At 32.6% G+C, this 130,725-nt stretch overlaps 19 protein-coding genes and 1 non-coding gene across 28 annotated transcripts; 12 read left to right on the top strand and 8 right to left on the bottom strand.

Moving 5' to 3' along the window:
• The first annotated feature begins 13,518 nt into the window (after positions 1-13,518).
• Positions 13,519-19,310, top strand: LOC108334372 (homeobox-leucine zipper protein GLABRA 2). The gene is made up of 11 exons (XM_017570172.2): positions 13,519-13,758; positions 13,882-14,159; positions 15,064-15,181; positions 15,312-15,506; positions 15,614-15,988; positions 16,140-16,241; positions 17,211-17,420; positions 17,804-17,978; positions 18,078-18,349; positions 18,453-18,539; positions 18,646-19,310. The coding sequence occupies exons 1-11, from the start codon at positions 13,675-13,677 to the stop codon at positions 19,024-19,026; spliced, it is 2,277 nt and encodes a 758-aa protein (XP_017425661.1). The 5' UTR covers positions 13,519-13,674; the 3' UTR covers positions 19,027-19,310.
• A 1,493-nt stretch (positions 19,311-20,803) lies between these two features.
• Positions 20,804-21,476, bottom strand: LOC108333415 (30S ribosomal protein S17, chloroplastic). The gene has a single exon (XM_017568847.2). The coding sequence runs from the start codon at positions 21,432-21,434 to the stop codon at positions 20,976-20,978; it is 459 nt and encodes a 152-aa protein (XP_017424336.1). The 5' UTR covers positions 21,435-21,476; the 3' UTR covers positions 20,804-20,975.
• A 534-nt stretch (positions 21,477-22,010) lies between these two features.
• LOC108333976 (photosystem I reaction center subunit VI, chloroplastic) lies at positions 22,011-23,203 on the top strand. Its single transcript, XM_017569513.2, has 3 exons — positions 22,011-22,171; positions 22,339-22,465; positions 22,758-23,203. The coding sequence occupies exons 1-3, from the start codon at positions 22,044-22,046 to the stop codon at positions 22,935-22,937; spliced, it is 435 nt and encodes a 144-aa protein (XP_017425002.1). The 5' UTR covers positions 22,011-22,043; the 3' UTR covers positions 22,938-23,203.
• Positions 23,204-23,223: 20 nt separating this feature from the next.
• On the bottom strand, positions 23,224-26,053 carry LOC108333978 (rop guanine nucleotide exchange factor 12). The gene is made up of 7 exons (XM_017569517.2): positions 25,789-26,053; positions 25,502-25,618; positions 25,206-25,360; positions 25,028-25,102; positions 24,652-24,924; positions 24,235-24,555; positions 23,224-23,990 (listed from the first exon to the last, which is right to left on the bottom strand). The coding sequence occupies exons 1-7, from the start codon at positions 26,051-26,053 to the stop codon at positions 23,601-23,603; spliced, it is 1,596 nt and encodes a 531-aa protein (XP_017425006.2). The 3' UTR covers positions 23,224-23,600.
• Positions 26,054-26,939: 886 nt separating this feature from the next.
• On the top strand, positions 26,940-28,092 carry LOC108333975 (glyoxylate/hydroxypyruvate reductase A HPR2). Its single transcript, XM_017569512.2, has 2 exons — positions 26,940-27,431; positions 27,559-28,092. The coding sequence occupies exons 1-2, from the start codon at positions 27,030-27,032 to the stop codon at positions 28,075-28,077; spliced, it is 921 nt and encodes a 306-aa protein (XP_017425001.1). The 5' UTR covers positions 26,940-27,029; the 3' UTR covers positions 28,078-28,092.
• Positions 28,093-32,322: 4,230 nt separating this feature from the next.
• Positions 32,323-33,334, bottom strand: LOC108333977 (uncharacterized). Its single transcript, XM_017569514.2, has 2 exons — positions 32,975-33,334; positions 32,323-32,801 (listed from the first exon to the last, which is right to left on the bottom strand). The coding sequence occupies exons 1-2, from the start codon at positions 33,158-33,160 to the stop codon at positions 32,643-32,645; spliced, it is 345 nt and encodes a 114-aa protein (XP_017425003.1). The 5' UTR covers positions 33,161-33,334; the 3' UTR covers positions 32,323-32,642.
• Positions 33,335-39,036: 5,702 nt separating this feature from the next.
• Positions 39,037-39,108, top strand: TRNAM-CAU (transfer RNA methionine (anticodon CAU)). Its single transcript has one exon. It is a non-coding gene; the product is annotated as a tRNA-Met (tRNA).
• Positions 39,109-40,069: 961 nt separating this feature from the next.
• On the top strand, positions 40,070-42,122 carry LOC108333149 (uncharacterized). Of its 2 annotated transcripts, none has more exons than XM_017568499.2 (4): positions 40,070-40,164; positions 40,455-40,952; positions 41,334-41,519; positions 41,636-42,122. In XM_017568499.2, exons 2-4 carry the CDS (start codon positions 40,488-40,490, stop codon positions 41,900-41,902), a joined length of 918 nt encoding a protein of 305 aa, XP_017423988.1. In that variant the 5' UTR covers positions 40,070-40,164; positions 40,455-40,487; the 3' UTR covers positions 41,903-42,122. The 2 variants fall into 2 exon arrangements, with proteins under 2 accessions (XP_017423988.1, XP_017423986.1); XM_017568497.1 differs by lacking the exon at positions 40,070-40,164 and adding an exon at positions 40,171-40,322.
• Positions 42,123-43,085: 963 nt separating this feature from the next.
• On the top strand, positions 43,086-50,192 carry LOC108334461 (protein disulfide isomerase-like 1-6). The gene is made up of 12 exons (XM_017570323.2): positions 43,086-43,823; positions 44,328-44,457; positions 44,685-44,850; positions 45,473-45,591; positions 48,248-48,328; positions 48,421-48,510; positions 48,610-48,681; positions 48,771-48,839; positions 49,128-49,208; positions 49,355-49,489; positions 49,673-49,726; positions 49,815-50,192. The coding sequence occupies exons 1-12, from the start codon at positions 43,345-43,347 to the stop codon at positions 49,902-49,904; spliced, it is 1,566 nt and encodes a 521-aa protein (XP_017425812.1). The 5' UTR covers positions 43,086-43,344; the 3' UTR covers positions 49,905-50,192.
• Positions 50,193-52,335: 2,143 nt separating this feature from the next.
• On the bottom strand, positions 52,336-57,086 carry LOC108332413 (sulfite exporter TauE/SafE family protein 3). Its single transcript, XM_052871104.1, has 12 exons — positions 56,539-57,086; positions 56,299-56,458; positions 54,366-54,566; positions 54,207-54,271; positions 54,080-54,107; positions 53,879-53,979; positions 53,655-53,741; positions 53,495-53,545; positions 53,161-53,382; positions 52,980-53,073; positions 52,720-52,864; positions 52,336-52,620 (listed from the first exon to the last, which is right to left on the bottom strand). Exons 1-12 carry the CDS (start codon positions 56,749-56,751, stop codon positions 52,539-52,541), a joined length of 1,449 nt encoding a protein of 482 aa, XP_052727064.1. The 5' UTR covers positions 56,752-57,086; the 3' UTR covers positions 52,336-52,538.
• A 12,535-nt stretch (positions 57,087-69,621) lies between these two features.
• On the top strand, positions 69,622-70,634 carry LOC108333565 (uncharacterized). The gene has a single exon (XM_017569030.2). It carries the CDS (start codon positions 69,872-69,874, stop codon positions 70,487-70,489), a length of 618 nt encoding a protein of 205 aa, XP_017424519.1. The 5' UTR covers positions 69,622-69,871; the 3' UTR covers positions 70,490-70,634.
• A 3,332-nt stretch (positions 70,635-73,966) lies between these two features.
• On the bottom strand, positions 73,967-78,856 carry LOC108318689 (kinesin-like protein KIN-13B). The gene is made up of 12 exons (XM_052870921.1): positions 78,550-78,856; positions 78,203-78,424; positions 77,570-77,755; positions 77,201-77,302; positions 76,784-76,861; positions 76,615-76,696; positions 76,200-76,359; positions 75,827-76,129; positions 75,394-75,612; positions 74,914-75,259; positions 74,768-74,833; positions 73,967-74,454 (listed from the first exon to the last, which is right to left on the bottom strand). Exons 1-12 carry the CDS (start codon positions 78,715-78,717, stop codon positions 74,272-74,274), a joined length of 2,115 nt encoding a protein of 704 aa, XP_052726881.1. The 5' UTR covers positions 78,718-78,856; the 3' UTR covers positions 73,967-74,271.
• A 6,803-nt stretch (positions 78,857-85,659) lies between these two features.
• Positions 85,660-88,567, bottom strand: LOC108333248 (mitochondrial arginine transporter BAC2). The gene is made up of 3 exons (XM_017568638.2): positions 87,975-88,567; positions 87,628-87,898; positions 85,660-86,471 (listed from the first exon to the last, which is right to left on the bottom strand). The coding sequence occupies exons 2-3, from the start codon at positions 87,862-87,864 to the stop codon at positions 85,821-85,823; spliced, it is 888 nt and encodes a 295-aa protein (XP_017424127.1). The 5' UTR covers positions 87,865-87,898; positions 87,975-88,567; the 3' UTR covers positions 85,660-85,820.
• A 152-nt stretch (positions 88,568-88,719) lies between these two features.
• LOC108332537 (G-type lectin S-receptor-like serine/threonine-protein kinase CES101) lies at positions 88,720-92,193 on the bottom strand. Of its 2 annotated transcripts, XM_017567845.2 has the most exons (8): positions 90,729-92,193; positions 90,288-90,392; positions 90,158-90,202; positions 90,018-90,073; positions 89,714-89,924; positions 89,374-89,611; positions 89,146-89,296; positions 88,720-89,052 (listed from the first exon to the last, which is right to left on the bottom strand). In XM_017567845.2, the coding sequence occupies exons 1-8, from the start codon at positions 91,915-91,917 to the stop codon at positions 88,744-88,746; spliced, it is 2,304 nt and encodes a 767-aa protein (XP_017423334.1). In that variant the 5' UTR covers positions 91,918-92,193; the 3' UTR covers positions 88,720-88,743. The 2 variants fall into 2 exon arrangements, with proteins under 2 accessions (XP_017423334.1, XP_017423333.1); XM_017567844.2 differs by having other exon boundaries at positions 90,018-90,202; positions 90,729-92,191.
• An 895-nt stretch (positions 92,194-93,088) lies between these two features.
• LOC108334120 (probable helicase MAGATAMA 3) lies at positions 93,089-107,197 on the top strand. Of its 3 annotated transcripts, XM_052870330.1 has the most exons (20): positions 93,089-93,373; positions 93,469-93,613; positions 94,186-94,319; positions 94,412-94,624; positions 94,818-95,009; positions 95,945-95,980; positions 96,775-96,860; positions 97,084-97,131; positions 98,272-98,383; positions 98,455-98,560; positions 98,827-98,924; positions 101,672-101,779; positions 101,859-101,951; positions 103,915-103,968; positions 104,350-104,408; positions 104,506-104,590; positions 105,840-106,208; positions 106,496-106,618; positions 106,712-106,798; positions 106,984-107,197. In XM_052870330.1, exons 1-20 carry the CDS (start codon positions 93,272-93,274, stop codon positions 107,194-107,196), a joined length of 2,463 nt encoding a protein of 820 aa, XP_052726290.1. In that variant the 5' UTR covers positions 93,089-93,271; the 3' UTR covers position 107,197. The 3 variants fall into 3 exon arrangements, with proteins under 3 accessions (XP_052726290.1, XP_052726292.1, XP_052726291.1); XM_052870332.1 differs by lacking the exon at positions 94,186-94,319 and having other exon boundaries at positions 93,090-93,373; positions 94,415-94,624; XM_052870331.1 differs by lacking the exon at positions 94,186-94,319 and having other exon boundaries at positions 93,090-93,373.
• A 3,425-nt stretch (positions 107,198-110,622) lies between these two features.
• LOC108333439 (uncharacterized) lies at positions 110,623-113,798 on the top strand. 2 transcript variants are annotated; one of them, XM_052870328.1, is made up of 7 exons: positions 110,623-110,922; positions 111,068-111,138; positions 111,239-111,371; positions 111,968-112,071; positions 112,248-112,392; positions 112,485-112,625; positions 112,787-113,798. In XM_052870328.1, the coding sequence occupies exons 2-7, from the start codon at positions 111,098-111,100 to the stop codon at positions 113,615-113,617; spliced, it is 1,395 nt and encodes a 464-aa protein (XP_052726288.1). In that variant the 5' UTR covers positions 110,623-110,922; positions 111,068-111,097; the 3' UTR covers positions 113,618-113,798. The 2 variants fall into 2 exon arrangements, with proteins under 2 accessions (XP_052726288.1, XP_017424370.1); XM_017568881.2 differs by having other exon boundaries at positions 111,016-111,138.
• A 919-nt stretch (positions 113,799-114,717) lies between these two features.
• On the top strand, positions 114,718-118,211 carry LOC108334485 (uncharacterized). Of its 2 annotated transcripts, none has more exons than XM_017570354.2 (9): positions 114,718-114,935; positions 115,015-115,122; positions 115,221-115,303; positions 115,393-115,495; positions 116,331-116,381; positions 116,622-116,775; positions 117,390-117,528; positions 117,698-117,803; positions 117,915-118,211. In XM_017570354.2, the coding sequence occupies exons 1-9, from the start codon at positions 114,821-114,823 to the stop codon at positions 118,079-118,081; spliced, it is 1,026 nt and encodes a 341-aa protein (XP_017425843.1). In that variant the 5' UTR covers positions 114,718-114,820; the 3' UTR covers positions 118,082-118,211. The 2 variants fall into 2 exon arrangements, with proteins under 2 accessions (XP_017425843.1, XP_052726835.1); XM_052870875.1 differs by having other exon boundaries at positions 114,719-114,935; positions 117,492-117,528.
• A 1,808-nt stretch (positions 118,212-120,019) lies between these two features.
• Positions 120,020-123,489, top strand: LOC108334210 (protein ROLLING AND ERECT LEAF 2). The gene is made up of 4 exons (XM_017569921.2): positions 120,020-121,255; positions 121,537-121,712; positions 121,966-122,189; positions 122,496-123,489. Exons 1-4 carry the CDS (start codon positions 120,220-120,222, stop codon positions 123,292-123,294), a joined length of 2,235 nt encoding a protein of 744 aa, XP_017425410.1. The 5' UTR covers positions 120,020-120,219; the 3' UTR covers positions 123,295-123,489.
• Positions 123,490-124,937: 1,448 nt separating this feature from the next.
• Positions 124,938-128,291, bottom strand: LOC108332346 (ras-related protein RABF2b). 3 transcript variants are annotated; one of them, XM_052871131.1, is made up of 9 exons: positions 128,157-128,291; positions 127,590-127,706; positions 127,435-127,512; positions 127,045-127,122; positions 126,748-126,915; positions 126,104-126,152; positions 125,790-125,863; positions 125,424-125,517; positions 124,938-125,186 (listed from the first exon to the last, which is right to left on the bottom strand). In XM_052871131.1, the coding sequence occupies exons 4-9, from the start codon at positions 127,105-127,107 to the stop codon at positions 125,086-125,088; spliced, it is 549 nt and encodes a 182-aa protein (XP_052727091.1). In that variant the 5' UTR covers positions 127,108-127,122; positions 127,435-127,512; positions 127,590-127,706; positions 128,157-128,291; the 3' UTR covers positions 124,938-125,085. The 3 variants fall into 3 exon arrangements, with proteins under 3 accessions (XP_052727091.1, XP_017423055.1, XP_052727090.1); XM_017567566.2 differs by having other exon boundaries at positions 124,939-125,186; positions 127,439-127,512; XM_052871130.1 differs by lacking the exons at positions 127,590-127,706; positions 128,157-128,291 and having other exon boundaries at positions 124,940-125,186; positions 127,439-127,583.
• On the top strand, positions 128,249-129,404 carry LOC108332347 (uncharacterized). Its single transcript, XM_017567567.2, has 3 exons — positions 128,249-128,773; positions 128,974-129,045; positions 129,163-129,404. The coding sequence occupies exons 1-3, from the start codon at positions 128,249-128,251 to the stop codon at positions 129,163-129,165; spliced, it is 600 nt and encodes a 199-aa protein (XP_017423056.1). The 3' UTR covers positions 129,166-129,404.
• The last annotated feature ends 1,321 nt before the right edge of the window (positions 129,405-130,725 follow it).

The raw sequence follows: 130,725 nt of genomic DNA, 5'->3' as shown, positions 1-130,725 counted from the left end.
TAATTATAAATTGTTGTATCAAATGTTTTGTCACAACCTTAAAACTTATATTTGATAGTTATGGTGTAATTTTTTTATATTTAAGAGTATAGACTTAAACATTATGATTCGATGTCGTAAATCTCTGTTATGAAATAATTCATATTATTTATAATAATCTTTTTATTTGATATACACCATAAAATAATTGTCCAATGTACAACAATTTTATATGAATAATTGATACCACCTTCAACAATTGATAAAAGATCTTTTATATATTTTTCAAATTAATTACTCAATCATGATTAGATGATTATAGTTTATTTTATTTTTTTATGTATATTTTAAAATTAATTGATTGAAACAACATTATGCTTGTATAAATTAATTTATTTTACAATATAAGAGAATATTGAGCTTGTAATGTATGTGCTAGTAATCCCAAAGGAGGACTGGTATTGCATTCAATATTTATGGTGTAAATATTAATGCATCTTAAAGGAATATTTATTATTTGATATGTAATTATCATTAGCATCTTAATTGTTAATTAAAATTTTACATCCCTATGTATAAATATATTATCAATATTACATCAATATATATATATATATATATTGAAAAATATTATAATACTTATAGCCTTTATGTATGTAGGTTTATCATTAATTTTCCAAATTATGAGTTAGTTTAAATTAATTATCAATTTTTATTAACTTAGAGTGTTACATATTTATTTCTCTAGCTGAGATCGTTCGAGACCGTAATTACTAAAGAAGTGTATAATAATTGTGTGATTATGATTAAACAATGACAGAAGTAAAAGTAACATTCTGGGCAGCACCTCAAAATAAATAAAAATCATGTATATCATTTATTGTTCTACTTGTTCTACAATACCGTTGGAATAAAGCCTTTCAATATGTATAAAATAGAGACAGATATGCAATACTATAAATATGTATAAAATAGAGACATATATACAGTACTATACAACATGCATACAACTTTATATACAATATATAAGTTTTAAAAATCATAACTGTTTCGGTGGTTGTCCTTCCCCTCCTCCAAGCTGGGCGGGTGGGCACCTGTCAAAGGCACTCCGATGCTCAAGTTTGTCAAAGGCACTCTGATGCTCAAGTTAGTAATGTAACCGAACGGTAATTAATACATGTATATATTGCATCGTGGTCTGAAGTCATACCTGAGACCTTTATTTATATTGGTTGTAATGGGCTTTTACCTTTCGTGGGCCTAATGACGACCCAATCATACCTTAATTCTCCATTAGGGGCTTTAATGAGTCGTTTATCATTTACAGTCTGATCAGGGGCGGTCAGCCAAAATGATTGGCCTGATGGTTGGCTCGGCTGGTCGGCTAGACTAATTGGGCTGACGGCACACTCGGACGGTCGGCTCGAAAGGAGACTGTACTGTACCCAAGGTACCGTATAGTACATCAGCCCCCTAAGCCCGAGCATGAGGTGAATGATGCGAAGGGTTTTAATAGATGGCCCTCCTAGAAAGGACGGGTTCCCTGGTTGGCTTTCATTTCTAAGTCAGCTCTGCTGGTTGCTGAGTGGATGTAAGACAAAGAGTAGTGCTTGTTGAGGCCATTCGAGGCCGAGAATTTGAGGTCATCAGGGGCCAAGTTGACATCGAACATTTGAGGCCATGAAGTTGAGACCAAGCTATGGTCGAGAAGCTGATACCAATGGATGGCCGAAATTTTGAGGCCACTCGAGGTCGAGAGGTTGAGGCCAGGCTATGACCGAGAGGTCGAGGCCGTGTTGGCCGAAAGCTTTAGGCCTTAGGAGGCCGAGAAGGTGACGGCCTTAGGAGGCCAATGAATTTAGGCCATTCGAGGCCAACAGGTTGAGGACGAGGAATGGCCGAACGGTGGATGCCATTATAAGGCGGAAAGGTTGAGGCCGATGGATGGCCGAAAGCTTGAGGCCTTAGGAGGCCTGGACGTTGAAGGCCTTAGGAGGCCGAAGTATGCAGGCCACTCGAGGTTGAGTGGTTGCGGCCGAGGAAAGGCCGAACAGTTGAGGCTGCGTCAGGCCAAGAATTTGAGACCATTTTATGGCCGAATGGTTGAGGCCGCGTCAGACCGAGAATTTGAGGCCATTTTATGGCCGAACGGTTGAGGCCATCGGAGGCCGAGTGATTGACCTTTGAAACGCCCGGCCAAGTTGACAGGGTGTCCCGTTCATCAACTTGGTCTTTGTCTGGAGTTGGGCAGTAGGGGTTTTGCCAAGAACTCGTCGTTCACTGCCCGACCAAGCTGACAGTGGTTCATTAAAGAACTCGTCGTTCATCAACTTGGACTTTGACACGCCTCGAGCGGCAGGGTGTCCCATTCATCGCCTGACCAAGTTGACAGGGTGTCTCGTTCATCAACTTAGGTTGTCTGGAATCGGGCGGCAGTGGTTCTATAAGGAACTCGCCGTTCACCGCCCGATTTGTTGAGGCCCGATGGCCGAGACCGGATGACCGAGGCTGGATAACGGAGGCCAGATGGCAGATGTGCTTGAGGCCGCACGGCCGAATCATTTGACGTTGATGCCAATTTTGGCTATGTGCCTGGAGGCCTGGTTTAAGAAAGTACCTGATTACTACGGTCGAAGGGCTGAGGCCAGATTTTGCGGAACAGTAGGGGCCACGGGAGGCCGAGAAGTTGAGGCCTTTGGAGGCCGAATGGTTGGCTTAGTATCTGCGAGTTCTGAGAACTTGATGCCAGATTTGGCTAAGTACCTGCAAGGCTAGATTCGAGGAATTACCTAAGACCAAGGTATGGTCGAGCAGATGAATCCGAATGACCAATCATAAAAGCTGAGGCCTAATGACCAAACGAACTAGGTCGAGTAGCCGAATGGTAGAGACTAAATGGCCACGCGAACGAGGCTAAGTGGCAGAGCGGTCGAGACCGAGTTGTTGTGTTGACGAGGCCAAGCGTTAGAGGCCGAACGATTGACTGAATACTTGTGGTGCTAGTTTTGAGAGAGTACCTGAGGCCATCGTAAGGCCGAACTGAGGAGGCCACGGGAGGCCAAGAGGTTGAAGCCAGCGTGTGACCGACCGGTTGAGGCCAGCAGTGGTCGATTTGCGGCCAAAATGACTGAATGGTAGATGATGATAATGCTGGAGGCTAAGTTTGGCTGAAAAGGCTTGATGGCCGAGACCGAGCGATTGAGATGTTCACCTAAGATTCCCGAGAGCACTGCTCGCCCTTTCCTTATGGCTACAAACAGGGATGCACGCTCGGCCCCACAGTAGGCGCCAAAATGTTTCGGTGGTTGTCATCCCCCTCCTCCAAGCCGGGCGGGCGGGCACCTGTCAAAGGCACTCCGACGCTCAAGTTAGTAATGTAACCGAACGGTAAGTAATGCATGTATATATTGTATCGCGGTCTGAAGTCATGCCTGAAACCTTTATTTATACTGGTTGTAATGGACTTTTACCTTTCGTGGGCCTGATGACAGCCCGATCATACCTTAATTCTCCATTAGAGGCTTTAATGAGTCGTTTATCATTTATAGTCTGATCAGGGGCGGTCGCCCAGAATGATTGACCTGATGGTTGGCTCGGCCGGTCGGCTAGACTAATTGAACTGACGGCACACTCGGACGGTCGGCTCGGAAGGAAACCGTACGACCGGTACAATAACAATAAACAGTTTCAACATTAAAATTGTAAAATAATGTTACGCTATCATTTAATTAAAAATCATACCATATGATAACTTTATTAATTTTATAAAACAATTTTTCTTTTAAATAAATAGTAATCATAAAATTCACATATACAATGAACTTTGTTTTATTGACACGTATATACGGTACACCATTATCTTTGCCATCGCTATAAAATTAATTTTAGTTTTACTTATGAAATTGAGTAAATCGAGTTGTAATTTTTCAAATTTAAAAATTTTATAACCCATAAAATATATGTTTAATAGCTAAACATGTTTTTTTTTCAAATTTCAAATATTTTCTTTATATATTTAGAGTCCAGAATTCATTTCAAATTTTAAGAATTAAAAATATGATTAAACCATCTTTATATAACCCTTAACTAAGTCTAATGAATCTAGTCTCAAAAAGTTAAACATGTATAAGATAAATATATTTGGTTATAATTTTTTAGAGCTAGTGGTGATTTAATAATATATAATATTTTCTTTACGGTATGTGTGATGCATTATTATTAACAATACATAATCACACTTTAACACCAATATATAAAATTGGAATACAGAATAATCTTATAATATATATATATATATATATATATATATATATATATATATATATATATATATATATATATATATATATATATATATATCACCGTAAAAAAATATTTTAAAGATATCATATCAGTTAGAGATAAAATCGACTTAAAACCTAAGTAAGCAAAACCTTTGCTTTAAACATCCAAGAAAAAGATTTTTTATTTTCTTAATACTAATTGTTTTAAGTCTAAAAAAACTTTAAATTGTTAAATACTCATTACTTTTAAGTTAAAAAAAATAAAAGTTTAAAAAATATTTCATAAGTTAACTTTAGACTTTCCAAACTTTTAAAGTGTTTCTAATTAAGAATAAAAATATTTCGTATAAGTGAGGCCGAATTCATCTTATGTACCTCTACTAGTTAATTAGTGTTAACGTAACCTTTCATGAAAAAGCGTAGAAACAAAAAGACTCTCTTGAACATGTGTGCCATGATTTCCTTTTAGAATGCATGCATATGTGTGACACTGTTGTTCCATGTTAGCTTTTTCATTTATGTTCCATCACCTTCTATTTCATCTACTCTTCATAGCTAACTGTCTCTAAGGTTGGAGGATATGAAAAGGTAATCTGAATGAGGTCCTTTTTTCTGTCTAAAGGAGTTCATTGTAAAATATATGTTATTTTTTAACTGTCATGACATCTTTTTTGTTTGACTCAATGTAAACGTTAAATCGAATTTATATCAGTATGTATTAGTTTTAGTTAGTGTTATAAGTGACTGGTCAATTCCATGAATTACGTGCCGTGATGAATTTAAAAGCTGATTAGCTTGGTTGTTAGAAACTTCTAATATGTTGCTATGCTATTCTTATAGGTCATGTCAGTTGGTTATAGGAAGATACTAAAGTGTTTAATTCAGTGACATAGACTCTTGCAAAGTGGAAGGAGTTATAGGATGATTACAAATTCATACTATTAATTCATCTTTCAAATACTTAAGATTTCAAGGTTATTGCATAGTGGAAGGATAGGACGATTAGAAATTGATACTGTTCATTGATTTTTTTTTTTAAGTTTTTAACATTTTATTTAACTTTATAGATTATTTATATTATCAAATACTTAGATTTCAAGGTTAAATAGTTAATAATTTAAGTTATCATTAATTAAACTCAAATTTTACAATATCATATTATAAAATAAGATTTGTATTTATTTATATACTATAAATTAATCTAATTTATTGTAGATATAGAACTTTTAACACATTTTATCCTATTAATATATATATATATATATATATATATAATTTATTTAGAGTGTGATTAAATATGAATAATGTTAGATTTACAAAAAGAGAAGAAAATTAATAGGTGAAATACAACACTAATAAAATTTGAGTCTAAAGTTTGACACAATTCTTTATCTAAAACCTTCAAATAATGGATATTCATTTTTATATAGTATTTTATTTTCTCATTTCTATTCAATATAAAGTTAGACTCACACTTAAAATTCTAACAAATAAATAATCCTATAACGAGTAAAATATTCGTTAAGATAAAATCTAACAAATCCAATATCATGATAAAAAAAATAAATTTTAAATTTAATTTAATTTTACAAAATTAATATAAAATAAAACTTACAATTATGCATTGTAAATTAATCTTATTCATAAACCATATAAATCTTCCAACGTATACAAATTAAAATCAATTATAATCCTAGAAAGAATCTGTTATCAGTTTGATTTGTTAAAAAAGTATGGCGCTTGAAAACGAAAAGATATGAAAGAAGATCCAAATAATATGAAGGAGTTGGAATTTATCAGCAAATTACTATATGTATGTTTTTGTGCTGAAAATTATGAACAGCTAAAACCTTGCCTTTGAATTTATTAATACATTTAACTTGTATAAGTAAAAACTATGAATAGGGTAGCGAACAACTTATTATTTTCTGTCTGTGTTAATTGTTTTCTTCCATATTTAATGCTTGTTGCTTCTGTCTTTGTGACCCAAACCATGTTTTCCCAAAGAAAATGACAAAAACTTGAAAACAATGAAAGCAAAATATTTATTTCCCGAGGGAGTTTTGGGGTTGCTGCTTTTGCTTTCTTTGGTGATGGAAAAAAATAAAAGAAGAAAAAGTAAAGAGAGGTGAGAAAGTAACCTCAAATCAGATAATGTTTTTCTGTATTAGGTTTGAGCTGGAATCATGTGATTGCTTCGAAGTTATCTACCGTTCCAACCACCAAAAATAAAAGGAGAAAATAAAACATAATGTTTGAATAGTAGATAAACTTAATCATAACCCACATGACACCAAAACTTTAATTATGGAATGTGATATTGCAGATGTATCTGACAATAATCTTTGTCCTTCGTTGTCACAACATTCTGCAAACAAGGTTCACATCTTGCACATCAACAATCAAACAAAATTCAGATCAACAAATGGAATACAAATCTAGAATTCATCATGAAACAAATCTTATTAATAAAATTTTAATGCTATCCGTTTTGGATTATGGAATTAAGGATAATTTTTTTTTTACAAATTGTGAATTTTAAGTTTAGATTAAAGTTTTATTTTTAATCTTATTTTTTCATTGTTTGATGGGATAAGGTGTTATATACAGAAAACACTAAATGTTAAAATAAGTATTTATTATTTAAATGTGTAATAAATGTAATTAATTATTTTGATATCAAATATATATTTATAGATTTTAAAATAAACTTTTTATTGGGATAAGATTAATTAAAACTAAAGTATAATAATCTGAATTGAAATTGATATAATTATTTTAATTATTAATTTTGTTTGTAGTCTGATGAATCGAGTAATCATATACATTGTCTCTCGATATTATTGATAATCGATAAATAGACGACCATATTATACACTCCTTTTATTAGATAAAAATATGTCTAATTAAAATTTAATAAGATGCCTATTTAATTTACCCAATAGTAAAAAATATATTATAAACATTTCTATTGCTTATTCTTAAAAAGAAAGACATTCTATTAATTGTTATTTGACATCGCGAGCCCTTGTTTTACTTTTTCTGCCTGTCCTATCACGCTACAACTTTTTCGAAATTAATTATCTAACTTTTCATTCAAATAAATCATTTTTATTATAAATATATTATTAAAATTAGTTTTTGACATGTCTTAATTATACCGTGTTTAATAATGTAGAATTAATTGTATTAAATTCATTTTACTTAACTTTAAAATAATTGAACACTGAATTATTGGAACTGTGTAAAATGATAACATGTTTAACTAATATTTCTTTGTCCATAATGAAATAAACCTAGCATAAGGTTTTTCTTTCACCTCAATTCTTATAAGTTTATAATTATTATACGTTTTATAGCAATAGATGGTGTATTTAAGTAGTATGTGTTTAGAAATAAGGTACAGGCTTAAATTATATACGTGTAGAAAAAGTTATTACGGTAACAATCTGGCAATAAATAGTTTTTTATACTTAATAATTAAAGAAAGTTAAGAAAATTACAGTAAAATTAACTTGCATGTAGAAAGAAGAACTTGTATAGAAAAAACCGATTACGGGTAAATTAGCATTTTGATTTTTTTATTTATTAATAAATTCGGGAAAAAATAATTCTCGCAGCACTTTATTTAAGGAGTTAAAAAAAGTCAAGAAAAATATAAAAACTTAAAATATAAAGTAAAGAAGACTGGTAGAATCACTTTTATAATTCTATTTAAATTTATATTCATTTTGACAATCTTATTACTGATATTACAACTATATTTTAAAATAATAAATTGTCTGTTTGACCGAAATATATCTAAAAATACATTAATACTGTGTTTAGATTGAAATGTATAAGGTGACGTTTGAATATACGGAAGATTCTAATGTTATTTTTGTGAAGTATACCGTATACTCCGTAGTATTTGGGATTAATGGGTTGGACGCAATTACATTATAAATTTAATGGCATTCAGACACAAATAAATTAAATAAATGAATAAAAGGTAAATATATAAAAATAATAATGATATACTAATGAAAACATAAGTTTTATTCATTTATTTAAATAATTTAATTTTATAAAAAAATATTAAAATGATTAAATTTATAATATATATGTATATTTTTTAAGAATAAATTTTTTTAGTAGCTAAATTACTTAAATAATTAAATAAAAATCCTTTTAGTTATTTATTTTATTAATTAAATAAATAAATAATATTTTATTTATTAGAGAATAAAATTGTGTAAATAAAAATATATACAAAAGAAAGTTACGTAATTATGAATAAATACAAATGTACGTGACTTCGCTCGCGCGTCTCGCTTCGCATGCCACAACCTTTTCCTTTCCATTATTGTCACTGTACCTTTTACATCTTCAATTTTCTTTTTTCTTACTTTTTCTTTTCTTTTCGTATTTTTTTATTTATTTTCTTTTTCATATTTCTTGTTTTTTTCACTGTCAACTCAGCTGAGAATGGTCGTTGTGGCATGTGATTGGCCGTATGGCTTTTAAACAATTCTGTTAAAATTTTTGAAAAAATAATTTCAATTCAAAGTTACTATCTGAAATGTCTTATAATAATTACAGTGAAAATGTTTTAAAACTAATTTTTAAATAAATTATTAAATAATATGCTGTTTACACTTTTTGTTTACTTTTTTATTTTATATAAAAATATAATTATAAAATCATAAGTCACAAATTCAAACTCCTCGGAGAAAAGTTTGGAAAACGTTATTAACTTTATTTTGAGGTAAATTATTGTAAATTACTTTGTTGTATTTGAAAAATGTGACTAAGTTCATTTAACGAAATTATCTTTGTCTTATGAATGATAAATTTAGTCAGTTACTTCCATCAAATAAAGTTATAATTTACTATATTAATAATAAATTAACTGAATTATTTTTAAATATTTTACAAATATTTTTTACAAAAAATATTTCATGCAACTCGAATACGATTGAGAATTCAATTATGATTTTTAATACACATTAAATAAAAAAAAATTGAATAACATATAAATAATAAAATATGTAGATTTATTACGAGAGTTTTAAATTGGAGTAGTATCCATTAAATTTGTTTCTCTCTTAAAATATTCATCATATAAATCCACTTTAAAGAATACAAAAATTCCCTCTAAAATACTATCATACCATATGTTTGTTAGGCAGCTTAGTTCAATTAAAATGATTTATCAATTCTTACAAGGTAACTTTAATCATTCAAAGTAATCATTACAACGAAAAAGAAATAAATGCTTTAGCAGTATATAGTCATTAAATCATGGAACAGAAACAATGTAATTAAATATTTTAGTTAAAAAAAATTAAGACCAAACGTTATTTTATTCATCAACATTAATTAATTTTGTATCCTTATTTTAATATTGGATTTTTAATGTTTTTAAAATAAGTTATCAAATACATATCAGATAATTTTTTTTCTCGTGACCTGAATATAACTTGTATCTTAAAAATATTTATTACAAAATAGTCGTATAAATTTGTTGCTACTATATTATTATTTTAGTAAAGTATATTAATAAAAAATAAAACAGCATTTTAGACTACAGGCATACACATATAATTTCTTTAAAATAAGAGTAATAATTAGGAGAAAGAGTTGTCATTTTAGGAATTAAGAGGGACGAAATTTAAAAAAAAATATTGACAAGTTATAAGTCTGATTTATGAACTCACCAAATCACAAAAGTTTGCTTATTAAAAAGAAAAAAAAAAACGAAATTAACGGTTAAAAAGAAGAAGAAAATTTCACCATCAACCATTTTCTTACTGCTTATAAATTATTTAATTATTTCAATTCAAACGTAGAAGATGCAAGCAAAGTACGATATTAATATGATGCCCAATACTGTGCCTAATTTATTCTTACATTACACACAAATATACATATGAATAAATTTATAAAAGAGTAAAAATGAATTTTCAAAAAAATAAATCGTAAAATAACATTATTAAACAGTGACTTGATAATAGAATTTGTGTAAAAGTGATAGTAGTTATTACATAATGTTGCAATTTTTGGAAGAACAGATAAAGGTCAAATCATAAATAGAGAAAACAGTTAATTATAATATATAAAAGAACAGTACAAATGCATGTTAGAAAAATAAATTCCATATGAGGATGAGCATGTTTTTGCAAGAAAATTATGATAGTACTTTTTAGGTGAGAACATTTGTTGTAATGACTCTTTATACACAGTAACTTGTACCAATTCATGAGAAAAATAAAACGAAAAATTCCAATTCGACAATTTTTTTTGCAAGAAAATCGTGATGGTATTTGTCATCAAATTCCAACTAACACACACCAGCAAAAGTAAGTTTATAGAATTTATATTTTATAAAAAAAAAATTATGTGGATAATCTTAACTTAAATTAAAATTTCTTTATATATATTTCATGTTGATATTTAAGTAATTTACACAATTAAACACGTTTTTATTTCAATATGAACTAATAACACTATTTAACAAATTTTAAAAAATAATATTATTTAGTTAAGATAATTATATTAATTTGTTTTTAAAATTTAAAAATAAAAATATATCAAATTTAAAATAAGTATAAATTTTAATTTCAAATAAGGTTTAGACAGTAAAAGTATATTTAATCTTGAAAAGAAAAAAAAAATCTACCATTCAGGTAATGATATTAAACAATTTGTAAATAATGTAACTGTTATTTAGAGTTGTGAATTTTATTTACTTTTTGGAGTTCATAGAATTCAACTTAACAAATAGAAATACGACACTTAGTAATGATTAGTAGCGTATGCAGTTGACTCGTTGTTATAAAAGCATAAGCCTCTTTGTTAGGTATACTCTTTTATGAGATTATATGTCTGATTTTTTATAAATATTCATAGAAAAATAAACTTAAAATTGAAATATATTAATTTTTTTATAAGTTAGAATGAAAATATAGATTTTATAAAATGAAATGAAAATCATTCTTATCAACATACAAACTTGTTACTTTTAAATTTTAAATCTTTTTTATTAAAAAAAGGTGGTGTGAAAGGTATATTAGGATTAACAATAGACATCCACTTTTTGTTATCCAATTTTAAGGTCTTAATGTAAAGACTTTTTGTCTTCTAGTAAATGTACTAATCCATAATGTGTGGTAAAGAGATTTCTTTTATGAGCTTTTTTATCGAGTAAGATTTTAGTGATATTAAAAAGTTTTGAATTTGCATGTGAGCAAGATAAAAGGTAATTACAAATTAAGATAATTACAAATTAAGGTGATTACAAATTAAGGTAATTACAAATTAAGAGTTCGTTTGAAATTCTTAATCATTTATGTAAAAATATAATTGGAGTGAGGAAACATTATAATAATTTAAATGCACATTAATTAATAAATATAAACAAAAAATTGATTGAACTTTTTTTTCTCACTCATACATCGTATTGATAGTTGGAGTAACATTAAATTGGAAAGACTAAAAATCAATATTAATTATCCTCACTCAAATTGTGGTTTAGTCAATCAAAATTTTCAATTTAATTCTTCAAGTTATCACTTGAGTATTAACCATATTCCCTTATTGATATATGTAAATGATAACAATTTAATAACTAAGTTAATTAAGTCAAAAATTTAAAAATATCTATCCAAACAAAAATCCTAATAAACAAATCATTAATTCTTTAATTCACTCAAACACTATATTCAACATCAAAATTCAATATATTTATTTTCTTATATGAATAATATTATTTTATCTTTTATATAAATATATACAACATTAATTAAAATAATTAAATTATCTTAAACCTTTTTATTTATACTTGAAACACTAAGGTAATAAAAGAAATGACAGTGATTATTTTAACTGTTCGCAACGCTTAAAGAACCAATATATATATCGTCAAAATAAAAAATGTAACATTTTTGTCTTAGTTAAAGAATTAAGAAAAGAAGAGGTCTATTGACTCAGTTCAAAGCAATCGAGGCGTATAATTTTGTTTAGACAATAAAAAAAAGTGATAAAATTTTTAAAAAGTTATGACACGAGTTCTACATGTAATCGAAGCTATAAAGGGGATATTACATCGATTATGTAGACAATCAAGGTATATGGTTCTGTCTGGACAGATTGATAGTTGAAATGTCGATTTGCAAAAGAAATATCAGGTTATATGATCTCGATTCTGCATACAATCGAGGTCTGTAATCTTGTTCAAATAGATTAATAATTGAAACATAAACTTTAAAAAGGAATATCAATGCTTATGATTTCGATTTTGAATATAATTGAGATGATATGTATGATATTTTTCTAACTAAGACATATATATATTTACGTAAATTTCAAAAATATCACTTTTATCTTTCATTTTTTCAAAATTCAAAAGATAATAGGCACGTTAATATATATATATATATATATATATATATATATATATATATATATATATATATATTACTAGTGTGAAAACAAGTCTTTATACTATATCTCATAAAAAATGTCGGATGGGTCAGCTATCAACCCGTAAAAAACTCTTAGAAAAAGTTAAAATTATTTATTTTTTAAATTAATTTAAATAAATAAAATTAGTTAAAAGATTAAATATACTAGTAATTTAGTTTAAAATTTCATCTGTTCAGTAATTTTTACTACTATTAGAGAAATATATATTTTTTAAATAAGCTAACAATATTAAAAGAAAGATAATTTTATTATTTAAGAATGTTAAAACCTTATACAGTCGTCGGTAAGAGTTTAAAGTTTGAGTTTTTAAAGTAATTTTTATTTTTTTCAGAAAAACCACCTTACCAATTTCTCCTAAGATGTTGAATCGGTGGGCCTGAAGATCGAAAAGCAAATCCTTTAAATTTAATGTTTTAAGCTTAAAAGGTTTCTTGTAGCATTTAATGAAAGCTAAAGACATTCTTTTATTTAAATTCCTTTCACGATTTGTTAAAATTAATTTAAAAGAAAATACTTATCCGAGAATTCTCTGCTCCATTTATTTAGGTGGTGAAAGTAAAAAGCAAAAGATAAATGGAGAATTTAAGAAAAAGATACCGTTGAAGTCTTAAATTCAACTGCCCAAGTTAGTTGGGTCTCTTCTCTTCCTCACACTGCTTTCTCTTTATCTTATCTAACAGTCAATCCTACCAGTATTCTCTTTCTCTCACTCACTCCACATTTCGCATAAGAAACAAATAAAATACAATAAATGACAATAATATATATTTAAATAACCTTAGCGAGTTCCTTCCTTTGTTTTTATATTCTTAAATCCATTCTTCGCTACGTCTCTTTCTCTCTTTCTCTCTTCTTTCCCACACAACACAAACTCCACCATTTTAATCTCTTCTTCCAACACATTCTCCATTATTCTTCTTCTTCTTCTTCTTCTTCTTCTTCTCCAATGGGCGCTGACATGTCGAACAATCCACCACCCACTTCTCACGCCAAAGACTTCTTTGCCTCCCCAGCTCTCTCTCTCAGCCTTGTAAATTCTATTATTCTCAGTTTTTCTTTCTTTCCTGTTATGTATGTATATATATATACACATGTTTTTCGTGTTTTTTTTTTGTGTTTTATCTCTCTCACGGCTCTCCCTCCTGCATTCAAGGCTGGGATTTTTCGCCATGCCGGTGTGGCGGCGGAGGCCGAAGCTGCCACTTCGAACATGGAGGTGGAGGAGTGGGAAGACGGGAGTGGAGGAGGTGAAAGGCTGGAAGAGATTAGCAGCGAGAATTCCGGCCCCACGAGATCCAGATCAGAGGATGATTTTGAAGGAGAAGGTGAACACGAGGATGCTGATGCTGATGCTGACGGTGACAGAAAGAAAAAGAAGAAGAGGAAGAAATATCACAGACACACTGCTGATCAGATCAGAGAAATGGAAGCGTTAGTATAATAATAATAATACAATCTCACTGTTTTACGTCTCTGCACCATTAAGCCTGAGTTCGCAAACATCATTAACACATTCTCTCTTCTGTCCCAGAAAACTCTTTACTAATGATTCAAATTCATTAAAAAATACAAAATTTTATGGCTTTATTTTCTGTCTTTTTAGATGTTTTACAGTTCCCAACAAAGTGTGGTATAACGTGTTGAGCTGAGTTTGGATTATTGGCATTGATTAATGGAAGAAAATACAAAATTTTCTTCCATTTTTGCTGAGTTTCTGTCATTCCTCCTGCATATACTTCTATATATAGGCATCGTCATCATTACTGTTACCAGAGAGAGAGAGAGAGAGAGAGACAAAAGCTATAGTTAGTATTTCTTAATCGAGAACCCTTTGGAGTGGTTTTCTTTGCTCGTGTCATTAGATATAATCAGTCATTGATTTAGGTTCACCTATAAAACCAAGCAATGATTTGCAAGCGAGAGTTATCAGTGGTGACTTTAAAGCATGGCTGCTCAGTTTGTACCCTACTACTGGCCACGGTTCATAAGAAAATTATTGATATCATATGGTTAATAAAAGGACGATGATGAAAAGCAAAGCTTGAAATTCTTAGCTTTGAACTGCTTTTGCTTTATTTCTTTGTTTTATATTAGGATTCTACACCTATGAAACACATGATGAAAAATTATATTTTTAACTTTTAAGCTGATTCTTCCTAAATCATTTCATATTTCAAAATAAAAGTATTATATCGGCACCTTGATATCATGGATGGGTGTTCTTGTTTGTGTTACATTCTTGTTTGATTATTTTAAGCCCTATTTGTTGGAAAACTGTGCCTATAAAATAAGTGATCAAGAGAAAAACTGACATGAATGTAATGTTGTTTTACAGGCTTTTCAAAGAGTCACCACATCCTGATGAAAAGCAGAGGCAACAATTAAGCAAGCAATTAGGCCTTGCTCCAAGGCAAGTCAAGTTTTGGTTCCAAAATCGTCGAACCCAAATCAAGGTAATTAATTTAATTAAATTTATTCACTTACTCACAAACCCAGGTACTCCGTTGACTCTAGTCCAGTTTTTGATAATTTTTTTGGTACCTTTTTAGCTTATTATGTATACATAAGCGTTGGCTTTTGCAGGCAATACAAGAGCGTCACGAAAATTCTTTGTTGAAGTCAGAAATAGAGAAACTAAAGGAGAAAAATAAAACCTTACGAGAGACAATAAACAAAGCATGTTGCCCCACCTGCGGCGTGCCCACCACAAGCAGAGATGGAGCCATGCCGACCGAAGAACAACAACTACGTATTGAAAATGCCAAACTCAAAGCCGAGGTTTACTTGTTAATTTACGTTGTTAGTTTCCTTATTTTCTTGATTATAAAACAAAAGCTAACGTTGAAAAGATTTACACTCTCACTCATCACACGTACTGTTTGTAGGTAGAGAAGCTTCGAGCAGCTTTAGGGAAATACGCACCTGGGTCAACGTCCCCTTCGTGTTCTTCTGGCCATGACCAAGAAAACAGAAGCTCTTTGGATTTTTACACTGGAATTTTCGGAATCGACAATTCAAGGATAATGGATATAGTCAACCAAGCATTGGAGGAACTGATTAAGATGGCTACCATGGGAGAACCATTATGGCTACGTAGCTTCGAGACTGGTCGCGAAATACTTAACTACGACGAATATGTGAAGGAGTTTGCAGTTGAAAACTCAAGCAGTGGAAAGCCAAAGAGATCCATTGAAGCCTCAAGAGACACTGGAGTTGTTTTTGTGGATCTCCCTCGGCTTGTCCAAAGTTTTCTAGATGTGGTAAGAATATATAACATACCTATATGCATGTATATGTTTTTTTAAATCATAAACATAATCTTGAAGAACCATATGAATATTATGATGTCTCATTAAGTAAACCGAAGCTTGTCTTAAGAGTAGTACTTCATGACTCGTGAAAATCTTGCAGAATCAATGGAAAGAAATGTTTCCATGTTTGATATCTAAGGCAGCAACAGTCGATGTTATATGCAACGGAGAAGGTCCTAACAGGAATGGTGCAGTACAACTGGTAAGAGGAAAATGTTATTACCGTTTTTCTTCTTACATGGTTTCTGTCAGTAATTAATTCTCCTCCATCAAACACTGAATTCACCGTACCACAAACTGCACACTGAATTTTATTGCGATAATAATGTAAAAAAGTGATGAACTGCATACCTACACCGGCTGCTCGTGTTCCACGTGCCTGCAAACTATGTTATATTATATTAAATTCACCGGGTCCTACTTAGTGAAAGGTTTGATATAATATTAAAAAGTTTAGGCAGTCACGCTCAATCGTTTTCGTTCAGCCAAATGTTTTTAATAAAATTTATTTCCCGTTTCAATCGAGAAACAACTCTTCAAACGTGGATTTATTGTTATGGAAATTTATTTTCTCAGTGGTCCACGTCCACCCATTGAAAACAAGAGAAGAAGATGCTTTCGAGCTACTTCCGTACATTTTAACGTTTTGTCTTAAAGTTGTAAATGTTTAAGGTAAAAAGCTTGAGTTGCATGAGTAAACATACGCTTCCACTCACAGAAATTACGGTTTCATAACCCCATGCTCATGCAATGGTCTTCTGTTTCAAAGTGCGAACTTTTTTTTGGCGCCTTTCAAAATACGACCTTTATTTATTTATATCACACAAAGTATAGAGACAAAGTCGCAGAAGGTTTTAAAATGATAGTAACATAATATACTCATGTACTATGTATAACTGTTGCCATTTTCCAATGTGTGTGTCCAGCTGGAATCTCTTTCTCTGTCTCTTTCTCTTACGTGTCCTTTATGAAAAGAGTTATGGTAAATGCCAACAAAAAAAAACATAAATCAGTGTTTAATAGCTTATACCCCACCATGCATGAACAGAGAAAGACGATAATGACCTTGTCGAAGTTCTAAATTGTGGACAAGACTAAAGCTTTTACCCAGTACTAAGGTTTTAATTTGACAAGAAACTATAAACCTTAATTTTGTATATATTGGGTGCAGATGTTTGCTGAGCTGCAAATGCTCACTCCGATGGTGCCCACAAGAGAAGTCTATTTTGTCCGTTTCTGCAAACAGTTGAGTGCTGAGCAGTGGGCAATCGTCGATGTATCCATAGACAAAGTAGAAGACAACATTGACGCGTCCCTCGTGAAATGCAGAAAACGCCCTTCCGGTTGCATTATTGAGGACAAGTCCAATGGCCACTGCAAAGTATGTACAAGTCAAGTCATACATTGATTCACACTTCTGTTACATTCGGACCCATGAAAATTTCAACCTCAATATTTTGTTTTTAGGAAATGCATTCGTCGTTATAGTCGGTGCAAAAACTAATCAGTGAGAAAATTAAATAAACTATATGGGTACAGAAACTAGGTGGTACCATTAGGAATTTCGTCGGTGGTAACATAATCATTACTTGAATGAAGCAAAGCTATATATAAAGCTGTTATGTTAATAAAATAAGGAAGACAGTTGATGTTTTGTGATCAAACATTTAGTTAGAAGAACAGTTGGTGAAGTGGATTTGGAGTTATTGAAGTAAAAAAGGAAATAGAGAGTAGACTAGGTATTGATCTTTGTTTTGTCTTTAGGTAATATGGGTGGAGCACTTGGAATGCCAGAAGAGTGCAGTTCACTCCTTGTATCGTACCATTGTGAACAGTGGCCTAGCCTTTGGAGCAAGGCATTGGATTACGACTCTACAACTTCAATGTGAGCGTCTGGTTTTTTTCATGGCAACTAATGTTCCCATGAAGGATTCAACTGGTGAGTAATCAATTCTTACAAGTTACTTTGTTTAAGATTACTTTACTAAGAAGCATCTACAAATAAAGAGTGCTGCATGCATGACAAAATGTTACTTAGGTGTTGCCACATTGGCTGGGAGAAAAAGCATTTTGAAGTTGGCACAAAGAATGACATGGAGTTTCTGCCATGCAATTGGCGCATCAAGCTTCCACACATGGACTAAGGTTACAAGCAAAAACGGGGAAGACATAAGGATAAGTTCTAGAAAGAATTTGAACGATCCTGGTGAACCTCTTGGTTTGATACTGTGCGCTGTTTGTTCTGTATGGTTGCCAGTCTCACAAAATGTTCTGTTTGATTTCTTGAGAGATGAAACACGCCGAAGTGAGGTACCACTCTTGTCTTCTTCCTTCTTAATCTTTTTTGTCAGTCTTGGCTTAATAAATTTATTGGCTAAATTTGCTGATACTTATCATATATATATTGTCTAAGTGGGATATCATGTCAAGTGGTGGGACAGTGCTGTCCATTGCAAATTTATCCAAAGGACAAGACCGAGGCAATGCAGTTACCATTCAAGTAAGTTGTTTCGGTTCAAATTTCAATACTTCACGAAATGAAAATGTGAACTGCATTCAGATCAAACTATGGTGCTAAGTGAAATATGGGATTATTTATTCCACAGACAATTAAATTGAAAGAAAACAGTGTGTGGATACTACAAGATAGCTGCACAAATCCTTATGAGTCAATGGTGGTATATGCTTCTGTGGACATTACTGGTATTCAGTCTGTGATGACAGGATGTGATTCAAGCAACCTTGCCATACTGCCTTCGGGATTCTCTATAATTCCTGATGGCCTCGAGTCAAGACCATTGGTGATTACTTCAAGGCAGGAAGAGAAATATACCGAAGGAGGATCTTTGTTTACAATGGCATTCCAGATCCTGACTAATGCATCTCCCACAGCCAAGTTAACAGTGGAGGCTGTGGACTCTGTCAACACTCTTGTATCTTGTACATTGAGAAATATCAGAACATGCTTACAATGTGAAGAGGGCTAGTCAAAATCAGATAATCAATTGATAGAGAGTCATAGACAATAATCCGCAGTGATGATCTTAGACTCTCTATTTCTTTTTTGGATAGTATTCGGTTTGGCAAAAATAGCTTGCGTTTGTTTTATTCATTATTCCATTACCAAGGAGGCTTTGGTCAAGTATGTATATCTGTATCTGCAGTTCTGTAGGTAGAAAGAGAGACAAAAAGCTTTTAGAATTTAGATTTTAACTATGGCGTGTATAGAATTATCATTTGTTAATTCCTTATGCAGTTGGTTTTTTTTTTTGTAGCTATTTGATTATTCATGCCTTACATGGTTTGGTTTGATGGCTCAGAAATTATCCTCTTGAAATGGAAGAGAAATGATAAGTTATTTACACCCAATTTCTACTTTATGTTTCCGTAGGAAGCAAACTTACGTTACTGTTTGATGAAGCCCAAATTATAATCATGCAGAACTGTGGATGTTTGGTTCATAAATCCATTTGATGATTAAGATAGGTTTGTAAAACTTAAAACCAACCAAATTTCAAAGATAGGACTCGTCGGAACAAAAAGAATGTAAAGAGTTTCAACTTCAGAAAAATAGTATTCTTCAGAACGTTACTTCGGCACAAAGTGCTGATCAGCAAACATAATTAATATTTTGAAAAAGAAAAATCTGTTTTTGCTTGCTGCTTCTCACCTAGAACTAAATTTATGCAACCTGCATTGCTGACAATGTTAATAGCCTTTAAATTTACATGTGGGAATTCTTCCACACAAAAAATGGCAACAAGCACATCCCAGAAAGTATGGAGGCAATACAGTAACCAGATCCTTTTTTATAGGTCAGCATCCATCACTCTTTCGTCTCATGCACGTGCCATTATATTTTATCTAAACCTTTATGCATAATTTGGTTGCCATTAGCATCTAGTCACCCAATTTGCAATTCCCCCTTTCAAGCTCTTGTCCGAAAGCTTAAAACAATTGCAAACTATGGACTAACTCTAGGAATGCCTTGTAGAAAGTACAGTAAAATCAAGTCCTATATCACTATAGTGTGCGGAATAAATAGGAGAGGGGTAAAACATTGAAGAGAAGACCTTCATTGCGCCGTGAGCCAATTAAAGGTGAACTTAGAACCATATTAACACAAACATTAAAGCATCAATCAAGTTTGAGTGCTTATCACTTGTATGATGTTCAACATACATAAATTTATCCTACTTCCACAATCACACTTCCATATCAAAACTTATCAAGATCACTGCATTTGATCCACGTATTTACATGGCAACTATTTAAGAGCTTTCATTTTATTGACTACAGTACTACGTGTAAAAGTAAAAAAAAAAAAGTCTTGCTTTCTTGGAGATCAAGCGATGAGTTGGATAAAACACTTGGAAGGGAAAATTCAGAGCTTAAGAGGGAAGTTAAACTCAACATATTACGATGGATATTTGGCCATCAGAATCATAATCGAACATTTCATCACACACCTTCTGTCACAACAAGTTCTCAAAGATAACAACACTGCTATAACGCCACATTTGAAGATTGATCAAAAGCCAATGGGACATTTCATCAAACATTCAGAGGGATCCATAAACGATAAAAGCTCTCACGATAACAAAATTAACAAAAACCATATATCAAACTGATTTCGTTAGCACCAACTTCTCCACTCCCAGTCCCAGCAAGTCTCACTCTCATTTCATTGCTGTATGGAATTAAACAATAAAATTTCCTGAATTCTCTCAATCCTCCGAATTACCATAGAGCAAGAGCAATCAATTAAAGCAAAAGACGATTATATATGATAGCCGTAGTTAGAATGATAAGAATTGCACATATAAACAGTGCACTAACACGAAAGAGTTGCACCATGGAAATTACAACACACAAAGCGGAAAGAGAAAAAAAAAAGATTGGATAAAATACGCATGAGAGTGAAATTGAGGAGAGTCTAGGACTGAGACTCGGACCCGAAAGACTCGAAAGACTCGAAATCGATGAAAATCTCTTCCCGCTGAGAGGGTTCGTTGGAACGCCGTTGGGGAGCGGGGAGGGCTAGAAAAGTCTTGGTCTTGCTGATGGGCCTGGTCTTCTGGAGCTGAACGATGTCGCCCACTTTGAATTGGTTATCTGGGTCGTGGGCCTGGTACTTCTTCTTCTTCCTGAAGCGCCTCTTGTACTTTGGGTGAATGGCCACCCTGACCACCTCCACAGCCACCGTCTTATCGCTGCTGGAGCACACCACCTTTCCCTGCATTGTCTTCATCGCTTTTATTTGAGGGACGGAACACGGCGGTGCCCATTGGGGCCTAACCACGCCGGAATTGGGTTTCGAGAGAAGGTTCGAGCCATGGGAGTGGCCGGTCAGAAATGGGGTTGAGAGCTTCGGAGGGAGCTGAAGAAGCCACATTTCTTATCCGTTTCTTGCACACTCTTTCTCTGTACTTCATATTTTATCTCCTTATCACTCTCCCTTTCTCTTACATCTCCCACTCCCTTGAAACCCAACATATAGATGGGCCTAAAGCCCAAACAATTAACACCTTATTCGCGAACAAAAAAATAAAATTGGTTTATATGTACAACCAAAGTTAATAAAACTATTAGTGCAAAGAAATGTTTTTCTTATAAATATATCCATGTTAAGAAATTATTTCATAATTCTTATTGCCCTCTTATTATCTACTTAAATTTAATCGAACTGGATTTCAGTTAATAAATTATTGAACTCTTAACAATAGTTTTGTTTATTTTTAACTATTTAAAATTGAATTAATTAATTCACCGCATAATTTAAAGATGGTCCGACAATTTTTGGAAACTCTAACGTTAACTTATGTTATTTATTTTCTTACAGAGAAAATCTAAGAGGATAGGGTTATCCATCTCGGAACCACGTGGCATGTCATGAGACTTCCATGGTATGCACAAGGAAATGGAGATGGTGACGTGGCAATTTGATGAGATTTCTGTAACATATGAAGACCAATGTAACTGTGTGTGAAGCACAAAGCGCATAATGGCTTCTCTGGCAAGCTTGGCTGTTGTTCAACCATCCACTTTGAAGGGTCTTGCTGGATCTTCCCTTGCTGGAACTAAGCTCTCTTTGAAGCCCTCTCAAAAGAGTTTCAGAGCCAAGAATTTCAGGTAAACCATTTGTAATATCATTACTCTGGTAGAAGAAGATTATTAAACTATGAATTATAAATCAATATGCATGTGCACGGGTCTTCCTTTTCGTTTTATGTGTTTCTGGAAAACGAAAAAGAAGGCTTCTGCAGATTTTAATTGCACGTGAAAGCTACCATTTTCAGGAGTGGTGCTGTTGTAGCAAAGTACGGTGACAAGAGTGTGTACTTTGATTTGGAGGATCTAGGCAACACTACAGGCCAGTGGGACTTGTACGGCTCCGATGCACCTTCACCCTACAACCCTCTTCAGGTTTTTGTTTCTTTTTACTATTTGTTCATTAATGAGATAGCTGGAAATGCATTCAGTGGCAGTTGAAATAAGTATGAAAAAGTCAAGCATTTGCATAATAGTAAGGGAACAATTAATGGTTTGAGCGAAGAAACAGTGTAGGATCAAGGCATTGAAAGCAATAGTGGATGGTTTCATTCAGCTCTGTATATGTTTAGGAGTGGCTACAATAAGCTTTTATGCACTTACACAACTTAGTTCCATTGAAAATTCAAACTTATATTATATCTCCCTCGTTGATATGGATTTGCAGAGCAAGTTCTTCGAGACATTCGCTGCTCCATTCACAAAGAGGGGATTGTTGCTCAAGTTTTTGATCCTGGGAGGTGGTTCCACCCTGACATACTTCAGTGCCACTGCTTCAGGTGACATTCTACCAATCAAGAAAGGTCCACAACTTCCACCAAAGCTTGGTCCCCGTGGCAAGATCTAATTTAGTTTCCAAGTTCCATCTGTTTAGCTTCTTTCCTCCCTCTTCTTTTGAACTGAACGTGTATATCTCTGCTTGCATACAATGTTTAAGAAAGTCTAAAGCCTACTTCTATTAAATCATGTTTATTTCTGGTCCAGAAATAGTGTTTGCTGTATAGTGATGATGATTTATTTATTTATTTTCATGGATGGCCTAACAGTAAGGGATCACCTCACCGGTAGTAGTGAAACTCAAGATCTTTTAATGCAATTGATGTTATGAGTTAAGCTATGAGTTAAGCCGATTGGCCATGTTTTACTAACATACTCGATTTGCTTGGGATGATTCTAATTTATAGAAAGCAAAACTTGAAGATGTTGTATGTTACGCACGTTGGCCTGTGACATCAGTACAGGATGGTCTCTACATTAACACTGTCACAGTCACAGAAAGGAACGGTGACTTGATGACAGGTCACGGGGAGGGACAAACATGGATGACATTTGTGCTAGGTATCGTCAAAAAACCACGACTCAGTACTACCAGACTACAAATCCTTCGTATAGTGAGGATGCCATATCTCTGACCATGCTTCAAAGCCATTAATTTTGTATGTGCATTCCTATGTGAAATGAAATAATTGATCAGCAATCCAACAAACGCCTTTATGAGTCTAATGCACTTTTAATGTCGTGCTGTTGGGCTTCTCGTGGCTCCCAAGTTCTCAAGATATGACATCTTCTTGCTGGTCACTACGTTAGCAAGTTTTTGTGGCTTCGTATCCTCGTCTTTGCATAAGTCATCTGAGGGGTCCTTCTTCAACGTTGAGTCTTCTTGATCAGAGCCCCAACCCATGAAATCTGATAGTGTCATTGAACCAGGTGCTTCAGTGGTAACCTTCTCCATCTCTTCTTTAGGAGGCCTGGAAATTGAGTTTCTGCTTTTTCCTGCTGATATATTATGACATTGAATTTGGAAATCTGCTTGGAGTACATCATCTATTCTTGAAAGAACAGTAAAGGCCAAACTCTCCAATATTCTTGAATAGCTTTCTAAAACAGCTTGCCCCACATCCTGCCAACATAACAAATACTCCTTCGTTTAAATTAAACACAATAAAATCATTCTATTGAACGGCCCTTCCAACGTTGCCAACAAAAACTGAAAAGGAATCCAAATATGTTGTTGTGTCTAGATCTTAAGATCAAACGAATCTCTTAGGCAGTTCATTGTAAGTAGAGTGTGTGCAGATTTTTTTAATTGATCAGACAGTGTGTGTATAGATATTGGACAACTAAACTCAGGGACATACTCTTACCTTGTTGTATTGGATTTTGCTTATATCCAGTGAAGATTGAGGAAGGCCAGGGAAACGGTGCTTTAAGAGAAGTAATATGGTTTCTGCTCTCTCTTCAAATAGTTCTCTTTTTTCGATACTCACTCCAGAACCCCAAGTAGATTTTCCATCTTTGTGGTTCATCTTCCGCTTCCAAATTACTATGGATGCTTCAATTCTATTCTTGAGATTCAGAATTTTATGCTCTGATGATAAGTCCATGGTTGACAGGAACTGGTCAGGATCAAAAAATTCAACTGTTATGCTCCTATAGATCGAGTCGCCTAGACTTGCTCTTCCATTCTGTAAATGAAGAAAAGGAAAAAAGAAAATAGATTATGTATTACAATGTTTCTCCAGGTGCTAACTATAAGCTTTCGTTGGTTCTTTTTGTATCACCTTGGGTAGGGAGTCAATATAGCTTTCAGGGATCTCAATTTCTGATAAAATTTGGGCATTTATTGCCATGGCTGCTTTAAGTACTTGATTCACACAATCTTTCTGGTAATGCAGAAATTTTCTAGCCGATTCAGATAGACCGTCTGCCGGAACCTTAGGAGTAGGTAACCACCACTTATCATCATTTTTTTTCTTTGAGTCTGGATCTGAATCATCTGAATCTTTTGACACATAATAGAACTCGGTTTGATCTTTGAAGTTATCCAGACATTCCTGTTCATCATCAGAGATTGCTCGGGACAATTAATAGTCAATTTAAACCTACAAGAGAACTATCACATTTAGCTCAAGAGATAATCAGGATTGATGATCTTACAATAAGCATTGCATCAAGCTTGCGCAAGGCAGGGATATTCATGTGAAGATCCGTCCTTTGTCGTGTCGTCATAATCTAGCCAATGAAAAACCCGGTTCTATCATATAGATAGCAGTTATGATGATAGAAAGAATAACACAGATACTCTTTATATAGAAATAGAGAGAAAGAGGGTTACCTCCATATTTGTACCATCCTTGGACTTTTGCTGTGAAGGAACCATTTCAACAACGTAATCTGTGACTGATAGAAGCCAATCAATTTCTTTTTTCCATTTTGCTTTCCTTTCTGCCGGCATTGGTTCCAGCCGTTTTTGTTCACCATAAATAGAAGCTGCAGTTTCAGTGAGATAAGAATTATCAGAACATATCATGATAAGAAGCTCTCAAAGAAAGAAGTAATGCCATATTGCAAAAGTTGTTGATTACAAGTCAATGGGTATAGAAAGAATGCTGGAAACAAAAGTCAACTTACCAGCAAGGTTTGTAAAAGCATTTGACAGTGCCAAAGCAGACGAAACTCCCTTTCCACCACCGGACATGTCCTCACCCAACAGCAGTTTGGCAAATCTTTCCTTCATCTGTTCCATTTCTGAATTAATCCCAGCCATGAATGTCAACTTTTCAGACAAATCCATTAAAAGTGATGAACAGAATTTGCTGGTATGTTAAATTAGACATTTTGAAATGAAAGGAGAGTTGATTATGAATTATAATTGTTAAATATTGTTAAATAGTAATAGTGATAGTAATGGCATTGACCTTGCAAGATCTTCTCTTTGGCTTCCTTTGCTGCCAATTCCTCCTTGGTTAGCGTCCTTGCTTTGGGAATCTTGTCTGAATCATTAAGAGGCTTTGATCCTTGACTTCTTGAAGAGGCTGCACCATCCTCTGTAGGTTCCAATTGGGTAGCAGTATCAATGCTGAGGCTCTTGGTATGCCTTCCAGCGCCCTCAAATATCCCTTTGAAGTTAAACAATCTGGTCCTGCCACCACCTTCCTGATCTTGGTCTCCTGCTTGAACCATGTTTCCTCTTCTTTTTTTATATTTCCAAGAAAAGGTTAACCTTTAAGGTGGAACAAAACATGGGGTGTCCCAGAACCTGCAGGGAGAGGTAGTGGGAGAGAAGGAAACTAGCAGAGGGGAAGCCAAGGCAAAGAATGGAAAAGGAGTTGTATTTTCTTTTTGGAGTTGGTGAGTTTGAGAAAAGGGTGGAGGTGGTTTTTTTGTTTGTTTTTTTGTTAGCCTTTCTTTTTTGAGCTGGATTCTTTGAACGTGGGGTGCATGTTGTAAGAAATGTAATGGGTTTAAGAGTGAGAGAAACAAAATTTGCATTATTTTTGTTTTGTTTGGGGAGCTTTTGCTCTGGAATGCTGAGGGGAAATTGGGTGGTTCTTGACTAAGGTTCTAATTTAAACGTCAACTATAGCTGAAGACCAGGGAAGACAGACATGCACGCTTAGCCAATCACAAATATTATAACATTCCTTTCTTTAACAATCACAAATACTAATAGTTGTTTAAAATGAAATTTTATATTTTGTTAAACAGGTTTTAAGTCCCTCTAAAAAACATTAAACATATATTAATTCTTATAAAATGGGTGAGTTTTTTATTTTAGCTCCCGTACAAAATTATTTTGTTTTTGGTTTTATAAAACTGTAATTTATTTTGGTGTTATGGCCCAAAGTCCATCACTTCCCATTACTTAACGATTAAATATATATATATATATATATATATATATATATATATATATATATAATTTTAAATTATTACATTGTATTATTTTTTATTTTTTAAATTAATTCCTCATACAAATAATAAAACTATATATATTTAATATAATAATGTAATGTGTTTTCGCCTAATAATATAAAAAATAATAATAAGTTAAAATTGGTTTTCCTTTTGTTGTGTAACTTCGTTTAGGGATGATTTCACAAACAGAGTTGAGTATGAGAAAGAAATCGTTGGTCTAAACCAAACACTTCCATTGTAAATGGAATCCGTGGGCGTGCTAATGACTTGCCCAATGCACAGTTACATCCAAGAAGAGCTCACCAAGCGCTTCAACCTCTTCAAACTCTGGCACTTTCCCTCCTTCGCCGCCTTCGCCCAAGCCCACGGAACCTCCGTCCGCGCCGTCGTCGCAAATGTCAAAGTAGGAGTGGATGCCGCCACCATCGACTCCTTGCCCAACCTACAGATTGTCTCCACCTACAGCGTCGGATACGACAACATCGACCTCCGAAAATGCAGAGAGAAAGGCATTCCCGTCACCAACACGCCCAACGTTTTGACCGACGATGTCGCCGATCTCGCCGTCGCCCTTGCCTTGTCCCTCTTCTGCACAATTTCTCACTCCCCTCGCCGTAATTCTGCTCCTCACCTCACACCAAAGGTTCTTCACTCACCCTTTTTATCAGTAATTTTTTATTTTGTTTAATTATTGTGCGCTTGATATAGGGGTTTAGGGTTTACGAAAAGTGTAATTAAATTAAATTTGATTTTGTGATTTGCACATTTAGCTTAGTGGTAAAGCAGTTGGAATTATTGGGCTGGGAAGGATTGGGTTGGCGATTGCGAAGAGAGCCGAGGCTTTTGGATGCTCCATCAGCTACCATTCGAGAAGTGTAAAGGCAGAGTCTGGGTATAGATATTACTCTAACGTTCTTGACTTAGCCGCTGACTCTGAAGTACTGGTTGTGGCCTGTACCCTCACGCAAGAAACCCGTCACATCGTGAACCGTGGAGTTATGGATGCACTGGGCCCAGATGGGATTTTGATCAATATCGGGCGAGGCCCGCACGTGGATGAGCCCGAACTTGTGTCCGCATTGACCGAAGGAAGACTGGGTGGTGCGGGCCTTGACGTGTTTGAGAAGGAGCCAGAGGTGCGTGAAGAGTTACTAAGGCTTGAGAATGTTGTGTTGACTCCTCATGTGGGGAGTGACACTGTGGAAACTTGCATGGCAATGGCAGATCTTGTGATTGCAAACTTAGAGGCAAGCTTCCTTGGCAAGCCTCTTTTGACTCCAATCATTTGATGCTGCTTTTCTTCACATCACTCGTTCACATTCACTTCGTTCTTGCTTTAGATTATGAAGTTAATCAGCTGGTTTTATTAAACATTTTACCTAATCTTTTAACTTTCAATTTAATTAATTTGTTAGATTCTTTTTACTAGTTTTGCTAATTACTTTTTCCGCTGTACTAAGAGACGTCATGCTGCACTTCAACGGAAGATTTCCATACACAAGTTTATGTTTGCATGAACAAATTTAACTATTCATGCGGGTTTGCTAGTGAAAAAAACAACTGACAGTCTTGTTCGCATTCGGCGATTTGTGAGGAGAGAAATGAGCATATTTGCGGAATAGGAGGTTTTTCTATCACTCATAACCGAGAAGATTTGCGGTGAATTAATGTGAAAAGACTTTTTGCCCTTAAAACATTTCATAATACCAACTGTGAAAAACAAATATATTCGATTTTTGAAGTGCATAATCGATTCCAGTGATGGGTAATAAATAATAATGCGTAAACATTGTGAGCATCACGAGTATATACTGTGGCTGACCGGGTTTGCTGGCTTTTGCATTCACGAGTGCACATAGCCTTCACTGTTGATAATGAAGATGCGTTGAAGATGGGGAAGGAAAGCTTGAATCAGGAAGAGGCGTTGAAGATGGAGAAGCAAGGCGTGAAGGGTTGCTGTAGAAGTTCGGATGACAAAGGTGTATTCGGTTACTGGGTTTTGCGTATTCGGTTACGCACAATAGTGAGAGCAAAGCGTAATGCTGTATTCAGTTACGCACAAATGTATTTGGTTCCAGGGTTGGTTTTTGCGTTGTGTTTTCGGTTGCAGCCGTTGCTTTATGCGGTTCCAACAGCCTTCATCGTTGTTCCATGGTTGCTCTCCTTGGTGGTGTGATTGTTTAAATGGTTGGTGGTGCACGTTGTGGGCGTGAAGAAGGACGACGACATGAAGAGGTCCATGGAGCAGTGGATGCATGAGGGCGAGATGAGGAGGTCGACCAAGGACTGGAGGATGGAGACTGTGTAGAAGCAATGCGTGAGGAAGAGGACGATGCACCAAAATCGTAGAAGCAGCACGAGTATGGAACAACACCGTAACCGTTTCTTGTGTTTTTGTTGAAGGTGAAGGAGTTGTCAACGTTGTGGACATACGTGAAGGTGGTGGAGTTTGGTGAAGTCGAATGGAGATAGGTGAAGCTGTTGTGAACCTTGTGTTGGTCTTTCTTTTAGCGCCATCTTCATTCCGACCGTTATCCCAATTCTTTCCACTAATCTTTCTTTTCCATCGCAGTTCATTCCACACTTCCAGATGCTCCACACTCATCACCTTCAACCTTATCTCCTCTTTCTTTCGCCACACTCTCATACGGTGTCGTTTCCCTTCCCATCCAGAACCACCACCTCTCGCCCTCCAATATTCCCCCTTACTTCCATCAGAAGAGGTTCTTCTTCTCTCAGGTTTCGCAATCGTGGTCGCGCCAGCATCTCAAACTCCGTCGTGAATGGCGGAACGGAGCATCAGAAGCAATCGGTAAATAGGGCCTATCCTTTCCACGAAATTGAGCCCAAGTGGCAGCGTTTCTGGGAGCACAATCGCACTTTCCGAACCCCTGATGATGATATCGACACTACGAAGCCTAAATACTACGTTCTTGACATGTTTCCTTACCATAGGTTTTCAATCTTAGTTGCTTCACGCTTGAAGTTTCTGATTCTTTTGAATTGCGATTTGAATATTCGTAATTACTATTTTTTGCAGTGGAGCTGAACTTCATGTTGGTCATCCTCTTGGATATACCGCCACAGACATTCTTGCTAGGTACAAACGGATGCAGGGGTATAATGTGTTGCATCTGATGGGTTGGGACACTTTTGGATTGCCAGCAGAACAATATGCTATCGAGGTCTGTTTCTTGGTTCTCACTTATGTCTTTCATATATGAACATTACCTATTTTTGAATGTTATTATCTTTCACATCAGTTTTGCTAGTTTTATTTATTGTCAACTTATTGAACTGCAAATTAGATGGATTCTCGAATCATTGATGAACTGCAAAAAGAAATTAATCAAAGAAGAAGACTATGTGCTGCTCTTGAACGACAAATACAGGCCATGAAGCGTCGAAATTCCCTGTTCACGGCTAGGATTCAATCATCTAATCCAACCTCAGAAGAAATTCATAACTTATTACGGACTATGAACATTGAAGATCAAGATTTATTCAGACAGTGCTTCGACTTTCTATCTTCGCATCCATCCCATACAAGACGTCTAATAGGGATGCCAATACAATATCGTTTCAATAGATTTCTTTAAAATTAATCAATCTCACTTCCATAACAAATAAATTGATATTACTTCGTACTAAATTATATTACAAACAAATACTACATATAAAAATAAAATGATTTTACTACATTATAAATTTTTTTAATATTTAAAAAATCAATTAAATAATTATTTATAATTTTGGTTTTTTTATCCAATTTTTAACAATTAAATATAACATTAATAAATAACATTTTATATTACTTTAATAACTAGGGGCAATTTGGTAATCTTTCATTTCTACCAATTAAACAATTTTTTTAATCAAGTCACATCAATCAAATCTTACACTAATTCTCAAAAACTTTATTTCCAAATTCACTCTCAATTATCCACAAATCCACTCAAAAAAATAACAAATAAATTACCCTCAAATCCATTCAATTACTCTCCTCCAAATCATCTCTCACAAATCAATGCATGTGAACAAAGCCTTAAAGTTTATGTTGAATTTAAATTTAGAACTAAAGCCAAATTTCAACGGAAGATTTCCATACACAAGTTTATTTAAAGTTAAGATTCAATTTATTGCATTAAGTAGGTATATTATTTTACAATATAAATTCTTTAAATATCTTTTTTGTTTCAATTCAAGGGTTTGATGATCAATTTTTCTTATTTTGTTGCGATGTCTTAAGTCTTGATTGTCCAGCTTGTTGGTTATTATTCTAAAAGTAATTGGTTGGTTCGAGGTGTCTTAAGTCTTAATCGTCCTTGATAGTTACTTTGGTGGTTAATGAGTCAGACCTAACGGTAAGCTCATTATAATTTATAAATATTTGTCTGACAAAGAAGACAGGGAACTTTAAACTTGAACTGAACTTAGAGCTTTGATAACTAATCCTGATTACAAGATTACTACGCGAGGTCACTGACTTGAGCATCAGAGTGCCTTTTGCAGGCACCCTCCCCCGCGGCTTGGACAAGGAGAAGAGAGAAGACAGCACAACTGAATATCGTAGCAAACAACTTGGAATGTTTTGGATTAGGGTTCTAATCCTGCCGAAACACTAGTTTCGCTAATTACTTTTTCCGCTGTACTGTACAAAGAGACGTTCATGCTGCACTTCGTGTTCCTCTTTTGTAGTTTGTAAGACCGAAAAACTGAGAAAAAAAACAGGTGCAGCTTAGCTGTGGTTATTGTATAGATGTATTAATGAAAAAATGATTTTTTTTTTACTTTAATGGTGAATTGATATTTTCATGATAGAATTTACATAAGTTAATATCCATGAACTTTCCTTTTATGTTGAATTTAAATTTAGAACTAAAGCCAAATTATCATCGGAGGATTTCCATACACAAGTTTATTTAAAGTTAAGATTCAATTTATTGCATTAAGTAGGTATATTATTTTACAATATAAATTCTTTAAATATATTTTTTTTCAATTCAAGGGTTTGATGATCGGTTTTTCTTATTTTGTTGCAGTGTCTTAAGTCTTGATTGTCCAACTTGTTGGTTATTATTCTAAAAGTAATTGGTTGGTTGGAGGTGTCTTAAGTCTTAATCGTCCTTGATAGTTACTTTGGTTAATACGAGATTGACATAAAGAAAATATTTCAACATTCATATCAAATATATATTTATAAACTTTCATAATTAGATCAAATTTATTAATTATCCATTAATAATTATCATTATTTTCATCAGTTACCCATCAATAACTGTTATCGTTATTGATTAACCTTTAATTACCTTAATAATTATTTTTACATTTATTGAATTGTTAGTCGTTTATCCGATCATTGACCAGACGAGCAGTCATTAAGTACACTTTTATTTTTATTTTTTTTCCTTTGGCCCATCCACACCAACCATTGTCCTTATTTCTTATCCCAAATATCGTTGTGCATATAATATCTTTAAAATTGATCTAAAAAGAAAAAGGGAAAGGAAAAGCACCGAACGACCCCACTCATCAAACAAAATATCCAAGACTTTCTTTTCATATCTAATTTCAGTTCCATTAATACTTCATCCTTTATCTTCTTCTTTCTGGTATAGCCACGACTCTTCTTTTTTCTTTGGAGAAAGAACAAATAATATCCACGATATGAAGAGAAATTTAAGGGGATCTTATCCAAAACAACAAAAAAGATGAACTGAAGAACAGGAACTTATCATAATTATATACAAAATAAAAAAGAACATCATCATCACCCTGCACAGCACCCTTCAAAACATGTTAATAGGGTCCAATCGATAAATGACTCGAGAGTTGCTGCATATATTTAACTTGCCTAGATATGTTCTTGATCAGAAGAAGCCCCTTTGAAGATGAGAAAATTGAGAGTCTCCAGAGTAAAGTACACGAAGGTTCCCTTTGAATGGGTAAAAAAGCACCCAAAACTCGATCCCACCACACACTGCCATCCAGAACCATGCTTCGTGTCAAACTCCTATCAGTCCAATAAACCATAAACTCAGTCAACCACCAACCACAAACTCGTGTTACAGAAAAGTTACACTGAAATCAGTTTCCAAGAACAACACATGCAACATTAAATCGGTCTTGAGTTTCAAAGGACAGCTTACTGTTGTGTATCATCGAAAAGATGGGAGAAAATGTTACCTTTTTAATGTGGGCAGCAATGGATGTGCAATCCAAAACATCATAGAGATCAAGAGCTTCAGAAGCAGATGCCATGGCTTGGATCTGCATCTTGAGGGGCATGTCAGTATCCTCTATCACAGCTTTACCTTCCAACATGCTTTCACCGTTGCTCTTTTCCAAGAAAGTGAGCAATAGCAATAACATATCACTCTATATATGATGTCATAAAGCTGGCACTGGGGCATGTACCAAACTCACTTCTGCTACCTCACATTTTTGGACTTATTATATAAATGAACATTCATGAATGTAACTCCCTCTCTCGTGATTTTTTGTCATTCTGGTGGTGACTCACTCAGTCATAGAGTCCTAGGATGAGAAAATTGATGCGAAAGAAGAGTGAGGAGCTAAGGATAAAGCTGGTGAGGCCATAATTAAAAGGAATTTTGTCAGTTTTGTCATTTTGGCCAGGTGCATTTTTTTCTTTCTTCTATATTGGATTCGATCGAACTACCTATCCAGTCAGTTTTGTTTTTTTCTTTCACTTGACTTGGACAAATTTTAAAACTATTTATAAAAGAATAGTTATTCATCACACTTCAATAATTGGTAGATTGGGAAAAGTGCGGAACAAAAACTAGATAAGGCAGTATACATTTTATATATATATAAACAAAGTTCTTGTGTTGGGCACGTAGAAAAGGAGCAGAAAAAAGGGAGACTTTGCATCTACACCCAAAAACGGATTCTTATAAATTTGAAAAGAAATATGCTTAACAAGAAAAAAAATTAAGAATATTACCTCTATTGTATGTCTGTATGGCTAAGATCCTCTGGATCCTTACTATAGTTCGAGCTTTTCAGGTATCATCTCCTCTGGATTGATTCACTTTCTCTAGTTCGAACTTTTTGGAATTGATCACTCCAGGCTAAGTTTTGTTAGATCGACCGTTCCAGTCCGAGCTCATTTTGTTCGAGTTCTTTTGGATTGATCACTTCAGTCCGAGTTTCTTTGGATCTACCACTCCAACTCAAGTTCTTCGTGATCGATTATTACAGTCCAAATTCTAAGACTTATCACTTCGAACAGAGTTACTTTGGCCAACTCGTTTGGATTGTCCACTCTAGACCGATCAGTTGTAACAATGGTAATGATGAAGTAGCTGACCACACCGATTACGTAATGATTAATAACAATGGTAATGACGGAGTATTTGACCACTATGACCAAATAACATGGGCGATTGATTATAGAATGATCGGAGTGAATCAATCTATTACTACCGATTAAGGGATGACTAGATTGTGATTAGATTGACAAAAAGTTAAAAACACATTATAAATATTGTATATAAAAGTCTAAGAAATGACTTATACACACATGTACATAACATATGTACCAGTGCAATTATTAACTTTAATATCAAAATATCTTTTACAAATACTATATAAAAAAACTTTGGACAATTTGAAAACCAAACAATAACAAACTAGCACCCGACCAACCACAAAACATAGCAAGAATACCATAACAATAAAAATAACCACATCAAAAATCGGGAATACTCGACATTGAAGAATGACCATAAATCTGACCAAAAACCTATTAAACATTATCATAGCCTTTTATAACTATGTATATAACCAATAGAACTTTTAACCTAACAATAAATTTTATAAACGACATTATCAAATAAAGCATATTTAATGCAACTTACTCCTAATATTTGATTCACACCTACGTGTCTATATATATATATATATATATATATATATATATATATATAATATGTTATTTTAATCTAAAATTATTTAACGCATCTTTTAATACTTCATTCAATTGATTAAGACACATGCATCAACTTCATACAACAACAAACGACTCTTAAAATCTTATTTGTGTCAAATATGATTTTTTTAAAAGACTTTATTAGATATATCTTACATTTGTCGAAATATCTTAGGATGTTCCTTGCCACCATTCGCATGTTGTAATGCATATATATTTGGAAACACGACATTTTGTCGGTGGAACGATTTTGTGACTGTGAAGAGGCAGCATAAGCAGTTCCAAAAACCAACAAATTATTTATAAAAATCCATTACATATCAATCACTTTCTAAAAAATATCAGTATTTTGAAAACATTAAAATCTTTAGCACAACTCAAGCCATACACGGTATTATCCCAAATTCCATATTTAAAAAAAATAAATTACTAAATAACTGCATGGTGTCGATGTCTAAATAATGCAACTATTATAACTTTATATTATACATACATTAAAATTAACCTACACTAAATCGTTAAAAGAAAAAAGACTTCTCGTAAAAGGAGAAAAAAACTTATCCTGCAAGCTTGAAGCTTCACCTACCAATTCATCTCCATTATGTTGGTTAGAATCAACTGATAAACATATTTATAGTATTTAGATACGTAATTTAAATTCAGTAATTCGTTGATTTGTAAATATATAGGATAAAATGCATTTTTTCGATTAAAAGTTTTCAATTTCACGATAATAACTAGATTAATTGGAATTAGAGAATTCTAACTTCACTTGTAAATTTCTTTTAAAACTATCATACCAATCACAATCAACAATTTCATTTGATTACTTCTGTGTGGATACCATTTAATTATCTGCCCAATAATTTATCACAACACCACAGATTTCAACACTACTTACGAGCAAAAATAATAAAAAAAAAAATGATGATTTTGTGATTTTATACGATACTTTTATATTTTTTTTCTTTAAAACAATAATAGGTACCTCCAAACGTAAAACCCATTTCCTATTATAGTTAAGTGCATCTTCAAAGTGTCGTGGTTTGGGAAAAAAAGAGGGCAATGACTACGAGAAATGGATGCTTTCGAAAACTTATTTATATAACTAATTTTTATATCGATGGTTGAGAAAATTAATAATATATATACAATTTGTAATTATATAAAAGGAATATATTAATTAAAAAACTAATGCTTATAATGAATATAACCGTTGTTTAAAATGATAAAAGAATGAATACTATTTTAATTTAAATGTATATAAGTTTAAATTTTATATATGAAGCTAAAAATGTTAAAAGAAGGTGATAATTTTTTTTTATTTCGTTCTAATAACTAAATTGACGAAGATTGAGGTTAAATAGTTAAAATATAAATTAATTATTTTTGTTTGCATTAGTTAACAAAAAAAAATATTGCTTTCTGCTTAGTATTTTTTATTTTCTAATTTTCTCTAGTTACAGTATGGGCTGATATTAGTTTATCCAAAATATGTACGTTAATTGAACTTTGGATTGAAAGTCAAAAGATGGTTCCATATAGTCGTGAAACTCACAACTTTAAGTGCAACCAATTTTGTAACTAAACGTCATGTTGCAAGCATAGACAAACAAGAGAGGACACATAATACAAAATAACACAACACATATTATCTTTTTATTACTTTATTATTTATTTGTTATTGTATTGACGTATTTAAAAAAATTAAGTGTATTATGTCAAAATATTATTAAAAAAATTGTGTTAACATATATCCAAAAAGAAAACACGTTTTAAAACATAAACTTTAAATATCTCTATTTTAAAATAAAGACTAAAATAATAAAGTCAAGAAAATAAAGACCAAAATTGAATTTAAATATAATATTTTCATAAAAACTTAAGGAACTACTTATTTATAGAATCAAATGTAAGTATTTACAATATTCCTTTTAGCATTTTTATAGGTTAAGAAGTTATGATAAGTTAGAAGTTTCACGTGAAAATAAACAAGATGAATATTATATAAATTAAAGAATTCATAATTTTTTATTTTAAAATTTTAGATTGAAATTTGTATCTTAATTTCTTATATGAATTTGGTCATGACTTATTACGTATTTTTTAAAAAGAAAATTAATAGTAATATCAAAGTTAATAGTTTATTTTTATGATAACTTTAACTAATATGACCTAAATTAAGTAAAGAATGAGTTAAGATGTTAGTTGTCACTGCTAAGATACTCATAAACGAAAATGAGGTATTTCAATAGTGAGAAATTCACACTGAAAGTGAAACATTTTAAGAATGGAAGGTGAGATAAAAGTCTTACATTTAATAAAAATGAGAATGGATTAAAAGTGATATATCTATCTTCTATATGAACTTGTTAATGATTAATTGGTAGTTAATCTCTTTAACATCTCTCATTGAAAAAACTTCACGATCATATTAACATAAGCCATGGTTCATTTTAGTCACAACCAAACGAATATGATATAAATAGGTGAAAAATTCTAAAGTTTAAAGATTAGTTACCATTAAAATAATCGAATTTGAAAAAAAAAATATTCCAATATGAAAAAACTTAAACTTAAAAAATAATTATTAGAAATTTAAAGTAAAACGAAAGTATCACGTTAAACAAAACTAAATAAGTTTAATGATACGTTAACAGAAGAACCCATTATAATATCTTAATATTTTATATAAAAATTTGTTCACAACTTTAAAATTATAAAAAAAATAAAAACTTACACATATTTTTAATTTATTCTCTTCCATTTTCCCTCACTTAATTTTAACACTTCCTTTATTCGATTGATTAAGACCGCTATCATGTATCAATTCTAGAAAACAATACTTAAGGAACTCTTAAAAGATCTTATTTGTGTAAAATACATATTTTTAGAAGATTTGATTAAATATACCTTACAACTTGTCTAAATATATTTTGGAAACACAACATTTTTGTCGGTGGAACGATTTCGTCAAAGAAAAAACGTAATTATTTTCATAAAAAGAGAAAAAAAATTATCTTTCAAGCTTGAAGCTTCACCCATTAATTAATCTAATCTCCATATACATATTGTACATAATTGATGTTGGTTAGAACTCAATCGATGAACATCTTTATAGTATTTAGATGCCTAATTTAAATATAGTACCAAACACATTTTTTTATATTATTTTTAGTTAATGTTAGTTGTAGTATTTTTTAACCAATATTTATTAATTTTTTTCAGACAACATGGGTCAATACTATTTTTCAATCAACAATACATAGAATTATTCATTCATTTGAAGTTTATTGTGATTTTTTTTTCCTATATCAATAATTTGTTATATTTGTTTTCCTAATGTTAACTAGAATATTTTCAATCAACTGTTAATCAGGAGTTTTTTTAATCAATGTTAGTTGAGGAAAATTATCAACTTAATTTGATAAAAAAAAATTGACCAACTGAGAAAAAACCATTTTAATAGTAGTTAAAATATATTAACAAATTTTGACTGAAAAAAATACCAATTAAAATAGTCTGCAAAAAAAAAACATTAATATTTTCTAATTATTAAAAACTATTTTATATTTAAATATATATATTTTTGAATTTTTATGGTAAATAAAACATCTCATACTCACACAAAAAATTCAATAAATTTAAATAAAATATTTGAAAAAAATGATTGATTGAAATTTAATATATTTAAATATTTTATACTTTGTGAAATTCTCTTTTTAAATTGAGGAGTGTTGTGTTTGAGATTTGGCATTATAGTGCAAAACCATGAGATGATATTTTTTTAGGTGAATGGCTAATGAAATATTATGTGATTAGGTCAGAAGTCAACACTCAATTGTCTTATTATAGTAACGCCAATTTGTTTAATTCAACCATTCCTTACATATTTTAATAGCTCGAATCAAACAAATTGGCATCAATAATACCGTTTTATTACTTCTATGTCCATGTCCTTTATTTAATTATCTGCTCAATATAAAAAAGAGGTATATTAATTAAAAATATAGATGCTTATAAGGGATATAAGCATAGTTAAAATGATTAAAGAATGAATAATATTTTAATTTGAAGGGATATAAGTTTATGCTTTATATATAAGCATAGTTAAAATGATTAAAGTTTATGCTTTATATATAATTTAAAATTTTTTATTTATTTTCATAACTAAATTGATGATCGTACACGAAAATTGAGTTAAATAATTAAGATAAATATTAAAATCTATTTTGCATGAAATAACTAAGATATGAATACTTAAAAATGTTTTGCATAAAACAATCATCAAATCAGAGTGGCGCAGCGGAAGCGTGGTGGGCCCATAACCCACAGGTCCCAGGATCGAAACCTGGCTCTGATAAAAAAGAGAAAGTTTTCGTTTAATATTTTTTTTTTAATTTTCTTAATTTCTCCACATAATCTGGGCTGATTTTAGACTCTGACACTATTTGGGTCAATTGTGGGCCTTCAGTAGTTGTGTTAGGACATTGGAAACACTTTAGGCCCAAAAAAAATTCTTTCTTCTACCATCTTATTAAACTTACGGTCAGACTTATCATTTTTTCTCAACAGAAAGTAGGATCTTTCCCCTAAAATTTTATAAATATATATATATATATATATATATATATATATTACACACACACAGAGTAACGAAATTATACTGTTAATCAACTTGAAAACATCATAATTATAGCATACAAAGTGGCAGACTTAATAATACATGGAAATGGTGGGATAAAATATTTTACACTGTTACTAAATATATCTAAATTAAATCCAAACAATTTTACAAGAAATATTTAATAAGGTTTAAACATTTTATTACTTTATCCAAAATGTATGGTGATAAATATGTAGGATAACTTAAAAAAAGTCAAGAGATACTTGATATGTTGCAATAAATCCCAACAGTTGCTCGTGAAAACACAACTTTACCGAACCTTTTTCCTGCAAAACTGATACATGTGAATTCCTTGTGTTGTTTTTTAATCAGATGTTAACAACCTTATAATAAAATATTAAAATGGTGCAACCAATTTTGTCATTGGGTACCCAAGTGGCATTAAGTGTTGTTTAATTATTACTTAATCTGTTTTTGTAATTCATAATCTGCATTATCCAACAAAGCTAAACGTCAGGAATAAATTATAGAACGTACCTAAAATGATAAGAAATAAAATCACGTTGCAGCATAGAGAAACAAGAGACGACCCATAATATAATTAGACAATTGTCCTAGTCCTATAATTGAAGCTTCAAGAATTATTTTTGCAGAAGTGGCTCTGCCCCACAGAGAAAAAAGACAACATAAGAAACTGTTGTTTTCTAATTTAAACACTCAGAAAAAAATTAAAAATAAAAACACGCTGCCGACACTTATTCCCGACCCTGCTGAATTTGTGCAGCCAGTGAGGTTTGGTTCCGAGCCTTCGAACTCTATTATCCGTTGCTCTTATTTATCCTTCAAGCCTAAGCACTTGTTCTGCATTCACCACACCTTCTTTTCTTTCCTTCCATGCAAGCAAAACAACACTCTTTTTTACAGTGAAAGAAACCCAGCTGAATTGAGTTGTATGTGTCTTTTTTCATCATTTATCATGAGTTTTGAGTTTTGAGTTTTGAGGTTTTGAGTTATATACGTAGAAATTCAGTGACACAAATTGTCTGGTTTTTTACCATATTTGACACATACAGTTATATCAGGTGTTCCTGTATTGTATAGTGGTTCAGATTTTCATGATGTTGTCTGCAAAATCTGAATCGGATATCACAAGTTTAGCTCCTTCTTCACCTTCGAGGTCTCCAAAGCGTCCTGTGTACTATGTGCAAAGTCCTTCGAGGGATTCTCACGATGGAGACAAGTCATCTTCAATGCAGGCTACTCCAATATCAAACAGTCCAATGGAGTCTCCTTCACACCCTTCGTTTGGGCGTCACTCTAGGAACTCTTCTGCGAGCCGTTTTTCAGGGATTTTCAGGTCATCTTCTGGAAGGAAAGGTAGCAGGAAGAGAAATGATAAGGGGTGGCCTGAGTGTGATGTGATTTTGGAAGAAGGTTCTTATCATGAGTTTGATGACAAGGGTTTCACAAGACGCTTCCAAGCATTGATTGCCGTGTTTACCTTTGTGGTTGTTTTCACTGTGTTTTGCTTGATCATCTGGGGTGCCAGCAGACCTTATAAAGCAGAAGTTAGTGTCAAGGTAAGAATTTCTTTCATCAGTATTGAAGGAGGGAATTTATCACTGGTGTTGGTTCTTGATTCCTCCAACCATACACATAGTTTGTTGTCTGAACCTGTCATCAACTCTGTTTTATTTCAAATTAGAACATTCACTGGTGTAGAAAAGAGATTATGATGGATAAAATGAACATGTTATAATAGCATGTGTTCTGGCATAATAGTTTTGAGAGTTATAAAAAGTCTTACTACTAAATTTAACCTATTATGATGTATTTTCTATTTATTAAAATGTATCTGCATGAAAAAACAAAAAAAGTTATGAGTGATGGGATGCTCATTACATATGATTGAAGTAGTTGGTAATCACAGGCTATAGTTGTTGACATATGTGTTCTTGCAGAGTTTGACGGTGCACAATATGTACATTGGAGAGGGTTCAGACTTCACAGGTGTGATCACAAAAATGATGACAGTAAATGTCACTTTGCGCATGAGCATCTATAACCCTGCTACGTTTTTTGGAATTCATGTGCACTCCACACCCATCAATCTTGTCTTCTCAGACATCACAGTTGCCACAGGCCAAGTAAGAATTATCTCATCACTTCTTTCTTCTGCTGTCCTCTGACACAAATTTATGCTACTGACAGTAAAAATTCAAAATTTATCAAGTAACATACTAAGATATCTAACTTGTTGCAGCTGAAGAAATACTATCAGCCAAGAAAAAGTCACCGCATTGTATCAGTGAACGTAGAGGGTGCAAAGGTTCCTCTCTATGGTGCTGGATCCACCATAGCTGGTGTTGAAGTTCCACTCACATTGAACTTTGAAATCCGATCACGTGGCAATGTGGTTGGTAAACTGGTGAAGACAAAGCACCATAAGCAAATCACTTGCTCCTTGGTCATCAACTCTTCCGGATCAAAACCTGTCAAATTCAAAAGGAATTCATGCACCTACGAATGATGAATGTTCATTTTCATACAGTTGTAATCTGTTTTGAAACTGTACCTTAAAATTGCATAATCTATGGTCTGTGCCTGGCTTCAGATTAGAAGGTTCGTTTGGTTTGCAAGAGATGTAATATATGCAGATGAGAAAATACTTTACATACAACCATTGCCCTGAATCCCTTCTGTAGTTTACTGTCATGAGCATTGTGCCAATAAATGCATGTAAATTTGAATATGCATATGCATATGCATAAAATGAACATACAATTCGCCAGTTCATTACAGGGGAAATTGAGAAATCATCTTTAGAGAAAGCAAAAGTGAAATTGCGAAATTGTAGATTGATGTACCATGTTTAGGCATTTATATGGTACAGATCATTTGAACAGAGTTAATTTTGTTAACATTGGATAAGATTTAACACGACAATGATCTTAAGTAACGAGACAGCAACAGCAAAAAGGTTTTTTCTGGTTATCTTTGTGGGATACATGCAAGTTAAAACTTGCTGTGCTTTTGATCTCGCATAAAGAGCTTTTAATTTTATTTGGCTGTAAATGTAAATTGTGAAACTGGTCATTAATGATATTTCCAAGAAGATACTCAAACACAGTGGGAAAATTATAAGAAAATTTTAACCACATTTTTATTTTATTTAATGATATTTTTTTTATATAAAAATATCTTAACTTTGGTTAATGTCTGATTTTTTATTTATAAAAAAAATATTTCAAGAAGAACATTAGAAAATTAATAAAATTTAATGGAGCTAATTGATTTCCAAAATTTGTCTGAAATTATTATTTTTTTCCTCATAAAAGTCAGTGATATAGTTTGTAGAGATTATTACCCTGCGTCACCAAAATAAAGCCTTTTGATAAACAGGATGAATATATTTATCATTATCTTTAGCATTTAATACAAATATAGCTGTCTAAAAACCTAAAATTTATGTAAAAACTTTATTCTATAAACTTATATTTTTATGCTTTTTTGCATGTATATGTTACTCTAATAGTTAATTATAAGAAACACTTCTAATTCAAGAACCTGTACGCACCATTTTCATCCAAAGTTTTTTTTTTTTTTTAATTTTCAACAAACTGATTAACTTTTTTTTTATTGATTGGTAAATATAAGAGAGGAAATTCTCCTGCTAATGAAAATCTGAAATTTTTATCCTTGTAGGAAAAAAAAACATTTTTTTTTTCTCTATGGTCAAGGATAGTGGCAGGCTTGGAGTTTCCTGAAATCTTGTTAACATGGTGGCCCTGAAATTAAGGCGCATCCATAGTTTGTCACTGTGCCCTTCTAAGCGATTCTCCGCAGCGTTTTATTTCACAGTTCAGACACATCTTCACTGATGTGCATTGTGCTACTTTTACCAATTTCCTAAACCTTTCAGAAGCCCCATCAGATCTTGATCCCCAACCAATTCTACCATAGGCAAAAAACATGTGTACGAGGAAACCCGCCTTAAGATTCATCCTCGTCCTTCTCTCCCTTCTCCTCGTACTGAAGTTTAACGTTGCAACAGAGATTGAGGATGAGTTGGAGGAGCTGTTAGCAGTGGACGAGGAAGTAGAGCGTGAAGCCGATGGGGGTGGCGATAAGTTATCAGAAGCAGAGGTTTTAAGCAAAGCCCAAAGAATCGTTATTGAGCTCAACAACGACAACACAGAGAGGGTTGTTAATGGGAACGAGTTTGTTCTGGTTCTGGGGTATGCTCCTTGGTGTCCAAGGAGTGCTGAGCTCATGCCCCATTTTGCTGAGGCTGCAACTTCTCTGAGGGAATTGAGAATCCCTATTGTTATGGCCAAAATTGATGCTGACAGGTATCCAAAGCCTGCATCTTTCCTTGGTGTGAAAGGCTTCCCCACTTTGCTTCTCTTTGTCAATGGCACCTCTCAGCCATACTCTGGTGGTTTTACTGCGTAAGATGCTCTAACTTTTCTCACTTATAATCGGCTTCTCCGATATGTTTCCAATACTGATTCTACACTTCATTGACTTATATTGGTGAAGGATTCAAACCTTTAAAAAAGGTTATGAAAATCTAATACTGCTACATGATACTTAGAAAACATGTACAATGTAGATACATATAAACCTTGTCCATTAATGAAACTTATCGAAATTGTCCTCTCTGTATGACTTCAAGAAAGGAATGAGATTTACCGGACTATTAAAGAAGCAAGTTACGATGGTACTGATTTATAATCTATGTTTTTAATAGTGTACAGGAACTATGTTCTTAATTTGGATTTGCTAAACTGCAATTATATATTTACTATGTTTTAAGAGTTTCTGTTCATACCTGGATACTATATACATTTAAAATAATCGTATCCCCGTATCGGATACATGTATTGTATGTCGGTGTGTGCTGTTTTGGCTTTAAATGTTTATTGGCTTATTTGTTTCCATGATGCTTTCAGGGATGATATAGTGATATGGACACGAAAAAAGACTGGTACTCCTGTTATTCGGATAAGTTCAGAGGTAGAAGCAGAGCAGTTTTTGAGGAAGTATCAAAAGTTTGTCCTTGGTCAGTTTGATAAATTTGAGGTAAGTGAAATTATAATGTAAGGTATGCTGGGGTTATCATACTTGATTTTCCATATTGACACAAAGTTCGAACGAGTGAGAGTTGTGGAGTTGATCAATCAATTAACGTAATATTTTGTGCTGCAGATTATTTTTTGTTAATGAATTCTCCTGTTGATAAAAAAACATTTACGTTACCCTTGGATTTGGTGGTGTGGTATTATAGCATACTTTTTTACATATCGCAGGGACCTGATTATGAGGAGTTTGTGAGTGCTGCAAAGTCTGATAATGAAATCCAATTTGTTGAAGTGAATCAGGTAGAACTTGCCAAAGTTCTTTATCCAGCTATCAAACCTACAGGTCGTTTTCTTGGGATTGTTAAGAGTGAACCAGAAAGATACACTGCATATGGTGAGTCTGTTTTTGGTTTTTTAACTTTCTAGCCATATGTTGGATACGCTCTAATATTTCCTCATTAAAATATAAAGTAAAACAGATAGTGGTATTAATTGGTAATACGGGTATCACTAAAAGTGGCTATAGCTCAGTATGTGAATTCTGTACTTGTTGCAAATTAATATAGTAAAACTAGGTATAGGATTAATCTCCCTTGTGTCTAAAACACACATAGAGTAATATATTTATAATGAAGAATAATACAAGTATATATGACAACAAAACATAAATATGGTAAATAGAAGATATTGTTAAAAAACAATATCTACCAATATCAAACAATAGCAAAAGTCTATGTTTTCCTAATTAACATAAAACACAATATATCTAACAAGAACCATGCAAAAAGATTAATAAACTAGAATCTCCTGGCTTTTCTATTAACAAGAGCTGGGTATTCTATATACATATCAGATTTATATAATTTAAGCAGTTAAAATTTGGTGGAACCGCATTATGGGCTTGTTTATGTATGACATGATATTTTCCCTCTTACCTTTGTCTGTTTTCAAGCTCATCAAATGGTGAGGAGTGAGGACTTACTAAGGCAACTTGCAAAACTTTCCTGATTGTGCAGATGGAGCTTTCACGGTGAATAAGATACTGGAGTTTGTAGACTACAACAAGTTTCCATTAGTTACTACGCTGACTGAAATGAATTCTATCAGAGTCTATGCCAGCCCTGTCAAGCTTCAGGTCAGTATTATATCCATATTTAATCTATAATAGATATTCTTTTGACTTGAAACTCATCTTGTACTTAGAAATAAGGGCCATTGGAGTGGATCTAGACCATGGTGTTGGAATAAACTTAAATTTAGGAGTTATCAGATAATTATTGAGAGTGGTAGTGGTTATTGCATTGGGAGAGGAAGAGTTAGGGAGTTACTCTGTTATGTTTTGTAGTCATTATAGTATTTGATTTGTAATAATTGGAGACATTATGGTGTATAGATGAAAGGCCTAATGTAAATTTTATAAATTGTAAGGCTTATGTGAAATGAAAATACACTAGAAGCATATTCAAAAATATTTAAGTGAGTGTCATTTTCTAACAAATTGACATCAAAGCTGAGAGAGCCTAAGTGTTCAAGTGAAAAAGAGAGTGAGAGATGACCAACCTAGCAAACAGTGTCTCCCTGCCTCAATTAACAAAGAAAGTCAACTTTGGTAATTGGAATGTGCAAATAAGAGCCCTTCTTGGATCCCAAGATGTGTGGGATGTAGTTCAAAATGGATATGAAGAGCCAGCAGAAAATGAGGAGAAGATGGTTGCGCAGGTTGTTGCATTGAAACAATCGCGTGTGAAGAATCAATCAGCTCTGTACATACTGTACCGAGTTGTGGACGAATCTGGCTTTGAGAAGATAGGGAACGCTAAATCTTCAAGAGAAGTGTGGCAGATTCTAGAGAAAGTATACAAAGGCGATAATCGTGCCTGGCAAGTCAGACTTCAAACTCTTAGAGGCGAGTTTGAAAGCCTGAGAATGGAGGAAAGACAACGAGTGATCGAGTATATATCTTGGGTGGAGGCGGTAGCGAATCAACTTGGCAGAAACGGAGAGGAGTTTCCTGCCAACTGGATTGTGGAAAAGGTCTTAAAGTCGTTGGCTAAGTACTTTAAGAGTATAATATGTGCCTTTGAGGAGTCCAAGGATTTGACATTGCTCTCGGTTGAAGAGCTTGTCGGGTCCCTAGAGGCACACGAGCAACGGAGAAGGACGATGTTTGAGCCACTTTATCAAGCACTTCAGGCCAAGCTCGACATGAAGGGAGGAGCTCGAAACACTCAAGGCCGAGGTGGTATTGGAGGAAGCGGCCAAGGATGAGGAAGTCGTGTCCAAAGTGATTATGAAGACGACAAGGAGCAAACCAGTTTGCAGAACTGGCATGGCCATGGACAAAGGAGAGACCGAGGAGGTCGGTCAAGTAATTATGATGTTGAATGTTTTAAGTGTGGCAAGCATGACCAGTATGCAAATAAGTGCAGATCGGTCAAATGTTATTGTTGTGGTAAGGTCGGTCATATAGCAAAATATTGTCAGGATGAGAGAAAGGAGGAGACAAATCTCCTTACTGAAGAAGCTGATGAAGAAATAGGAATTTTAATGGTGACAAGAAGCCCAGACTCCGAGCTGCAGAGTTGGAGATTGATGTCGAGCTGCATTCGGATAGTGAAATGTCAAGAAGACCAGGTGTCGAGCTGAGACCGAGTTGTATGATGATGAGATCAAAGGCAGAATTGTGTTCAAACTAAAGATCATATGTCGAGCACAAGGACAACTCGGCAAGTTTGCCAAACAGCAAGGAGAGCTCGGCCACATTGCCGAGTAGAAAGGAGAGCTCGACAAGATTGTCGAGTAGTATAGTGAACTCGGCAAAACAGCCGAGCAGTGCAAGGAACTCGGCCAAGCAGCCAACTATCATGGGGAGGTCAGGCAAACAACTAAGTAGCGCATAGAGGTTCTATTAAAGCTCGAAAGAATTGATGAAAATCTCGGACAGCCTGGAAAGGTGCTTGAAGAGCACGCAGAGCTTGGTAGAATGTGAGACCAACCCAGTTTGCTTGGTGGTGTTTCTACATAGCTTGGTGGAGAATGTGGGGAGCACGGTAGAGTATGAGACAAGTGCGATCAACTTGATAGGATGCTTGGAGATCTCGAATAGGTCAAAAAGGAAAGTGGAGAGCTTGGTTGATCATGAGATAAAGGTGAAAAAGTTAGTGGAGAGTGTGGATAGTGCTAATGAATGTTTTGGATGAACAATGACTAGATTTTGATTATTTGACATCATGATTGGTTTAACTTTTAATTACTAGGTATAAATTACTATTTGAGTACGTGAGACCAATAAAAATAACTCAGACAATCACTCTAGCAAGTCTAAATTGTTTATCAAAATCACAGTCTCTTCTATGATTTTCCATGTGTTGATCACTTGGTGACCACCTTGTTGATTGATAGTTGATACTTGAAACAAATGTGAGCGTATATGTAAAGGAAATGGATGTCTTTTTCAGAACTAATTAAGTAGTACTTCTTTTTGTACAAAAGTATTCCGGAAAATCTGAACAACAAAAGAACTAGGCTGTGGTTGTGCTCATCCCATTTGATTTTCAATAACAGTAGTTTGGTTAAAAGACTAAAAGACCTTTCAGAAACTAAGCCACTAACAGACTTACTAAAGTTTTTCCAACTGCACTCTAACAAGCGGGCCTTCTTTGTTGTCAATCAATAATAAATTTAACTCATCACTGGTTGTACGGACTGTTCCTTGTTAATTTAATTCTTAATGTTTCTGTTCAAGGTTGCTAATTACTAATAACCAAGATTAATTGTTTACTTTTTTCTAGGTTTTGGTCTTTGCAAACATTGATGACTTCAAGATTCTTCTTGATCCTCTTCAAGATGTTGCAAGAACATTCAAGTCAAAGGTGATTAGTTACTTTGGCCTACATGTGGGGCTTTAAAACCATTTTCCTGCTTTTTTTAGAACTTCTGGTCTAATTCTTTTGTTTAAATGCAGATCATGTTTATACATGTTGATATTGATGATGAGAACCTTGCAAAGCCCTTCTTAACATTGTTCGGTCTTGAAGAATCAAAAAATCCTGTGGTTAGTTCATTAGTTAGTAACAATGATATTTACGGATTGTTTTATCAGTTTAAATAATCTTGGCTACTGATGTGATTTACTTCTTTGTTTGCCAAATAGGTCGCTGCATTTAATAATGGAATGAGCTCAAAATATTTGTTGGAATCAAAACCAACACAAAGCAATATTGAAGTACTATCTGCTCTTCTGTTTATGTAAATTATTCTTTTAGTGATCACCTACAAAAGGAGACTAATTAATGTTAAAATGGAATTCTGCAGAACTTCTGTAATAATCTTCTGCAAGGTTCTTTGTCACCTTACTTCAAGTCACAACCAGTTCCAGATAACGTGAGTACCGTTTAAACTTTTCGCATAATTTTCTTATACGTGTAAGGTGTCTTACTAACTTTAGTTTCAAACAATTCAAGATATTAGCTGCTGTCTGTCATATGTGGTACTTTAGTTCTTTCAGATTAAATTGAATGCATAAAATATTTCAGATTCATTCCGAGGGATATATAGTTTGCTCTATGATTATAATAATATAATAGAAACACCATAAGAAGTTATTTATTTTAGTCCTGAAACTTATTTCAATGTCTTGTTAATTAATTATCTCGGCATTGGAAATTGCAGACTGAAGCAAGTGTCCATGTTATTGTTGGGAAGACATTTGACGATGAAATCTTGAGCAGCAAGAAGGATGTGCTCTTGGAGGTTTGCAAAGTTTTATCCCCTCTACATTATGTCATTTTCTCCAACTTCATTAGTTTGCTTGAGGATTTGTTTTTTTCCTCCAAAAGGAAGATTGTATTATTAACTACTTCGTAGATTTTCGCTCATGAGTTGTGACTGAAAAACAGGTGTTTACACCTTGGTGTATCAACTGTGAGGCCACTAGCAAGCAAGTAGAGAAATTGGCAAAGCACTACAAAGGATCAAGTAATCTAATGTTTGCAAGGATAGATGCTTCAGCGAACGAACATCCAAACCTGCAAGTAAGCGTCATGGAAAAGCTTTGTTGTCTCTACTTTTCATGGCAGAACACGCTCTCTCACAGAATCTTTTGTGAAAATATAAGATCCTGGGGTCTTATCAAGGACAAATGGTTTCTCCATATTGACCACTAACATGATGAAAGTTTATGTACTGAAAATGCATTTTACCTTAATTTTTTGCAGGTAAATGACTACCCCACACTCCTGCTTTACAGAGCAGATGATAAGGCAAATCCGGTAAGTACTTATCTGCACTCTGATTTCGGTGATAGAATTTCTGTTTATATAGTTGCCACTTTATATATCCAAACATTTTCTTATGCAGATCAAACTTTCGACAAAATCTGGTTTGAAAGAATTGGCTGCATCCATCAACAAATATCTAAAAGTGAAGAATGTCAAAGATGAGTTATAGAACACAAAAAAGTTCTAGGAGAAAAACATTCAACCATCTTGAAAGTAAACAAACATTATATAGAAAGAAACAAGTATAATTGTTGCCGTGGGAAAGCATTTTCTAATTGATATTCTTTCCCTTAGCTTTTTGCTGCACCAAATATAAGTCACTTTATTATTTGAATTAGCTCACTGCTAGATCATGAAAAGCTAGGCATATTATCAGTACGTGATGAACTAGAGAACATGACATGTATCAAAGTTTTTGTTGTCCGAAAAAAGGATTATTCAGCTCAAAGTGTTGAACAAGTGCATGTGCTTGTGTCCCTGCTTTCCCGTTTCACAGACCTCGGTCATAGTTTGCAGCAGTAGTTGGTTGGTGAAAATGAAAAAGGTCTAAGAGCTAGCCTGGCATGTCAATAATAGTGCTAGAGTTTTAATCTCATGGATATGCATAGTTCAGTTTCCATCGTATCATTTTCCACCAAACATTTTGCCATTAAATACTGAGTAGCAAGGTATAGTTATCAATCAAACCAGGACTTCACATTTATTTCAGTTGTTTCCAGAAGCATTATGCTTTGAACAACTTGATACGTGTTTGATGTTGACCATGAATGAGTGCAATGACCCTAACCTTCTGCCATGGACTGGCAACAATAAATGTTATTGCTTCTTTTCCTTTCATCATTGCTTCTTTTTCAGGGAAAAAAATTGATTAAATGGTACATTCTTGGATAAGCACGAGTAGTGAGGAGAAAGACAAAACATGTTTGAAACTGGGTATATACCGACAATATATATAAGTTTGTTTATTTTTTATTGTAACTATCTTAAAAATATTTAGAAAATAGTATATGTTTATCTTATTGACAATAGTATCAAAACGGGCATTGACATGCCCATTAAACTCAATTTATAATAATCAAAACTCATTAGTGACACTCATTAAGAATTTGGTAACTAATTATTTGTTTAAATTCACTCTCTAAATATTTAAACAAAAATAATATTTAAAGAAAAAATAATAATTTTCTAAAAAAATATTCTTTTAATTATTTTATTAATTATTTTATTCTATTATTTAAAATTATTTTTATCAAAAAGTATTTTATTAATTTTCTTTAAAGTTATATTTATAAACTTTAAAGTATTTTTTATATTCAATTTACTAAATTACCATTTTTTTTCTCCTTATAAACATTTTTACAATTAAATATAACATTAACAATTATCATTTTATATTACTTTAATAACTAGGGTCATTTTGGTAATATTTAATTTTTACCAATTAAATAATTTTTTTATTTATCACATCAATCAAATGGACTAATTCTCATAATCTTTACTTCCAAATCCACTCACATTTACCTCCAAATTTACTCAAATAAACAACATCTAATTCACTATCAAATCCTCTCAATCCATCGACTCACTCTCTTCCAAATCCTCTTCCCGAAGAGAACAAAGCCTTAGAAAAAGATAAAGAAAATGTATAGATATTTCTGAACAAATTGAATTTTTGTTTTTTCAAAGGTAATCATTATATAAATAAACTGACTTATCTTGTATTAGAAAATAAGATTCACAATAATGTGTCATGTAAGATAGTTCTTTATTTCATTTATCATAAGTTTTAACTCCTATGTTTAGAGTTGTTTAATTATTTAATTAAAGTTTTCTTTTTTTTACATATATGGGTTTGATTTGCTCTTTCCATATTTTGTGTATTTATTTTATTTTCTTTTAATATTTTTCATGTAATGATAAATAAATAATAAATACTTTTTATATTTATTTTTAAAAATATTTTCATTAATATAAATAAGTTTATTAGGTCAACCAATTTATGTCTAACAAGAAGATATTATTAGTGAAAAATGGGCGATTACATATTTATAAATAATTTGTTAAAATTTACGTTCGACTCTTCTCCTTAATAGTATGCGAACATAATGCGAATATTGTTGTTGATGTCGGCATTATTTTCAACATTTGTAGAATCTCTATTGGTGCTTTAAGCTTATGGTAATTGCTATAGCGAAATAATTCAAGATTGGGCAACTCTATATAAAAACTTATAACTTATTTATTAATATATTTTTAAGTTATATTTATTTCAACAAAGTAATTTAATCCAATATATAAATAATGTGTGATATTTCAACTAGTATTTCCACATAAATACTTTTTTATAAACCATATATTTGTTCATGAAATATAGGCTCTATATAATTTCATCAACCCTTTTTAAATAGGGTCCTGGTCCAAAATAAATGCAAAACTACTTTTCATAACAGTCTTTAATAGATAATAAAAGTACACATTTATTATTTGTACAACTCTTGCGCGCATATCTTGATGTTTTAGACACATCTTTGAATTACATAGTGTGAATAATAAAAATTGTAATATTATAATTATTATAACTAGATAATTTAACCTGATAATGAAGAAAACACACTACATAATTTTCTTATGTGAGAACAAGATCCAAGATACTGGCATGTTTGAAATACAATTAAATGCTGAACTTCGTTGCTTAAAATTCTTGACAAAATTACCAAAACTAAGACTTAGAAAAAAAGACTCGAATTGAGAAATAATTGAAAAATGTGAATTAAATGGTACAAATAGCCTGAATTTGGATGCTTTAGGCCGCGTATGTACAAAGGTTTTCAAAACCCATGTACTCTTGATGGTCAATTTTATTGATCATGTTTGCTATGCCCACACTACCTGCAATGATATAATCGAAGTAAAAGACGAAACAACGTCAATAAAACATTGCAAAAATACGAGGTTTTAGGCATGAACAGAAATGGTAACGAGACTTGCCTAGTGACAGTGCACTGACAAAAATGGTGCCAGAGAGGATGAAAATGATGAGTGATGCTCTCCCTAAGAGCGTAACCAGCCTTTTCACTAAAACTTGCCCAACAAAGGCCGCAAGAGTGGATACAGCCACAAAGTAAAGAGCTGCAAGAAGCCATCAGAGAGTGAATATTTGAAATTATATATATGATTTAAAACCAATAAGTTGTTTGTTGCTTAATTAGTTCTAAAGTCATTATTAATCATTCACCATACTTACTATAAGGAATGGGAAACCGATTCAAAAGGTAGTATTCTACCACTGACATAGATGCAGAAAATGTCATGGCAAAAGTAGCTGTAGCACTTGACACCTGCATAGAACACAAAATAACCACTAACAACGTTGTCCAGAAATCTCAATCAACTGTACTCTGTTGTAGAAGGATGCAAGGTGGTACCTGAGGAGGGATTCCTAACTCAAGAAAAAGAGGTCCCAATATGAAACCTCCACCAAGACCGAGCAAGCCACCAACCATTCCAGCACATACGCCACAGGCAGAATACATAACTAACTGGTGTGGTCGCCATTGTGTTTGTTTATCTCCTTTCGACGCTATCACTGTCTTCCCTTTGTATAAACGTATGGCCTGAAAGGATGTCACTCCTAATGCCACAGGGACCTGCAAAAAAACTAAGAAATATGATCACTATCATGTTTTTCCATGCAGAGTTAATTCGAACCAAAAGCAACTTTGTTGCAGTTCATGTCGTGTGGAAATGATATTTATGCACCTGTAATATATTAAGTATCCAGTACTGGATTGAACAAGTTGTTGTGTGACTCTGTTTGAAAACAAAGAAAGCCATGGTTTAATCACTATTCCGCGTATACACATACAACAAAGAAAGTAAGAAAACGAAAATGAAAATTGCTGATCAAACAGATACCAACTTTTCCAATCTCGCATGCAAGTATAACGACCCAGACAGTGAAAAGTATTCCAAGCGCTTTCCAGCGAATATTGCCAACAAGAGATCTCTGCATGGCGGGCAGTCACATGTGTCATTCCCATAAATAATAGATTTGTCAGCAGAAGCTGCTTACTGACAGAGTTTAGTGACCAAAACTACTTTTTTATATGATGTTATGTTTTATTTTTAGTTCATCAGTCTGACCTTTTGGTTGGGTTTTTCAGGAGCTGTATGATTACTTCCGTTTGGAGCTGTTGGGCCTCCTGGCAGAGGCTCATATGCAACCTCCTCAGTTCTTTCAGTGCCTAATTAGGATGTGGAATATATCACATGACAATTTTGGAAACCACCAACAACAGAACTTAATACAAACATCTAGAATACACTTTTCACTGACCTACTTACCATTTAATTGTGACTGTCTAGCAGATTCCTGGAATTATAACCGGAGATGCATTAAAAGGATGTAAGAAAACAAAACACAAATTTATTAGCAATTCCACATGAAAGATTTCTCAAAAATTTGAAGCACCTTCTTGATAATGGTTTCTTTTTTCCATGTCTCAATTCCCTTTAGCAATGCCTTGGTTGCAATTCCTGTTTTGTACACGCACAGATAAGCTTCGTCAAAAGAACGGCAGCGAAATAAGAGAAAAAGATGATGAAAAGTTGAGTTCTTAATGGTTCTTGCCTATGAAAATAATAATTAGCAAGATTGTGATCATCCAATCAGCAAAAATAACATTGAAGACAACTCCAATGCTGATTCCAAGCACCAGCACTGGTTGGAAAAGAAGTGCCAAGTCGTAATCAATGACTGGCATGTCAAGTGTTGGGTGCTTTTGCTTCAAATTGTAGAAAACTGTCGATGCGGCTCCACCAGTAATCATACCTTCATATCAAACCATCACCCATTAATTCAAATCTCATCTCACAGACAAAATTCTCAACAAAAGCTTCCTACTTTTCCAAGCACTCACCACCCAATATTCATTCATTTTCATCTAACCAATAAAATAAAGAAATCAGTTTGAAAAATATACCGGTTGTTCAATATATTCGTGAAATTGTTCTTCAATGAAATTCATGTTTTGCCACTTTTCAACAAAGATACAAAAATTGTTTTTATATAAAATATGATATGAATTGTTTATGAATAAAATAACTAAAAACATTTATATTGTAAAGTTTTTTAATTAGGGTTAGAAAGTGTCAGAGTAAAAGTAGTATGAAGATGAATTAGAATAAGGAATTTTATGAAACTTTTTCCGACAGTGGCCAATTGGTAGCTATGGTGAAGAATCATGATTGAAGCCATGAAAGTTCCGAACCTCGTGTTCACCTTTTATTATTAAATGAAATGCTCAGCGCACAACTCGTTGTTTTAAATATTAATGTATAAAAGAGAAACATACCCAATATAACGAAGACAGAGATAAAATAAATAAATTAAAGCAAAAATAATAGATATACCTAATCATATAAAATATTGTATTCTTTCTCACACTAGTTGAATTGAAAAGCTTAAATTATAGTAAATCCGAATTAATTTAATTATAAATTTATATATGCAGGAATTTAAATATGCTGATTAATACAAAAAAATTTGCCTTAAAAGTTAATCTGGCGACGCGTAAAAATAAAATTAGTTTATTTTAAGTATTTTATCTTAATAGAAGTTATTTTACGCAGAGCGCTTTGTTACTATAGAAAGGTCTAAAATATAATAATATAATTAAAAACTAAATTTCCAAGTACTTAAAACATGGTTTGGATAACAAGACGAAAGATAAATTGTCTTTATTCCAACTTCAACCTCAATCGAATCCAATCCAACTTAAACAAAACTATTGAAAAATAATAACAGCAAAGAATTAAAATATTCAATGTATTTCATTATTTTATCAATTAAATTTATATTTGTGAAATATTTAAATATTCAATTCTCTAAATATGAAATTATATAACCTGTTTTAAAAAAAATATACTAAAAAACATTTTAAAATTACAAAAATTGAGAGAGAGAAAAAAAATCATATATTATAGCCCAATCAAAACTATTCAATTTAATAAAAAAAATTATAAGCAAGATCAAATCCAATCCCATATTTTTTTTTAAATTTTATTATGAAATTGTTAAAACCTATCACAGTACATCTTGTTCGTAGGCACTTGGAAAATTAAGACACGGCCATATTCTTTTGTCAGTAGTAGTCTTAACCTTACCAATAAATAGACAAATTTCATAGGTGTAACAGTTTGTATTTTGTAACTTAATCAACACGAAATTAAAGTTTGCAAGGAAGTTTAATTATAAATAGCCTAAAATTAAGGAAATTTGCTAGCAACTTTTCTTCTTGTTTTTGTTTTTCAAACACCAGTTTATACACAGAAAACGTTGTGCCAGAGATTCTTTTATCTGAAACAATTTGCCCTAGCAGCAGTTCAGAGAAAGAAAGAGAGAGAGAGAGAGAGAGAGAGAGAGAGAGAGAGAGAGAGAGAGAGAGAGAGAGAGAGAGAGAGAGAGAGAGAGAGAGAGAGAGAGAGAGAGAGAGAGAGAGAGAGAGAGAGAGAGAGAGACAGAGAGAGAGAGAGAGAGAGAGAGAGAGATCCGTAATACTTACATTTGGATATTGCAGTAGCTGATTTTGGATCGAATCCGATGATGAGGGAAAGCATGGTGACAAATATGCCACCTCCACCAACACCTCCGACAGTTCCGAATGCAGATCCTAAGAACCCTATTATCGTCCCTGTTACTATTCTCCAACCAAATTCTACGTCCTGCAAATTAAACCACACATCATCGTACAATACTTAAAACAAGAAACAGACACAAGAGTTTCGGGGAGTGAGTATATTACTGGCCAAGTGTGTTGGTATCCTGATCCAGCTGAGCTCCACAAAAAGTTCACAACTTTAGAAAGAAAAGCAGGACTCTCCGTTGTCTCAACCACGGTGTGATTGGTGGTTTCATTTGGGTTTTGACGAACAGAAAGAGAAAGAGAGGGTGAGACAAAAAGAAGAAACAGGGTAAAAATCACTCCAACAACTTGTTTTGATCCATTCACAGCCATGTTGTGTGTGTTTTTGCTCAGCAAAGGCAAGACCGAACCTTGCTAAATAGAAAGTTGAATAAACCCAAAGAAGGCAAAGCTTAGTTAGAACGCTAGTTACTCTTCCTGCAAGGAACAATCATCAGGCACATGTGTGGTAGGTAAAGAAGTGATGAGAACGAAGTGATATGAGAACTGAGAATTGAGTCCGAGAAAGAAAACCACTTTTGCCTGAGACAAGTAATAATTGTTCAAGACAAAATTTCTGACATACCACACGGCAGTTTTAAAACTACGACACTGCTGTGCCTTTTAATTAGACGAATAGCACCGTTTATGTTCAGAACGATTCTCCCAGCACTTGTCTGTTTTATTCTTACACTTCCAAAATTTCTTTTTTATCTTCTTTTTATTAAGAATCAACCATTTTCGAAAATAGATTATAACAAATTAATTATTCATTAAATTTAAATTTAAAAACAAAATTTAATAAAGTTTTTCCCTCTCATACTACCTTTTGACTCTCTTTTTTGTTATTTCATACACATACAATACAACTCAGTTCTCCTTATAAAACCCTCACCTTTCTAATTAAACTTTTTTCTGACCAAAACTACTGTTTTTCAAACCAAAACAACCACTTATCAACTATATTAAAAACTTGTCTGCCACTTGTCCTTCTTCTTTTCATTATTTCTTTTTACATTTTTTCCGTTTTGTTTTTTCTCTTTCTCTCCTTTCCGTTCCACCTGAACTTATGGAATATCCAAGTAGGCACCGTTTTAAGTTATATCTTAAAATGCTGAGTCAGGAATGAGTTGGATTAAAGACTTTTTCTTCCATTTTTGCCACTTGAGTCTTATAATATCATCAAATACATAATGGCTACAAACAAAAAATAAAATAACATAAGATAGATTTATATACACATAAGATATCTTTATTAGTAAGAGAGTTTTTGAAGTGATATCAAAAATAAATTCGTGAGAGCTTAGTCCAAAATGAATAATATATGTATATATGTGTGTTGAATTTTCCTACAATTTACACTAAGGTCATTATGGAATGAGTTCTATTAATTTTTTTTTAATTATGTTAAACAAGAGGCTACTAGCACATTTTTTAATGTTTGAATTGTTCATACAAGAAATCTTACATGTTTATAATATAAAACTTTACTGAGTTTCTTTATTTGTATTTAATGTGTGACTTTTAATTTATATTTAGATTTTTAAAGATTCTTTTGGAAGTATGAATTAAATTTTATTACGATTTTTTATCAAATAGAGATATCCTACCTAAATATGATTTGTTTCTATAAAGAAAAACTGACACCTCTTTAAACATAAAACTTTAAAACTTAATGTCTATAAATATTTGTTTTCCTTGTATATCATTTTATAAACTCGATTCTATTTAATATACTTTCAAATTATATTTAAATTCATAATAAATATATAACACATATAACTCAGCTCCGAGTTTGTGAGAATATAGATTATACTCGTTTTGTAAGATGGGAAGAAACACAGAAACGGAAAAAAGAAAGTTGAAAAATAAGAAAAGGGGTTTGCTTGATCCAAAAAAGTATATTTTTTATTTAATACTTTTTAAATATAATTGATATGGTAATATAATTTTATATGTAGCTAGTTAGTGTATATGTAAAATTTAAGACGAAGAGATAGATGGAGAATGATAAGAAGTAAAATAAAAAATCTAAAATGAATTTTTCCAATTAAGTTTCTTACTTAGAACAATTAAGTTTGAAATTTTTTACTTAGTTAGTGTATACAGCTTATTTCTTACTTAGAACAATTAAGTTTGAAATTTTTTAAGGTTCTTTCCCTTTTACTTATAGAGGAAACTGGAACTTTGTAAATGATTGGCGTAAAGTACAATCTGGAAAGTAAATTATTTTAATGTTAAAACTATGAAAAATTAGATAATGTTTTCTTTGAAAATTAATTCACGTACCGAATCTTACAACAATTTATGCCCACAGTTATTCAATTTTATGTAATAAAATAAAAATTTAATTTGCTACAATTAATAAATATTTCATTATTCAATATTAATATTTTGTACTCTTTTGGAGTGTAGGTTAAGGTGCTTAGTTCAATTTCAAAAAAAAGTTATCTAAGGTTTGAAAGTTATCATGAAATTTAAGTTATCTCATAACTGTTTGTTTAAACCATTCAAATGTATTTGTAGAAGAGATTTCAATACCAAAGACAACTCAGTTAATCATATTTTACTTCTGTGTTAGTTAGTATTAAGGTTAATTGTTTTAATTCTGGACCAAACGGTTTACTTTTCTAATCGTTCATTCTTGATAATGATTAATTCATAAATTCATATGAAGATTAATCTTAAACCTATGACTAAACAAACGTTCATACTTATATGTACTTTTTAATCATAAATTAGTGAAAAATATCAAGTTTAATTTTAGTAACAAATAATTCAAAAGATATATTTAAATGATTTTTATTGTGACGATAATGAAAAAAATCTTAGCACTGAATTTGACATTATTGTAAAATTAAACACAAATAAAATATTTATCCTAAAAAATAACATTTTATTAAATACTGAGTTCTTAAGTCTATAAACACGTTTGATGCAAAAAACGAAAGACGTTTTCATATTTGAATTTATTAATTTAATTATTTTTTATGTTTTCTTCCTTTATTTTTCTTTAAATTTTAACTTCTTAATATATTCACATTTTCTTTTTGTAATAAAGTGTTTTTTTTTTCTTTATGCATCTAATTTGAAGAGAGTTTTTGGCCCACAAATTAACTGCGCACGTTGAATCCAATGACTTATACGCTTTTGTAGAGCGACTTAACCGATTATATATAAATGCAGTATCTCATAACACAATAGCTTATGGTGTGACCAATCCGCATCTACAACAATAATTATTATTTTTTTTTAAATCTCATGCACTTATTGATATAAGTTATACATCCAATTTTCTCTTATTTAAAATAATAAAATATTTGAATATATTTATCGGCACAACTTTTTATAGTTTCAAAAATTTTATATCTTTTCAATTCATTGTTTTTTATTTGTTTAAATATGTGAAGTTTATATAAATGCAGTGTCGGTCGCATGAAGGTTATAAGTACTTTTTCCTATCATTAAAAATATATTGAATAATAAGCGATCGGCAGTATATTTATATAAGTACTACAATCGATAACTTTTTAATTGTTATAAATAATAATAGTGAGGTAATATAACAATTTTTTATTCAAAATATTTTTATTTAAATTAATAAAAATCACTTCGAACGTGTGTGAATAAGATAACGAAGTCGTTACACAACGTAAAAATGAAAAAGAAAAGAAAAACATGTTATACGACCCGCGTGGAACACCTTAAAAGCCAGAAAGCGAAGTTTCAAGCTATTTTTACCATTAAAAGAATTATTTATTGGAAAAGGAATATTTGAATTATATGATTCTTTTAGTATAAACTGAATAGTGATATTTGAAAATATTTTTCTTATAACATTTTAATATCATTTAGTGTCATTGGTCCAAAATTACTTCACAATTAATAATAATGATCATAAACACTAACTTGGATCAATCACATATATAAAGTTAAACATTTAGAACTAAATGCTTACCATTAATTCTTCCTTTTCAAAAATAAATTTTATATTCCACATAGATTATTAAAAAATATGGTCATTTTCTCATTTACTTTCATCTTTATATCTCCTATTTTTTTAATCTGTCATTCAAATACTTAAAATTTTATAGTAATTTTCAATAGATATGTTTAAAATATTAAATTAGTAGTATGTGACATAATTAGCTATTATTTATCCAATTATTGGTACGGTGTCCGTATATAAATACTATATAAATACTGTATGAGTATAATGATTTGAAAAGGTTGTTTATTTGACAATATAAAGAAAGAATGTGGCAGACAATAGATGACTTACCCTTTGGGAACATGTGGGGAAAGAGTATATTCATTTGTCAAGTTTTTATGAGAATCGTAGTGGTTAGAAATATGAATCTAGATTTGTTAAAAAAATTAAATCAGTTTAATTAGTCATAGAAATTCATTTCACGTGTTTCTGTAAGTGGGTATTTGGAATTTTGTCTGATACGCGTGTATCGTAGCACAGTCAACTAAATGTTTAGAATCTGTCACTGTTTGCTCTCTGTAGATGCACAACAAATTAATAAACACAGAAAATTTCGTTGGACAATATAATTATTCATTTATATTTTGCTTTCCTCACAAACATAAGATGTCTCAATTTATATTCAATGATTCATTTTTATTAAAAATTCACAACGTAAAATTAATTTAGAATATATAAATATGTATGAAATTGACCTTATGAATTAATTCTATGAACTAATTTTATAGGATTAAATTAGTTTTAAAATTCATTTCTTATATAATATTATAATTGTGAGTTAGAGTTTATTATTAAGAAGTAGACTTTTAAGTTTAACTCAATCCCACGAAATATTTATATATTATGTTTGATTCTATAATGACAGTATTTAATTACGTATAAAATCCATTTATTAAGGATGTATTTATTTTTAATTGAAATAGTATTTTCTATGCTTAAGTTAAGATAGTATGTACGTAGTTTTTGTAAACTTTAAGGTTAATTCAACTTTCCAGAAAACCGGGTTTTCATCTACTTATATATTATAAATTGATCTTATATATAGTGGATGTGAGACTTTTAACACTTATTTTAACAAAATTTATATTTGTTAAATATATCATTTCATCGTTATTAACTTATTATGGAATCATCTATTAATATTTAGTTTTACATATAATATATATATATATATATATATATATATATATATATATTCACAAATCTTGAGTTAAATTTAAAGTTCCTTATTGAGGTGTACTTCTTATATTTTCTTCATATAGGACACTTCAAAATTATTGGTTAAAATAAAATAATATTTATTTGCTAATCTTTTAACTCAAAGAAATAACTAGAAGTGGCTTGATAAAATTTTATTTTAAATTCGTTATCTCATCTGGTAAGTATATTCATTGAAAAAACGTAGTCAACTAAACAATTTGACATATTATATTTTTTTAAAGAATATACTATTGTGTGTATTATTTGTATGTGACACCAATATAATGCCATATAACAATAGTAGTGGTTCATTTTGTGGTCACAATTCATTAGACTATATACATCGTTATTTTTTTGGTGTTGATGATGCACTCAACCTTTATGTATTTTTTTACAAGGAAAAAAAACTTAAAAAAATCGGTATATTTAATGCCAATAATTCGTTATAAAATTGTATAATTGTTATTTATTCCTCTCACTTTAATGTGGTAGAAATCGCTCACTAAATACAATTTTATGTGTAAAACATTTCTAATTAAATCTTTAAATAATGAAATTTCCAAAACAAGTTTCTCTCTCTTACAAGTCCTACTACTAAACTTAAGGTAAACGTTTTGGCAGTTCATGTCTAAAACTCACAAGCTAGTTTCATACGAGTATAATATGATTTTTATATATTAAAAATTCATAATAAAAGTTCTACGTTAAAATGAAGGATAATATAAAAAGGATACTTGAAAATACTTTTATTCAGAACAAATATTTTAAATTAAAAAACTTATGAATTTATTATTTTAAGATTTTAAATTAAAAACGATATGATTTATTTATAGGGATAGAATTAATTTGTAATTAATGTTGTCTTGTTTCCCTCAACAGAATATCCATGAATCGTATATAAGAGTGTTTGTGGACATCGAGAATGATATGAGTGAGGATTGGGTTTGGTTTGCGATAACTCACTCCACTGTTAGAAAGACAAGACAGTGAATTTTTAATTGGCTGTATCTCTTTATAAAAATGATTTTTTATATATTTAAATATTTTATATTCATTTGAGATTATTTTTATTTTTTATAAAAATATATAAAATTTTATATTTTATGATTATTTTACCTTTATATATGTCAAATAAATATAAAAATATATCGTAACATTTCTCTCTCGTATATTTATATTTCATACTTTAAGTTGAGCTGAAGTGCCGTGCACGAGGGATGTGTTTGGATTGAATTCTTCAACTTTTAATTTGCTTGCTTGCTTCCTGTATTTTTTTTTTTCACTTATAAAACTGTAGAGTGTAAAAATGGTTTTCTCAGTGGACCAACAATAGTTAAGGTGCTAAAAGAAACAAAATTTCGCATTTTTACAAATACTTTAATTTGATTCATAAATCTTGTAATTGACATGTGAATCTAAATCCCATATTATATAAAAATAAAAAAATAAAATACTATATAAAAGTAAAAATTTATTAATTTATTATTTTAAAATTTTGAATGAAAAATAATGTCAACTTTTTATATAATTGGATTTAGATTTTATTAATGTTATATCTTCGGTGTTAAAAAGAACAAAATTTTGCATTTTAACAAACACTAAAGTTGATTTGTATATCAAAAATTCTTACTATTGAAAATCGAAGTGTAAGATTAATTTTCACAATTATATAAAGATGAGAAAGTGAAGTATAATATAAAAAATAAACACCTATTTATACTGTAGGATTATTTGGTCAGTCAAGAACCAGGCGATCGACCATCCAACAACAAAATAATCGATCGGTCCAGAACAGTTATTAATTGATTATTAATCTGAGCAATAACAACTATTTATGAGAATAATAATAGTCATTGATTAAAAATTAATAGGAATGATGAAAGTCATTTATTAATAATGGTCAAACATGATAATAAACCCATTTTAATATCTATAAATATATGTTCGATAAGAATATTATGTAACTAATTATGATTACTTATTTTTATGAAACATTATTACGCAAAATCAATAACTCAAGCGGCAGAGTGCATTGACAGTACCTCTCACACCGCTTAAACAAGAACAAGAAGGAGAGAGATCGTACACACGGCTTGAACAAAGAAGAAAGAGAGTGAACAACATATTTTGATTAATGAAGGGTCATCAGAAAGCTTATCCGATATGCAAAACAACTTTAAATGCTTTGAGAAAGAGATTTCAACCTTTACTCGAAACACTGTTAATTCATTATTTTAAAATTTTAAATAAAAGTAAACTCAATATCTTATATAATTAAATTAAAATCTCATTGATGTCATATTTTCCAATTTCATCTTCTATTATATTAAGTACTGTGCAAGTACTTTTGTACAATCTTCTTAATCGTGACACTTATTTTGTTTGTTATGAGCTTAGGAAAAAAGTTGAGTGGGTGAGGGTTAGATACAAAGTAGTTAGTTATTATGGAAGCTCATTGCATATTCTTCTGGTTTTATCTATATCCCTGTAATGGACCTAAACTTACAAGCAATATTAAAGTTGCTCAAACGTCCCTATCGTTCCACAATTCAATTTGCATCTATCCAAAATAAATAAACATAAATGTCCACCATTCACCCAAACACGCCTTATTTATCGGAGTAGGTGCTCACATTTCGTGCAATTGTCAAAACATTAATAAATAAAGATTTTATACGTAGAGAATATAAATTTAACACATAAAAAATGGTTTTCTTTTAACCATTAGGAGAAATTTAACATTCAAATCATTAATTCAGTGTGTTTTAAAAAAATATTATAATTTAACATAAGTTATGCACAATTTCAGTACCGAAAATCCGTGTCAACACGATATTATTTCACTGTAATAAAGATAAAATCGTATCATGTTGACCGAACTTATTTATATTGAAATGGTGTCATGTTGACATATTTTTTTTATTAAAATCGTGTCATGTTTGTATTATTTATCTTAAGTTGTATTTTTCTTTTAATTTACACCATATTGATAATTTCAGTGTGTTAAATTATCCTAAATTAAATAAAAAAAACTCATAAAAGATATTATAACTTAATTATTTTTAATAAAACAAAAAAAAAATCTCATATATACAAATTTTAAGTATAACGTAAAAAAAATTATTTTTGTTAAATGATAGCAACTCATAACAAACATTTTTATATAAGAGAATTGCGTGATCATACACACTCACTTATCAAAAGTTGAAAGAAAAATATATAATCTTATGCATTCGTCACTTGATTTTTCTTGTCTGTCTTTTTGTTAAAATATAAAATCAAATTGCATATTATTTTTTCTTAACTGATTGAATTTTTTTTTTAAGAAAAATGTAAAATTTAATGATAAATAAGCTGATATGTAGATGGGAGAAAAGTAGGAAAACTTATGATGGAGAGAAAAGGAGGAAAAGCGGCAAGATAGTGGTACAGTAGATGCAGTACAGTAGACCGACAGCACGTGATGCACGCTACATTTCACACCTCTACAACTACCAATGTTTTTTATGCTAATTTATCTCGTGGCAAATATTCATTTACGTAAAATAAAAATAAAAGTATCTATGCCGACTTCTTTTTAACAATAAAAAGTAAGAAAATATATATTTTAAAAAAAAAATTCTCTTGCTTTTTATATAATAATACGTCTTTTAATATTTAAATTTATTTGTAAAACATTTATGCGTGAAAAGTTTAAAAATAGCTGCATGTTCAGATTGACCTTTTTAAATAAATATAGCAGTGGGCCAAGTTACACATTGGATTGGATGCATGGCCCATTACCATGACCCAGGGCCCAATCGTAGAAAGCTTCTTCCCTTGGATGTTTGACTTGGAAGTCTCCTCCCCGCAATAATATTATTATAATCACTCGTGCTTTGCTGCAAAAATGAGACCATTATTAGGGAATATTCATTGAATCTAATTTCTCCAATCATAATAACTTTTAAACATTAATTTACAGAATTTTTAATAGAATAAAATAAAACATTTTAAATGGCTAAGATCACATAATGAAAAGTAACTTTACTTTATTGTTTGATTTATTAGTTCATTATTGAATTCACGTCACTTAATTGGATTATGATATCTGGCATCGGCCAATCAAAGTTTTCAATAAGATACTAATAACATTTTTTTTATTACGATAATATCTCGTATTATTATAGTCAAAGATGAACTTTATATGCATGTGTAGAAATTTGACCAAGACCGTTATCTTTTCGGCAGTTGCTTCCTGCACCCATCGATTTCTTACTGCAACGCCACAATAACAGGAAAAGACTAGAGCACTGCCCCCACTGATTATTTATATTCCAGAAATTCTTTTTCAGAAGGTAAAATGATAATTTTTTATTTGAAAATTTGATGGGATGTGCCAAGAAATTTATGGGGTGCAGGAAGTAAAAGCCTATCTTTTTTTTTTAGAATTTAAAACTGTAAGATCCAAATAGTAAGGACATTCGGGTTAGGACCAGAGTCCATAAAGTCGAGACCTTACCCTCCCAAAAAACAAGCCTGTTTATCTGTTTATGCGAAACCACCATGCGAATGAGTTCTTTCTTCTTTCATGTTTCTTCTTCTTGCACCTTTATGAATATATTAAAAAGGTATAAATTATCTGTGTCAGATTTAGGGTTGTATAATTTGAAAATGCATTTAGATTTCACAGTATGAAATATGGAAAGATTTTTTAAACTGATTTTAATATAGAAATGAGTTACATGTTTTTTAGTTAAAGTCTTAAATACATTTTAGATCCAAAAGTTATTTCAGATGGATGATACAATTTATAATACTTTTTAAAATGTGAAAATATATTTTAGATTGTTAATTTGAAAATGTATTCCAAATTCTATAATGCATTATATATATTTGTATTATATATATATATATATATATATATATATATATATATATATATATATATATATATATATATATATATATATATATATATATATATATGGGTTAAATATATTTTAGACTCCAAACTATTTAAAAACATATGTTTAGTTCATACATTAAATTATAAACTATTTCATCTTTAATGTATAAAATTTATTAAAAATATCATTTTCAAATGACATTTGATGATTATATTTTAATTTACTAGAACTTTGTCTTTCATAATAAGAAATATTCAACATGTCATTTTTGTTGGAAATTATATTTTACATTGATTTTCATACACAATAACAAAATAAAGTTGTTTTATGTATGAATAAAATTAATATGTGAAATAAATGATAAGTGATTCTTTAGTTTTTTATGTTAATTTTAAATTTATTAATTATGTACAAAAATTTGGGAATTTTGTCTTAGTCTAGCATTTTTTTCCATAAACTTTCAATTTTTTTCCTATGCATGCACATGGTTTGAGGTCTTTTAGATGTATGTGAGTTTTCGTTAACATGAGTTAATATTTGAGATTTTGATTCTTGAGGTGGTCAATAAGCTTTTACGATATTTTATTTCATCATGTCTCCTAAAAAATCACAAATTTCTATAGAAAGCAAGAGAAACCAATTTTATCCTAATAATTTTAAGTTTAGTTGTAAGTGAATTTGGGTTGTAGCAATGAGTTTACATGCTTACGATATTTTGTTGCTAATGAGTTGTTGAATAGTTGAACATTTTAAAATTATGTTGTTTATATGTGTAATTGTGTTAAGAAGTGAATTTTAAGTCTAACTCGATCCTACAAAAATTTTGTACAATAATTTGATTTTGTTGATATTTTTAGAGTATAGTCATGATTTTGCTTCATATTTAGGCATGACAAAAAAGGATAATGCAATTGAATGTTATATTTTTCAAGGGAGTATTTATGGAAGTAATAGTGTGGAATGGTAAAAAAGGTTGAAAAAAAGAAGGGCCACAAAATATCAAAGTATAACTTTTGGGGTGTAGAGAATGATTGTAGTATCAAACAATAACAACTATTAGAAGAAATAAAGGGTAGAATGATTTGGAGGAAAACTAATTTAACAATCATATAAAAAATAGGGTTTTAATGACAATATTTATGAGCACCATTAAAAATATTTTGTTTGTGATATTGATTTTGAAGTGTGTTTCAGGTATGGGCTAATATGTCAATTATCTAAAATGTGATAAATCATATAAAAGTATGAAAATTGTTCTAAAACTCAAGTATTAAGTCGAATCAATTATCTGAACCATTTAGATGATACTTGGATAAGGTACTCTTATGTAGAAATAAGTTTAATAAATGATACTTGGATAAGGTACTCTTATGTAAAAATAAGTTTAATGTTGACGCTTAAGAATTGATGATCCAATAATTAAAATTTTATTTATAAATTTTTGAAATAAATTTTTAATTAATATTGACATAATCATTGTTTAAATTGATTTAACATTAAAATGAATATGATTTAACTGAAGACCGTCCCGAATAATCATACGTCACAAAGTTGTTATAGAGATAATTGTTTGTGATTTTCTTTTTTGAGAGTGTTTTAGTTGTAATGGTTTTAGAAAGTGAGAAATAAGTAGTAATGAGTGGTGATTCACAAATATGTTGTCGGTGTGAGTATGCAACAACAACAGAAGAAACTGATGTTAGCGCCAAAATTTGAATAAAAGTTATCCTCGGTTTACGTGCATGGCTGCATGGTCCCCTCCATTACTCTCTTTCTTTAATATTCCAGATAATTTATAGCACTTTCAACCGCATACTCCATTCTGTAGGACCCACAATAATATCATCTCAACACTCCACGCATGAATGTTATTCCTACCTAAAAAAATGTCTTACCATAACCCTCAAAATTCTGGTTTCTGAGAACCAAAAAATTTACTGACATAAGTTTTAAGGTTCTCTTTTGATCATTTTTATGTACTTAGACAAGCGTGTTCAGAATAAATTAACTTTTATTGTAATTTAGTAATTTGAATCTGATCATTCCTGATTTATGTTTTAATGTTTTCTATATAAAAAAAAACTGTTGAAATTTTAAAATCTATTACATGTAAAACTAATTTACATCAAGTATAAATCTTATTTTATAAATAATTTTGACAGATTAAATTTAATTTGAAATTAACTTTGTATTTGTATACCTGAAATATAAAAACTTAGAAGACAAAAGTTACCAAAGATTGCATGAACATAAAATCAATTTTAGACCCAGATAATTCCTTATATATGGATCATTTAAGATATCTGGTGTACCAAAAATCAGCAGCTGCATCGTCATGAATGAAAAACACAGTTTCAGCAACATACAATCGGTGTTCTTGCCTGCTTCTATACAGGCTATGTGAATTGCCAGAGTTCAGTAGCTTTCGTTGCAGGGCACGAGTTCTTGAAGAAAGAAAACAATCATGTGCCACTTTCTTTTGCAAGTGCAATCACTTAATTTAACCTTAGAATTCAGGACAGAGGTGGGTGGAGGACTTAAACTCTTGCAAGTGTTCGACAGTGACCTCATCTTATCTTTATATCAGATTCATCATTTTTTTATTTTTTTTTCACTTTTCATTTCTCAGTGCCAACCTGACATTAGATTGGGGACCATGCATGTCTTTCTATCAGATAAAGAAGGTTTTTTTCTCCTTCACAAGCCCTAATTAGGGACGGTTGGCAATTATAACTGGCTTTACTATATAACCAAGAGTACCACTAATTCATCTCAATCATCCATACTGAACTTTTTTGTTAATGATTGCGTATTAAGTAATTGCTCTTATTGCAGTTCCTAAAACAAATTCGTATGCTTAAAGTTAACCACTGCAAGAATCATATATACCATTTGATTTAGGGGTCTAAGGTTTCATTCAAATTTGGCTCTAAGAATTTGATACTTGTTTTAATCTTTTAGCCACCCACCACCTTTAGCTTTGCATCTTAATCAATGACACTACACTTTAAACACCATGAAGTCAAAATCAACATAATATTAGTAACAGTTTAGATACTAAAGTCTCCATTTTGCACTTTCATTCATTTTCATATAGAATGAAATAAATTTTGAAAGAGAGAGAGCATGCCGTAGAAAAAAAGAAAAAAAAGGTACTGAAATCAAACGAAATACAGCACTTTACAGTACAATTGTATTTCTCTTTTAGTAAACTTTGGAAATAGTTACCATCTGCTTCATCTGCTCCACGTCTCTTTAAATGCGAACATGAGTAAGACAAAATTGTAGAACACACGAGAGGTAGAGCAGATAAACACTGCATCTGCTCTAGAACACTTCAACTGGGAGAGAGAAAAACCTTGCCTTTTCACAAATGCTGCTTAGAGAAACCTTTCGCAAGACCAAGGTTATACTTCACAAAACCCTCCGTAGTTTCAAGTCTGTCATCTTTGGAGGGTACCAAAAACTACCCAGATCTCTCTCCTTCAATCCATTCCTTGGTCGCAGTGGCAATGCCACAACTTACACAAGTGATCAATTCTACAATGAGTTTTATGACATGCTGCAGTCTGATCTGAACAGAATAAAGAGGGGTGCCGACAACAGCAGCATGAGCAGGTCGAGAGAGGAAAGGGAAGATGCTGCAAAAGCTGAAAGCTTGACGGAAGAAAGCACAGAAAAGAGCGTTGGTGAAGTTGGAGAAATGGAAGAGAAGAAAAGCAAAGGGAGCCGTGAACTGGGAAAGAAAGAGGGTGTTTATGACTTGGCGCAAAAGATGAAGGAATTGGAGATGATGAATACGGGTGATGTTGAGCACGTGCTAGACATAGAAGAGGCACTTCACTACTACTCACGCCTCAAAAGTCCTGTTTATTTGGATATTGTGGACAAGTTCTTCAATGACATGCACACTGAATTCTCAGTTCAAGAGTCCTCTATCAGCGTCAAACGCTCCAAGTCAAAGGGAAGACTTGGCTCGATCAGGTTGTAGATAAGTTAATCTTTACGCAGAGAATGTTGTAGTGTATATGAAATTGAAAACTCTTTTGTTTTGCCATTTTGTGTCTCTGGTTTTCCTTCTCCCAGTGTGCTTAGAGCTATTTGAATTTGCTTGGAGTGAATTCCCGCTATTTATACTTCTCTTTTTCTTTTTTACATTCTGGTCGTTTCAATGTTCAATTGAATCTATTTTGTACACAATAAAAATGAATTATTTGGTGAGAATTTCTAGCCCAGTTCGTCAAATTTCTCAATTTCAGAACTTTATAGGAATACAGTCTCTTTCTCAAAGAGATGCCGTCATCTTAGTAGACTTTCAAATTTTGTCTTGTTATTGAATAAGACAAGATGCGTCCCATTTTGTGTTTAAGGGGAAAACTCTTATAAACCAACTTGAATGAAAGAGAAAACACAGTGATTTTTGAAATCGGTGCTGCAGTTCTTGAAAATTGAAGGAGGAGATCAAAGTTGGCATCTTTAGTATGGGTTTTGGGTGGGCTACTGTCCGTGAAACACAAGTTGGAGTCTTGCAGATACATGGTGGGGAAAGAACGAATTAGAACATGTCTGGTTTCAAAATGTTTGTCTCACATCGAAAAGATGTGATTTAGGCTGTCAAAAAGTCTTCTTTTGAGTAGATTTGAGAGAGATGATTTGAATGGACTTGAGTGGATTTGAGGGTAATTTTTTAGTTGTTTTTTTTAGTGGATTTGTGGGTAATTGAGAGTGGATTTGAAAGTAAAGTTTGTTAGAATTAATGTAAGATTTGATTGATGTGATAGATTTTAAAAATTAGTTTAATTAATAGAAATTAAAGATTACCAAAATGTCCCTAATTATAAAAGTAATATAAAATGTTATATTTAATTGTAAAAATATTTATAAAGAAAAAAAAATTATGAATAATTTATAAAATTAATGTTTAAAAATTATAAAAATTAAATAATCAACTTATTTTTAATAAATTAGAAAATATAATATACCTAATTTTATTAAAATGTACATCTTTTTAAATTATAATATTAAAATAATTATAAAAAAAACTGAAAAATATATATTGCGTAACCGGTTACGCGTTCGCGTAACAGGTTACGCGTAACCGGTTACGCGTTTGCCAGCCATCCCTGTGTCAAGCATGGCTGAACGGTGTGCTTGGAAATTTGATAATATTATAGGGCAAAGCAGTCTTTTCCGTGTAAATCAGCGCAAATCTTCTCAAATTAACGGGATGCTGATAATGTTCAAATCTCGCAAATCTTTGCTTTTTCCTCCGTCCAAATCGTCGCAAGCGAACATGATTCCTGTATCAAATTCGTCTTCGGTATTTCACGTAAACAGTGAAATACCTTTAAACGAACACAGTGTTAAGCGTGATTATAAGATTCATTGGACTCTTTTCCCCACTCATTTCTAAACATAGGCGAGGGATAGCAAGATTAGGTGAAAGGAATGGCAGATAAAACGAGGGATAGGATTTACAGACATTAATTTTTTAAGCCAGTTTCCATGAAAATTGGCAGTTGTTTTTCGAATGATCAAGGGATGCATGAGAATGATTGGTCTCGCATTCAATTTGTACTAATTTGTTAATGAAATATTTGGTACTCTTTAACTTCAGTAAAACTTTATTCGTAGATACAAGATATAGCATTTTCCCACTTCTAACTACTTTCTATATATATTTAATAGCTGATAATTTTCTCTTTTTAGAATATAATTGTTTAAAAAACATCAAATCAAGTTTCAAAGTTCAAACTAGACCAAACTAAATTGAAAAATTAAAGCCTAGTAGTGGATTCTAACTATACTCTCTTTTCAATGTCTGGAGACAACTTATTAAAGTTATGACCAGTCGTGTTAACAAGTATCTACATCATTATAGGTCACATTCTTCTATATGGTCATCTATAGATCTTTGCCACTTTTTTTCCATTGTTTTTATCCATGATTTCTGTCACATTAATTCTTCAACTGTACTGTAGTTATTACATCACTCCTTTCATGACATCGATGAGTCGCGCTGGAAAATTCAGAATCTTTGGCAGCTCGCATTTATACTGACGGTCATAGCATAACTGTAATTTTATTTGAAAAAAGACTAAAGAAGAAGTAAAACAATATCGCAACAATTCTTTTAGGTTAGGAAAACACTCTTTTTGAGAGAAAATGAGAGTAATGATTTGCGAGATTATTTCTGTTCGTTTGGGTTAATTTGTGAAAACTGAATTGTGCTGATTTGTGAGATATCTTGATTTTATTCATCTCGTTATGTTGATTGGATTTGCAGTGAATTACAATGAAATGTCATATGTGACTCCAACTGTTTGTAAAATACCACAATAATATTAAAGTTATTCGAGTGTTTGAAACTCAAGAAAACGAAGAAAAATGAAATTTGACTCACACGTATTCGGTTCCAAGCTTCTGAACAAAAACAAACGAACTCATATTCGGTTCCAATTTTCCTATATTCAGTTCCTCCATTATGCAGAAGTCTCCCAAGCCATTTATTCGGTTTCAATGCGTGAATCTCATCATTGGACTTTCATTTTCGTATTGTTTTTTAATATATTCATTTCCATCATTTCAACTTGTAGATATTTTTTCCAGTTTTATCATTTGAAGCATGTTACTTGGTTGAGATGGCTTTAATGTCTCTGTAATTCATTACTGAATCATTATTCTTTTTTCTCCTGTAGAGCAAGCATCGCCTCCTCCTATGCTCATCAATTTTGTTCTCTTATTTCATTTTACTAAGTTATAAACTTTTAAAATTAATTTTAATAATTAATTTTAATTTTTTTTATAAACATTTTTACAATTAAAAATAAATTCATTTTACTAAAATAATTTTTTTGTACAATATTAAAATTAATTTTAATAATTAATGTTAATTTTTTACTCTTTATAAACATTTTTATAATTAAATATAACATTAACAATTATCATTTTATATTACTTTAATAACTATGGACATTTTAGTAATCTTCAATTTTTACCAATTAAACAAATTTTTTTTATCTGTTACATCAATCAAATTCTACACTAATTCTCATAAACTTTACTTCCAAATTCACTCTCAATTACCCACAAATCCACTCAAAAAAACAACAAAAATATTACCCTCAAATCCATTCAATAACTCTCCCCAGATCATCTCCCACAAATCACCTCATGTGAACACACCCTTAAGGTATATAAACTCCGATTTCTTACATGAATTAAAACAATATTCGCAAAAAATCTTTTAAGGTAAAGAAAATATTAATGCTCCATTGATCAATCATAACCAATTTGTAATTAGATTAAATATTCATAAAACTGAAATTGCTCCGGATTTCATATTTCTCATATACCCTCTGAATTTTATATTTTCATTTGCCGAGTAAAATTGACCTATTTTTGTTAAAAGATGGAGGCGGGGGAAGATACATAATTTATTATAATTCCAAAAGCTTAAGTTAATAAATGAAAACAAGTAAATGGTTTTATATTATATTTCTGACACGAATGAGAGCTTTATACACAGATACATTGCCTTCATAGAGGCATGTAAAACCAATACAAGTCTACATTCTTGGTAAATAGAAAAATGAAGACTCCAAACCCCAGTTTCTTTTCCTGAGGAGAATAGGCAAAACAATGATGAATCAACTAGTAAGAAGATCACGTCATATCCCAGACCTCACATAATCTCCACCTGAATCACAGAAATGCATGATTCCGATCACCGAAATAAAACATTCTAACAAGGGAGTCTGTTTTAAATTTATATCAGTAACCGGTAGTAGATGAAACCAAAACATTGTGCTCCTTTAAACGTTTCTGAAAATGAGCTAAACGGGTTTGCAACTGCAGGATGCCAGCTGCCTTCTGAGAAAGAATGGCATTTAGTCTTGTTATATAATCATCCAGTTGATTCCCTGGTTGATCTGCTTCAACCAAGAGGTTCATCTCCTGCATGCCATGTGCAGATAAAAATATGAATGAGAAATAGAATTCGTATTTCTCGATTATAGGATCTATTCATATAATTATTCCTAGAATGAATAACACCATAGGCAGTATTCAGTAAGAGATTCAATAAATTTTAAGTTTGGTGTGAATATATCAATGTTCTTGATGAAAACACGCACAAAATTCCTGAGATGATATTCATAAAAAAAAAGTTAAGTACTCACTACTGTAGTCGTATTCAATAATCTTAAGAAACATCACTCAAATTCCTAAGAATAAATGTGAAGATACAACAACAACGACAATTTAGTACCTCTCTAACAATATTCATAGTCTCCTCTACTTGTGTCCGGTGAGCATTTACTAGGTCCTCTTCTTCCTGAAATAAAGACACGCATTAAATAAAGATCAGCCATTACTTTTGTAATATACCCGTTATCTCAGTAGCCATCAACTTACCTGTAAGAGGGCATTTAAATCATCCTCAGCGTGTGTGGTTTGAGCCTCAACTTTTGGGAGGTCCTTCCACTTCATCAGACCACTGGGTTTCTTCAATTTGTCATCAGTTGTAGCATATGACTCCATCTTTACATTTTTCTTCAAAGATGGTTTCACCTGCTCGTAATACTCTTCAGGGGGACTAAAATCATCCCCTTCATTTTCATCTGGCCATCCATCAGTTGTGCGATCCTCATAGGCTGATCCAGTAATGGAAGATAAAGGAACCGCGCTTGATTCTTTAAGGTTGAAATTTGATGATACAGCATCTTTCTTTGTATTGTTCCCTTTCGACAAGCTTTTCACCCTGGTTTGTAACAGCAAAATATTATTTTTAGGTTAGCACATGGGTGGGTATGTTGTGTTTGACTGAGGAATGATGCTGGTGGTTTGGAAGGAGTGGGCCATACAGAACTACACCTATCAGAAAATTCACGTTACCTGTCAGCATATCTTAATGTATTCAGCGTATGTTCGCATGAACCAGTGCTTGGTGATATGCATGAAATCATAACTGTGCGGGAGTTGCCAACAAATGAATCCCTCAAAACTTCAGTCAGTTTACTGCCTCTGAAAGGGATGTGTCCTTGGTCATTATCAAGAGCTCTTATACATTCCTTTAGCGCAAGTAAGCTCTTATTGATTTCAGCGCCTTCTATTCTGAATCATATGGTTGTACACAAATGACGCAACAACAAAAATACATTAGACTAACCTGAGAATGTCATAGGGATGCAAACAATTCAGAATAGAATCAAATTCTGAGACATCTTCAATAATAATTATACCCAAATTTGGAATCTAATCTAATCTTAATTTATATTCCTTAATTTGACAAGACAGATCCATATTAAATAATTCAAGCTTAATCAACCTTGTTTGTTTGTCATTATCTGTGGTGTCTGCTCCACGCTCACTTCCAGCAAGATCTATGAAGGAGAGCTTGCCAACCAAACGGGGAGGTTTGGATTCATTTCCATCAACAGACCTCTTGATAGCAAGTTGAAGTATTGCATGTGACCGTGACGATTCCTCGTTTGCACCAGTGGTGCCTGTACTTCTAGTGGAATTTCCTTTCTCAATCAGTTCTTTGATGTTCTCCACATCTGATACTCGGTACTCTTGCAAACCCACAATGCAAACTTGCTGCTTACCATCCTCCCTCATGCAAAGTTTTCTGCACAAGTACAACTTTAATTCTCGAGAACACAGATTACAGGTGCAAAAAAGAAGTTATTTTTACTTACTTTCGATCATTAAGAAGATCAAAAAGTTTGCCACCATATATTTCAAAGAAGCTCACAAACAATTGAAATCCCTGGTTTCTGTAAGTATGATGCATCAATCTAAGGATGTCCCTTGATGCTTTAAGTGGCAGTGGCTTCATAGTGTAAGTTTTTCCGCTTCCTAGAAGAACAGAAATGCTATTTAGAAGCCCACTCATAATACAAATCATTGAAGTTAAGTTGTCAGCCTAAACTTTTTGATTTTTGGTCAACAACTAAGCCTTAAAACAATTTTAGAGACTGAAAAGAAACATGGAAATCCCAAAGAGATGTATGATGTAAAGCGGAAATATCACTTTACAACTTGGCATAAAATCAGCATGTCTTCAGGCAAAATGCAATAGCAACAAAATCAAAATTCAGAGGGTGTCATCACCTGTTTGTCCATATGCAAAGCATGTTGCCTTAGTGCGTTCAAAGATTATTGGAACTATAGGCTCTACTGTTTCACGATACACCTATAAAAAAGAATTTAAACAAAGTTACATAAGGATATAAAACCTGGTGTCAGCCTTCCACTGAACTTTCATGTACACAATATTTACCTCATCATTTGTAACCTCTTCATTCAAAACAGCATCAAAAACAAATTCATGCTTTTCTACATACTGAGTTAAGTCCACCTGTAAAGCGTATAATTTTAAAATGTGTAAATATAAAACATCCATTATAGATAATCATACCACAAGAAGTAATAGTCAGGAAATTAATGGATAAAATATTTTGGTTCAGTTCGATCTCCAGAATGAGTATGTAATATTTAAAACATATAGATAACTACAATCCACATATTACCTGTCTTTTTCTGTTTTATATTATATTCACCAAGAGAAAAATTTAGAAATATAGTTACATGGCCAGCGTAATACTAAATATAGTACATAAAACATCAGTTTCAGCAACAAGGACGAGTATACTGCATGGGACATTGGAACCATTAATCAATGTTGGCTTTTACTCACCTTTAGTTTAGTCTCGTGCACGGTTAAAGAATTGGAATATGTTTCTATAATGTCTTCCTCATTTTTTGCTAATTCTTTCTTATTCATTGGTCTTTTACGAACCTGCATTAAAAAATAACATGCAGATATTAGAAGAAAATTGAAAGCAGTGTTCTCTTCCTTACAATTGAACAAAATTTTAATATCCATTGTCTGATAATTCAATGAAATTTATATGATGTTCAATGCATCCAAAGCTGGAATTGTGCCAATGCAAACTTAAAGAAAAGAAAAAAAGAGAGTCCAAATTACTATAAAAAAAGTCAGTAAAAAGACATTTAAAATAAAAGTGAAACATGACTGGTAAATTAGATATGCAAAAGAACATACCACAACTTTGATCTTTGCCACAGAATTAGATTTCTCCTTTTCTGCAGGAAAACTCTTCAATATGTTTTCAGGAGCACGAGCTCTTCCAGTCTGTTTGCTCAACATGTAAGGTTCAGAGTCATCAAAGCTTCTTCCTCGGCCAGGTTGATACAGGGAGTTTCCATCATATGCATTGGAGGCTGGCATCTAGAGGGAAAGGCAAAGTATAAGCAAGCTTAAGCTACCTTTCATGTGTCTCTACTTACAATTTGCATCATATGATCAAATTAAGAATGCAATTAAAATAAATTATCATATCATCATACAATCAAGATTGAGGAAATGCTATATATCCTCAGGATATATGAAAACGGATGAATAATAAATTAAAAAAGAAAAAAAGTCCCAACGGACGTGAAAGTTCAGAGTTAATGATCTGCTGAGACTGGCATAACAATATCTCACAACATGAACACAAATTTTGCATAGTATAAAGAGACACTTTCAAGGGTTAGAGAGTCAACGAAATAGAATTTTGTAATATCCGTAACCTTTCAAAAGATGCAATGTGACCGTTATACACAAGACGCATGACAACTTAACAACAAAGCACAGAAATCAAATGAAAGTTCATCCGCTGTATACAGTAATGACCTCAGGAGGGAGAAGCTCGGTATCGAACGAATGCAGATCCAACAAGCCGGGGCTGAAATCACCAGACAAATCATCGCCGTTCTTTTTCTGCATCGAAGCACGGTAACCACCGGGAGGAGTGGAAGGCTCCACATAATACTCAGTCCCTCCGTTAAAGCTCCTCTGCGCGTTCCGGTACATTCTTCCTCCCTGCGCTCCTCCGCCGCCGTATAAATTATAGTCCTGCTCGCATTCCGAAAACGAAACAAATCTCATGAAATCGGACCAAAACACTTACGCCCAACGGTCGAACAGAAGATCGGTAGCGGAACGGAAAGAGAGAGAGAGAGAGAAGAAAATGAAATCACCTGAAGCGGAGGAAGTTGATTGGTGGAGGATTGAAGGTGTTGGAGGCCAGCCGATTGGAGCCACCTGTTGCCGTTGGAAGAGCCATCGAGGAAGTTATCTGAGTACTGGCGCTGGTGGTGCACACCGGCCGCACCAGATCTCAGCCCCTGTCTCCCTGCACCGTTCATCTTCCTTGGCGATGATCAGATCGGAAGCGAAGGGTGTGAGGGAGGTAAACAGATATCATACAAGGACAGTAGAGTGGAGTTGAGTGAAACCGAAGATATAGGAAGGAAGGAATAGATACGATAGGAGCGACAAAGGTGTTGTTGTAGAGTAACCAAGGAAGGGACCCTTTGAAATTTTTTGAACGGTCACGGTGCCTGGCACGTGCGAGTCGGGAGTCAAACGACGTCGTAGCGTTGGGGGTTGGTGTAGGGTAGGTCCCTTGGTTTTTTGAACTTGTCGCGTCCCACATGGGTGGGGCCGGCCTCTGTTTTGTGTCTATTTAACGTTGCGCGCTTGGCTTCATATTCAAAACTTGTGGTCTTCTGCGTGCATGCTTTTAAAAGCTTCTGCCACGTGGCGTCCATCACGGGTCGGGTTTGCGGCGCGGCACCGTGTTGTGTTGCGTTTGGGCCAGGCTTTCCGGCCTTTTCTCGTTATTTCGGTGCCTCTTTGTTTTTTGACTGTTTTTTTAATTCAATTTTTAGCTTATTCAGCAAAAATGTTCCCTGAAGTGAAGGGAATGAGAGATGGTACTTATTCAAAGACAGTTTGAATGAACCAACGAATGGTAATGCATGAGAGTCACCAACTCCATCATTGTTCTACGACTCGTTCGACTCGTTACAGTGCAGGCTCAGAAGGCAATTTGGTGATGTTTGTAAAAGTTATTTTGAATATGCAAAATTATACCTTTTAAATCCTTTAGCTTATTTTTTCAGTTCAGTTTTTGTCATTTAAGTTTTTTAAGTTATTAATTTAAGTCATTTTTATGAGAGTTTGTTTTTTATTTATCTGGTTGAATTTGAGTAAGTGTAGGTGATTGTGTGTTGTTTGATGCATTTGACTGTATATATATATATATATATCTAAGCTTGTACTTGAGTTAGGTATGTTGTAGAGAGTCCCGTCAATTTGGTCCCCCTTACATGATTTTGTCTTAATCCACGTTGATTGAGGCCAGAAAAATTCACAGGGTCAAAAAGTTCTTTGTAGAAAAAAAAGCCCATGGGCCAAAATATCTTCAAAAGCTCTCTGGGTCAGACCAACCCATGTGCCTTTTTTTAGAAAAAATATTCATTTTGCATACAAAAAAAAATATAATTAACTCCTAATTTGTTACAAAAATAGTTACTATAGAAAATAAATTAAAATTTTTATAGGAGGAGAGTTCTAGAATCAAGAAGCAAAAGCAAAATGACAATATTTATTGAGTTGGATTCTCTAAGTATATAATTAAAGGATCATTTTATAAATTTGAAATTTAAATATTTAATTTCACTTTTTTTTTAGGTTATAAGTCATAAATTAACTTTCTATCCAAAATTATCCTAATTGAAATTTAAGAGAAGATTTTCCCTAATTGAAGCTCTTAATTTAAAAAAAATGAGGCTTCTTTATTTTCTTAGAAAGCTATTGAAAAGAAATTAAATATAAATGATTTTCTTTTTCATTTCATACTCAACAAATCATGCTCGTAACATAAATAATAAGTAAAAAGAAAAACTCATAAACCTTGTGGAGGCTGTAGTTGTATTCGCCCATAGGATTCAATCTTGTCGTAGTACTTACTCAAAATGTTTACATTTTAAATGTCATAAACATAAACATACATTTATCTTATGTGTTCTAATTGAAAGTTAAAAATAAATTATTTAATGTGTTAGTTAAAGAATTGAAACACTATAACATTTGTCATTCTTTAGTACTTTAGGTCTATTTAAAATTTTCATTTTTTTAAATAATTTTTTAAGAAATTAACTTTCTTTTTATAATATATCTTATGGTGATTTTGAGAAAATATTATCAGAGAAAAAAACAAAATAAAACATAAGTTTAATTTACACATAAAATATTAATACTATTTTTGATCCAAAAATTTTAGATAATAAATTTTTGAATTATTTTTAATTTTAAATAATTAAAAACATATTGAGTGATATTTTAGAAGTCGAGGAAACAAAACAGTGATTCTTTTTAAGAACTGTAAAAGTAGTACAAATATTAAATCAATTTAATATGTTATTATCTCTCTTTGGGGTTATTTTGATATTACTAATTATATATAATTTTCTAATAATTGGTGTCTGCAAAGACATAATTGTATTAAAATTGACAACAAAATAAAGCATTTTTATAATATTTTAGTAAAATAAATTTGTAATACTATTTAGTTGTATAAAATTAAGTGTGTGGTTTGCAATTGTTTTTAATTGTTTAAAAAAGTGGTTATTTTGAATATTAAACATTCTATTATACTATAATTAATTAGTTTTATTTAATAATTTGAAATAAGAAATCAATCACATGAATATAAAATTTAGTACTTTTAATAGTTACTATAAGAATGTTGAAGTTTAGTTTCCAAAAATTAGTGGGCTAAACCCACCTTAACCCTGACCCTAACCTCCTTGAGAAGGGGGTTTTGGGGATTGAAACTTTTTTTTGGCTCCTATTTGAGAGACTTCTTAAGAGGAGGCTTTTTCAAAAGTGGGTTAGGACTAGCCCTGAGGTCATGGGTCAAATTGACAGTTCTAGTTGTAGATGAACATAGTCTTCTTCAAGTTGAAGAGACTCCGATGAAGGGTGACTTTTCATAGCAATCAAAAAAAATAAATTGGCAATTTGAGATGTACAATACAAATGTACACTTAAACGGCCGTATAAAATATTTTACGAGGTAGTTAAAAAAATAACTTATATTTTATAGAAAATTTGAAATATTTTGTAATCTAATGTTCTTTAGCTAAACAATTTAGAAAGAAGTTAAAAAATTTAAATTTTATGAGAACAATCTTTTTTTTTAATTAGAAAGATGTGAATTTTGCATAGAAATAAAAATCTGAATTTTTCATATTTTTCAATTTATATATGTTTTCTTCATATTATTTATCAATTTGATTTTTATTGAGTTGATTTTGTATCAATTATTTCATTAATATCGAAATATTGTTAGAATTATTACTTTTCCATTTATGTTTATTATAAATCTTTTAGTGATTTTGATAAGCGATATTTTCTTATTTAAATTGTTAAAACTTTTAGAAAATTTTCTATTAATTTTAACTAGAGTTTTCTTTTTAAAACTAATATTTGAGATTTTATACTATTCGACACCTTTTTGTTTCCATGTCAGGTGAAGAATATGCGCGTATTTGAATTATTTACATAATTTGAGTTATTTAGTACGTAAAAAAGAATTTAAAGTAATTAAATTAAAATGATTACATTTATTTATTTTTAATTTTGGTGTTGGTTCTTGTTGCAGGTGCAGGGATTTTGAGTTTTGGGTTGCAGATTCATGGTGGAGGTGGTTGTCAACATCAATGAACGACGGTAGTGGAACGAAACTGGTATACCTTGGTTGATTTGTGGTGCAATAAAGGTGTATTTGCAAATTTGATTTTGTGATTTTGGAACATTGGTTTGCGTTTTTTTGGCACATCAAGGAGTTTTCATGGCCGTGTGATTTTTACAAATCTATGATTTGGGTTTTGTGAATTACGGTTCAATGATACAACACAATTGTTGTTGAAAGGTGGATTCAGATATTCGTGATTTGATTTTACAAAGAATAATATACTTTTAACAACATTTTTTTTATAACATTTTAATATCATCTACAACGTATGATTGATTATCAAAGTATCATTATTCTTTTACAAATTCAAACATGGTTTACGCGAATGGATGGTAAAGATAACATTTTAATATCATCTACAACGTATGATTGATTATCAAAGTATCATTATTCTTTTACAAATTCAAACATGGTTTACGCGAATGGGTGGTAAAGATAGCGTTGTTGTTGATTGTTGTTAACGATTACTCCAATGGCAGTGATTCAAATTTATTCGGATTTGGGCTAACGGTGAAATGCGTGGTGAAAGATAGAGGAGGCACGGTATGGTGGCTGAAAATTTGTAAACACCATGGTGGTTTTGGTGGTGTTTCAGTCTAGGTGAGTGTCAAGATGAAAGTAAAGATCAAATGTCATATATCCATTATACATGTTTACCTCATTATCTTCTAATATGTCCACCTCGTCATTTTCTAGCACTGTTTAAACAATTTAACGGTAATGACTCATCAATTTTTTCAAACGAAAGACTAATATTCTGTATAGTTGATAATAATTGAAATACTTTATTCAAATAAAAAAATTAATAACTTATTTGTATTGTTTTAAAAATATTTAAAAAATAAAATAATTTAGAATGAAGTCAGCTTAAATTTAATGTATTTAATTGATAGTAAATTATAAGTAAATATACTTTGAAAATTACCAAAGTAAACATTTTTTAAACTTAAAAAGTTCAAACTAAAACGGAATTGATTTGTTAAAATTTAATTACTCCTATTCTAAAAGTTATTATTCTAATCACTACAGTAGTTTGTGAAACATACAATATTAATATTTATTCATATAAATAAAATATTTTTAATTATTAATAAATAATTCATAATGAAATGGTAATAAATTTAAGACTATTAGGCTCAAAACTATACATACGATTATATAAACTTTTATGACAATACTTTCTACCTTATCCTAATCTAGACTCTTAATTTTTGTAGTTAAAAAGAAGTTTCCTAACATTTATCAGATGGTTCACAAAGTGCTTTATGAATTTGAACAGTAGTGTATTGCTATTACAAAAATTCAAAGGCAATTTATTAAGATTAAAAAATGTTATTTAAGGCTTTATTCTTTTAGAGTGATTTGGGGGAGATAATTTGAATGGAGTTGAGGGTAATTTTTTTGTTGTTTTTTTGAGTGGATTTGTGGGTAATTGACAGTGGATTTGGAAGTAAAGTTGGTGAGAATTAGTGTATGAATTGATTGATGTGACAGATTTAAAAAAATTGTTTTATTGGTAGAAATTAAAGATTACCAAAATACCCCTAGGTATTAAAGTAATATAAAATGTTATTTATTAATGTTATATGTAATTGTAAAAATGTATATAAAAGACCAAAATTGTAAATAATAATTATAATTAATTTTTAAAAATTAAAATTTTTTAATGTAATAAAATGAATTTATTTTTAAATGTAGTATTTGTTTGTAATATAATTTACTACCAAGTATTTCCAACTACGGTGAAGGATTTTTTTTTACGTTTTTAATTAATTAATACTAATAATAATAATAATAAACAATTAATTAATTTAATATTTAATAAAATATGTTAACCTTTGAAAATACTATATTAACCGCAAGGGTTAAAGTTTTTTTTTTTAAGTTTACCGATTTCATGAGCGCGTTTGAGGATGCAACAAGGCTGATTTCAGAGAGGTTCCTGAGCTTGACATGTTTCGCGTGGAAAACAAAAAGTTGTTCAACTTTGGATTGGAAAGGAGGCTCCGAGATTCAATCACCACCGTCCGCGAGTTCGCTGACTCCATCATATGGTCCAGATTGGAAGCCAAGGATCACACCCTCGACGACGACGAGTTTGCTGAGTCCGTTTCGTTTTCCGGTGTTTCACGCCGGTCCAAATGGCTTACATTCAGATGAAGTCCATTGCAGCTTCAGTGGTGGAAAAGTTTGAGATTGAGGCAATGGATAGAGACACGTGTCCAGCGCATTTGCTTTCTTTGACGTTGAAGATGAAGGGAGGGTTCCCAGTGAGAGTAAGAGTAAGGGGCAAACATGACATTTGCTTTACAATCCACGCAAATCATCTCAGATATGCGAGTGATACTAAAATCACGTATCCCGCAAATTCGCTCAATTCCATCGTGCCAAATCCGTGGAAGCGAACACAATTTGCGTTTGATTTCTTCGCTCTCAAACCCGTTTAAACATTATAATCTGTTCAAAGGAACAGAGGCTAAGATATTCATTCATATTATTGTAAGTAGTAGAACTGATAATACCACAATTCTAATGTAGAAGAAATTTGCTAACAAATCTACTTTTATTATTTAACATTCAATATAAACTAAACGGTAATAGATTTTGAACTGTCTTTAATAAATAAAACGAGGAGAGGTTTAAAATATCTTAAACTACAAACTAAAAAATAAATAAATAACTTTAGTAGAAAAATATAACATGAGAAAGTTAACCTTTGTTGCTTCCAAAACAGTGTCAGAAAAATTAAAATAAATCAGTCACTTATCCAATACCACAAATTGAAGATGAGTTTAAAACAAATAACTACAGTAAAATGGAATCTTATAAACTATTTCGACTGAAACTAGTAAAAGTCATTATCATATGACATATTCATGAATAAAAATAATTTCACTTAAGAGGAGTTTATGAAGAGTATCTTCTGAACAAATCTCTTGATCCAAACACTTATTTTAAAAGTTTGAATAATATTGTTTATGCATTTTTCGTATGATTATACCAGTAAATTTATGTACTTTTATTTGATATTAACAATGTCAATATAACCTAAAATAATTTATATTCACGATTGTGATCTCACCTAATAAAAAGAGTTATTATTTCATACATTTTTCTCCATTCTATACACCCACCCCTCCCACCAATATATTACAGGTGTGCTAATATTTACTAACGTATAACTATTATTTGACAAAATACAAAATACAGTGGAAATGATCATCCATTATTATATTTGTTTAAATGAAATTTGTAAATTTAATATAATTTATAAGCAAAATATTACAAATTTGTGATTGAATTAATTAATTTCATATTTAAAATTTTTTGAATACTAAGTATAAATACTTGCCACTTAATTATTAATACTCATATATATATATATATATATATATATATATATATATATATATATATATATATATATATATATAATATGTATGTACATTAAGCCTATATGTATGTACGTATGTATATTAAGCTTAATAATCTAACCATTAAATATTAACTTAAAGAGCAGAAGGAAAGAGGTCTAAGAAGATCCTTTGTTTGTTTGATCTGAATGTGAATGAATTGCTTGACAATGGAAATTATAGAAAGTATCAATCATAAAATCTGAATGTCAATTTTGAAGACAGCTGCTACTCGAATATGGTATGTGGTTGTTATGTCTCCATCAAAACTTGCAGCAAAATGCTTCAGTTGTTATTTATCAAACAGACACCTCAGAGTGATCTCATATGCAGAAAATATAGCACCGTTCACCACAAAAGCTCTAGCAACTGCAGTTCCTAAACCCCTCCATAGAACCTCATATCCTTCTTCTCTAACACTCTTCCTAAGGCAATCCAAAATGCCTCTGTATTTCTGCGAAGAAAGTGTTTGAGCCTGCAATCTTGTTTTTATAACGTCTAAAGGGTAGCTCAAAACCCAACTCACCACCCCAGCTAATCCTCCTGATACCAGCATAGTATTCAGGCTCTCTTCACAACTTCTTCTACAACCTGGGTGAAGCTTCTCCCTTGCATATTCATATGTCCAAAAGTAGAGACCATGTGCTGGTGCATCTCTTAGCATGGTGATCCCAAGTCCCCGGTACATGCCACGAAGACCCTCTATTTTCCATATGTTTTTTGCCACCTTCATAGGACCTTTTCGGGTTTCTATGGATTGACCTGTGTTCTGCAACTGAAGCCGAATTTTAACTAACTCAACAGGGGATAGTATCATACTCTGTATGGCACCGCTACAAAATCCTCCTAAAGCAACACCCTTGTAAGAAGGAGGATCGTTAACCAAATCGGACGAACTAAATGCCCTTGAAAGAATTGCGTAAATTTGGAAAACCATAGCATTCTGCACCCAACAAAACAATCACCTCAATTTGGGATAGATACATTTTATGAAGGATTTCAGTTCATGTTCGAACATTTTTGTGCCCAACGAACATGATTAATGAAGTCGAAGACATATAAATAGACAAGTGATGATTATTGCTGCAAGGTTTTTCCTCTCTCAGTAAAACACTGAGCATAATGAGTAAACTTAAAAGTAAATGGTTTGAAATATTTGTCCATCAAAAAGCTACTTTATTGCTGGCATGACACATTTTACAGTGACAATTATGCAGTAAACAAAATCTCTCAAAAAAATGCTAGTATTTTTTAGAAGGAAGATAAACATTGATAGGACTTAGATAGCTAATGGTATAGTTAATAATTGGATGCAGATAGTGGATCAATTGATGATTCCTGAATAATCCAGAAGCCATTCATCGATGGCTCATCCAAAATATAGTTTAATATTGCCTCTAGGCGTGCATCACTCAGTGGGCCACGATTTGTAGTTAATCCACTAACAAATAATTGAGTAAACAATGGGGACTTCAGAATTCCCATGGGTGATTGAACAAACATTCCAAAGGATTTGAGAACTCCAATAACTGAGTATGAATATAATATGATAAATGTCATGGAGTATTGTTAGGAGTAGGACCCTGACATATAAGAAAATAAAATAAGAATATTTCACAAATAAAACCTCCAAACCCTTCAGCACGGGAAAATCACTAACAATCATAGTACGATCTATTACCATAAACAACGAATTCAATTAACACAACATGTATTTATATAATAAACAACAATGTATTGTAATATTAATCATTAACTTTGATTAAAATCAGCCTAAAAACAAAAGAAATCGAGTTCCCAAGTTCAAAAACCTCATGAATTAAAAAAAAATGTAAAAATAAATTTCCGACAGGCTCTCTGCAATTGAGGTGGCTGGAAGATTGTACATGCAATAAGAACAGAGTTACAGAACAGGCCAAAAATCTAAGATATTATTAGTTGGTTGTGGTCTGGCACGCGAAGGATATAAAGGGATATAGTACCCCATCAACCACGTGACGAGCCTGATCGCAAAACATGTCTGCTTTAAACTTACAGTAACAGATAAAAACCTAGTGTAAATTGAGGGATGGAAGTAAAAAAAAAAAAAAAAAGCTTACCTGAAAGGTAACAGAGGCCAAAGGTGCCGCCATGCCGCGGTAGAGAGCGGTTGGTCCTTCATTGGCCACCACATTTCTGAGGATGCTGAAGGCGGAGGCGGTGTTGAAGGAGTTCTGCTGCATCACACGGAGAGTGTCTAAAGGGTAACCGGAGATTATTCCGGCAGTGCCTCCAAACCCTCCTGCTACAAACTCTTTTCCGGTGCTGCTCGCAAGAAACTCCGGCCAAAACTCCATTTCTACCTCTTCTTCCTTTCACTCTCTTCAGAGCCTGTTCAAAATGAAAATTTGGAATTGATATTGTGCGCCTTGTTATTATATAAAGGCCAAGTGACATATCATATTACCATGGGGTCTGATGAGCAAATACTGAAAATACTTTATTCGTGGACTAATCACTGACGAACACGTGGCGGCGAGTCTTTGTCACGGACTCATGGAGCTTTCATGTGATTTGAGCTTAGTGATCTGATAACTTTTTGAGATGATAAGAAGCAATATGTTTGGAAGATGAAAAGAGCTTGTTTTATAAATGAAAACGTGTGAAGATAAACCAAACATGTTTTTGGATACGTGTTGGAATTGATTACTGGAAGTGACTTGTAAAGTGTGTTTGGTAGTACGAAGGAAAATTAGAGGGGATTGAATAAAAAGCTGAAAAAAATATTATTATTATTATTTAATTTAGTTGAAAGTCTTTTTGGTCTCACTATTTTCTTTAAACAGCCTACAATTATTTAATTTCCGTCCTTTTTTTTTTCTTTATGCATTAATATTTTTGGTAAACCAATGTCTTCACTATTTAAAAAAAAAAAAAAAAAATAGAAATTTGGACACCAATCCAAAAGGTGTAAAGTAAAAGGATAAAAGGTCATTTACTATTACTTTGAAACACTACAAACTTTTACGTATTTTATCTTTGAACCTCTATTTCTTTATAAATATAAAAAGTTAACTTTTTTATTCATCAGAATATTCCTAAAAGTTAACTATCAAGTGGTGTAAAAAAACATTTTTCAGGGTCATGCTTTACTTTACTGGCATAAACTATAATACCAAGAACTATGCAGCCCAGGAATGTGAGCAAGGAAATGATGGTGCAACACAATTGTAGAATTATCTTCCATGTGTGCTAGAAAGTGTTAAGTCATTTGAGGAATGAAGTTCTTGTCTGCTGTAAGGAAGCACAGAGTCTTCCACAACCACATTGATGAAGAACGCTGGCTGCTTTGGTTGGGGAAGTTGCATTGTATCATTTGATAGAAATGAAACAATGTCTTCCATGGTTGGTCTATCTGTTGCTTGATCTTGTACACACAGCAGGCCGATATGAATACATCTCAAAATTGCATTCTGAGGACATAGTTCATACGAATCTGGGTCTATCAACCCCAGAGCTCTGCCTTCATTCCAGAGCTCCCACGCCTACAATACAAGCATCCCAGCATCCAAATAAAACTTAAAACCTTTTATAAGCATAAATTTAATGAACTAGTCATTTGATAATGAGAAACTTACGTATCCTATGAGGTTGAGTGGACGATCCGAATCATAACGACTGTTATTTTTCTTGCCACTAAGTGTTTCTAGCAGCAGCACACCAAAGCTGAATACATCTATTTTGATGGACACAACACCATTTATTGCATACTCTGGAGCCATGTATCCACTGAAAAGATCGAATCTTGCGTAAGGATGGATGAAAGGGAAGAGTTTTGAAAATGCATGACCCAGTTATAAACTTACTATGTACCAACAACTCTGTTTGTGTTTTCTTCTGATGCTCTTACACCGAATATTCGAGCCATGCCAAAGTCAGATATCTTAGGATTCATCTCGTGATCAAGTAATATATTACCTGCTTTCAGATCTCGATGTATCACCTTTAGTCTCGAGTACTTGTGCAGATAAAGAAGTCCTTGAGCAATGCCTCCAATGATGTTCAACCGTTTTTCCCAGTCTAGCAAATTCTTTCTAGTTGAATCTGTTATGAAGTCAGCATGGCTGTTAAAATGATACTTCATGCTAACATCTGGCACAGTCTTACCTTGGCAATACCTTCGTTAAGAGACAAAAGAAAGCTTACCAAATAGGTAGAAATCTAAGCTCTTGTTAGGCATGTATTCATAAACCAATATTCTTTCATCTCTCTGGATGCAGAACCCTAGAAGCTTTACAAGATGAGTGTGTTGGAGTTTGGCCATAAGTTTGGCTTCATTCTTAAATTCTATCACCCCTTGTCCTGAACTTTTAGAAAGTCGCTTGATTGCTACTTCTTGCTGATCACGCAGTGTTCCCTGAAGGTCATTGTAACAGTTCTTATCCAGACAGTTTCAAATTTAAGCAAGAAAGTTAATTAATTGTTATGCAGATTTATGGTTTCAAAGTACCTTATAAACAGGACCAAATCCACCCTCTCCTAGCTTATTGGCCGCTGAGAAATTCTCTGTTGCAGCAACAATGGTTTCAAAGGTGAATATTTCAACCCCATTGCTTGTCTTTCCCTTGTTCTTACTTTTTCTAGAATTACCTCCAATATCAAGTAATAACTTCTCCTGCATCTTCTTTCTCTCCACTGGTGGTGAGACATGAACATGTAAGTTATGAAAAGGTCTTGCAGACTTAAACTCACTAAACCATATCCAAATTATGACAGTTACCTTTAGCTTTGTAGTTTCTCCACAAGGCACGCCATGAAGAGAAAATTACAGGTATTGCAAATGCTGCTGCCACCCCAACGATGAGCCATATGTACCACCGGTTTACTGCAACTCACAGATGGATAATTTACTACTCTGAAAAGGTGGCTGAAAATTGTTTAGATGGTAATTAGAGGGTTTATTACTCATGTATTCTTACTCTATATCCTATGCAAGGTACCTTATGAAAATACTTTCAAAGAATCAAGAATGATAACCAACTTACCAGGACCCAATGACTAGTAATTTTAGCTTATGAAAACGTCATTTTTCTGTATTGTACGGGAAAACTACTCTAAACATTCTCTTGTCATTGTAATTCCATTAAATGTTTTATTTCCTTATTCTAGGACAAGAAGCAAAGGACATTGTCACCTGTGGTGGTAGGGAATCTGGACGTACCTTTGTCTTCTGGGAGCAGTGCAACAGAAACATAGATAGGCAGTGATTTGTCTGCAGAAGCTCTAACGAATTCTGTTCCTTTGAGCCATATCTGGCATCCGGTATTGTTTTTGCGGTTTGTTGGGGCATATGCTTGACACGAACAATTGTTCCTACATATGATCTCACAGCACTGCGTACCATTGCTGCCGGCATAAACTTGTATGCCAACGTTGGACATGTTACCAAAACTTTCCACAAAACCACCTTCAGAGCTCCTGCATGCACGAAGGCTTTGCTGTGTGCATAGAGAATCTACCGTCTGATTTAAGTGAAAATTTTGAATGTAGGAGCTGTATCCACTCGTTTCATCCTCGTACCTTGACCACAACATAACACCTCCATAATTTGATGACTTTTTAATCTCAGGCAAGATCTTAGAAACTAATACATCAGCCGGAACATAACCGCTTCCAGCTGCAGTTTGATCTGCTGGTAACCCCAGAAACATTTTCCCTGCCTTCAATGAGGTGGACCAAAGGTTCCATGCTTTAAGGAGGTTGTCGAAATTGTTGTCGGTATATTGGCATGGAGGATTGTTGTAGAATTGTATCCAGACATAGTCAAAAACGCCAGTAGCAAGGACTGAATCCAACCTAGCATCAGGAAATGGACACTGAGGAGCTGCTGACAGGTACACTTTACGTGTCTGTGAATATGAAATGAGTTGAAGAGAAAGGTTTCCCAGGAATGATGATTCACCTGCCTGTATGTCAAAGTCAATGCCATCTAAGACAACATCCCCAAATGGGCGTGATGAGGATGAACCACCCAGGAAATTGTCCCACAAGTAGTCGGAAACATTCTTGGCATCCTCAAGGGAAGTTATAGAGTAATCATCAGTTCCTCCTCCAATAGAAAGCATCACCTTGATCCCTTGCTTTTGACAATTTCTAATTTCTCTTCCCATCTCAGTGCACCCATTAGTAGATGCGTCACAATGACCAGCCAGGTTCAGTTTTGGGGTTTGGCCATTCCCAAAGGTGGAAAGGAAGGCTATGTTGACGTAGGAGTATTTTCCTGTTGCACACGTTTCTGTCAGGTTTCCCTCATTGGCCTTTTGACCCCAGTAAATGCCAATGTGTTCACCTTCAGATGGCTGAAGTAGACAGAGGATGAACAATAGAGAGGGAAGCACACTTCTCCTCATCTTGCTCTCTTTCTTTTCTCACTGTTTTTTTTCTTGGTATCAATCGACCGATATCCAACCTAATATGCATTATCTATGGCTGCAATCCTCCAACTTTACCCTTCACGCGTTTTTGTTCTTGTTCTAACGCTTGCAAATTCATACACGTCTACCAACCCTTTTCTATCTCTTTTCTACTTTCTTTACCACGATAACCATTGACTTTGACTAACGATCTCTCTACATACTGTACAGCTCAGAACAATGTAATGTGTTTGCATAGACGGTGCAAAAGCGCGTCCACCAAAATAGAACTTACATGTCCTATGGGATTGATGGGGTGGTCTGGTCCGAATTAGAATTCCTTTTACCACTGATAATCTCAAGCATCAATACTCCGAAACTAAAAACATCCATGCTTGTTGAGACAACAAAATTTTTTAAAGGACTATGAACCAACTTAGTCAACTTTCATCAGCAAGACTAGTTTAAAAACTAATCAAAATAAAAATTTCTTACACCAAAATTTTTACGATAGTCATTTCATGATACAAAGAGTGCATTCTAACTATCAAACTTCAAAAACTAAGACTTTAAAAATTTCTCAAATTTTAATATCAAAGATTAACTTAACCAAATTTCACCACTAAACTTGACTAGCTTAAAAACTAATCAAAATGAAAATTTTCTTCAACCTAACTAAAGAGTTATGTAACCACAAAAACAACATGAAATATGAAATGGTGAATTAGGGGAACATGAAAAAAGAGTAAAGAATTTGCGGTTGAATTTTTAAACAAATGTACATGTTATGAACATAAGTATTGATTTTATGATAATTAATTATTGATAAATATTTGTATTTTTTTATTATAAATTATGTATTTTGATATAAATTTTGTTTATATTAAATTATAAAATTGATATAATAATTAATTAATAATATGTACTAAAACAATATTATTGTATAATTAAAATTTATAGTTAAATTTTTGAATTATATACGTCGTTCTATATAATATGATATTGTATAAAATAAATATAATACAAAATTTAGAAATTTTAAATATAAATCCATGTAGATATAAGAGAATAAAATATTGATTATTTTAATTTTTTAAGATAATAAATATTTAGTATTCTCCACCATATTTTATAAATTTTATTTTTGTTTATGGTTAATAATTTTCTAAGCCACATTGTGATTTTGGTTTTTGAAAGATACTGTTCGTCCCATCATTCTCCTGCCATCCTTGCTTCCCCTTTTTTGAAGCCGCAGTTGCCTTCGCCCAAACGCTGCCTCCAGTGCATCAAATCTTTCGGCGTTGCAGCTTCGGCGGAAGCCTATGCTACCCTTTTCCCTCCATCGGTTGTTATGGCAGTGGAGAAGAAAAAGCTTCAGGAAGAATCCGTAATCCGCCGCTTTTACAAGATTATTCTTAGTTGGGACTACTTAGCTCTCCTCAAGGAATATATGGCAATACACTTTATTCCTTACTATTTTTCTTTTTTGCTGTGTTTTTTTCTTTTTAATTTGCTTTCGTAATGTCTTTTGGAAGTTGGTATTTTCAGAAGCAGAAGGAAGGGACTGCGGAGTCGACACTCGTGAAGGTGAAGAACCGGTATACAGACGTTGATGACTATATTGCAACCTACGAACCGCTCATCTTTGAAGAAGCCAAATCCCAGATCATTAAGGGGAAAGAGGAAGAAGAGGGTATGTTTAATTTCAACTATTTTTTCGTTTTTTGAGAAGATTATTATTCTTGCAGTAGCTATGTAGCACAGTTGTTAACAGCCTTTGTCTGAGGTCTTTAGCCCTTTCTATACTATTCTTGTTAATTGGGTGGGAGTGACTGACTTTGTAGCACTAGTCAGAGGACTGTTAAAGCCCTGTCTAAGTTGCGGTTCTCCCTTTCTCACTTCAATTTAAATAATAATTGGTTTGCTTTTCATGTTTTAAAGTTAGAAGGGTCCACCAATGTAGTGAGGTATGGTTGACAAATAAATCTACTTAGTAAGCACATAATCAAAGGTCCGATTCTGAGTGTGTGTTAATAGAGAATATCTATTAAGAGAGACTTGCCCTTTAAATAGAGTTTTGGATTAGTCTTTTTAGCTGTCGGCTTTGAGAGACTTCATAAATCTTTGTATTAGTCTCTAGCACTCTACTGAGATACTGTTAGGAGGTTAAGAGTGTATACCAGAAACCTATCAGATACCCTAGGGACCAAAATAAAAGTTTGAAGGGTCTTTTTGCTTAAGAATTTTTTTTGTTTGCCTGACCAGTGACTTATTGCAAATTGGGGGTGGTAAAAAGTTGGTGTGAGGCAGATGATTTTCATTTTATAGAATTTCCGTGTGAAATTAATGAGGGAGAATCAATATCACAGAATGATCTTTTGCTGCTTTCCAGAGATAAGGTACTACCAGTGATGAGAAGTTATGTGTTTTGGGCTTTGAATTTTTTGCCTATTCGAATTTGAATTGATGCCTATCTATATTTTTATCGCAGCAGTTCTTAGATAGAAAAAGATTACCTACTGTTTATGCATTTGCTTTGGTGGAACATGTCCGGAAATATTTTGATACCCGACTTGTTCGAGTTAGACTCTATCTTGCTGGGGAGTTCTTAAAATATAATACAGATGATGTAAAATCTTGCCCTAGGCTGTTTAACATGCGATCTCATATATGCGAGACAGAAAGACAGTTATATTTTATGAAGGTAACCTATTCTATCATGTACTTCTAGTGATATCAATATTGTGTGTGTTTCGTATGTGGAGGCTGCCTTCCTTGATTAATTGTATTATTAATTTATAATAGAAATATAAAGGTTTTCAGAATTTTTTTTTCTTAACAAAAGGCATTTTCTTTTAAATTAGCTTTGCCGTTGATCCAATGTGAAAATCATGCAGCAATGCAGCTTATCTACAATTGCTCGTGAATATTTGGCTATTCGAACTTTAGGCTGTCTCCCGTACAAGGATTTAATATTAAGTGCAGTTGGAGAAGATTTTGGCACAGAAGTCGATGGATGGAAAATCCCAACACCGTTGAGGGAATATGTTGAAAATAGTTTTAATCAGTACCAGCGTGAGGCCATTACAGTGAGTTTTTTTATTTTAGAAGTTCAATAAAGTAAATAAAACTAAAACTTGTTCATCAACTCAGGTTTGTTTTTTTGTCTTTCTTCTTTTTTTAAGCAATCCAATTTGCTTTTTCTCTTTTTTTGTTACTGATATATAGTTTGGAAAGAATAAATGCTGGATTATGACAAGAGGGGGGCATATTTGCAAGTTTGGATTTCACATTTAGTTAAAGGATATACTACTCAAACGTATTATGATGCATAGCATATCATTCAGAGTTCTGTTTTACTTTTTTGTCATCAAGTTTTTTCAATTTGAAAATGCTCCTTGTTTTCCACGTTTCTTTTCTTCTGTACTTGTTAAAGGCTTGGGTTTTTCCAATTTCAATCTCATCTTAATTTCTTTTGGTTTTGATATAGGAGTCAGAAAAAGAAATGTAGGAGCAAAAGGCATCCAAAACAAACTACCTAATATCTAATTTCAAATGAACTGAAACAATAAACTTAAATCACGCATTTATCTCCCCATCTTTATAAATTCTTTCTCCTTTATTATTTTCTTTTGTCCAATAAAATTCTTATCACTCTTTTGGAAGATAATGTGCTTTTGTTGATGAACCCTTTTGAAAGATCTTTTAAAAAATTTAAAAGCTGTTACATTTATACTGTCTGAACAAATTCTCCTTTCTCAAAGTTAGCTTTTGTAAGGTGAAGCATAATAGTTTAGCTAGGAAAGAAAACCATTTTATCCCTTTAGTTTAAAGCATATTCAAGCATGCACAATTGTTAGAAAAATCTACACTGCAACATATGCCATCATAATAAGTTACAAGTCAAACAACAAAGAGGAGAAAAAAGAAAGTGAAGATTGATTAGAAGTTTTCATTCCTTAATAAGATGTAAAACTCTTGTAACCTTTATTCATTCCATTTTAACATTTTATTTCTGTTCCAGGCTGGTCTATCATCAAAAGCCTTTGTTCTGATACAGGTGGGTCTCTATTTGGCTTTTTTCTCTTCTAAAATTCTTTTAATGGTTTTTCATATTTCCCTTTTCTGTTAGGCTATGCTTGGTGTTATGTTTATCAGTTATGCTGAATTATTTTTCTGAAAAGACTTGTTTGTTATATTCGGGAATTGGAGAAATTTATTTCAAAGAACTGCCAATTTGAAACAGTAAGTTCTCATTGAATAGCAAGAAGGGGGACCAGAGGCAGCAACATGGGAGGATGTGGCGATCATATGGGATCACTTTCCAGATTTCAATCTTGAGGACAAGGTTGTTCAGGCTGTAGCGTGTAATGATAGGATTATGAATGTTTATGTTAGGAGGAAAGTTGTTAAAAATAAAACATAGTTTGCTACAGGTGGTTTGGGCTGTCCAGGTGGTTTGGGATGCTATAGTCTCCTTAATGGGAAGACTATATATAGGTGTGGTTGTGTCGTTTAGAAGGGACGTTTTTATTAGTTTGAGAGGCTGGACAGGACTAGTTGCAACCTGTGTGAAGGGAAACATTTTCCCTTGGTTGTTTTATTGTACTCTGCTTGCTTTGGAATAATAGATACGTTTCCAGTGCTGGGTGTTGATAACACTGGTGTCTTTGGGTGTAGAACTAAACGTTTTAGGTTCCTTTTAATCCAGAAACCTAACAGTTTCTCTATCAATCTTATTTGTTCAACTATCCTCATGCAAAATACCTATGAGACATCTGGGTTTTTATCAATGTAATGTAGTCTTTTTTTATAATAAAAAAATTGTAATCGAGCCTAACCAACTCCTTTCAGGGCCCCCCAGGGACTGGGAAGACTCAGACCATACTTGGGATTCTAAGTACCATTTTGCATGCAACTCCTACAAGAGTGCATTCTAAGTAAGCATAATATTTAGTATATGTCTGCAGTCTTCTATTTCTAAAAATTCAGTTTTTTGTTTCAATTGTTGTCTTCAGCAAAGCATTCTGTTAGGAGTGTGCCTGGTACAAGTGAGATTTTGAAGCAAATTTTGCTTCTACCAAGCAATTTATGGTCATATTTATGCTTAATCTTTCTTGCTCTTTATTCATACATATGCTTATTGATATTTTCTTTTGAAAGCAGGACCTATGAGCTAAGGCAAGGACCACAATTACCTACTGAGGAGAAGTAAGATTTGCTTTGAAAATATTTAGGCTTTACTTGGTTAAGAAAACTTCTTGCTACCGATGTTGGTTATTTCCAGTGATTCTGACATAATATTTCTTTTAATTCCCCATATCCGCCATCTTTTGAAATCCTTATCTGTTATGTTCATTATTAGTCTCTTCTTGCTTTGTGTTATGCATGTTTGCTCTCTTGCCATGCCTACCTTCAAGTAGTTCATAAACAAATGTTGTGAATCAAGTAGAAGTGCAACAATAAGGGTAAAATTTGATTTTTGTATTATATCATAAGAAAATAGCTGTAATTCAAGTTAAGTGCACTTTTCCTTGGTTTCTCTTTCACTTTAGATGGTTTAATTTTATATCAACATCGTAAGAAGCTGGGAAAATTGTTTAAAGCTTATGACATTTTTTTGACTTTGGCTTATAGAAGTAAGTGATCTGGATGATTACTTATTTGATATTTGTGTTGTTGGAGTATGACAAGAGAGAAAGAACCTATTGGCTTAACTGTACTTTAGAATTCTCCAAGGTCCAAATAAAGTATTTTGATTAGAATATTCTTGAGGATGTTTTCAAGAAGTTATTTTAATTAAAGTACAATTCTAGATGATTGGAGTATTAGTCACATAAGTCAGTTTATTTAGCTGATTTTATGAATGCAGGTCCATAGCAGAGTACCCTTCCAAACTGATAAAGTTGATTTTAACCTCTATAGTATCTCTTGCATGTTGGCTCGCTCTTTTACCCTTTTTTGTAGAATTCAAGAATAATTTAGTTTGGTTAGATGATGTTCAACAAGAGCCTTGTAATATTTGGTTTCAAAGTACATATCTTGCAAAATTACCTTGGTATGGTGACCACTTCTGTCCCAAGGTCAATTAAAATAAACCGCAAATGGGTTTTATACTAGCATTGTTAGTGTTGAAATGTAATGTTATTTTATTATTTCTTTTATATATACATACCAAGCTTGTGTTGCCTCCTTTTGTAACCTTTATATATACATCAATCAAAGGCACAACAGTTTATGTTGAATACACTGATATTTCTCGATCTTATTTATTCAATTGTTAGCAGAATGCACTTTTCATATTCCATCATGCTAGAAGATTTTATTTTCTTTTCCCTTTTCCCATGACAGACAAAGACATTGGGGAGTAGCGTCTCCATGGTTTAGTAATATTAGTCCTAGGGATAGTCTGATGCCAAAAGACGGTGATGATGGCTTTTACCCAACTACTGGAAATGAACTAGTAAGTACTACTTTCATTGGTTAAAATTGTTGATCTTGCAAAATAACATCTCTAATGATGGGTTTTATCAGAAACCTGAAGCTGTAACTTCAAGTCGTAAGTACCGTGCAAGAGTGTTAGTTTGCGCCCCATCAAACTCTGCCCTTGATGAGATTGTGTTGAGGGTTCTCAATGGAGGTATTAAGTTTCTTCAATGCATTTGTTTGGGAAAAAGAATTTTTCTTTTTGCATTCATTCCCTTGCCATGATTTTGACCCTCTTGGTTTTGTGTTTTTAATGGGATGGGGGCTTGGTGGGGGGTTAAGATTTCAACTAGGACACATTGACTAGCGAGGTGTCATTGCTATCTTGGTTGTGTGGCCAGTCTTTAAATTTTAAGAATTCTGTATTATATACTGTCTTATCATGATTGCATATTTATTTTTATTCATGGATGTTCTTAGGTGTACACGATGAAAATGACCGTGTTTATTGCCCTAAAATTGTACGGATTGGTCTCAAAGCACATCATTCTATCAAGGCTGTTTCCCTGGATGAACTTGTACGTGGAATATTAGACCAAATGTGTTTCAATTAGCTATGCTGCCACCATCATTATATAATCTTTCATATCACTATTGTAAACTTTTGTTATAATGCCATGATTATGCCTCAGCAGGTCTGGAGGGGAACTTAGTTATTAATTTAACGGTTTTATTAACATCATCTCTTGGGACTGACTGATTTGTGCATCTAAAAGTGGTAAGTTTTTATTGATAAAGAAAACATTTGTAGTTCAAAACTATAAAATGCAATGAATTTTTTCTTTTTGAATAAAAACTTACCACCACGTTTAGATGTTAATATTCAACCCTAAGGGGATGCTGACATTCTCCTGAAATGAATGAAGAGTCTTGATATAATGAGTGATATGAAGTTAGATGAAAAGGCTCCAAAATTTGTTCCTAACAAAACATTGATTCTTTAGAGTTAATTATGCTGGTGAATGTGTTACTAGAACCAGTGAAGTAGGTTATACTTCATTTCTTTTTAGATTACTTTAGCTTCTAATCATCCTTCCTATTAAACTATAGGAAAGATTGAGATTGAAGTGAAACTGTGTGTTTCTAATACAACATAGATATTTTATTTATATTGAGAAAAAAGAATCATTACAATAAATAAAAGAGACTTTACATCCTCTAATAGTAAAGATATGATATCTGAATAAATAAAAAGGTTTCCAATAATATGTATATATAATCTATATATGTTTGATTATATAGGATTTATTCCTTATTTCTATAATGATAACATTCCCCTTCAAGTTGGAGCATATAATCATATATGCTTAGCTTTTTGCAAATATACTTGGTCCTCTAAGCAACTTGTTAAATATGTGGACTAATTGTTCACTAGAATTGACAAACCTAATGGTGATGTCTGTCTTAAGACTCTAATTCTTCTCTTATGAGACAACAATTTGTCTCAATATGTTTGGTTCTATCGTGAAAGATAGGATTAGAGGCAATGTGTCTTGCTACCAAGTTGACACATATAAGGTGCATTTCAGAACTTTATTCTAATATAAGCTCACATGGGACTAATGTCATTGCCATGTAATATGCTTCTGCAGATTTTATCACAAAATTTTGTTTCTCACTTTTCCACATGTTAAATCATTTCAATAAGAACACAATACCCTGAATTGTCACTTGGTGACCCTGCCTAATTGGTGTCAGGATACCCAACGATTTGAGTATTTCAGATATCTTCAAAATGAGGGCTGGCCATGAGGCTTCTTAATATACTTTAGGATCCGTATGATGACATCTTGATAGGACCTTTAGAGTTTATGTTAGGAAAAAAGAGATGAAAAACAGGACATAGGGTGAGGGAGGTTGTTAGTTGGTTAGACGCTTGGTTGTTAGGTGAGAAGGGTTGGTTATATAGGGGGGAGGTGTGTCTTAGGGGGACAGTTTTGGGTTTATTGTTGTAGTGACAGGATTATTACATCCTGGGTGAAGAGATGATTGCTCCCTTGGTTGCTTACAAACATAAGTCTCTGTTACCAGAATAATAAAACAGTTTGGATCTTTGGTGTGTACTGTGTGTTGTGGGTGTGTTGAAGTGTGTATCTGTGTGAGTTCAGGGTTGTTGCTGCCAAGAATCCTATCACATCTCAATGGTCGTGATAAGGAGAGTTTAAAAATTGACTTACTAAGGTCATTGTAAAAGCAATACCTGGACGAGTCACAGTAGGTAATTTAGCATACCAACTAACCATTTGTACTGAGGATTAGAATATGGCTCTCCTTAGTTGGGTACAGGTTTTATACCTAAATCCTTTGTTGTGTCCACAGGCGTAGCATTTCTAGAATGTCGAAAGTAAATTTTCTGACATATGACCAAACCATGCACATAGTGATTGCTTGAGACCACATAAGGACTTGTGTAGACACATACAATTAGACGACTTTTCCTAAGCAACAAATTCAAGAGTATGCCCCATGTAGACTTCATCAAAATCACCATGTAGCATTTTTTATGTCAAGTTGTAACAGATTCCAAAGTGAATAACTGCAATGGAAAAGAGAAGTCTAATAGAACCTCCTCTTTTTCCATATTCTGGAACCTTGTTTGCATAATGCCATTTATGATTGATTGCCTAGATCTCTGAAAAGCAGGTAGTTTGTCTTTGTGCACAAAAGAATCGATAATATGCTAAATTTAATATTGACAAACGTGCATTATTCTGTATGCTTTTGATCAATAGATATCCATGCAATGTATCTTGGCTCGACATTGAGAACTATGCCTAAGGTTTATTGGCACTTGAAGATGTTGAAGCTTCATCACTCGGCACTGGGACTGAAACTTTACATCATTTGTGGGCAAGGATCTCTGATCAATGAAATGATTTACCTTCATGTTCAGGCTTCATATATCTTATAATTGGGTCATCTAGTCATATGATGTTATTAACTGAAAACACGTTTGTATGTAGATTTCAAGCCCAAAACATGTGCATCTGTCGTGGCTTTATTTATGATGTGTACCAACCACTGATGATATGGTGATCATTTTATACACCTTTTTTGGAATGATGTTCTTAAAGAAAATAAATTTTGAGCATAATAGATATTTCATGTATTTGGTTCACACCCTAGCAATTGCGACAGTATTTTAACTATTGAATTGGTAGTCTAAGCATTACTTACAGGATTGCTGTTTCTATTGCAATCTGCATTATTAACACACTTCAAATGTAATTGGGTTGAATTTAAAGGTTGAAACTTTTATATGCAGATGAAACAAAAACGTTCTAGTGCCAATAAATCATCCACCAATAAGCAGAGTACTGCAGGAAGTAATGATGACAGTATCCGAGCTGCAATTTTAGACGAGGCCACTATTGTATGTATTCCCACACTTTATGTTGAACGCATAAGCAAAAGCAATCTGATTTTCATAGTATTTTCTGTCTTCTTGGCAGGTCTTCTCAACTCTCAGCTTTAGTGGTTCCCATGTTTTCAGTAAACTAAATCGTGGATTTGATGTTGTGATTATAGATGAAGCAGCACAGGCTGTAAGTGTCAAATCCTCTTAGTTGCTGAGACACTTTTAATATTGCTTATAATATAAACTAACTTGACAAAGTTTGATCTTAAGAAGTTGCTGGGGTACCTCAAAATATTCCAGCAACTAATTTTTATTTATTTTTAATTGTAGTATGAAGATGGAATAACCTTCATGAACCAATAATCCCTGGAACTTAAGCTATCATGTGAAGACATAAAAATGATTTTATGTTTTAAATCTTAGTATCTCTTACTTGCCCACACCGGAGTCCTTTGGGCTTGAGCTGTGAGTAATGCACAGACCCAGCTGTATTGTGCTAGAGTATAACTTTTCATTAGAAAATAATAGGGGAGGAAAGGATTGAACTCTAGACCTTATGGTCATAGAGACTGATAATATCCCATGAACCAACTATCAGGAAAGCTTAAGCTGAGGTAAAAAATAGAAATAATTTTAGATTATAAAGTTAGAAATACTTTTAGATTATAATGAGTTTTCAAATATTTTGGGGCTGGAATACAATTTTTTTTTTCCTCTTGGAGTAAATAAGCTACTGAGGACTAAGTCTAAAGTCTGAAATCCCTAAAAGTCTTTGTCACTTGAGAGGGCCTCTTTTTCTTTAGTGAAGTTTTTCAATGGGACAGTGTTCTGAAGAATTTTCCTTGTTCTTGGGGTTCTACTTATATCATAACTCAGATCCTCCGGCAAGCTAAAACATGCTCATTTTGGTGTAACACTTGGCTTATTTATTTTCATAAAAGAGTAAAATTAAAATGTATTTCGAGTACAAGGGATCCACCGTATCACAAAAGTAAATTGCAAAAAAATGGTAGTTTGACGAAGTTATCTAATAATTATAAAAGGGGTGGAGATTAAAGGTAGAATTAATACAATTACAAACCACAGTAGGTAAGCTAGTGGAAGATTAAGATGGGACTAGAATAGTTGAAGACCACTAAGGCAGGGGATTGATCACTATATAAGGATGACACTGATAAGAAATGAGTGTCAAAGGAGAGAGCTGCTGTGGTTGGGAATAGGTTGTTGATATTTGAGAATTCAAAAGTTGAGGATAAAAGATAGGATTTCTTAGATAAGGCAGTGGTAGCATTTTGAATTTGGTTTCTGTTGGGTAGTGAAGAAAGGCATTTCCTTGAAAAATGCAACATTAAAGGAACTGAAGAATCAATTTGTAGGCGAGCAATAGGAACTTGGGTGTTATGGGCGCCTAAGTCCCACATCAAGCTGCGATATGGGATGCATGGTGAAGTATTCAAGTGTTTGCTTTTGCCCCTTTGATGGCTGACTTTTGAGAGTGAGTTACTCAAATTCTTAGGTACTTGTCAATTGGCATCAGACCTAGTTCTTGGTGTCTCAAAAAGGGTTACCTACACAAAATTCTGACTACTAGGAGCCCTGACCAATACAGGAGTTGAATGAAGTGTCACTGAGTTAAGTGTCATACAGATAAAGTCATCAAGATGTCAACTCTCAGGAATGGCCCTTTATAGGAACTTGGGTAGTATATGGTGCCTAAGTCTCACATTGAGCAGTACGACTTGGTGGAGTATTTAACTGTTTGGTTCTTTTGAAAGTAGGTTTCCCAAGTACTTGGATACTTGTCATGGAGTAAATGTGGTCTCCCAAGTCAAGAACACCCAAGAAGAGAATTCGATGAGCAAGATAAATTTATCTTGGAGAAATATCATACATGAAACAAGTAGAACCAAATACACAAGGACGAACTTCGTAACAAGATTCTTTAGGAACTGTATTTATTTACTAAACTAGACTAATAACTTTAATATTTTTTCCTAAGTTGCAATGAAAATGGGCAATCTTGGAAGGTTGAAAAGGTTTATTATTATGTAGTTTCAGGCTGTATAACTTATTTTTGTAATGAACAGATTAAAGATTGTCAATAACATCTAAAACGATGTTGCTTATTTTATTTCAACTCTTTATGACAGGTGGAGCCTGCAACTCTTGTTCCGTTAGCCAATCAATGCAAAAAAGTTTTTCTGGTACTTTACATCGCTTATCCTTGCATTACAGGAACGTACAACATTTTACTTTTTACTTATCGTAATATATGTGTGAACAATATTCTATATCATGTATAAAATATAAATTGAGGAAAAAAATGCATTTTGACAGCATGTGCGAAGAAAGAAAATCCATTATTCATATTAACTCTTAATCAAAACAATGTGAAATGGTATACAGCAATGGGATTGATAATTCTTGTCTATTAATTACTAATGGTTAGACAAAGGCCTGGACAGTGGAAATATTTTATACAATTGTTGAACCCTTTTAGAAGCTTGTTGGGTTACAAACTTTTTAAGTAATTTTGACTAATGTTGTCCTTATTGAGGCTACATTTTGTTGGAACATTTTTAAAGGTTGGTGATCCAGCTCAACTTCCAGCAACTGTAATTTCGGACATTGCTAAGAATCACGGGTAAACAATTAGTTTTGTGGTGATTTTGATTTTAATACATTAAACCATTCTTTTTTCTAACACATGAGTTTTTGGCTTTATTGTTTCATGAATTAAGATATGGCACAAGCTTATTTAAAAGATTGATGGAGGCTGGCTATCCAGTTAAAATGTTGAAGACTCAATATCGAATGCATCCTGAGGTTGGTGCATACTGTTAACATGTTCTATATTAGCTAAGAATATGGCTAAAATACTGCTCGTAAGGTGTGGGCAATCTTTCCCCCTTTGAATTAGATTTTGGAGTTTACTTAGGCCATAATTCATTTCTAATACATGTTAAGCAGAATCTTGCAAAATTAATTTCTCTAACGTGGTCTTCGTGTGGCCAAATGAATTCAATTGGTTCAGACCTAAGAATTGCCTCATTTGCTGGGGAAATACCGGGGCCATGTTGGCTCTGTTGCTTAAGTGGTATTATAGTGGTGGATTTTTTAACAAAATTTAAGTGCAGTAGAATTTTGGTTTTGAAGGAATGACATTTAATGATGCGTAATCAAGAAACTGAGCGAGGCAATATTTTAGATTGAAGAATATAAATGAGAAACAGTACAGGTTGTTTTAAATTGAAGACTTACAAATGGAATATCTAGAGAATATTCCAGGCGACACTTCTACTGTTCCTAAACTATTTTTCTAGCATTTGATCTTGATATATTCCACGTTACTAATAGGCCCACAAGGAAGGTATATATGGAAAATGAGGGGGCTTAGGAGAATAGAAGAAGGGACAAATATGCCTCATAAATTAGGCCTGCTTGTGTACGAGTGTAAAAGGAATCAAGTGGCACCAGCTGAAAGAGAAAAGTAGGGCAGCTGGCAGAAAGAAAGTGGAGATGCAAGAATTGTGCTGGAGGGAGAAGGGAGAGTAGTAAGCATTTGGAGGGGGATAAGCTGGAAAGTTATTTTGGGCAGCCTGAGAGAAGTTCTTCCCCAGGATAGGGAGGGAGGGGGTTTGGGTTTGTTTTCCTTAATTACCATTTTGCATGGGAACTCTGATCTATTCATGGTTTTATTTCTCTTAAAAGTCTCCTCTTTTCCACATTTTAATAGACGATTCTCCTCTATTTTTGCTTCATTTCAATATAAATACTACTCTGGTCCGATTCAAATTCTGTCGTGTACCACACTTCTAAAATCCTGAAGTTTTTTCCCTAGGATTTGATTGCATCACATAACAGGGAATATAACCTGTTCCTGTTAATCAGTTTTATCGTGTTCCATCAAGGGATTATGTTAATATCATTAGTATTTGGTCCTTGAGTTGTTTTTCTTTTTTATTACTTTTCTGTGGAGAAAACTCATCATTATATTCTTTTTTTATTACTTTGTTCTTTTTGAAATTTCCTGTGAATTTTTCTGAATGAGTTTTATTATGTAATGATCGAACAGATAAGAAGCTTTCCCTCCAAGGAGTTTTATGGAGACTTATTGCAAGATGGGGATGAGGTGAAATCACGGACAATACGGGCATGGCATGATTACCGCTGCTTTGGCCCCTTCTGCTTCTTTGATATACACGAGGGAAAAGAGGCTCAACCATCTGGGAGTGGTTCATGGATAAATATTGAGGAAGTTGACTTTGTTCTATTCTTGTATCAAAAACTGATTTCACTCTATCCGGCACTCAAATCTGGTAACCAAGTTGCAATTATATCACCCTATAGTCAACAAGTCAAGCTCTTCCAAAAACGTTTTGAGGAGATTTTTGGAATGTCAGCTGAGAAACTAGTGGATATATGTACTGTTGATGGTTGCCAGGTAAACTAGCTTAGTGTTTATTGTATGATATCCTGCATGTTCATTTTGACTTTTGTTGCTGATTATTTAACAGTAAATTATGCAAATACTTGAATAAGGTTTAAATTGTTTACCATCTGGAATATTGCAAGACTAAGATTACGAGTGCATAGATAGCTGGTTATGAACTGTTGCACTGCACCATAGACGAGCCTTCATTGTGTAATTTGGCTTGATTAAATTATAAATTTAAAGTTTTAAAAAACGTAAGGAATTGAAGAAATAAATCATAATTTACTCTGTTTCAGGGACGGGAAAAGGACATTGCAATATTTTCATGTGTCAGGGCAAGCAAAGATGATGGCATAGGTTTTTTAGAAGACAAACGACGGATGAATGTTGGGATCACTAGAGCAAAGTCAGCAGTATTGGTACTATGTCTTTTTTTGTTAATGTGATAAGTTCATGGATTTCATTTGGTCCATTCACCTGAAGACCGATCCATTTTTGTGTTGTTGATATAGGTGGTTGGATCTGCCTCAACATTAAGGAGGAGTAAACGATGGAACAAGCTAGTGGAAAGTGCAGAGAAAAGGGACTGTTTATTCAAAGTAAAGTCATTTAATTGAGCCTAATTGATCAGAGTTTCCATTCTCCATTAGTACATGTTCCTTTTATCGATAATGTCTACATAAATATTCGTTTGTTGGTCCACCTGAATCTATGCTAATACATTCCTGGTTAGATTATGGATTTTCACCAAGCTGAAGGCGAACTAAACAATTTTCATCTGCAGGTTTCTCAACCATATTCATCATTCTTCAGTGATGACAGTCTGGCCTCCATGCAAAAAAAGGTGGCCGAACCATCTCAGTTGATTGGACCCACTGATACAGTAGATAATGATGTGCAGCCTAACACTGCTGCAACCTTTGATGACCAAGCACAAGCTGAGGACAACGACGATGGCGACGTGGACATGAATGATGCGGGCTTTGATGAGGATTAAGGTTAGTTGAATTGTAGATTGTATAAGTGTAATTTATGTCGTTTTCTTGTCATGAGAAAGAAAAATGATAGTATTCATTTAATGCAGAAAAAGACACTGCATAGTCACTGATTTTCTACCAGGTATTTATTACATGCAAGTAAAAATGCACAGTTTTTTATTAGGCCTGTTTTTCGACCTTAGTCTCTGTTTTACCATTAAATGAAATTTTGTATGCTTTATTTCCACATGATGACAAGTTTGAGGATGAAAGCAATTTTATTGAGTTGTACTTTTTAAAGAAGCACTATTTAACACTAACCTGGGTGCTTAGGACAGTTGTTAAAATATTAAAATTGAAATTGATGGTAAGATGCATTCTCAATATATTTTCATAACTTTTAATGCATTCTTCTTCACATGTCTAATAATAAAGATTATTTCTCAATTTTAATCAGATCATAAGAATAATTTCATCAATAGTGGTGATGGAAACAATTTCTTGATAATCCTAAATGATGTTGTGAAAGTTATTAGAAGACATAGTAAACAATCTTATCAATAGGAAAACAGGATGAAGAGTCCTATGAATTATGGTGACAGAGACAATATTTTGTTCCTTATAGATGATAATATGATGATCTCATTATCTAACATATTTTTAATGAAAGAAATAAAAGACATTTGTTACTTTACATTAATTAGGATATCATTTTATATTAACAACATAAACTCATTTCTTAATATACAAAAACAAATAAATAAAATAACGGAAAAAAATAACAGTCATCACATAGTTTATGAAAAAAAATTAAATTATAAAAACTCAGTTAATTTTTTTTTAATATTCAATATACAACAAAATTTAATACAGAGTTAATTATAAATACGAGAGATTTGAGATGTGATTATGTCTTAATAGAAATACAAATCTTTAATAATAAAACATTAATTAATATCCACCGTACATAATACTATAATATGATTCATGATAGGAATATTATTGTACATAATAAGTAGGTAGCAATTATTGTGCTATACTAGAGTTGAAAAATAAATTAATGTTTATAGTATTAAAACATGTTTTTAGTTTCATAGAGTTGCACAAGGCAAGGCTAAAAGCAAACAATCAATGGTGGAGAGGGAAAAGTAATTAAAGTAACATTATTTGATATCAGGTATTCTGTAAGGACGAAAATACCAAAAATGGAAACTTAAATAGAAATATTTTGATATATTTCCCACCGGTTTGTTATCTTAGTTTTATATTAAATATACAATTAACATCTTAAATCATTATGTATGAAGTTGGAATATTGTGAGATAATTTTATAATATGAAAATATAACTATAGTTTTAATATTACAAATAAAGAAGGTTTAGAAGGGGGAAGATTCATTAATAAAACCTAAGTTCCCATAGAAGATCTAATATGATTTTCAGTCTAAAAATCTTGAGATAAAGAATTATGGGTTTTTTTATAAGATGTTTAATTTGTTTATTTTTACTTAGAGGCATTTTTGAATTTTCACCACCTTATAATATAATATTGATTATTTTTTGTTCATCCAACATATAATTTCCACATCACATCACCGAAACATGAGATTTCCACCAATTACATTTGAAAAACAGTATAAACGTTGTCAATGTAATGAGTAAAAAAAATATTTTACGTTGGTTAATAATGCACCTCAAGAAATATATCACTCATCACTCACAGTAATAATAAGTATACCTTATCTCTTGTCTGAAAGGGACACGTATATAAAAACCAAACTTCCAATAAAGTTATATTGATATAAAATTAGGGATACATAATCTATTTAACAAAGAAGTCATTCAATAAAGTTATCGAAGAATATAATATTTGATAAAAGATGTCATGCAATGGATACATTTGATAAAGGCATTACTTCTAACTAAACCTTGCTTTTATGCTATAACATTGTATTCACGTAAAGTGTAACTCCTAACCGCTAAAAGTTTTCTTAACATCCAAGGTGTGTATTCCATGGATTGAACCATGATTTTCATTTAACCTCATTTGGTTTTACATTTGAAAACATTGCAAGAATAATTACCCTAAAAGAAAAACTTTTGTAAAAGAAGAAGTGGTTGAACCTCACTGCCTCTTTTTTCTGGGACGAAATGAGCGTTGTTTTCGGCCAAAAGCATCAGAATCAGAACTCATCATTTATGATTTTCTTCTGCTTTCCCTTATAAACCGATCCCACACATAATCAACTTAACCCATCTCTTTTATCGCACTCTCTTTCAGAAAAAAAAAAAAAAAAACTAGTTTTTAGAGAATCTATTCAATTAAAAATAAACCTCAATTTTGTATATTGCAACACAAGACTGACAAAGGGGTCACGGTTGAAACATGAGAAATGACAGATGACAGTGACGTAAAAACAAAACAAAGAATGCAGCATGGTTTAGCAAGGAATAAAGAAGATTCGAGGGAACAAGATCTGCACCAACAGTCACAGCTGCGTTAGCAGTGTTGAGTTGAATTGAGCGAGTCACCACGCAACTTTACTTGCCCAGGAGCACACGCAAATTACTCACCAAAGGCTCTTTATCCTTTGATTTTCCTTCTTCTTCCTGTTTCATCCACGACCAAAAAACCTGAATCAGTTTTTGATTCAATGAATGTAACAATATACGATACCTCGTACCCTCGTCAGACACTGTTTTAATTATTTCTAATAAAATCAACATGGTCAATACTATGCTTATCATAAAAACCATTAAGCAAAGATAAAATGCCAGCTGGCTCCACCTAACAAACTCCCATTAGATAAAATATTATCTTCTGATATATCTTATAAAATTTTTATTTTCGATTTTCTTTATCACAATTGAATTTTTAGGTATAGAAAATGTCATTGAAAAATTAGCTAACGCAATTAAAATCTAAAAAAATATATTACCATAAAATTAGGCTCACTGCGATATTCTTCCTACATACGATATCTAAAAAATTTAAAATACGATCAAGTCTTTTATAAAATAATAAAGTGCATATTATAAAGCGATCGGGATATTAAATAACTCGATCCTTATTTATTTATAGTTCGTTCCTAACTTTTTCGTTTGCCAGCAAGTAAACTTTTCACTCAACTGCCAATTGTCAAATTTCGCAATTTTATTGTTTTTTTCATTTAAAAAAATTGACGAATAAACTCTGTCCAGCTTTTGACTGTCTGCTGCAAGATTCGTCGCATGGACGTCTACAATCTTAGACAGTACAAATTAAATCATACATTTTTTTAAAAAATAATCCAATAATAAAAAGGCACAGCATAATTTATTTTTTATATATATAGTGAATCCCCGAACTTATATTAAAAATTAAGCTGCTGATTATTAAATATTTTAAGATAAAATTTTGCAATGCAAATATCATTTTAAGATATTTTTTTTGTATTTAATAAAGATATCTTTTTAACCTTTTATCTTAATCTTTTTTGCTGGTGGAAATAACAGTCCCATAGGTGGCATAAACGTGCTCTCCAACTCCAACTCCAACATCACACCCTCTCTCTCTCTCTTTTCTCTCGTTTCATCTGCCGCTTCTCGCTGCGAATTCGTAGACTTTTCTCTCTCTCTTTCTCAAATCCAGCCGCTGCACCGCACCATTTCCTCTGTTTCTCGTTATCCATTTCGCAAACGTTTTCATTGCTTCCTTTTTTCACGCTTTTCTCAGACACTCTTTCTTGCTCATCAAGAAACTAATAGGTCTTCTTCTTTTCTCTTTTTTCGTTTTTTTTTCTTACATTCCTCACGAGAATCTCTGCATTACCGTTTCTGCTTCTTCCTCTGATATTTCAGACCATTGTTCTTCGTCTGAACCGTTTTCGAACCTGTTTTCATTTTTCCTCAGCTCGATATATCAGGATAATCAGGAGTGAATATGTTGGATGCATTGTTCAAACCGAAATTCTATTCGAAGTGGTAATGATTCTTGTCTGCTTCTCTCCTTTCATTTCTTTTTGTCTTTTACTGGTTTTGGAATATTTTTAGAATAATATCAATGGAATTAAATTTGGAACAGCAAATCACGGTTGAAGTTAATAAATACGAGGTTGGAGACGATAGGGAAGAAAAGGAAAGCGGTGGAGAAATTTCTTAAGAAAGACATCGTCGACCTTCTTAGGAATGCCCTTGATTACAATGCATATGGAAGGGTAATTTTCCCTTCACTCTTCATTACAGTGCTCACTCTCATCTCCATTTTTTCATACACAAGTGCGCAATAAGTACTTAATCTGCTGATTGACAAATATTGAAAGAAATACGTATGATATAGACTATTGAAAAACAATCCAGGTTGAGGGGTATTTCCTTCAACGAGTTTTGTGATTGGGTCAAGGAAAATTTTAATTAGATCTGACTACACCTTTTTTTTTATGTATTTAGGCTATTTATTACCGTCTCAGTTTTATTTGTTATATAATTTATGTATTTAGGCTATTTATTATCGTCTCAGTTTATTTGTTACATAGTAGAAAAATGGTGATACACATTTTCATTTATTTAATATATATTAAAAGAATAAAATAATCATAAAATAATGATTTTTTTAAAAAATAGTATCAAATAAATTTAAAAAATCTGTTTCAAAATATAATTTTTGTATATAATATTATCTCACAAAATTTGCATTAATTTGTTTCAATTTTGCTGTATATTGTGATATGTTGTGTACACCATGTGTAGCAACTGAGTATGTGTTGTATTTATTAGTCAGCTTGGTTGTTAACACTTTATACCCTCAAAGCAGGCTGAGGGGCTTCTCGTGGAGCAAAATATGTCGTTTTGCTATGAACTCGTTGGAAAGTTTGCTAATTGCGTGTCGAGTCATGTTCGAGACCTTTGTAAGCAGAGGTATATATTATTTTCTATGTATGCAATAAAAGATTCTTTTCTTTTTGGTCTTCATTCACTCTTGCTTTCCTTTTGATGTAACTGGGATGTCCATATCTCAGTCACTGTTTATATTTTATTCTCTTCAAGGCATTGCCCCAAATTATTCATGACAATATTTTAATCTTGTTTTACAGGGATTGTCCTGATGAATGTAAAGAAGCTATACAGTCATTGATATATGCAGCAGCAAGGTTTTCTGATCTGCCGGAACTACGCGAGCTCAGAACGTTGTTCACCCCAAAATTTGGGAATACTCTTGAACCTTACATAAGTCAAGAGGTAACCAATGGGACCACCCTAATAGTCCGTAAACTATTTTCGTGGTGACATCTTTCTTTCCACCTCTTACTTGAATAATTCCTTATCTTTAGTTTGTTGACAAACTGAGGCAAGGTCCTCCTTCGAAAGAAATGAAGATCCAACTGTTGCATGATTTAGCGCGAGAGTTCTCCACAGAATGGGATAGCAAGGCTTTGGAGCAGAGGCTTCACTCACCGCCTCTGTTACTTGAAGTAAGTTTTCCTCATCATTCATTACTTCTATCTTAGCATCTGTTTCAGGAAAAATACGAATAATGTTTTTAGTCACCAATATAGAAAAGTTGTCTCCTCAACACAATTTCTTATAATGCTGATTAGTGATGACTTATTCAGAAACATTCTGCTTGTTGCAGGATAAGACTAAATACGATCCTCTAAACGATCATGGTGATCGCATGAACAATGATGTCGCTGTCCCCAAAATAGACAACCTAGGTACCGCTGACAAACAGAGACATGAAAGAAACTGGCATACATCAAAAGGAAATGAAAAAGACATCCTATCACAAAGAAGGAAGGATATCAGCGATCCGTATTGGGGGGTGCAAAGCAGCACGGACTGTGAAACAACCTCTGACAATTCATCCTTGGATGGGCGAAACGCTTGTTCAAGTTCATTAGGAAGCGTATCAGATAATGAAACAATTAAGCAGCCATCTTCATTTTCCTACAAACTCGTCCCACCTCCTTACGTCAAAGAAAAATTGAATAAACCAGTTGTTCCGGAAAAGCAAATACCGAAATCAGTCAGGCGGAGACCTCTCAAACCACCACTTTACGAAAACAGTGTTTCAGATTCTAAAACTGGGGGCACTGACAAAGTGGTAGACTCAACGGATTATGAAGAAAAGGTAATGGACGGGCTCTTGATGCATTACAGTAAGAAAGAATCTCCTTATGGATCAGGCATAGCAAAAGCAGTATATCCAAAAGCTTATCCTATGCAACGAGTAGAATACGACAAGGGACATAGGAAACAAAAATCAAGTCTACCCCTTGTGAGAGGAATATCTCTTCCTTCTGAAGACGCAAATTCGACGGAAACATTAAAAGTTCATGGAAGAGCTACTTCCTTAGTACCACAAATGTTGGGGACAGCGGGGCATGTGCATCCTAGTCTGCCTGATTATGATGACTTGTCGTCTCGTCTTGCCGCTCTCAGGAACACAACCCAACCAGCTTAACAAGCATCACATTTTTTATTTTATTTCCTTCTTTTTGTTGTTTCATCATTCTTAGGCTAATCCAATATTTAGTAGCCATATACAGACATGAGAGACAGTTCTTTCTATTTGTGTATGGATCTTTTCAAGATTGAAATCAGAATAGCAACTACAATCGTAGGTGCTCGTTTCTGCAAAGCTTGCCGATAAGATAATGAAGATAAAAAGCTAATTTTGTTATCTTTTATCACAAGTTTATTTATTGGATGAACTAATTGCCAAGTTAATAAAATAAATATAAAATGATTTATTAAACATACTTATATGATTCCTTATTTTATAAAATTTTAATTTCTTAGTTGATGTTACATTGTTTATACATTATTTCTTTAAAATTTTAAAATAAATAATAATATCAATAAGTAAATTCGATAATCTCAATATTGTTTTGTATGATTATTTTAAAATATTTTTGTCTTTAAATATAAACATTTTTTCTAGAGAATATAACTTAAGGTATTTTAGAAAAAAACACTTTTTTATTATGTGAAGACAAAAATCATGAAATTAACTTAATTACTGTTATCAATTCAAGTGAAAGTAATTAATTTTACTTATATATGTACTTTTGAATTATAAAATTGTATTCAAATCTATTGTAATATCATTTGTCAAAACGCAGAAAAGTAAGAGTTTATCACTAAAATAATACAATCTTACAAAAAAAAAAGAATAATCTTGTGAGAATGATTTTTAAAAGACTGCGTGGAGAAATAAAAACATTTGATGATATTAAAGATCTCTTAATTATTCGACATTTGTGATGTTTATCTTTAAGTGAATTGATTATGAAAAAGATTATGTTGTTGTGAATTGAATTATTTATCAAATAATATAAATTTGATAAAAAAAAATAAAGTAATTTAATTAAAAAAGAAGACTAAAAATAATTATAATTTTTTTTGTACAACATTATTGAAAATTAGTATGTAATTGATTTATTTAAGATTTAATTATGACTCGTATATAACATAATGATGGATTTATAAAGTTAATTTGATGATAAAAGTTGAAAGAGAAATTGAGAAAAAATCGGATTTAATTTTTTACATATACGTTTGAGAGATATGAAGAAATAAACAGGAAATCCTGAAATTTTTTGAAAACACGATTCCGTCGTGACAGCATCAAACGACGTCGTAGGTTGAAGCAGGAGGTAGGGTAATGGAATCGGAAGTGGAAAAGAAGGGTGGCGAGGAAGTGATGAGCGAGGTCCACCTGGGTTGCCCACCCGATTTCACCGGATCCTATATTTCCCTTTTCACCATTTCATTTTCCGGTAACCTAACCCTTCTTCTTCTTTTCCTTCAATTCATCACTCTTGTATCATTCTTACACTTCTCTGATTGTTCCATTAGATGTTTCTCGCACCACACACCTTCATCCTTCGCAGCACAATCCTTTACACGCTAACAAGCTTCAGTTAGATCAAGATGGTGACCTTCTTCTCCCTCGGCGACGCTCCAGTAACTTCTTTTTTTCTTTCCTCACAATTTCATCTCATCCTTCACTTTTTCTATGTTTGTTATCATGGACATTTATTTAATATTTTTTTTTGGTAAAGCACATACCCCATTTTCATGTAATAGCTTTAGTGTCAGAATCCAGCACAACATCACATCGACAATTCCAAATGTTGGCCTGCAGGTAATTCTGATTCGTTTTCAATTCTATTCTTGTATTTCTTTGATTTTGTTATTATTAATTTTTACTATTTTGCCCCAAATTCCCTTCAGGTTTGGAAAGCGGAACTAGTATTGTCAGATTTTATATTGCATAAAGAGTCATGCTCCTCTGAACTTCAGGGAGTTATTGCATTAGAACTAGGCGCTGGAACTGGTTTGTTATTTCTCCTTGCCTTTTCCTATCAATTCCTTCTTTTTTAAACAAAATTGTAAAATCCCCAAATTATGACTAAGACAAGTCAGAAAAGCTTTGTAACATGTTGAAACCGAAGACTGATGGTTTAGTGAAATGTACTGCTGGATTCCTCAGTCTTCATTTCTGACTTATAATAATTAGCTACAGCTTTGTTATGAAGTGAGAAATGCTAACAACATACTCTTCAAGACTCTTCTTTTAACACTTTTCTCTGTCATTGGATGAGTTGCATGCTAACCCCACGAATAGGAGGCAAAGGTTATATGGTGGGGCTAGCATAATAATAATTCTTCAGCACAGAAACACGTTTGCTGGGACTTTTAGAGCTAGTTTGAATGAACTTCTCACGAAGAGTAATATGAGAAGAAGATGAAATGAAACAAGAATTTAGAATGACTCAAACTTGCATGAGAAAAAATCTTCCTATTCACCATAAGTTTTTTTAAAATTTATCTCATCTAACTTCTCCATACACGCCAATATTAAACTTAACAGAGCTTGTTATTCTTGCCATTGAAAAGTCTTAACAGCATGATGTTACAATTGAAAAGCTCCCATAAGTTAGAGAAGCAAATATAAACTGGATTACATAGAAACAGTTGCTGTTATCGTTGCAAAAAGTAAAGCAATGAATGTGTTTCTGTTATCCAACTGCTGATTATTCTATAAAACCCTTTGAGACACTCCTAAGGACTAATTTGATGATCTATGAAGAGGAATAATCAAATCTGAAAATTTGAAATGACATCATGTTATTATAAATATATGTTTTTGATTTCAAGTTTTCAAGCAGGCTTGGTGGGTTTATTACTAGCACGTGTTGCGAATACAGTGTTCCTAACAGGTATGTACCATCTTTCATTTGAGTATATTCAGCTCCTATGAGTTATCATGGTGAAAATTTATATTCTTGTTTAGAAATGGGCATTATATTGCATAAATATTACATATAGAAAATTACGTGGACCAGTTTCCATCATTAATAGTAGTAAACTATTATCCGAGGTTGTTTAGTTCTTTTAAATTTTTGTTTCATTTAAGGTTGACGATTTTAATTGACATCTTGTGCTTATTATTATGTCAGACTATGGGACTGAAATACTTGACAACTGTGCAAAAAATGTTCAGCTTAATTTTGGATTATTGAATTATCAAGCCAAAATTCATGTACGCGAACTTGATTGGTTTAATCTCTGGCCTCCAAAAGCAAAAATAGAAGAGGCTCCTGGCGCTCAAAAGTATAGTTAATTATTTGGACGGATAGTCTCTAATAAATAATTGCTTCTGTTCTTGTTTCGGGGTTTGAGTTTGAGCCTCTAACTACTGAAAGCCATTGTTTATGCACGACCTATGAAGCACCAACACTGTATAGAATACCCTACATGTACGAGACACTCCATTGAAGCGTGAAATTTAAAAGCACTTTTTACTGTTCCAACACATATTAATGAGAACGACAGTGACTTTTTTGAAGTTGAAAAGCCAGAAACTTATTGTGTAAGTTTCTATTTCTCCATTAAACAAACAAAAAGTTTATTTCACATTTATATTTTCTCTTTACCGTGCGTTTTGAGTTTTCCCTTTATTTAAATTTATTTTTAGATGAACATGACTTAGAGATGTCTTTTTAACAATGTGTTCATATTTTTTTAAAGCTTGATTGCTACTGTAAATAATTCATAATGCTGTTCAATATATGTATATATACACATATATCCAGAGTTTCCATGTCCTACATTGTAGAAATTTATAAGTATCGATGTGTCCGTGCTTCATAGATAACTAGTGCTTTATACTTTTTATTAAAGTTTTATATTATGTGTGCATCATAATCACTTTATGCATCACCCAGGTATTCTTGGACTTCTAAAGAAATTGAAGAAGTAGAGAATGCTTCTTTGCTGGTGGCTGCTGATGTTATTTATTGTGATGAGCTGACTGATGCATTTTTCAGTACGTTAGAGAGATTAATGTCAAGGGGTTCAGCGAAGGTATAATGTTAACGGAATAGAAGAAAGAAAGAGGGGAAGTGGCGGGGGCAATAGTTACTCGGAGAGTGTGGAGTATGGGTGGGGGAATGTTCCAATCATGATCTGTTTGAGCTCCCCTTCAATGCTATCATGTATTCAATATTAGTTATTTGACCTCATTTATTTGTAGGTGTTATACATGGCGCTGGAAAAGCGCTACAACTTCTCTCTTTCAGACCTTGATGTTGTTGCAAATGGATATTCACATTTTCGAAGCTATCTTAGGGATGAGGATGGTAAGCACATAGACATATTAGTTTGCATTAGTTTCACCCAATTATCGTGCCAAAATATTTTCACATAATTGTTCATTATATGCAATGCTTGATGTATATAATTTATTGCAGAAATTGAAAGTTTTGAGTCTGTAAGCACGTCTAATTTTGTTGGGAAGCGGATAGACATCTCTCAAATTCCACAGTATATTGGAGAATATGATAGAGGAAGTGATGTTGAGATTTGGCAGATCAAGTACTTAAAATCCAAACATGAAGCCTCAGTTGCTCCTGGGTAAAATTTTGAAGGGCAGAGGCTTTTGGCAAAAATAAAAATATTAAAGAAAGTTTATTTTTTATTTATTGAAAATCATGTTGGAATGCATAGGAAATCACGGCATGCGAACATTTATAACATTTAAAAATTACAAATTTTTATTCCTCTTGAAAAAAACATATATGCCATTGTTAGAATAATTGTTGGGGGTGAGAGGTTTGTACGCGGATATTTGAAAACAACGGATCGAATGCAGGTGAGTTTTCAGGCAGTAAACCAAAAGTTTCCCTTTAAATGATTGTAAATGGCTGTTTTGCCATAGTTAACATCTAATTACTTATACAGACAATAATAAACATAGTTTAAGCATCTTAAACTTTCTATAAGTATAGCAAATAATAGTTTAATTAAAATAGCAAGGAAAATAAAACACATGCAAACTAAATAGCAGATGGTAATTGGTGTGACACTCTAATGGTAACAAATGATATATAAATCAAGTTAGTATAGGGAAAAATTGGTGAAAATTTGATGGGTGGGCTACAAATTATTAATGGGATACAGTTTTATTTTTGTTAAAATAAAAGATGAAAATAGAACAAAAAAATGGTATAATTTAAATAGTTATTCAGCACAATTGCTGAGTCAGTGCTTATCTAGTTGTCTTTATTATTTTAAATTTGAATCTTGAAAGGTAAAAAGAGGGTTTAAATTTTTAAAATGTGATTATATTATTTACATGTGAATTGTAATAAATGTTTTTCTTATGTAATTAACTTAACGTTCATAATTAAATAAATAAGAAAATTACATTAAATTCAACGGAAATAATTTACTATTTTTTAATGATCTTACGCAACTGAAATTAGAATCAATTAATGTAATTAGAATTTTGTATTCACTGGGATGACAACGGTAGACTCGGACACCAATAGTTCCGTTTAAAAAATATTCACGGATATTTTATAACATACAAATATCTATAAATATTAAAAAAATATATTTTTATAAATTATTAAAATAAAATTATAAAAAATATATAAAATATAATAAAAATTAAAATTTAATTTTAATTTTAATTAAATAAAATTTTATAAAATATAAATTAATTTTAATTAAATTAAATTAAATAAAATATAAATTAAATTTTTATTTTTATTTTTGTGAGTAACATATATTCGTAGATACAGATAATATAATATTCATACTCGATCCGTTTATAAGTACATATTGAAATATTTATATAAATATCAACTATCTATCACAAATTTTATCCATGAATGTTCACAAATAAGATTTTTTTCCATTCCTAGTATTCACTCAGCCTCTTCTTAATTTGAGGTGGGAATTCTTTTCTTCGGTGAAGTCCAGACCAAAACTAGTCAATATATTTTTATAAAGTAAAAGGGACAGTTTCTTCTTCATTTAAGCAGGGTTTTGTGGACTAATTACTTTTAAAGTTTTTATTAGATTAAAATGGAAAAAACAATATATCCAGAATTCAACTAAAACAAACACGTATATAGTTTTAATTGTGAGCTTTCCTTGTTTCTTCAGTCAAGAAGCAGGAACAGTGGCAATGGCAGTGGGCTCCATAGTTAATACCTATTTAATTATACGATGGTGTTCTTATTAGTTCAATATCACATCATTAAGAACCCAAAAGTACACTTAAATTAAACTTCCTAATTCTCCTTCCTTCACACTCACTCATGCATAGATGGGGTCACTACATCACTGCGCACCACCACTTTTCCAATTTTTAAATTTAATTTTTGATAAACTCTTTCCGTAATATTATTATACTGTTATTTTTTTCAATCTCTTTTTACTGCTGCTGGTGTCCAATGTTCGCTAATCCCAATTGTTTAGTTTAAGAGTACTAATCAGCAGGGTGTGTATGTATTCAAACAAATAAAAGGCGAAATGTCAACTTTACCCTCCAAAACCCTTCTTCTTTCATTCGACTTTGTCTGCACACATTCTCACTTCAACGCATTCTTTGTTCCTTTTCTTTCCTCTGTAAAATTCAGTTTCTCTCTCTACAGAAAAAGTGGCAATTTCTCTTTGGAATCCTAATTCTAAATCTAAATCTTGCTGAAAGAGATATGATCCGAAGAGGTGACTGAGCAAGAAGAGGAGGAATCGAAGGATTCAAAGATGGGTTGCAACCAATCCAAGATCGAGAACGAGGAAGCAGTGGCGCGATGCAAGGAGCGCAAGCGCTTCATGAAGGACGCCGTCTCCTCCCGCAACGCCTTTGCCGCCGCCCACTCTTCCTACGCCACCTGCCTCAAGAACACCGGCGCCGCCCTCGGCGACTTCGCCCCGGGCGAGGTTCAGAACCCTCAATTGCACTCTAATGACACTAATGCGTCCTTGCCAAACCCTCAGCCCTTCGAGATTCCTCTCCCTCCGCCCCCTCTCCCGGACTTCTCCCCCGCCCCGCCCCTCCAGCGGGCCATCAGCATGCCAGAGATGAAGATCAACAAGCCCGACCCCCGCCCCAGGCCCGAGCCCGTTGGCACAATCGTCGAGGAGGAGGACGAGGAAGATAAAGAGTTGGAGAACGAAGGGTCCTTGAGGAAGAGAAGAAGTAACAACAGAGTGAATAGTAATAAAAGAGTGTCAGAAGAAGAACAACAACCTCGTCCTCCTATGCCTCCTCCTCCTGCTAAACAGCCTGAACCTCGTGATCACGTCACTCATCATCAACACTCCATGGCTCAGGACACTCAGAGTGGTGCTTGGGAGTACTTTTTCCCTTCCTTTGAAAACATAGCCGGGCCCAGCCTCAATGCTGCCGAAGAAGATGCCGTCGGCAAGGTCCACGAAGTTGAGAGGAAGGTGTTCGATGAAAAGCCCAACAGGGTGGTGGAGGAAATTGACGATGAGGTTGTCACGTCTGTGAGAAATGTTGAGGTTCCTCAGCCTGTGCCCGAGCCTGAACCCGCGCCCGAGCCTGCCGCTGTGCCCGATGAAATGATGGAGACGCCGGTGGGGAAGGGCGTGAAGCTGAAGCAGACGCCGAGTTCTGTGGAGGGGAAGAGGATTGTGAAACATTCTGTGAATCTGCAGCAGATATTTGCTGATCTCGATGATAATTTTCTCAAGGCTTCTGAGGCTGCTCATGATGTTTCAAAGATGCTTGAAGCGACACGTTTGCACTATCACTCCAATTTTGCAGATAACAAAGGTATGTAGTGATACTCGTCTCCTGATTCTCCGTCACTTCGCTTCTACATATGGTACATTTTGTTTTGAAGTTACGAGCTTTTAACTTCTAGTCTTTAGGATTATTAGGGGGGAATGGTTTGATAATGAGGATTACTAGATAGATTCCACCCATAGGAATGGCTAGTATGGTCATGAGAGCGGGGCGGGGGGAGAATTTGTCATGAAGTCATGATGACATGCCTCTTTTGTATTTTGCATATTGAATTGCATTTATAATGTTTTTTGTTTGTGTTTTTGCAGGGCACATTGATCACTCTGCACGGGTCATGCGAGTTATTACATGGAATCGATCCTTTAAGGGAATACCTAATGTGGATGACGGGAAGGATGATTTTGACTCAGATGAACATGAGACGCATGCCACCATCTTGGACAAGTTGTTAGCATGGGAGAAGAAACTTTATGATGAAGTTAAGGTAAGTTGATTAAGAGGCAAATGTGATGTGATGGGAGTTTTACTTGCATTTTCCTATCTGAATTTTAATAATTTTCTTTCATAGTCACAAGCTCTAAGCATGTCAATGTATATTTGTGCGTATATTTGTTAAATATCTATATTTTTCTTTCTGCTCATCCTTTTTCTAATGTTTTATCTTTGCTTGGTTCTGGATTAAATATCCATATACACGTTTTTTGTTCTAATTCTTAATTTGTCGATATTATTTATAGGCTGGTGAACTGATGAAATTTGAGTACCAAAGAAAAGTTGCCACACTTAATAAATTGAAGAAAAAAGGCACCAACTCTGAAGCATTAGAGAAAGCAAAAGCAGTTGTCAGTCATTTGCACACAAGATACATTGTAGATATGCAATCCTTGGATTCAACAGTCTCTGAGATTAACCGTTTACGTGATGAACAGTTGTATCCAAGACTTGTTCAGCTTGTTGATGGGTGAGTTGTAATGTAGGATTTATTATTTGCACTTATCGATGGCTAATCTTTTAACCTTAGAGAAAGTTTTCTCTTTTTTGTTTTTACAATTCACATTTTTGGCATGCGTCTTGCTGAGTCGACAATAATCATTTTTTGCACTAATGAATGATTATTGCATGCTTCTTGCAGGGAAGCTTTAGTTTTTTGTTTCCATAATCTAGTAATACATTAGCCTGGATCATTGAGTGTGCAAACTCTTCCTCACGCATAATATAACACATATAAGCTTCTCTGCTACTATTTATGTCTTTTTATGGACTGTAGGATGGCTGAAATGTGGAAATTAATGCTAGAGTACCATGAGAAGCAATCAGATACTGTGAAATTGCTGAGAACGTTGGACAATTCGCAGTCAACTAAGCAAACAAGCGAACACCATCATGACCGAACGTACCAGCTACTGCTTGTTGTGCAACAGTGGCATTCACAATTTGAAATGCTTGTCAACCATCAAAAGGGATACATAAAATCCCTAAACACATGGTTAAAATTAAATCTTATTCCTATTGAAAGCAGCTTAAAGGAAAAGGTTTCTTCACCTCCAAGGGTTAGGAGTGCGCCCATACAAGGCCTTCTCCATGCATGGAACGACCGTCTAGAAAAACTTCCCGACGAGCTTGCTAGGACAGCTATAGGAAACTTTGTTGCTGTGATAGAGACTATTTTCCACCAGCAAGAAGAAGAAATAGCTTTGAAGAGGAAATGTGAGGATACGCGAAAGGAGCTATCCCGCAAAACAAGGCAATTTGAAGATTGGTATAACAAATACATGCAAAAGAAAATACCAGATGAGTACAATCCCGAAACAGCAGAAGACAGTAACGGTCCTGATGAGGCTGTTACAGAGAGGCAGGTTGCTGTTGAACAAGTGAAGAAGAGATTAGAAGATGAGGAAGAAGCCTATGCACGGCAATGCCACCAAGTGAGGCAAAAAACTATGGGGAGTCTCAAAAATCGCATGCCAGAGCTCTTTAGGGCTATGTCGGATTTTTCTCTTGAATGTTCCAAAATGTACAGTGAATTAAGGTCTATATCACAGAACCTCGGCCAGAGCTCATCATGAGATGGGTTGCGCTTATTTTTTCAGGGTAAAGTATATTTTTCTTTGTGCTATATGATTTGATGGGGATGAGTCCTGCAGATTACATGTGACATTGTTAAATAAACTGTATTTGAATTTTTATATTATCGCAGAGAATATATTTGAATGGATTCATGTCCCTTTAATGTAAACGATACATGATCCATGTTTTGTTCAGTTGCTTATTTGTAATTGATGTCAATCTCCTCAATCCGTTTCAACATACTGTGGATACTGACTGATAGAAGATGTACGATTTTCATTTATAAACATGCTTCTGGCAAAAAAAATTATTAGTTTATGAAATCCAATTCTATAATACAGTGGCCTTGTACCTCTTGATCAATATCAATCTCATGTCATTTTTATTGTAATAGTAAGTAACCGTTTTGTTATCTCATTTTAGCTGAAAGCATTTACAGGTCTTTTCCTACATAAAACTGAAGATGTGATCGTATATACTGATGACAGTCATTTACATGATGCATCTGCAAAATCGTGTTACGTTATCTATAAATAGAACTTATTAGCAGAAAGGAATAAATGATTTCTTTTTTATTATATCTGGTGTTAAACCTTGCCTCCTAATTAACTTAAACAACATAACTTGATATGATAAACTACTGATTTTATGTTTGTTACAATTGTTTTAACATTCACTGCAATGTTCTCCTAAGTAATTTAATATTTGATTTGATATGGCATTCGTTTTATTTTGTAATATTCTTGTTGTGTATGCTAAACATTAAATGAATTCCGTCTAATAGATTTTATGTGTGTGATAAGGTAAAGAAGAATTTAATTATTTGTTCTTAGAAAAAAATAGAAGTTGGTTTGGCCGTCCATGGAGTTGGATAGATTACATAAAGAAAAAGAAATTGAATTAATAGGCCCATGCAGTAGACCAAGATGTAGTTAATATAATAAAGTGCTAAATATTTTGAAAGAGAAAATCTTCATCTAACTTTTTTATTCTTAAAACAAAATTTGGATCACTCTTTAATTTTAGGATAAATATTTCAGAATGTGAATTTTACAAAATACCTGTCATAGAATGAAAGACCATAGTGAAAATTTGTTGTAAGGTGTAAAAAAATTCATTTAACTTATGGTGGTTGATCACATCAGTAAGAATTGTCTCAAAAGATGAAAAATTGGATCAATTTAGTTTTTTACAAGAACTTAGTTTTTCGGCATTCGGCCCAATCACAAGGAAGAACAGTGTGTGCTAGTGTATACTGCAATTAAAGTTGAAACTTCTTAAAGTATTTTTATTTTATTAGTTTCATATTTTATGTTAGAAATTTAAAAAAGCACTTTTTAATTTTTTAAACCAAACATTCATTTAAATAAGTGTGTATTTAGACGAGTGTTTGATTTTGAATGAATTCTTTAAAAGCAATTTGATTTTATAAAATTAATTTTGATAAAACAAATTTATTTTGCTATTTTTATTCTAAAATTAATAAACATCAATACTATTTTTGTGGTCCAAATTAAAAACTATTTAATGTTTTCAAACTCAAAATCAGATCTCTTTAAGATATGATCAACTATGCAAATATTTACAGATAATTACATTAGATAATATTTCAAGTGATGACGTGTGATCCTAGAATTCAAATACGCAATCAATCATTTGAACACATGAGATTTCTTTATATGAAGAAGAAAAAAGTCACCCAACTTGGAAGGAATATTAAGTGGTCAGTATTACAAAAGAACGATGTCAAAGGTACCTTGGCACATTCTGTGATTTGATTACATAGAATATCATGCTGAGCAACAATAATAACTTCTCCCTCTATCTTGTACAACGCTGTTCAAATTCATTCCGGTAGGCTTTGGTGGTAAAGCTCTAGCTAATCTTTTTGCTGAATTCATCAGATAGAAACAACAACTCAATACACATGCAATATTTCCTTAAACTGACACCTATGGTCAATTTGGTGTGGAGGTGAAAGTTTGTGGATAAGTTTTATTAGTAAAATGACATTGCAATCTTGTCCATAAATTTTCAAATCACTTTCTCTCCACACCAAGAGCTAACCATTTGAGGAAAATGACTGAATTAATTGGCTAAAGCGTTTTTGAGGATGTTCAGAAAATACCGATCTCATAGAAAAGCTCATTGATGTTCTCTGCAGTCTTAGCAGATGTTTCCATGTAGAACATTCCATTCTCTTGAGCAAATTGCTCTCCTACCTGCAATGGTTTAATTTACTCAAACGAGTCACAAAGTAAGAACACAAGCCAAGAGGGAACTGTTGCAGTTGTACTAATTCTGGTCCTTCTTTCAAATGCAGAGAAATGAACTTCCTCTTCCATCATTTCAAATGGAGAGGTGGAAAAAAAGAAAAAAAAAAGGTTGGGTGAGATTTACAAAAATAAAAACTGAATATTCCCATGTATTTATCATGACTTTTCTATTCCAAGTAAAAGGAAAGAGCAGGGTACGAGGATGATCTCAACACTACCTCAGCTTCAACCTCTCTCTTTGGCTCCAAGTCAGATTTGTTTGCTACTAATGCCATCACTGCCTTCTGATTTCCTACATGAAGTAGTTAAGGTTTTACTGTAGCAATTAGTGGCATTGGTATTAATGAAAATCTAATGAAAGAAGTAGAAAACATCTAATTGATTAATGTCCAAAGACACATAAGAGTAGTGATTGAGAACAGTGGCTTTATTTCAAACTTCTTTACTCTTTTAAGAAAAAACTTTAACTGCAGCAACAAGAAAAATGAGAAAATATGTAGCATTTGTTTATTTCCTGAATTTGAAGCATTACCATGTGTTTGCAATTCCTGAACCCATTTTTTTGCTCGAACAAATGTATCCTGGAAGAGAAGATCATAACAGACAAAAAGTTTCAAGATTCATTCAAGTGCACTAAAAGAAATAGAACTTTGATGATAGAAAAACTTCCTAAGTATCAATTATTAATGTACTATTCAGTATCAGCGTATCATTCCATTATTATCCTATTTCAGGGTAAGGTAACAGGAAAAATTCAAGAGCAAATAGAACATATTGCAGTGAAACCACGTGAGGTAACATAACACCTACTGTTAAAGTTTACAAGAATTAATGCAGAGCAGGAGTTGTCAGTTCTAATCTTTTAACTCATCCACTGAAGCAGTTTTCAGAAGAGAAAATTAGGAGAATATTTTTTTAATTACAAGTTACATTTGCTTGGAAACAGAAGTTCTTGTAACAGTTTACACTGTCTATCACTGCATAGTGCAGAATATAGAAAGCTTTTAGGTCAGAGTATTACAATTACAAGTGTGCTTATATCAGTTTATGAAGTAATTTCAAACAAAATTACACTAAAGCCAAATGTTTCTGGGATTGCCATTTCACAGCACAACTTCCAGTTATCCACTAGTAAATCATAGCAATGCTTTCAAAATTAGTAAATTGAATACTTACAACGCTTGAGATGTCATAGACAACAATTGCTGCTGCTGCCCCACGGTAATACATGGGAGCCAAACTATGATAACGTTCCTGTCCTGCTGTGTCCCATATATCAAACTTCACAGTTGCTTCAGATAATGATAATATTTGGGTGAAAAACGCTGCTCCTATTGTTGGTTCCTGTGCCAAATTAATTTCAATTAAGGTTTCTAAACTGTTTTGTTACCTTGCCGAGGGTACAGTGATGCGTGAATGAAGAAATCATCTTTTAAATTTCAGTAAATGCAACAAAAGTGGAAGCAAATTCACCTGGTTAGGAAAGAATTGGCCTTTTACAAATCTCAACGCTAAACTGGTCTTTCCAGTTCCCATGTCTCCGAGAAGTACCTACAAACAGAAAGGGGCATATCATATCAATCTCTGTTAGAAGAATACTACATTGAATGGTCCGTACGATGTAGATACATAAATATGGTACTTTTTTAAAATACTATGTACCAGATTGAAAATTTGGTCTGATTACATTAAGAAAATCTTATCTGCTACATATTTAACAACGATCTATTCATCTGATTGTTATATCTGACAAGTACAAATGTTTGATACTGCAAGGATCATGCAATATGTTGCAGAACTCTGAAATAATGATTTGAATATTATGAGGAAGAAAAATAAAACTAAGAATAAGGTAAGACATACCCACCAGCTTGGCTTGAATGATCTTGTTCCCTGGTCTGGCCATAGGTAGGTTGAAGAAAGGGAAAGAAATTGTAGAAGCTGCAGAAAAAGATAATTCTGTGATAAAAGAGAGTACTAGCTAAATCTCTCACTTGAAACTTGGCCATGAACAGAACCTGTGACTAGTTGACTGGTAGATTTGGTTAGCTTTGACTGTCAGTTTGTTGAATGTGATCTAAATGTCAGCAACAATCCACACCACAGTTATTCTACTTTCCCGCTGTTCTTATTCTCTTCAATAATCCATACCAAAACATTAAGTAACACAAAAGCAATATTTTCAACTGAATGCTTCAAAATGCAACTTCAACATGGTTTTGCTTGCTATGAATGTCAAATTAATTACACGTTAAGAAAAACAGTGGCAAGGTTATTTTAAAATTAAGCATGACCATAAAATACATTTATAGCTTTTATTTGTACTAATTCTGCTTAATTTAGTAAATAGTTGATAAATTTGTATATTATGGATCATATGCACTGACTCTGAATTAGATAGTTTTTTGAACTGAAAAATATCTACCAATCTAAAATCAAAGAGATGAAGGGATAGTAAAAAATGGTGAAAACAGAAAATCCAAGTTAACTTGTACTTGAAGCAGAAGAAAAATGATGAAGCACAACAAAAGGTAGCATTCGCAGACAAAATAGGAAAGCGCGCCACAATTTCCCAGACACCACACCTAATTCAAAAAGGTAATCGTGCGTTCCATTCACATTCTTCATATTTTCTGCAATCGCATCGTTACACAGACACAGTGTTTAAAGAGAAACCATGCGAATCTCAAAAGCTTCCTTTTACGCTCTCCTCCTTCACAAACCTTACAACCACCAAAACCTCGTCGTTTTATCGCGGCGTCGTGTTATCTCGTGCGCGCTGAGTATGGCGCTGCTCGTGAGCACGCTCTACGTTCTGTGGCCGTCGGATCCAGATCTGAAGATCGTGGGGCTGAAGCTGCGCCGGATAAAGGTACACCCTGTGCCGCCCGTCACCGTGGACATCTCCATGCTGCTGACGCTCCAGGTGCGCAACGCTGACGTGTACTTCATGGACTTGGGTGCGGTAAACGTGGCAGTGGCGTACAGAGGGAAGATGCTGGGTCACGTGAGGTCGAGGGAGGTGCACGTGAGGGCGAGGGGGTCTTCCCACGTGGATGCTGACGTGGAATTCGCCGGCATAAGTGTGCTGCCTGAGCTGGTGCTGCTTATGGAAGACGTGGCCAAAGGTATCGTACCCTTTGACACAGTTAGCCACACCGGTGGCCAATTCGGCCTTTTCTTCTTTCATTTCCCCATCAAGGTAACCTAATTTCATTCCTCATTTCAATTTTTCTTCAACTCATAATCAAGGTCGTTCAAGAGTTCAAAATTCAATTTTTTTTATAGAACTTCCACATTCCAACTTCAGTATAGTTAGTGCGTAGAAACTTCAATTTATTTCACGTAGTTTTACTTAGAATTTGGTGATGCTGCTGTATGTAATACAAGATTATCCCACAGGCAAAAGTATCATGTGAGGTTCTGGTGAGTATAGTAAACCAGACTATTATTCGTCAACATTGTCTCCACGAGGTAACTATGATCAGCTTTATTACATTTATTGAGTGTGGTGGTAATATTTATCGATGAACTTTCCATTTTTCGATGAACATGTATTTGGTACTGAATATCTTTATGATTTCACTTCAGTGACAACACAGGGTCCCCAGAAGCGTCCAAAGATGCTTGCTAGCCCCACACTATTATTCAAATTTAGATAGGCCACTGTAAGTATAATGCATAATTGTAAGGTTAGCTTAAAAGATTAGCAACCGTGTGTACTGAAGTTAGATAATCCTATGTTAATTATTATTGTAACAGTGGCTAAACATCACTTGTGTAACTACTTATGCTGACATCCTTATATGTATCAGTAAATTTTGATTCTGTAACATGATACTGTAATGTAATAACATTTTAATTTGTTTCGAATTTTCCGAAACAATAAAATGACAAGAAGTGTTGGGGAAGGAGTTATGGTGATGAGGTGGTGAGAGTACAACTCTGTCGCGACGTAAGAAAATAAATGAAGGTGGCGAAGGAATTGATAGGACCAAGATGTTAGGTTACATGCAGAACTGTTATTGCTTCAGTTACGGACAGTCAAATTCTATCAACTTCTGGTTCGTTAGGTAACATAGTTTTTAGTTTATCTTAAATAAAGTTTTCTCCAAAATAAAAATATAAAAAATAATATTTTTGACACATAATTTTTTTTTTACATTTATTTAATATATTTTTTTTTTATAAAATTAAAAAAAATTATGATATTTTATCCTTAAATTATATGTAAGTGTATCACCTAATTATTATTTTAAAAATATAATTTGAGCGTAGCTGTCTAATTTTTTGTTGGCTAGATAAAAAAATGAGGAAAAATAAAATAGTAAATAATTTTTAATTATTTTATGAAAAATATATAAAATAAGTAAAAAGAAAACTGTCCAGTATTTATTTAGAAAAATATGTATATTTTAAAATAAACAATTACGTAGCTAAAAACGATGAGCTTTTCTGATAAAATATTAATATATATTATATACTTCGTTTTATTTTAATTAGTATATTGAATCAAATAATGTAAATATAATTCTAAAAATATTAATGCAAGATTGGATGAAAGAAATAAATATTTAGGGCATGGAATTATATCATGATCTTAAGTCTAAAACTTGAGTTTTATAAGATGTTTTTTACATAAAATTTAAAATATTAGGTTTCAGATGAAGTCATGAATCATAAATTAAAATAAATTTTTTTAGGATCATCAACCAAATAAAACAATAATTAAAATTTAATGTTAGTTTTTAAACTAAAATACTTAATCTCATTATTTTAAAACATCTATTACTCCAACAGATTATTTTTTAAGTTTTTATATTAACAACAATCTTAATTTTAGATACTAAATCAAGGTTTTACTCCAATTCTTTTTATGTTTGTTTTTAGAAAAATAATAATAATTCCAAGAATTCAGAGATGAATCTGATAGTTGGAAATTGTTTTTATCTTCAATTTTCATATTCTTTTGCAAAAATGAATGAAAAGGCGATGTGAGATCCATCTAAAGCTGAAAATGTTATATTTGTGGTATGTCTCGATCATTAATGTCATTGCAGTGATATTAGTAAAATGGACCACTTCCACTGTTTTAATTAAAATAGAGATTAAACTGAGAAAAATAAAGTGACAGACCACATTAAATAAATTCAA

The sequence above is a fragment of the Vigna angularis genome, chromosome 11 (assembly GCF_016808095.1).
Source record: "Vigna angularis cultivar LongXiaoDou No.4 chromosome 11, ASM1680809v1, whole genome shotgun sequence".
Taxonomy (NCBI): domain Eukaryota; kingdom Viridiplantae; phylum Streptophyta; class Magnoliopsida; order Fabales; family Fabaceae; genus Vigna; species Vigna angularis.
Note: the sequence above shows the minus strand (reverse complement) of the source record. Positions and strands in the feature narration are given on the sequence as shown.

What these genes read in the sequence shown, in the direction of transcription:
- LOC108334372 (XM_017570172.2), top strand. Translation starts at nt 13,675, where the DNA reads ATGGGCGCTGACATGTCGAACAATCCACCACCCACTTCTCACGCCAAA. An exon ending in GGAATGGTGCAGTACAACTG is followed by an intron (nt 16,242 to 17,210) that starts GTAAGAGGAAAA and finishes TATTGGGTGCAG; the next exon opens with ATGTTTGCTGAGCTGCAAAT. An exon ending in ATGAAACACGCCGAAGTGAG is followed by an intron (nt 18,350 to 18,452) that starts GTACCACTCTTG and finishes ATATTGTCTAAG; the next exon opens with TGGGATATCATGTCAAGTGG.
- LOC108333415 (XM_017568847.2), bottom strand. Translation starts at nt 21,434, where the DNA reads ATGTGGCTTCTTCAGCTCCCTCCGAAGCTCTCAACCCCATTTCTGACC.
- LOC108333976 (XM_017569513.2), top strand. Translation starts at nt 22,044, where the DNA reads ATGGCTTCTCTGGCAAGCTTGGCTGTTGTTCAACCATCCACTTTGAAG. An exon ending in TTCAGAGCCAAGAATTTCAG is followed by an intron (nt 22,172 to 22,338) that starts GTAAACCATTTG and finishes TACCATTTTCAG; the next exon opens with GAGTGGTGCTGTTGTAGCAA. An exon ending in CACCCTACAACCCTCTTCAG is followed by an intron (nt 22,466 to 22,757) that starts GTTTTTGTTTCT and finishes ATGGATTTGCAG; the next exon opens with AGCAAGTTCTTCGAGACATT.
- LOC108333978 (XM_017569517.2), bottom strand. Translation starts at nt 26,053, where the DNA reads ATGGTTCAAGCAGGAGACCAAGATCAGGAAGGTGGTGGCAGGACCAGA. An exon ending in TGCTTTTACAAACCTTGCTG is followed by an intron (nt 25,361 to 25,501) that starts GTAAGTTGACTT and finishes CTGAAACTGCAG; the next exon opens with CTTCTATTTATGGTGAACAA. An exon ending in GCAAAATCCAATACAACAAG is followed by an intron (nt 23,991 to 24,234) that starts GTAAGAGTATGT and finishes TTATGTTGGCAG; the next exon opens with GATGTGGGGCAAGCTGTTTT.
- LOC108333975 (XM_017569512.2), top strand. Translation starts at nt 27,030, where the DNA reads ATGGAATCCGTGGGCGTGCTAATGACTTGCCCAATGCACAGTTACATC. An exon ending in CTCCTCACCTCACACCAAAG is followed by an intron (nt 27,432 to 27,558) that starts GTTCTTCACTCA and finishes TTGCACATTTAG; the next exon opens with CTTAGTGGTAAAGCAGTTGG.
- LOC108333977 (XM_017569514.2), bottom strand. Translation starts at nt 33,160, where the DNA reads ATGTTATTGCTATTGCTCACTTTCTTGGAAAAGAGCAACGGTGAAAGC. An exon ending in TTGCTGCCCACATTAAAAAG is followed by an intron (nt 32,802 to 32,974) that starts GTAACATTTTCT and finishes TTGGACTGATAG; the next exon opens with GAGTTTGACACGAAGCATGG.
- LOC108333149 (XM_017568499.2), top strand. Translation starts at nt 40,488, where the DNA reads ATGATGTTGTCTGCAAAATCTGAATCGGATATCACAAGTTTAGCTCCT. An exon ending in AAGCAGAAGTTAGTGTCAAG is followed by an intron (nt 40,953 to 41,333) that starts GTAAGAATTTCT and finishes GTGTTCTTGCAG; the next exon opens with AGTTTGACGGTGCACAATAT. An exon ending in TCACAGTTGCCACAGGCCAA is followed by an intron (nt 41,520 to 41,635) that starts GTAAGAATTATC and finishes AACTTGTTGCAG; the next exon opens with CTGAAGAAATACTATCAGCC.
- LOC108334461 (XM_017570323.2), top strand. Translation starts at nt 43,345, where the DNA reads ATGTGTACGAGGAAACCCGCCTTAAGATTCATCCTCGTCCTTCTCTCC. An exon ending in CAAGAACATTCAAGTCAAAG is followed by an intron (nt 48,329 to 48,420) that starts GTGATTAGTTAC and finishes GTTTAAATGCAG; the next exon opens with ATCATGTTTATACATGTTGA. An exon ending in ACGAACATCCAAACCTGCAA is followed by an intron (nt 49,490 to 49,672) that starts GTAAGCGTCATG and finishes AATTTTTTGCAG; the next exon opens with GTAAATGACTACCCCACACT.
- LOC108332413 (XM_052871104.1), bottom strand. Translation starts at nt 56,751, where the DNA reads ATGGCTGTGAATGGATCAAAACAAGTTGTTGGAGTGATTTTTACCCTG. An exon ending in GCTAATTATTATTTTCATAG is followed by an intron (nt 54,272 to 54,365) that starts GCAAGAACCATT and finishes TGTACAAAACAG; the next exon opens with GAATTGCAACCAAGGCATTG. An exon ending in TAGACAGTCACAATTAAATG is followed by an intron (nt 53,980 to 54,079) that starts GTAAGTAGGTCA and finishes CATCCTAATTAG; the next exon opens with GCACTGAAAGAACTGAGGAG.
- LOC108333565 (XM_017569030.2), top strand. Translation starts at nt 69,872, where the DNA reads ATGCTGCTTAGAGAAACCTTTCGCAAGACCAAGGTTATACTTCACAAA.
- LOC108318689 (XM_052870921.1), bottom strand. Translation starts at nt 78,717, where the DNA reads ATGAACGGTGCAGGGAGACAGGGGCTGAGATCTGGTGCGGCCGGTGTG. An exon ending in CCGAGCTTCTCCCTCCTGAG is followed by an intron (nt 77,756 to 78,202) that starts GTCATTACTGTA and finishes CTTTCCCTCTAG; the next exon opens with ATGCCAGCCTCCAATGCATA. An exon ending in CTTTGCATATGGACAAACAG is followed by an intron (nt 76,360 to 76,614) that starts GTGATGACACCC and finishes CTGTTCTTCTAG; the next exon opens with GAAGCGGAAAAACTTACACT.
- LOC108333248 (XM_017568638.2), bottom strand. Translation starts at nt 87,864, where the DNA reads ATGGAGTTTTGGCCGGAGTTTCTTGCGAGCAGCACCGGAAAAGAGTTT. An exon ending in TGGCCTCTGTTACCTTTCAG is followed by an intron (nt 86,472 to 87,627) that starts GTAAGCTTTTTT and finishes TGTTGGGTGCAG; the next exon opens with AATGCTATGGTTTTCCAAAT.
- LOC108332537 (XM_017567844.2), bottom strand. Translation starts at nt 91,917, where the DNA reads ATGAGGAGAAGTGTGCTTCCCTCTCTATTGTTCATCCTCTGTCTACTT. An exon ending in GATTTGGTCCTGTTTATAAG is followed by an intron (nt 89,925 to 90,017) that starts GTACTTTGAAAC and finishes AATGACCTTCAG; the next exon opens with GGAACACTGCGTGATCAGCA. An exon ending in CTTAGATTTCTACCTATTTG is followed by an intron (nt 89,612 to 89,713) that starts GTAAGCTTTCTT and finishes ACTTCATAACAG; the next exon opens with ATTCAACTAGAAAGAATTTG.
- LOC108334120 (XM_052870330.1), top strand. Translation starts at nt 93,272, where the DNA reads ATGGCAGTGGAGAAGAAAAAGCTTCAGGAAGAATCCGTAATCCGCCGC. An exon ending in TGCTGCTTTCCAGAGATAAG is followed by an intron (nt 94,320 to 94,411) that starts GTACTACCAGTG and finishes TTTTTATCGCAG; the next exon opens with CAGTTCTTAGATAGAAAAAG. An exon ending in AAAGGGACTGTTTATTCAAA is followed by an intron (nt 106,799 to 106,983) that starts GTAAAGTCATTT and finishes TTTCATCTGCAG; the next exon opens with GTTTCTCAACCATATTCATC.
- LOC108333439 (XM_052870328.1), top strand. Translation starts at nt 111,098, where the DNA reads ATGTTGGATGCATTGTTCAAACCGAAATTCTATTCGAAGTG. An exon ending in CCGAAATTCTATTCGAAGTG is followed by an intron (nt 111,139 to 111,238) that starts GTAATGATTCTT and finishes AATTTGGAACAG; the next exon opens with CAAATCACGGTTGAAGTTAA. An exon ending in ATTACAATGCATATGGAAGG is followed by an intron (nt 111,372 to 111,967) that starts GTAATTTTCCCT and finishes CCCTCAAAGCAG; the next exon opens with GCTGAGGGGCTTCTCGTGGA.
- LOC108334485 (XM_017570354.2), top strand. Translation starts at nt 114,821, where the DNA reads ATGGAATCGGAAGTGGAAAAGAAGGGTGGCGAGGAAGTGATGAGCGAG. An exon ending in TGTCAAGGGGTTCAGCGAAG is followed by an intron (nt 117,529 to 117,697) that starts GTATAATGTTAA and finishes ATTTATTTGTAG; the next exon opens with GTGTTATACATGGCGCTGGA. An exon ending in CTATCTTAGGGATGAGGATG is followed by an intron (nt 117,804 to 117,914) that starts GTAAGCACATAG and finishes AATTTATTGCAG; the next exon opens with AAATTGAAAGTTTTGAGTCT.
- LOC108334210 (XM_017569921.2), top strand. Translation starts at nt 120,220, where the DNA reads ATGGGTTGCAACCAATCCAAGATCGAGAACGAGGAAGCAGTGGCGCGA. An exon ending in CAATTTTGCAGATAACAAAG is followed by an intron (nt 121,256 to 121,536) that starts GTATGTAGTGAT and finishes GTGTTTTTGCAG; the next exon opens with GGCACATTGATCACTCTGCA. An exon ending in CTTGTTCAGCTTGTTGATGG is followed by an intron (nt 122,190 to 122,495) that starts GTGAGTTGTAAT and finishes TATGGACTGTAG; the next exon opens with GATGGCTGAAATGTGGAAAT.
- LOC108332346 (XM_017567566.2), bottom strand. Translation starts at nt 127,477, where the DNA reads ATGGCCAGACCAGGGAACAAGATCATTCAAGCCAAGCTG. An exon ending in AGATCATTCAAGCCAAGCTG is followed by an intron (nt 127,123 to 127,438) that starts GTGGGTATGTCT and finishes TTCTGTTTGTAG; the next exon opens with GTACTTCTCGGAGACATGGG. An exon ending in AGAGAGAGGTTGAAGCTGAG is followed by an intron (nt 125,518 to 125,789) that starts GTAGTGTTGAGA and finishes AAACCATTGCAG; the next exon opens with GTAGGAGAGCAATTTGCTCA.
- LOC108332347 (XM_017567567.2), top strand. Translation starts at nt 128,249, where the DNA reads ATGCGAATCTCAAAAGCTTCCTTTTACGCTCTCCTCCTTCACAAACCT. An exon ending in TCTTTCATTTCCCCATCAAG is followed by an intron (nt 128,774 to 128,973) that starts GTAACCTAATTT and finishes ATTATCCCACAG; the next exon opens with GCAAAAGTATCATGTGAGGT.